General features: G+C 43.1%; 4 protein-coding genes across 21 annotated transcripts; 1 reads left to right on the forward strand and 3 right to left on the reverse strand.

The window, feature by feature from the left end:
• The first annotated feature begins 17,264 nt into the window (after positions 1-17,264).
• Positions 17,265-23,549, forward strand: PDHB (pyruvate dehydrogenase E1 subunit beta). Its single transcript, XM_055344883.1, has 10 exons — positions 17,265-17,351; positions 17,435-17,488; positions 19,042-19,149; positions 19,241-19,303; positions 19,404-19,439; positions 19,841-20,126; positions 20,517-20,627; positions 21,838-21,929; positions 22,582-22,723; positions 23,010-23,549. The coding sequence occupies exons 1-10, from the start codon at positions 17,310-17,312 to the stop codon at positions 23,153-23,155; spliced, it is 1,080 nt and encodes a 359-aa protein (XP_055200858.1). The 5' UTR covers positions 17,265-17,309; the 3' UTR covers positions 23,156-23,549.
• Positions 23,550-24,232: 683 nt separating this feature from the next.
• Positions 24,233-104,056, reverse strand: PXK (PX domain containing serine/threonine kinase like). 12 transcript variants are annotated; one of them, XM_055343173.1, is made up of 19 exons: positions 103,881-104,056; positions 76,137-76,187; positions 74,263-74,310; positions 65,383-65,569; positions 59,166-59,243; positions 58,572-58,645; positions 57,589-57,663; positions 54,380-54,484; positions 53,535-53,636; positions 51,806-51,967; positions 51,057-51,174; positions 49,735-49,813; positions 47,183-47,231; positions 38,880-38,957; positions 38,251-38,337; positions 37,727-37,796; positions 35,076-35,135; positions 26,765-26,801; positions 25,333-25,525 (listed from the first exon to the last, which is right to left on the reverse strand). In XM_055343173.1, exons 1-19 carry the CDS (start codon positions 103,980-103,982, stop codon positions 25,333-25,335), a joined length of 1,755 nt encoding a protein of 584 aa, XP_055199148.1. In that variant the 5' UTR covers positions 103,983-104,056. The 12 variants fall into 12 exon arrangements, with proteins under 12 accessions (XP_055199138.1, XP_055199137.1, XP_055199140.1 ...); XM_055343172.1 differs by having other exon boundaries at positions 35,076-35,138; XM_055343163.1 differs by lacking the exon at positions 26,765-26,801 and having other exon boundaries at positions 24,233-25,525.
• Positions 104,057-112,359: 8,303 nt separating this feature from the next.
• HTD2 (hydroxyacyl-thioester dehydratase type 2) lies at positions 112,360-113,835 on the reverse strand. The gene has a single exon (XM_055344650.1). The coding sequence runs from the start codon at positions 113,833-113,835 to the stop codon at positions 113,317-113,319; it is 519 nt and encodes a 172-aa protein (XP_055200625.1). The 3' UTR covers positions 112,360-113,316.
• Positions 113,836-113,869: 34 nt separating this feature from the next.
• Positions 113,870-124,457, reverse strand: RPP14 (ribonuclease P/MRP subunit p14). Of its 7 annotated transcripts, XM_055344648.1 has the most exons (7): positions 123,075-123,254; positions 122,776-122,948; positions 119,355-119,452; positions 119,173-119,257; positions 115,309-115,385; positions 114,556-114,634; positions 113,870-113,999 (listed from the first exon to the last, which is right to left on the reverse strand). In XM_055344648.1, the coding sequence occupies exons 3-7, from the start codon at positions 119,450-119,452 to the stop codon at positions 113,943-113,945; spliced, it is 396 nt and encodes a 131-aa protein (XP_055200623.1). In that variant the 5' UTR covers positions 122,776-122,948; positions 123,075-123,254; the 3' UTR covers positions 113,870-113,942. The 7 variants fall into 7 exon arrangements, 6 of the variants coding, with proteins under 6 accessions (XP_055200623.1, XP_055200618.1, XP_055200620.1 ...); XM_055344643.1 differs by lacking the exons at positions 122,776-122,948; positions 123,075-123,254 and adding an exon at positions 124,116-124,271; XM_055344645.1 differs by lacking the exons at positions 122,776-122,948; positions 123,075-123,254 and adding an exon at positions 123,995-124,017.
• Between the last annotated feature and the right edge of the window lie 9,000 nt (positions 124,458-133,457).

Raw genomic sequence — 133,457 nt, forward strand, 5'->3', positions numbered from 1 at the left:
TTATTTATCATAGACAGAGAGAGAGAGAGGCAGAGACACAGGCAGAAGGAGAAGCAGGCTCCATGCCGAGAGCCCAATGTGGGACTCGATCCCAGGACTCCAGGACCAGGCCCTGGGCCAAATGCAGGCGCTAAACTGCTGAGCCACCCAGGGATCCCCTTGCATATGTCTTCTTCCTTGGTTCAGCCAGAGCAAACTTATAGAAAGCTGCAGCCCCCAGGGGATACAGTGAATGCTCCAACAAAATGAAATCACAGACACTTGGCCAGAAGGTCTCGTACCTGAGGTTCTGTCAAAACACTGGAAGTCATAGTGGTTATTCTCTCAACACCAGCCTCAAACCCAACATCCTTCCTAACTGACACCTGAACACTATACATATGTTTTCTCTTTCATTTGTGCTCCCTGAGGGCAGCACTTCTTCTTTGTCCACTACCATGTCCTCAGCCAGCCTATAGCAGACACCCAAAGGCCCTGTTAGCTGATACTGTTTATTATACCTCAAATGTAAAGGTAAGGAAATTCAGGTTCAAGCGTTGTTATTTGTCCAAAGACATCAGGAAGGGCAGCGTGACCCTAGAGCCTGCACTCTTCACACAGAAGAATGTGACCCCATCCGTGTATTCCAACAATGAAAGCCTGAGGGGTGGGGTGAGGGTGGACAGTCTCAAAATTTTTAATGCTCTTTAGTGCTGGGGAACTGGGACCAGGGTGTATAGGTATAGAGGCCCCTGAGAGGGTATGGTTCTAAAACAACACTCTGGGGCCTCTACATGACTGTTAATGGGGATAGAACATTCCAGAACAAGCCCAAGCTTCATGGGGAGCCTTGGGGCAGAATAGAAGCAGGAGTCAGAGGTCAGGGTGGCCTGTGCAAAATGTTGTAGCTTTCTAATGAAAGGTTAGCTTGATGGCAAGGAAAGAATCATTCTGAAAACCTGACACAATAAACATGGGACTTTAAGGGCCAGCAGAGATTAGAGCAGAGAGAGGTTTTGACCTCTCTTTTCTTTCTTCACCTAATACATATTGAATTTATTTTCTCTAGAAATTAAGAGGGTCTCAGATTCTCATGTGCCTTTGGCCTAGTGTCATATGCTAACAGTAGTCAATGACATTTTGTATAACAAGAAAACTGTGGTTGGGAATGTAAAATGGTACAGCACTCTGGAAAATAATTTGGCAGTTTCAAGAAAACCAGGCATACATTTATTCTACAACCTAGCAGTTGCAGTCCTGGGCATTTATCCCAGAGAAATGAAAACTTATGTTCACACAAAAACCTATACATGATTGTACATAGTAGCTTTATTTGTAATAACCTCAAACTGGAAACAGCCAAAATGTCCTACAATAGGTGAATGATTAAACCAACTGTGGTACACTCAGACTGTATGGAATAATATTTAACTGTAAAAAGAGCAAGCTACTGATACAGGCAACAACTTGGATGGATCTCAAGGGCATTGTGCTAAGTGGGAAAAAAAAAAGACCAACCCTCCAATCTCCTGCTATATGATTCCATTTATATAAAATTCTCCAAATGACAACATTTTAGAAAAGGAGGCCTGATTAGTAGTTACCAGGGGTTGGGAAGAGTGGGCGTGACTATACCAGGGTAGCACTAGGGAGATCTGTGTAGTGACAGAACAGTTCTGGTGGTTAATTCTACACAGGTGACAAAACAGCATATGCACATACTGTACCAATGTCAGTCTCCTGGTTTTGATACTATAGTTCCTGGAGCCATAACCATTGGAGGAAATTAGACGAAAAGTTCAAGGACCTCTCTGTACTATTTTGCAACTTCCTGTGAATATATAATTATTTCAAAATAGCTTTTAAAAAAGAAAATAAAATTGTGGTTGAAAGCATCACCTGATTTCTCAAATTTTCCTTCTGTGCCATTGTGAAGAAATTCTAGTCAAATGGAAGGATGGATATGCCTCTCATAATAGAAGTCTTCTTTATTCCTTTTAAAGCTTCGTAATATTCCATTTCATTTCTGTACCATGTATATTTTTTCATCTAAACCCTGAGAGTTTCCATCATGTGCTATTGTGAATAGTTGTTATAAATATTATAAATAGCTACCACAAATAACCTTATACATAAATTTCACTCATTTCTTTTATGACTATGTTTGCAGTACAAATTCTTTGAAGTGGTAAAGCTGGTTTTCTTAACTATGCTGTATTGCTATATTTACTCTGTATCTTAAGCAGCATATAAATTTTTTTCAAGAAGCTTCATTTCTGTAAATAGTTATTTATGCACACATGCTTAATGGCAAAAGTTTTTAGTCTACCTCAAGTTGTACATATTCAACATTAATAAAACATTTCTATTTCACTAACTTAAGCTCGTCATTTACCTATTGGTGTTGATTTAAATACAGTTTTAAATTTTTAAAATATTTTATTTATTTAGGGGCGCCTGGGTGGCTGAGTTGATTAAGTGGCTCCCTTCAGCTTAGATAGCGATCCCAGGTCCTAGGATGGAGCCCATATGAGGCTTCCTGCTCAGTGGAGAGCCTGCTTCTCCCTCTCCCCCTGCTCCTCTCTCCTGCTCATAATCTCTTGCCCAAGCTCTCCCTCTCAACTAATAAGATCTTATTTATTAGAGAGAGAGTGTGTGCAAGCAAGAGAGCAAGCACAAATAGAGGAAAGGGATGAGGGAGACGGTGAAGCAGGCTTCCCCTGAGGAGGGAGGAAGCCCTCCCCCCAGGAGATCCCCACCCTCTCAACCCCACCGCCCCCTCCCCATAGAGACAGGATCACAACCTGAGCCAAAGAAAAACGCTTAACTGAGCCACCTAGGCGTCCCTTAAATACATTTTTAAAAATATATTCTTTTAAAGTAATCTCTACACCAATGTGGGGCTCAAACCCACAACCCCAAGATCAAGAGTTTCATGCTCTACTGACTGAGCCAGTCAGGGGCCCCAATTTAAATACATTTCTACAGTTATGCACTATTATAATACAGTTCATTTTCTACACAGATCCAGAGAAAATGTGAAATCTTGTCTACCTAAATATAACAACTACACAGAGAATAAGACTGGTGTTATTAATTCAGAGACATCTTCCAACCCAGTATTATAAATAGGTTCTAATGTATTAAACAAAATGGCTTTCCTTGAGCCAAGAAACAGTTTTTTTAGTCTAGTCAAGCAATCAACATCAAAATGTTTGGGATGCTATGTAGTGACTGGAAATGGGGTGTTGTATCCATCCTTTAAAAGTTCATGGTGCAGCGTGTGGGTGAAGGTTTCTGGGCAACCTTTCCCTCTTTCAGCCTTTGCTGCTGCGAAGCCAAAATGTGGGTTCTTAGTCTGAGTTTTACAACCCACAGAAAATGTGGCTAAGGCCAGAGAACAGACGTATTTATACTTTTGGAGGTCCCACTTTTCATGAGTCACGTGGCTGCCCTGACACAGTGCCTTGGGGCCTTCCACGCCTCGCAGCCGCCAGTCGAGTGGAGCGGGCGCCCTCTAGGGCTGGGCCTTGGGAATACAATAGTCCCCGACACCTGGGACCGGGAATGGAATTCATCCGCATGGCTTTTCCTCCGCAGCTACGCTTCTAAAGCTTCCAAAAAGGAAATTCTATCAATGCGGTACCAGAAACAACCCAACAGACCGATGTGTGTATGAGTGCGTGCAGGCGTACACACTCATAAAATTCCCTTTAAAAACCTCTATAAAGGGGGCACCTGGGTGGCTCAGCGTTGAGCATCTGCCTTTGTTTGGCTCAGGTCATGATCCCGGGGTCCTGGAATCGAGTCCCGCATCAGGGTCCCCGTGGGGAGCCTGCTTCTCCTTCTGCCTAAGTCTCTGGGTCATGAATGAATGAATGAATGAATGAATGAATAAATAAATAAATAAATAAATAAATAAATAAATAAATAAAGGGATTTAAAAAAAAAAAAAAGGGAGGGGCAGCCCCGGTGGCGCAGCGGTTTAGCGCTGCCTGCAGCCCGGGGCGTGATCCTGGAGACCCTGGATCAGGGTCTCTGCATGGAGCCTGCTTCTCCCTCTGCCTGTGTCTCTGCCTCTCTGTCTCTATGAATAAATAAATAAAATCTTTAAAAAAATAAAAAAAAATAAAAAATAAAGGATGCCTGGGTTGCTCAGCCGTTGAGCGTCAGCCTTTGACTCAGGGCGTGATCCCGGTGTCCCAGGATTGAGTCCCATACCAGGGTTCCTGCATGGAGCCTGTGTCTCTGCCCCCCTCTCTCTCTGTCTCTCATGAATAAATAAATAAAATCCAAAAAAAACAAAACAAAACAAAACAAAAAAACCTCTAAAAAAGGAGAACCAGGAAACCAGTAAAGGTGCTTGACTCCAAGGAGGGGAACCTCACTAGGACACAGGGATGGGTGGGACACTCACTTTCCCTTCTTCCCAAATTTATTATGAAAAACTTTCAAACATACAGAACAGTTGCAAGAATGCTGCAGTGAATTTCCACATGCACTTAGATGCCACAACTATTGTCATTTGTCATATGTGCTTTATCTCTATATTTATTTGCCTGAATTATATAGAGACCCACATGAAAAATTATCTCTTTAACAGACAATATATGAGGACTATCCCATGGAACCTACAAAAAAGTTTCTAGAAATAATAAATGAATTTAGCAAGGTTGCTAAATTCATAATGAAACATAATGAAAACATAATGAAAGCCATTGTATTTCAACATACTAGCAGTAAACAATTAGAAACTAAAAAATTTTAAAATAACATTTATAATAGCCTAAAAAGGACAGAAATACTTAGAAATAAATCCAATAAAATATGTGCAAGATGTGAATGCTGAAAACTACAAAAGTTCAATGAAAGAAATCAAAGCAAATGGAATTAAATGGAGAGACACGCTGTGAACATGGTTGGAAAACTGAGTACAGTTAGGATGTAAGTTCTTCCCAAAATGTTCTATAGGTTTATCACTATTCCAATCAAAATTCTATCAAGATTTTTTTTGTAGATGCAGATAAGCTGATTGTAAAACATTTTTGAAAAAGAAGAGTAATGTTGGAGGACTTACACTATTTGATTTTAAAAATTCTTACCCAGGTATGGTAATTAAGACAGTATAATACTGGAGGGATAAATATACAGAGCAATGGAACAGAATAGACAGTCTCCAGCTATAGGCTCACTCAAAAGAGCCAAATGATTTATGCACAAAGGTGCAAAAGCAACTCAATGGAGAAAAGATGGTCTTTTTACCAAATGACTCAAATGCAAATGGACACCATATGCAAAAAAAGAAACTCAGGACCTAAACCTCATACCATAAATTGTAGACTCAAAATGGATCATAGAAAAATTAACTCAAAATGGATCATAGATCTACATGTAAAACTATAAAACTTTAAAAGGAAACATCAAAGAAAATCTTTGCAATCTGGTGTTAGGCAAAGAATTCTTAGATAAGAAATGAAAACGTGGTGATGCCTGGGTGGCTCAGTGGTTTAGCGTCTTGCCTTTGGCCCAGGGCAGGATCCTGGAGTCCTGGGATTGAGTCCCACATCGGGCTCCCTGCCTCTCTCTCTGGGTCTCTCATGAATAAATAAATAAAATCTTAAAAAAAAAAACAAAAACAAAAAACATTAAAAAAAAAAAAACCAAAATGTGACCCATAAAAGAAAAATTTGGTACATTGATTTCTTCAAAATTTACTTTTGAAATTTACTTCTTTTTTTACTTTTTCTCTACAAAGGCATTGTTAAGAAAATGAAAAGATATGTTACAGATGTTGAGAAAATATTTGCAAGTTAGATATTCACAACACAGAACTTGCATCCAGAATATACACATTATGTAATATATATATCTCAACTGCAAGAAAATTTCAAATGACCTAATAAAAAATGGGCAAAGGATTTAAACAGGCATTTCACCAAAAAATGACACACAAATGGCCAATAAGTATTGAAGAGATGCTCAACATCATCAGCCATTAGGGAAATGCAAAATAAAACCATGATAATATCAGTACACACCTAACAGAAAGGCAAAAAAGCAAAAAGAACAAATGATAATATCAAGTGTTGGTGAGGATATGGAGCAGCTGGAACTCTCATATACTGTTGGTGAGAATACAAAATGTACAGCCACTCCAGAAGACAGTTTGAAAGTTTCTTAAAAGTTGAATACACGGGATCCCTGGGTGGCGCAGCGGTTTGGCGCCTGCCTTTAGCCCAGGGCGCGATCCTGGAGAGCCCAGGATCGAATCCCACATCGGGCTCCCGGTGCATGGAGCCTGTTTCTCCCTCTGCCTATGTCTCTGCCTCTCTCTCTCTCTCTCTCTCTCTTTCCCTCTCTCTGTGACTATCATAAATAAATAAAAATTTAAAAAAAAATTTTTTTAAAGTTGAATACACATACCATATGACCCAGCAATCCCAAACCTACACCACAGAGAAATACAAACATATGTTTACACAAAACTTTGTAAAAAAAATTTTTTTGTATTAGCTCTATTCAACATTGCCAAAAACTGAGAACAATTCAAATGTCCTTCAACAAGTAAATGGTTAAAGCAACTGTAGTACATGCATACAATAGGGTACTACTCAGCAAGAACAAAGAGTGAACTATTGATACACATGACAACTTGGATGAATCTCAAATGTATTATGTGAGTGAAAGAAGTCAGTCTCAAAAAGTTATATACTGTATGAATTCATTTATATAACATTGTGGAAAAGATTAAGAGTATTGCGACAGAAACACAAATTAGTGTTTATCAGGGATGAGAGGAGGGAGTGGGCTTTATGAGGACAGTAGGAGGGAGTTTTGGGGGTCAAAGGATGGTTCTGTATCCTCAATGTGGTTGTCAGCTTCAAAACTCAGAGCTGGATACACACACACACACACACACACACACAATGTTTCTGTATGCTCACTTTAAAAAAATATAATATATATTTTAAATTTATTTATTTATGATAGACAGAGAGAAAGAGAGATAGGCAGAGACACAGGAGGAGGGAGAAGCAGGCTCCACGCCAGGAGCCCGACGCGGGACTCGATCCCAGGACTCCAGGATCACGAAAGGCAGGCGCTAAACCGCTGCCTAAAAGGCAGGCGCTAAACCGCTGAGCCACCCAGGGATCCAAAGGCAGGCGCTAAACCGCTGAGCCACCCAGGGATCCCCTAAAAATATATTTTTAAAAAGCTTACCTTCATGTAAAGAAAATGAGATACAGACATAGGTGCTGGTCCTTCTCTGTAAATACACAGAAGGAATGAGTCATAGTGGCTGCTAAGGCAGGGGAAGGAAGCAAGGTAACCAAAGTGCGGGGAAGGAAGGGCAATTTATACCTTTCTGTACTTGAATTTTTTTCCCACAATGAAATAAATTTCCTACTAAAAATATTTTTAAGATTCAAAATGAAATATAAAACAAACGCATATGGATATATGGGAAAGAAATATGTAAAAATGATATTTTGATCACAATTGAGATTTATTATAAAACTACCTTTTATTTTTTATCTCATGTTAAGCTACTGCACATTATCCTTTCCAGGCATTTTTCTTTTTCTTTTTTTTTTATATTTTATTTATTTATTTGAGAGAGAAAGACAGAGATAGTAACAGAGAGTATGAGCAGGGAGGAAAAGGAGAAGCAAGCTCCCCACCAAGCAGGAAGCCCCATGCAGGGCTGTCCCAGGATCATGACTTGAGCCAAAGGCACTCACCCAACTGACTAAGCCACCCAGGTGCCCCTCCAAATATTTTTCTATGCATACATATTTTTAGGTAAAGTTTGGATTATATTTCAAACTATTTTTATTCTTTTTTTTTTACTTGGTGCCACTTCATAAACACTTTTGCATATTATTTTATTCTTTAAAAATAGAATTTTGGGGTATCCCTCGGTGGCTCAGTGGTTCAGCGCCTGCCTTTGGCCCAGGGCATGATCCTGGAGTCCTGGGATCGAGTCCCGCATTGGGTTCCCGACATGGAGCCTGCTTCTCCCTCTGCCTGTGTTTCTGCCTCTCTCTCTCTCTCTCTCTTTCTGTATATCTACCATGAATAAATAAATAAAATCTTTAAAAAAACAAAAATAGAATTTTTTAAGCATTGTGCAGTGGCAGTGAGGTTTATTGTAATTATTGCTAATTGAAAAAACAGAATTTTAGTTTTATGCAATAATTCAATATCTGGATATATCCTAATTTATCTAATCATTTTCCCAGATACTTACATAGTTGAGAAACTGTCCTACTATATGGACCTTTTCACATAAATTAATCAGAAGCAATCAAGATTTAAGATGATAAATCCTTACAAGTAGAATAACTAGGCCAAAGGAATATGTATATAATATGTAAACACATTTATTTACATGTATCAATATTTTTTTGAAAGTTCTTTTTTTTAAATTTTTATTTATTTATGACAGTCACACAGATAGAGAGAGAGAGGCAGAGACACAGGCAGAGGGAGAAGCAGGCTCCATGCACCGGGAGCCTGATGTGGGATTCGATCCCGGGTCTCCAGGATCGCGCCCTGGGCCAAAGGCAGGCGCTAAACCGCTGCGCCACCCAGGGATCCCCTTTTTTTGAAAGTTCTTGAGATCAACTAACACACATGCTTTCCAGAAACACTGGAACAATTAATACTGTGTATGAGTTCCGTTTCCTTGAACCCTTACAAGTATTGGGTAAACTTTGTTAAATCTTTAAGGAATTTGAGGGGCCAAGAAACGGGGGTCTCATCGGTGCTTCAATTTCTATTCCTTTGGGTATGAGTGAAGTCATACATACTTCATGTTTGCTAGTATTTCTACTATTTTGTGAAGTGTCTTTTCACACTCTTTGCCCATTTTCCACTGGGAATATACTGTTTTCTCCTTACTCTTTAGGAATTTTTTAATACATTATGTATTAAATATTTATATAAATATATTCCCATATCTGTGACAAAATTTTTCCCAGTATATTATTTGGCTTGTAATTTTAGGAATTGTGTATGTTAATTAATAATCAATTAAGGAAATATATTCTCATTATAAAAAATATCATACTACATAAAAGGTATAAAAAGAAAAGTAAAACATTCCTTTTTTTTTTTAAAGATTTTATTTATTTATTAATGAGAGACACAGAGACAGAGAGAGGCAGAGACACAGGCAGAGGGAGACGCAGACTCCCTAAGGGGAGCCCAAAGTTGGGATTTGACCCCAGGATCCCGGGATCATGATCTGATGCTCAACCACTGAGCCACCCCAGTGCCCCAGAGAAGTAAAACATTCCTTGTCCTCTATTAGTCAAATCCACCATTTACCCTCTCTTCATAATTTCTTTTTTTTCCCCAAGATTTTATTTATTTATTCATGAGAGACACACAGAGAGAGGCAGAGACATAGGGAGAGAGAGAGAAGCTGGCTCTATGCAGGGAGCCTGACGTGGGACTCAATCCAGGACTCCAGGATCACACCCTGGGCCGAAGGCAAGCACTCAACTGCTGAGCCACCCAGGCATCCCTCTTCACAGTTTCTTATGAATTATTTCAAAATATTTTTATGAGTATATATATTCATTCCTACATTTTATTTACATAAATGGGATTCCATTTTTTAGTTCATATCTCACCTTGCTTAGAGATTGTTTCCAATAAGTACATATGGTACATATGTATAGATCTGTACATGTAGACCCTCCTCATTCTCACATTTTTATTCTTTTAACAGAAGAATGATATTCCATGGAGATGTAACATATTTCATTAAACCAGTTCCCAACTGATGGATATGTGAATGCTTCTAGTTTTTCACTACTTCTACTTTCAAAAAATTTATCAAATATTCATTTGTATATTATATATATACACACATACATATGTACTGTGTATACACACACACACACACACACATATATATATATATTTAAAGATTTTATTTATTTATTTATGAGAGACACAGAGAGAGAGTTAGAGACATAGGCAGTCCAATGCACGACCTTATCCCAGAACCCTGGGATCATGACCTGAGCTAAAGGCAGATGCTCAACCACTGAGCCACCCAGGTGCCCCTGTGTATTATATTTTGGTACAGGGTTTCTCACTTTTTGTAACCTGTGAAGAAAGATAAGATTGCTTTCATAAAAATGTATTAGTAAGATACCATAGAAACTGGAGGCATTGTTGTTGATAAAATAATAATAAACACTAGTATGCCAACTATCCCTGGAAACAAAGCATGTCTTTTCTTCTTCTTCCTGAATGTAACAGAAGGAAAGTTTCATTCACTGAGACCTTACCCATGAAGTTTGAATTCTGTTGTGATCACTTTCTTAGAAGAGGTTGATAGACACTAAGCATATGGAAAGGTGCTCAACACTGTTGGTAACCAAGGAAATAAAAATTAAAACCACATGAGATATAAACATACACCAAACAGGATAGCACAATCTTAAAAACTGATATCATCAAATGTTGGCAAAGATTTGGAGCAACTGAAACTTGCTCATCTTGGTGAAACAAATATAAAATGGTAACACCACTTTGGAGAATTGTTTGGTATTTCTTGTAAAGTTAAACATATACCTGCTCTACCTATGACCCAGAATTTCACTCCAGGAGAAACAGAAACACAGGCCACATAATGACTTTTATATGTACATTCACAGCAGCTTTACTCATAATGTCCTCAAACAAGAAATAGCCCAGGTGTCCATCAACAAAATGGGTAAAAAAAAACAACAAAAAGGAGTGAACTGGGTCATGATTCTAAAATTTATATAGTAAAGTAATAGAACTAGAAAACCAAGATGATTTTGAAAAAGCATAATGTTATAGGAATCCCACTACCCTATTTTAAGAACTATAATATACTTACAGTTATCAAGACAGTATGGTATTGGAGGAAGGACAGAGATAGATCAATGGAACAGAACAGACTCCAGAAATACACCCACACGAGTTTGGTCAAATGATCTTTGACAAACATGCAAAAATAATTCAATGGAGAAAGTAGTCTTCTCAACAAATGGTATTGGGGTAATTGGACATACTTAAGGAAAAAAAAAAACAAAATCTCAATCTAAACCTAAATCTTAGACAAAAATTAACCAAAATAGATCACAGATCTAAATGCAAAACATAAAACCATAACACTTTTATAAAAAAGGAGAAAATCTTTGTATGCTGGTGTTGGGTACAAATTTCTCAGATATAATACCAGAAAGCATAATCCATAAAAGAAAAAAGTTGAAAAATTGGACTTCATCAAAATTAAAAACTTTTGCTCTGTGAAGTATCTTACAGGATGAAAAAATGTCTCATAAACTGAAGAACATATTTGGATATCACATATCTGACAAAGGACTTGCATACAGAATCCATAAACAGGGACGCCTGGGTGGCTCAATGGTTGAGCATCTACCTCCTGCTCAGGGCATGATCCTGGGGTCCTGAGTTCCACTTTGGGCTCCCTGCAGGGAGCCCACTTCTCCCTCAACCTATGTCTCTGCCTCTTTCTCTGTGTCTCTCATGAATAAATGAAATCTTAAAAAAAAGCTCTCTTTCTCTCTCTCTCACACACACACATACACATACCTATTAGAATAAACAAATTCAGCAAATTTGCATGATATGAAATCACTCAAAAGTCATTTGTATGTCTATACACCAACAATGGACAATCTGAGAAGGAGATTGAGAAAATCATTCCACTTATAATACTATTAAAAAGAATAGAATAATTAGGAATTAACTTAACCAAGGAGGCTAAAGACCTAAACACTGAAAACTACAAGGCATTGCTAAAGGAAATTAAAGAAGACACAAGTAAATGAAAGACATCCTGTTTATAGACTAGACGGCTTAATATTGCTAATATGTCAATACCACCTGAAGCAATCTACAGATCCAATGCAGTCCCTATCAAAATCCCAATGACAGTGTTTGCAGAAATAGTAAAACCTATCCTAAAATTCACATGGAAACTCAAGTGGCCAAAATAATCTTGAAAAAGAATTAAAAAGCTGGAGGACTCAACTTCTGATGTCAAAACTTATTACCACACTATACTAATCAAAACAGTGTGGTACTGGGGTGCTTGGGTAGCTCAGTCAGTTAGGTGTCTGACTTTTAGTTTTGGGTGGGGTCGTGATCTCAGGGTCCTGGGATCAAGCCTTGCATCGGGCTGCCTGCTCAGCAGAAAGTCTGGCTGTCTCTCTCCCTCTGCTCCTCCCCTGCCCTCTCTCTGTCTTTCTCTCTCAAATAAATAATAAATAAAGTTTTAAGATAGAACAGTGTGGTACTGGCATAAAAAGAGACATAGAGACTAAGAAACAGACTAGAAAGCTCAAAAGTAATCTCTCCCATATATGGGTCAGATGATTTTCAGCAAAGGTGCCATGACAGTCAACAAGGAAAGGACAATGTTTTCAATAAATGGTATTGGAAGAACTGGATAACCACATGCAAAAGAATGAAATTGGACCCCTACTTTACACCATCTATAAAAATTAACTCAAAATGGACCAAAGACCTAAACATAATAGCTACTTATATTAAACTCTTAGAAGAAAATATAGGAGAAATGCTTCATGATATTGAATTTAGCAATGATTTTTTTTTAAAGATTTATTTATTTATTTATTCATGAGAGACACAGAGAGAGGCAGAGACACAGGCAGAGGGAAAAGCAGGCTCCATGCAGGGAGCCTGAAGCAGGACTCCATCCCAAGTCTCCAGGATCACGCCCTGGGCAGAAGGCAGGCGCCAAACCGCTGAGCCACCCAGGCATCCCTAGCAATGATTTCTTAATTATGTTAAATCAGAAACAAACGGAGACCAACCTTGAAAATTCCATGAACCGACAAAATCAGTTTAAGCATACAAACACAGCTTAATTTAGCTTAAGCAAATTAGCTTGCAAGGCTAACTTGATCTGGGTAATTTCTTACTTGTGCCCCTATAAATGATAAGCAAAACTTGAACTGTTTCCCAAGGTTAATATAAAGTAATCATTGAAAATGTGATATTATAACCAATCACCATGAAGAATAAACTCACTGCTTTCTCACTATATAAACTGCTCTATTAGCAATATACTCCTGAACCTCACTTCATGCTTTGGTTTGAATGTTCCTAGCCTACAAACTGTCTTTTTGGTCTGTACACAATAAGTTTTTACTAATTACTACCTCAGTGATTCATTGGTTTTACTTGGGCTATTTTGAATCTTTGACAGCTATACCAAAAGCATTAGGCAATAAGAAAAAAAATTTAAAAAAAAATAAAAATAAAAATAAATTAAAAAAAGAGAAAAAATAAACTGGATGTTATCAAATTATAAACTTCTGTGTAACAAAGAACACTGTTATTAGAGTGAAAAGGAAACCCAATGAATGGGAGAAAATATTTGCATAACATATATATCTGATACGGGATTAATATTCAGGATATACATAGAACTCCTGTAATTCAACAACAAAACAAGAACTCAGTTGAGAAATAGGCAAGACTTGAACAGTCATTTCTCCAAACATAGAGATGGCCAAAAAGCACATGAAAAGATGATCAATATCACTAATCATTAGGGAAATGCAAATAAAAACAGAGATGAGATACCACTTTACACATATTAGGATGGCTATTAGCAATTAAGCAGAAAATAGTAAATGTTGGTGAGAATGTGGAGAAAAGTGGAAACCTTGTGCATTACTGGCGGGAATATAAACTGGTATATCTGCAATGGAAAAGAGAATGGTTATTCCTCAAAAAAATTAATCCAGAATTAACATGATCCAGCAATGCCACCTCTAGGTTATACCCCAAAGAATTAAAAGTAGGGGCTCAAATAGGTATTTGTGAACTAATGTTCATAGCAGCATTATTCACAAATCTAAACGTTGAAAACAACCAAGAGGTCCATCAACAGAAAAATGCATAAACAAAATGGGATATATGCATACAATGGACTATTACTTAACCTTAGAAAGGAATGAAATTCTTTTTTTTTTAAAGATTTTATTTATTTATTCATGAGAGAGAGAGACAGAGAGAGAGAGAGAGAGAGAGAGAGGCAGAGACACAGGCAGAGGGAGAGGCAGGCTCCACGCAGGGAGCCTGATGTGGGACTCAATACCGGGGTCTCCAGGATCACGCCCTGGGCTGAAGGTAGCACTAAACCGCTGAGCCACCGGGGCTGCCCAGGAATGAAATTCTGATACATGCTACAATATGGATGATCCTCCAAGACATTACACTAACTGAAACAAGCTAGTCACACTCACACACACACACAAATACTGTATGATTTTACTTACATGAGGTAGAGCAGTCCAATTTATACAGATGTAATGGTCATTGCCAGGGCTTAGCGGAAGGGGGAAATGGAGAGTTACTGTTTAATGAATAGTTTCCTTTTGGGAAAATGAAAAGGTTCTGGAGGGGTACCTAGCTGTAGAGCCGTCTGTAGAGCGTGCAACTTATGATCTCAGGATCATGCCTGATCCTTATCCTAAATTCATGCCCCACACTGGGTGTAGAGATTACTTAAAAGTAAAAAGAGAGAAAGTTCTGGAAATGGATAGTGGTGGTGATTGAACAACAATATGCACATATTAAATGCCAATGTACTATATGCTTAAAGTGGTAAATTTTATGTGATATATATTTTACCACAATAAAAAACAATCTAATTAGAATACGAACAAGACTTGAACAGACACTTCATCAAGGATGGATGGCAGAAAAGCATATGAAGAGATGTTTAATAATTAACCATTAGAGAAATGCAAATTAAAGTCATGAGGGACACTGCTACACATGTATTACAATGGCTAAAATAGAAAATATTGATAATATCACACACTGGCAAGCATCTAGTGCAACTGGATGTCTCATACATTGCTGGAGGTCATGTAAAATGGTATAGCCACTCTGGGGCAGCCTGGGTGGCTCAGCGGTTTAGCGCCGCCTTCGGCCCAGGGCGTGATCCTGGAGACCGGGGATCAGTCCCATGTCGGGCTTCCTGCGTGGAGCCTTCTTCTCCCTCTGCCTGTGTCTCTGCCTCTCTGTGTCTCTCATGAACAAATAAATAAAATCTTTAAAAAAAAAAAAAAAAAGGTATAGCCACTGTGGAAAAACACTCCAATATAATCACACTGCTCAGTATTTACCTGAAGAAATGAAAACTAGTGTTTAAAAAGCCAGTGTTCGTTGCAGGTTTATTGGTAATAGCTAAAACTGGATACAAACCAAATGTCCTTCAAGGAGTAAATGGATAAACATGCAACCACTTAGAGATAAAAAGAAACGTTGATACACGCAACAACTTGAAGGGATTTCAAGAGCATTAGGCTGAGTGGAAATAGCTAATCTCCAAGAGTTACATATTGTACGATTCTGTGTTGAAATATTCTTGAAATAACAAATTATAGTGATTGAGAACAGATTAGTGGTTGCCAGGAGTTAGGGGTGGGGGAGGTAACAATGAGGTAACAGGAGGGAGGTGCTTTGTGGGGATGGAACAATTCTGTATTCTGGCTGTGGTAGTAGTTACGTGAATCTGTACGTGTAATACAATTCTATAATACTACACGCCCCCTACCCCCGCACCCCCGCCAGAATGCATATAAAAACTGATGAATGGGGGATCCCTGGGTGGCGCAGCAGTTTGGCGCCTGCCTTTGGCCCAGGGCGCGATCCTGGAGACCCGGGATCGAATCCCACGTCGGGCTCCCGGTGCATGGAGCCTGCTTCTCCCTCTGCCTGAGTCTCTGCCTCTCTCTCTCTCTCTGTGCGTGACTATCATAATAAATAAATAAATAAATAAATAAATAAATAAATAAATAAATAAATAAATAAATAAATAAACAAACAAACACACTGATGAACGCTGTATAAAGTCTCTACCCGAGTTAAGAGCATTGCACCGGGGATCCCTGGGTGGCGCAGTGGTTTGGCGCCTGTCTTTGGCCCGGGGCGCGATCCTGGAGACCCGGGATCGGTCCCGCGTCGGGCTCTCGGTGCATGGAGCCTGCTTCTCCCTCTGCCTGTGCCTCTGCCTCTCTCTCTCTCTGTGACTATCATTAAAAAAAAAAAAAAAAAAAAAAAGAGCATTGCACCGTTATCAATTTGGGGGATTTGACAATGTACTATGGTCACCCAAGATATTGGGCAAAGAGAGTTGAAGGTCACATGGATGCTCTTTGCACCAGTTTCACAATTTCTTGTGACACTTAAACTCTTTCAAAAGAAAAAAAAAAAACTTAAAGAAAGAACGGAGGGGTGCCTGGCTGGCTCAGAAGAGCATGGGACTCTTGATCCCAGGGTCATGAGTTTAAGCCCCAGGTTGGGCATAAAGAAGAAAAAAAAAAAAAAAAGGAAAAGGAATAAAGTATTGATACACTTAACGACATGGATGAATCCCAAAAACATGTTGCTGAGCCAGACACAAGAATGACAGAATTCCCTTTACGTCAAGTTCTAAAACAGGCAAATTAAGTTACGGTGATGGCGATCAGATCCGTGGCTGCCTGTGGGGTGATGTGTGGGGAACGACTGGGAGGAAACGTTGAGGGAACTTTCTGAGGTGGTGGGAATGTGCATTTTACTGCGGTAGAGGAAGCGAAAAGCTCTCTTTAACACATTTCGCTTGAAATGACCAACCAAAAAAAAAAAAAAAAGACTGAAAATTTTGGATGAAGGACTCTGACTGACAACCCGAAGTAACTTGAGGAAAAGTGGAGGTAACAGTCATCACGCGGGAGGGTTCGTTCCTGTGAGAATCACAGGAGCTGGACAGCACTTACGACAATGCCCGGCACACAGTAGGCGCTTCATGCCTCGAGGAAAACTCTGGTTCGCATTCCAGGGAGCAACAGACGGACAGCACGGTCCGGCCCGGGGACCGCCGGCTCGTTCAGAGCGTGCGCAGGCGACACTTGGTGCCCTAAGGGTTTCAGTGCCCGCAGGAGGCTGACCGAACTGTAAAGGTCCCCGCAGCCTCAACCTAACGTTCCTCAGAACCTGCCTTCCCGGCACCGCGCCTCAGGCAGCACCGCTTACAGACGCGTCCCGCCGCGCAGCGCGCACCGCAGCAGCCGCCCGCTCCCGGGAAGCTGATTGGCCCCGGCCCCAGAAACAGCGGTGGCACCGCCCCACGCGCCACCTAGGCCCCGCCCCTCGGCCCCTCACCCGGCAGGGGTGGGCGGGGCACGCAGGCGCCGCGCGCTGCCATTGGCCTGAGCTGGCGCGGGAGGCGGAGCCTGAGGCGACTGCGGTCCTGCGGTGTTGTCATTCGGCGGCTGCTGGAGGACACGGTCAAGATGGCGGCAGTGTCTGGCCTGATGCGGAGACCCCTGGAACAGGTAGGCAGCGGCATGCGTGCCTCCGCGTGATCTCTGCCCGCCTTGCGCCCCCTCTCAGCGTCCTCTCTCTCTCTTTTCGCCAGGTGTCGGGGTTGCTGAGGAGGCGCTTCCACCGGACGGCGCCGGCGGCGCTGCAGGTAGGTGGCCTGGGCGCTAGCCCGAATCCCGGGAGGGACGCGCCTGCGCCGTGGGGACAGGGACGGCACGGGCCCTGCGGTCCACGGGTTCCCACATCCTGCGTGGGACTCCGAGCGCCTCTGTTGCGACCCAGCGCTGGACACACCAGCAAGTCGCCCCAGCCAGGCTCACTGGAATCTGTGGGCGATCTGAGGAAACTAGACCTCGCGCTTCCTCCCTCAACCCCTCCATTTACATTTTTTAAGCAAAACATACATAACCAGATTTACCATTTTAAAGTGTATATTCAGCGGCAGTACTTCCGTTTACTATGTTGTGAGACCATGACCACCATCGGTCTTCAGAACTTTATCACCATCACACACGGAAACTCTCCACCCCTTAAACACGAACTTCCCATTTCCCTCTTGCTCCCGGTAACCTCTTTGGCACTTTCTGTGCCTTTGAATTTATCTATTCTAGGTGTGTCCTGGAAATGGAATCCTGCAGTGTTTGTCCTTTTATATCCGGTTTATTTCACTTAACATATGTTTTCAAGGTTCATTCATGTTGTAGTGTGTGTCAGAATTTCATTTCTTTGTTTAAGGTTGAATAATACTCCATCTTATGCATATATCACATCTTGTTCCTCCATTCTGTCTGATGGGTGTTTTCACCTTTGGGATTTGTGAATAATGCTGCTAAGAACACTGGTGTGCAAGTATCTGAGTCCCTGCTTTTATTTCTTTGATCATCTCTAGAAGTGGAATTGGATCATATGGTAGTTCTGTGTTCAACTTGAGGAATTTCCTACCCCGCGCCCCCTCCTTTTTTTCTTTTTTCTTTTTTTTTAACTAGACTCTCAATCTGTCTAGGAAAAAACTTGTAGATTCTGAAGGTAGTGTTTGGAAGTTCCCAGTACCCAGTGAGTGCTCAAAACATAGTTTTACTTAGGCTTTCTTAACAGTTTACTGTCCCATACTACACTGAGTGTGGAACTAAAACAACCGAATATAATTTCTACTTAGGAAACTTGAGCTGGTCTGGCCAGCAAACAGCTTTTGTTAAGTTTAGGTGCACATTAAGGAAAGCATTCAGTAAATTTTTCATTTACAAATTCAGCCGAAGACTGTGTATGAAAATGTTACTTTTAGAATTCTTTGAATTTTTTTTTTTTTTTTTTAGAGATTTATTTGAGAGAGAGAGAGAAGGGGCACAAGCAGGGGGCAGAGATAGAGGGAAAGGGAGAAGCCGACTCCCTGCTGACCCTGCTGAGCAGAGAGCCCACTGCAGGGCTCAATCCCAGGATCCCGGGATCATGTCCTGAGCTGAATGCAGATGCTTAACCAACTGAGCCACCCAGGTGCCCTCCCCTCACCTTTTATTTTTTTTTAAGATTTTATTTATTTATTTGAGGGGGGGGATTCTTTGAACTTTTAAAGAGAAGCCTGTCCTAGCGATAGTTTTCATACCGTATGCTGTAGGCAGCCTAGTAATTATAAAAGGAGAGAATCTCAGTAGTATCTGAAATAATCCTGTAGCTTATTGGCTGTTTTCCCCATACCTGTGACAGGTGACAGTTCGTGAGGCTATAAACCAAGGTATGGATGAAGAGCTGGAAAGAGATGAGAAGGTATTTCTGCTTGGGGAAGAAGTTGCCCAGTATGATGGTGCATATAAGGTAACCCAAGATATGTGAAAGGGATATAAATTGAGGTGGCTGTTTGCCCCCATATACACTTAAAAGTAATGAGATCATTGTGTAATTTTAGGTTAGTCGAGGCCTGTGGAAGAAATATGGCGATAAGAGAATCATAGATACTCCCATATCTGAGGTGAGCCTTCCATCAGGACGCAGACTTTTCAGGGGCATGTTAAAGTGTACACTGTTCTGATTTTTATGGATTTTCACTTGTGTTTGTGTTTTACTTCTAGATGGGCTTTGCTGGAATTGCCGTGGGTGCAGCTATGGTGTGTAATCCTCTTTGTGAATCTCATCTAAAGAGATTTTTTTTAATGATTAAAAAAAATTTTTTTGTATTTTTTTATTGGAGTTTGATTTGCCAACATATAGTATAACACCCAGTGCTCATCCCGTCAAGTGCCCCCCTCAGTGCCCATCACCCAGTCACCCCGTCCCCCCACCCACCTGCCCACCTCCCTTTCCACCACCCCTTGCTGGTTTCCCAGAGTTAGGAGTCTCTCATGTTCTGTCACCCTCTCTGATACTTCCCACTCATTTTCACTCCTTTCCCCTTTAATCCTAAAGAGATTTCTTTTAACATGACCTTTTAAAAACATTGAAGTTTGGAGTGGTTGCCACTTTTTATTGCTTTTTAGTTTTTCTAAGATCTTTGTTTTTGATTTGACAGGCTGGGTTGAGGCCCATCTGTGAATTTATGACCTTCAATTTCTCTATGCAAGCCATTGACCAAGTTATAAATTCAGCTGCCAAGACCTACTACATGTCGGGGGGCCTTCAGCCTGTGCCTATAGTCTTCAGGGGGCCCAATGGTGCCTCAGCAGGCGTGGCTGCCCAACACTCACAGTGCTTTGCTGCCTGGTATGGGCACTGCCCAGGCTTAAAGGTGGTCAGCCCCTGGAATTCAGAGGATGCAAAAGGACTTATTAAATCAGCCATTCGGGATAATAATCCAGGTCAGTAGAGTGAGCCTTGGGTCTCTTTTGAACATTGAGGAACTAAGTTGAAATCTTTGCCTGGAAGGAAGGAAGGGTTCTAGTTAGGCTTAGTCATATAAAATGTTATGATTTACAAATACAGCAAAGACCATTAAAAAGGTGTTGTTTTTGCTTTTCTAACTATACGGGGCCTCTTAGGTACCTACAACACTGGTTTAACTACAATAGATAAAATTAGGACTGACCAGACTATAGAAGCCAGTACCTAAACCATCCTCTCACGGCTACTGGACACAATAGATAGGAGGCTTCCTAATCTGCACAGTGAAACTTTGCACAAAATGAATGATAGTTATGTATATACATTTGGTCATGTAGTTAGTTCTGTTAAATATTTGTATTTTGTAGTGGTGGTGCTAGAGAACGAACTGATGTATGGAGTTCCTTTTGAATTTCCCTCCGAAGCTCAGTCAAAAGATTTTCTGATTCCCATTGGAAAAGCCAAAATAGAAAGGCAAGGTAAGGGATCCCTGGGTGGCGCAGCGGTTTGGCGCCTGCCTTTGGCCCAGGGCGCGATCCTGGAGACCCGGGATCGAGTCCCACGTCGGGCTCCCGGTGCATGAAGCCTGCTTCTCCCTCTGTCTGTGTCTCTGCCTCTCTCTCTCTCTATCATAAATAAATAAATAAAAATAAATAAATAAATAAATAAATAATAAATAAATAAATAAATAAAAGAAAGGCAAGGTAAGAGCACTTAGTACATGCTAAAGTATTTGTAATCTAGGTCCTATATTTATGTTTGTCAAATTCTTTTTTTTTTTTTTTTTTTTTAAGAAGTGTGGGAAGGCCAGAGGGAGAGAGAATCTTAAGCAACCTCCACGCCCAGCAGGGAGCCCAACCCGGGCTCATTCTTAACAATCTTCATGACCCGAGCTGAAATCAAGTCAGACACTTAAGTAAGCCACCCAGGCACCCTGGTCGAACGATTCATTCTTGAAGTTCCTGTCCTTTACTTTGGTTAGGAAATTATCAAGTTAAGAAATCCATCATGTTGGGGATCCCTGGGTGGCTCAGTGGTTTAGCGCCTGCCTTTGGCCCAGGGCGCGGTCCTGGAGTCCCGGGATCGAGTCCCGCGTCGGGCTCCCGGCAGGGAGCCTGCTTCTCCCTCCTCCTGTGTCTCTGCCTCTCTCTCTCTCTCTCTCTCTCTCTCTCTCTACTCTATGCCTATCATAAATAAATAAATAAATCTTAAGAAAAAAAAAAAGAAAAGAAATCCATCATGTTGAGCCACCTGGGTGGCTCAGTTGCTTAAGTGTCCAGCTGTTGGTTTGGCTCAGGTTATGATCTCAAGGTCCTGGGATCAAGCCCCATGTCAGGCTCTGCACTCAGCATGGAGGGTGCTGAAAATGATCTCCCTCTCTCTCTCTCCTCTCCCTGTGCTCCTCACATGCTCCTGCTCTCGCACACATGTGCTCTCTCCTCCTCTCTCAAATAAAATCTTGAGAAAAAAAGAAATGAAGAAATGTGTTACACTTTGCTCATAAACTTTTGTGCTTTCCTGATTCTCAGTCCAGTAGATTCGTATTTCGTTTTTAGGAAGGCTATCACATTCCTCACCTCACTGGAACAGAGTTGAATTTTATAAATGAACAAGAGCCACAATGGCTGTGGAGCAGTACAACATCTTTAGTTTCAACCTGGTCTCTGACCTGTGACCACTCTGTTTCAGGGACACACATAACCGTAGTTGCTCATTCAAGACCTGTGGGCCACTGCTTAGAAGCTGCAACAGTGCTATCCAAAGAGGGTATTGAATGTGAGGTATGTAGACATTCACTTCTTAAAGAATCAGAAAGTTTCCTTTTAAATTTAAGACCCAGAAATAGGAGTTTGAATTCTGTAACAGGTTAACTAAGTGTAAAATCTTGCTTTGTCACTCACTTTTGCTTAAAGCTGGGAACCTTCTTGCTTTTCAAATACCTATTTTTAGAATAGTAGTTACTTTCTCAAGCCGGGATCCAGCCTTGGAGCTAGAGGTTGGGACACAGGGAATCTTAGAAATCAGTGTCTAACCTTTTCATGTCCAGGACCTACCACTTGCTAGTTAAACTTGGGCAAGATCTGTCCTCTGAATCTCAGCCGCATCAGCTGGAAACTGAGAATACCTTTACTGTCCCATTAGGGTGGTTGTTACACTCAGTGTACCACCTGGCACACAGTGACCAGTCAGTTGTTAGTTGTTTTGATGAGAAGGAAGTTAAAGCCCAGGAGGTTAAGTGAATTCTTAACCACTTGTGAAAGATTTTTGTTTTAATTACCATTTCCCATTTTACATTTTGTTCTTGAATAAGCAGATTTGATTTTCCTAGACTCTTGAGATTAATAGGAAACAAAACAGGGCATGGTATTATGGAGGTGAGACTATACTTGTGGTGCAGTGGCTCTATAAAGCATATCTGTATTATCTGTTTAGGTGATAAATATGCGAACCATCAGACCAATGGACATTGAAACAATAGAAGCCAGTGTCATGAAGACCAATCATCTCATAACTGTGGAAGGAGGCTGGCCACAGTTTGGAGTAGGAGCTGAAATTTGTGCCAGGATTATGGAAGGTATTTCAGAGAACCTGGTTCTAGAATACTCAAGCTGTAATAAACAGTGTATACCGGGACACTATAGAGAGCAAAAGCTAGGGGTGGCCAAAAGTCTTAACTTTTCAATTTCACCTTGGCATTTTTCCTTTGGGTAAATTTTTTTTTAAAAAAGCCAGAAACAATCCCCATAATTAGTATATTCCTTCAGGTTTTCTCTCCTTGGAGAGCCATACCTCCTGTGGGAAGGTGGTGGTGTTCAGTGACTTTTTTTTGCTTCTCTCAGTTGAGCCGCCTTCTCTCCTAGGCCCTGCATTCAATTTCCTGGATGCTCCTGCAGTTCGTGTCACTGGTGCTGACGTCCCTATGCCTTATGCAAAGATTCTAGAAGACAACTCTGTACCTCAGGTTAAAGACATCATATTTGCAATAAAGAAAACATTAAATATCTAGTTTGGACTTGAATTTCAAGTCATTGGGATTTACTTAAAATACTTGCTGACAGTTCACCTGAATTGTACTGTAAGACCTTATGATTCATAAAGCTATCTCTAAAGCAACAACACAGATGTTTTTGTACTTGGAAGAAGTTTAAATGTGCTTGTATGTGGAAAAATTCTCCTCTCCTGCCCTAGACTCCATGGGGGGGGGGGGGTCTGTTACAGTTATGTTCTTTGAATAAGGCTAACTTAAAATTTTACCCTCTCCCAAGGACAAGGTCTGAACATGGCAGAGTTCTGCAGAAAGACATATCCAAAAATGACAACTTATATGTAAAGATAAAAGCTATTATCTACATTTGCTGTTTGATTGTTTTGATAAGGAATAAAAGAATTCCTAACTATGACTAATTGTATTTTTATATTCTTGAGGTAATAAATCTGGGGTGGGTGGAGGTCTTAAAATTCTGCTAAGAATTTCTATTAAGAAATGAGCGATGCTGGGCAGCCCCGGTGGCACAGCGGTTTAGCGCCACCTGCAGCCCGGGGCGTGATCCTGGAGACCCGGGATCGAGTCCCACATCAGGCTTCGTGCATGGAGCCCGCTTTTCCCTCTGCCTGTGTCTCTGCCTGTCTCTCTCTCTCTCTCTCTCTCTGAATGAATAAATAAATCTTTAAAAAAAAGAAAAAGAGATTAGTGATGCTAAATCACCTGAACTGCCATCACATTTATAACTAACTTGTCCACAGACTCTTCAAATGCCCAATTGTAATAGGGTTCCCTCAAAATTAAATGAAAATTCGTATCAGGTATTTTTCCCACTGCTGAAAAAGAGACATGCTGCCATATGCTGCCCTCTTTAGAAGTTGAGACAGAAAAGATAGATTTAAATTAGTTACAGAAGTATATGAGGGGTGTCTAATTTAAATGGCAAGACAGGATTGTTAGCTTTTAGTAATTAAGACGGAAAATATGACACAAAAGAGACATAGGATAGTTGGGAAGGAAACCAGAAATATTGTGTGGATCTATTCTTTGTTTATAAGAATTCCCACTTAAAATGCCTAGCACCAAGCTACAGACAACATACTTTCTTGACATGGTTTATTTTAATAAAAAATACAGCTGAACATTTATCACAGATTAAATGAAACTATACACAATGACATTCTCTCTGCATAGTAACCAACACTGATGTGTGTACTTGAATTTTTAAATGGATTATTTATAATCCTTTAAAGTGCAATTTATTTAAGGGTTTAAGCAAATCATAGGATAAAGGATCTAATAAATGAGTAACATTAAAAAGATGATATATTTGGATAAACCTTTCAAAAAATCAGAATTGATTTCTATGGATGCCAAATTTACTTGTGTGGTAATAATAACCCCCCATAAACCACAAACTTGACTTTATTGCTGAGGATGAAGATCCTCTAATCAGCAAGAGCTTTTTCTGATATTAACATTTCCTGTCTGTCCAATACACTCTAACTAAAAGGAACTATGAGTCTAGAGTGGTTGCTTTCGCAGCCCTGAGTTCTATAACCACAATGGTATTCTTGTTAGAACCTAGAGAGGTTCCAGGCTTGACTTGCCCCTGACTATCTGAATGGAAAAGGAAGAACTCAGTTGCTTCTCTCACTCCACGACATAACTATGCTTTGGACTACAGTGTTAATAATGTCGAAGACAAAATAAGGTAGCAAAAATGGGAGTTACCTAAGAAATAACCAGAAAATGCTTTATAGAGAAATGAGAGGAACATTTCTGGGAGCTGTCTGACATAAAAGGAGGGATTGCAACACAAAGGTCATTCACTGCTCTGAATATGGTCATTGGTTTTTTTGTCCGTTTCCTTCAATTGGTGAAAAGGTTGACTCCGATATGCTGCTGCCCCCAAAAGATGCCCATTAGAAGATGAATAAGACTCCTTTAAAATGGTAATAAAGGAGCAAAATAAGTATTTCTTAAGGCAGAAATGCCAGCCTGACTTCATTCTACTTGAATATTTCCCTTTTGAGAAGCCTCTTATATGAGCATCTGAAAACAGTATGTGACTGTACTGGCTCAGCAATTATTCATCCGGAAAAAGAGTACGTTAGGGGTTGGAGGTGGGAGGAAAAAACAAAGAACTTTTCCCTCCAAGTGTAAACACGAAGCTTTAGCCGATCTTAGGAGCACTATGATCACAGGTTTCGGCTTTCCTCAAAGTTCCCTTTTGGAAATTCTGGATGGAGCTGAGTAAGGCCCCTCGGCTCACACCATTCACAGCCTGGGGCGGGAGCTGTGTAGGCGCCTCTGTGCTCGCAGGAAGCAAGGGAGCTGCTGGTGGTGGAGGCGGAGGCGGAGGTGGAGGAGGTGGAGGTAATGCGGACATCCCTAGGTTTGGGAGAAAGGGGACAGTCAGATTCATCTCTCCAAACACCCTGCACACATGTTACTGCCCAGTCCTGGATGGAACACGCTTTGATGAGACTGCAAATATTTTCCCACAGAGGGACCAAGAAAACCTGGTCCTGTTATGTTTTTTTAAAATGCTGAACAAGAAAGCTAGAAGCATCAAAGAGGAATTAATTTCCCCAGATAATAGTCAACTAAGACTGAATATCAAAGATTACATGAAACTATACATAGTGACATTCTCTCCGTTCTCCGTGTAGATGAGGCTCTAACTCCATTTCCAAATTTTAGCGATGATCCCAAAGTTCCATCAGCTGTTTTAGGCAGGTCCAGGGCACCTACTGAGCTAGCAAGTAAAAATAGACATTTGTATGCAGAGTTGGGCTACCTGAATATCAATTACTGATAAAGGATGAACATTTCTTTAGCTGCTCCAACATACACAACATTTGAAGGACGTGATTTAATAGAAAATGACAAACCACTCAGAATTCTCGGCAAGGAACCAGTGCCTGCTAGGTTAAGGGTTCCCCAAGGGCCTGTGTCTCCAATCATCATTTTCTATTAGGCTGCATTAAAGAAATATAATAGGCTAATAACTATTAACAGTGCAAAGCAAGGGGCAGAAGGCTCTTTTCCCTGGCAATGGTATTCTCAGGGATGAGTCTTCATCAGCACCTTCTTTCCACTGCGGCCTAAACCAGGAACAGAATCGAACGGTAATAACCCTACATCTTTGCTGAAGCATCAGGAGAGACTCTACCCTGGTGGGTGAGGAGAAGGAATCTGGACACGTATCTAAAACTTAGCTTCCAGGCACATGAACACTTGGCAGTTGACATTTATAGTTCTGAATAGACGAATTATTCTCCTAGGACAAGATAAAAACTGAGTACAGCAAAAGACCTGCTTTAAAGAACTTGCTAGTGCCACAGAGTTAGCTGCCCCATTTCCTGTGAGCCTTGCAGCACTCGGTGACTCCCCTGTTTCAAGCCTTGCCCTTGGTCCATCCCAGGGCTACCCTAGAGAGACACTCTGTTAGGTGTTCTTCCCCTCCAACCTGCTACTGAGCTGTGGTGGTAACAAGTAGGCATACCATTACCACTTGAGTTTATAGGGACGAGTGGTTCAGGATCACCCATAAAATACTTCGCTAAGAGATCCTTTTTACCAAGTGTGCGACATAACGGTTCAGTCTTGTATTTCATAGAAAACCACTTACCTTCGTTACATCTTTTACTAAAACCGAAGGCAGCTGAAATTAAAGAATCACACAGATACACACATTCATGCTCTGCAATCTCAGAATTCTCAAAAAATGAAAATATAATATGAATAAACGTTAAATACAAATGAACAAAATGTAATTCTCACTGGTTCTATACAGTAACAACAAATGAATGATGTTCTGTTATGTTCTCTGCCAGGGTGTCTCCTGGAAAAATGTTCCCAGCTTCATGTTACAAGGTTACAAAGATAAAAAAGACTTTAAACCCATAATAACTGCTGAGGTGAGAAGAACAGGGAGGATAAGTGTGCTAGAAGCATTCCTCTGAGGGAGTTTTTGGAGAGTGGCCTGTGAAATCCCGGTGGGGGTGGGGGTGTGTCTCTGAAGGCTCTTGGGACCTAATAGCAGCACCAAGAGTGCCCTCGAGGAGCCAGCAGGCTCCGATACCCCACCACACAGGGCCCACTGTGTTCCAGAATGGGCTCCAGAATTTCTGCCTGTCAGCTCACAATTGTGCTTTGACCCTGGAGAAGAGTCACTGCAGGTAACAAGATAGAAGACAAGCTCTGGGCTGCAACAGCACTTGCACACTACTAAAGGCAAAGAGTGACCTGTCCAGGGACCTGTCACCCTTCCAGCCCAGGATTCTGGAAGGCTAGGGGTGGGTCTCAGCAACTGGACCTGGATTTCGGCTGCCTCTTGGCACAGAACAAATCTGCTTGGTCTTCGCAAGGAGCCAACCCTCGACTTTGGCTTCATTATCAGCCACTCAAAATTAAAAGTGCAAATTGACTATCTCAGAGTTTGGAGTTGGGGGTGGTGTTCAGTACATGGATCTTAAGTTTCCAAGTAAAGGCTGAGATTGTTAGGACTTTAAATGAATCTCTTTGAATATGTAGGTAGTGTAAATAAACACACGGTCCCAAGCATCACAGAGTAACTTGTGCTTATAAAGCAAATGAGATGTCGAGGTTGTACAAAAGGAGAGGCTGCTCATTCAAGGGTAAGGAGCAAGGTCACCCTGACATCTGCTCAGAGGGCCAGACCAGACCCAGAGGGCCTAACTGTCCCACAAGGCCCACTCTTCCTCACTGGGCCTGCGACAACTAAGGCAGATCTTGATGTATAATCAGGGTAAGGCCAGATCTCATCTTGCCAGCTCAGAACACTCTAGAAGAGGGAAGGAGGTCCCCGAGTTAGAAGGTCAGTAATGGACGAAGTAAGAACACAGACCCAAGGATTCAGCCTCTGATGACAGGCCCCACCAGGGTTTTTTTGGCATTTTCTTTTTACTTCCTCTATAGTCCACAAGATTCCTTTAAAGGTTCATTGGGGCTTAAGCTACAACACATTCTACCAGTTGCAATATTGATATGGGTCAAATTCAGAGCTGGCTATTTGGTCTGAGGTGGACCTGGGAAAAGCCGCCTAATGCCTGAGTGCCACTGACTTGTCCCCCACCAAGTACCCAATAGTCCTTATCCGCAGGCCACAGACAAGACCAGGCAGATTCCATGTTACATCAGTTGCTAACTAACTAGAATTTAAGTAAAAATTTGAAGGGGAAAAAAAAGCTTGGTTGTCAACTGAATTCACCCATCTTTGAAAAATATTGGCCTGCAAACCCAAGATGAGGGCTGCTCCCAAATAGTTCTCTTCCATCGTAACTACTCTTATAGACAAAAATCCCAAAAGCCAACTACTTTTATCCTCCCCAGAATCCCATCCACCAAACTAGTGAGAACCTGGTAATCCAGTAGAGGCCCTGGAACAGACCACAGACTGTTCCAGAAGAACATAGGTTAGATCTAGGGTGGAATACTTGGCCAGAAACATCTTCACCAGCCTCGGAGAAAGGATGTCTGGGGGGAGGTCCCCTCTCTCTGGGGCCAGTTTTAGCAGTGGGCAATCTATGGGTCTCTGTAGATCACGAGTTCCTTTGTGGTCCACGAATAGAAGTGGGGAGACCACGTGGCCATGAGACTAAGACCAGAGCTGCTAGCCACCCTCAGAGGGAACAGAGTACAGTGACCCCTGGAAGCAGACAGCCCTCCCAGCTCTTGGCAATTGCCTTGGTATTTTGCCTCAGATGGATGAGGAGGCTGCCCTCATGTCCAAACTCAAGAGTTATTAGGGATGCTTAAAAGAGAGCTGTTTTTCCCTGCTGTCAGTTATAAAATGTCAGTGAGTTGTCTTCCTGTAACTAAGAACTGAGATGTCAATCGGCTAACACTCTTTCCCTTCATCAGAGTAATAGCAAACCAATATTTTTGCTCCATCAAGACTCTGAGATCCTACTTTCCCAAATTAAAACATAACAAAATACCATGCAGTTGATATGCAGGTTTTAGAGTTGTATTTTAAAACTATAATCAGAGTGAAAATGAGGATTTTGAAGGTCACGGTGAAAATGAAATGAATGTAAATGAAGTCACTTGAGTGTTTTTAAAGATGCTGTATTTCATTTAAATGTTCAAATAAGGAAATCCTCCCAAATCTGCTTTCCCATTTGTTCATCACTTCAGTGATCTAGATGCACTGGGTCCCATTTCACAGCCAGAAACAGAGCATCTTTAAAGTTAGAGAAATCAGTATAGCTTACTTTACCGAAAATTCACGTTCAAAATGGTGCATGCTCTACTGAAAACAGCAAAGAAAGAAAGAGAGAGAGAGGGGACACAAGTCATTATTCAGATTTTAGTGTCATTTAATCAAATAGTAAGAGACAGCAAAATATTAGTCTGAATCACATGCTGATTATTCTCACTAACAAACTAGGATACACTTCACTGCAAAATGCCACTGCTTTGTCAGCACATATGTGACCCTTCTAGAATTCGGCAAATGTGCTAACACAGGAACCAAAGAGTCAATATGCTGATAGAGTTGTCAGGGAGTCACTTTCCTCTTCATACTTTTCTGTTTTGTTTTGTTTTGTTTCAGAGCCACTTAGGTGCTATTTTTTTATTTGTTTATAAGCACAACACTCACTTCAAAAGACCTGGGAAAGTTTTTAAAACCCCCCTGAGAAGTGGAATGGGTACTAGAAGCATAATTAGTTCTATAGCTTAATAAAAACAGTCAAGAAGGGAGAAAAATTAGAACTCACCACTTTTTCCCAATTGAGTCTTCTATAGTCTAAAATGGAGATCTGTCTTTTTAAAGTTGGGAAAAGCAAGAGCACAGGGTAGGTCTAAGGGGTAGCTCCTGGGCAGGGGCAAGCAGCCCCTCTTTGACGGCCACTGGGATCTACAGGCTGAGTTGGGGAGTGAGTGACATTGCTTATTTATGGCTATAAAACCATTAAAATGAAAATAAGCAGAGCAAACACTTCTTATCTTCCCTTTAACTGACTGGATTCTAAGTTAAATGTGAAGGATAACGCTTCTCCAGACAATGCATCCCAGAGTTCCTGATGAACCAACGTGCCCTACTGCCCAGAGGAAAACCGTTTCATCTGGGGAGGGGCCAAGACATGAGGCTCAGGAGGGGCCAGGCAGGATGACCACTCCCTTGGGACAGATCTGGGAGGATATTGTGGACATTGCCCTGTACCACCTTCACCCACAGGAGCCCAAGGCTCAAGGAAGGAGCTTACAGCCCTGGGCTTGGAAATGGGGAAGGAAGGCTATAAGAAGGCAGCAGAGCACAGCCAACACACTCTTCAGAGAAGCAGAGCAAGAAGACTTGTTCATCCCAAAGATGGCAATCACTTTGTGTATGTGTAGTTTTTAAGAAAAAGAAGCAATTCTTATGGCCAGAGACAAAGATTTTGAGCCTAGAATGGGTTTCAGACATTTGACCTGGCTAGACAAATTCTAAACATTCTGAACAAATCACTCTCTTTTTCATGCTGTATTTATTCTTAACCATCCTTCCTATTATTCAAGTTTTCAGTTACTCTGTGCCCACAAGGCTGTTTTCCCTCCTCCAGCTCTCCAGACATGGAACTTCCCTCTCTCTCCACTCATTCTTACACATTGAGTTTTCTATCAGTTGCTAGTTCTCTCTCCAAAATTACTGCTTTAAATTATAAGCTGTAAGCAAAAGGGCTAGAATTCTCTTGCAGGGCATTCATAGCTTATACGTGATAGCACTTTACTGCTTAAAAAGCTTTTTGTGCACATTACCTAATAAAGACCAGGAATTCTTCAAAGAATGGAAATTACTTGTCCAAGGTCACAGGTACAAAGTGGTAGAGCTGGGACCCATGCCCAGGGTTTTCCAATTCTACTTTCAGAGTTCTTTTCACACACTGAGCAATATTTAACAGCCTACACTCTGCAATGCACCCCGAAAGAACAGGCACTCAATCAAAATTGGTGGGGTAAATGAGCAAAGACAGAACCAAGTTCTGAGTCCTGGCTCTAGCATCCTTTAACCTCACTAGAGCCTCCATTTCTTTGTCTTTAAAATAGAACTATAGTAGAAACTACTTTCATTGGATGGGAAGGTATTTATGACAATTAAATAAAATGACTTTAAATCACATAGAACAGTGCCGGGCATAAGTACCCAAAATACATTAGATATGATTACTAAAACCAACAATAATTTAGGGTCTCCTCTTACTTAGCTTTCTCCAAATACCCTTTTGCAAACCTGTTTTAAAAAGAACCCCCCCACACACACACAAAATAGCAAGGCAACAGGATTGTGTGCTCTCTCAAAACAGAGTGCAAGAGCATATTTGTGTTTGTATAAATTGGGACCTTCTAAACCGCTCAGTTCTAGGAATACAGATTATAAACATGAGTTGGTGATATTTACCATGAAATAAGTCAGGATAAAGAATTTTAAAGCTCTTGAAAGAGTGACTTTCCAGAGGTAGGAAGCATAACCTTTAGCAGAAAAGAAAGGAGTGTTCTCACTGAAAATATAAGGATTGCAGCAATGGGGTTTTAGAGAATTCCACTTCTCCCAGTGGAATCACCAGCAGACTTAGGGAAATGATATTTCTCCCGTCAATCTGGTAAGGACTTCAAGAAGAGGCTCCACGGCAGGGAGGTGCAATAAGAAATGGGAGAGGCCCCAGCCCTTACACAATTGCTGGAAAGAGCTCATGAGGGTGAGACCCCTTCGCTTAGAAACATCTGTCACTTCTGCCCCATACTAGAAGTAACGGAGCCTAAGACCACCACCGTCCGCTATCACGAATGTGCTTAAAGCAGACACTTTCGAGAAGGCAGACAATGCAGCCAAACTAAACTTGCCTAAATTGATCTGTTGCTGAGCAAACAGGATTCCCGGTGGATTTACAGTATGCTTGATTAGAAGGGACTGTGAGATGGTCTCTCTCCCTTTAATTCAGATCTTTTTGCCTTCTACAACAGAGGGAGTAACCAACACCCAGACATGCAGAGTGACTTATCCACGGTCTCCCTATAAGGAACAGGGTACCGAGGGCTTACTGTATGCCAGGTGCTATTCTAACCCCATACATATGGAATGCGCTGGATCCTCATAATACCTCCCCTAGGCAGGCACTATTATTATCCTCACTGGCAAATGGGAACCTAAGCAACATGGGGGCCAACAATCTTGTCCAGGGTCCCAGAACTAGCAAGCGTTCATCCTCAAATTTAGGTTCGCCAGCCCAAGGTATAGTTCCCAAGGGCTCCCAGACTGAGTTATGTTTGAGATGCTACCTTGAGCAGGAATTCTTTTTTCAATACTAGTCCTTGAAAGTGAAGATTTTTCCTTCCTTCTTGAGAAAACTGCATTTCATCATAAAGCTAGAAGACACTTATTCTTGGTTCCCAGATAAGCATGCCTTTTTTTTTTTAAAGATAAACTTGATCTAGAAATAAAGACAAATTGGAATAGATGTGTTTCTAGCAACAAGATGGGGAGTGTGCAGAGAGGCAGTGAGAAAGATGAGCCCAGGGAGAAGCCTGTCCTCCTGTCCTAGAAGGAGAGGCCAGTCTAACCAGAGGCTGACCACCAGAAGATGCCACCCTGAGGCTAGGAATCTGCTCTCACCCAGGAGAGGTCTTGAAGGCAGAGCAAGCCCAAGCAATCTAGCAACAAGGATTCACCAAGCAACAACCAGTAGCATGAAGCTGCTCCTAATTCATGGCTCCCTCATGCCTTGGAAGAACAGAAACTGATGGACCAGTTTTTCAGGTAGAGATTCTCTATTGGAGGTAGGGAAATGCTAGGAGAGAAGATATTACCCCAAGGAAAGTATTTGCTTTATTATGTCTATCACTATGGAGCTCTTGAGAGGCACTGGAAATGACTCCACATGAGTTAGGGCCCTGCCTGTCTATTCCATCCTATAACCCAGGACCACCTACAGTGCCCAGCACATTGCAGGCTCTCACTAAACGCACCTTAAGTAACTGAATGAATAAATTTACTGTTTAGGGCCTGAAATGCTGGGTTGACTGGCAAAGGCTAGTTGTCATTTTTAAGAGATGCATTACAGTTAAGTGCCCAGCAGAGGTCAGAGTACAGTCTGGGCTGAGATACTAATTTCATCAAGAAATTGTTTGGAGGAGATAAGGGAAAGGAGCCAATATTTGCTGGGAACCTACCACCTCTACCGGGCTTTGTGCTTGGGGCCTCACATGTTTTCCCTCTCAATCCTTACAATTCCCTTTCAGAATAGGTACCATCAAATTCACAGTAATGTTCCCTGCTGCTCCACTCACCTCAACATTTTTGTAACATTGATCTAATTACAAAAGATTCCCTTTTCTCTTCTCTCATTCTAAAAACTTCATCTCACACAAACTTGCTACAGTATGAGATAGCTCCCATTCAAACACAAGTAAATCAGAGGATTCATGAACAAATCCAAATAGATTAAGAATTGCCCAAGGCATTTAAAAATGAGAACTGGCAATTAACTTCCCAGGACCACATCCAATGCACACAGTAGGTGCTCCATATGACTAAAAAGATACCCTGTATATTAAAGAAGGGTTTATGGATTCTCACTAATTTGTTCTCTCAATTTCCTTCAAACAAAGTGGTATGAAGTTAATATCCTTTCTTCCAGAAAATGGCTGAACATGATAATCTGGGCAGTGGAGCTCCAGAAATTTCTGACCAACCTATATAAGTCACCTCTACATAAGCCAGAGAAGATTTTCTTTTTTAAGACAGAGAGGATTATATTCTCTCTTGAACAATATTTGGGGTCTTTCTTGTAAAATCTGCTGACAAAGTCAGCCAGAGAAAAGAATATCATTCCCATGAGCCAGGTACTTTGCTCCTCAAAATGGGTCCTGGCCCAGAACACCCGGTAGTAACCATTCTCAGTCAGCAAGAGGAGACAGCACCAGCCAGAAGTAAGCTGTCCAAACTATTCCTTTTGTACTTTGTCATTTTCTTAGCAAGGTCAGTTAGAAGACATGAGAGCAGATGGGTAATGTCTTGATAGCTCCTGGGTATTGCCTTAAGCCTTGATGAATATGGAATTGTCAACTCATAAATCAACCTCAGGCAATGACCCTCCCTTCAGACAGCTGCAGCAACTCTTCCAAGCACAGCTGACAAGCTCTGAAAGGCAGAACCAGCTCTTTTGACGTCCAGAACATCTGGTTTCTTTAAGAAGTGAAAAGAAATACTGGTCTCCCCATGTGTTTTTATGAGGCTTGCAAAATGGTCAGAAAAGAGATACTAGTTCAAAAAGGAAAGAGGGAAAGAGCATTATGAGACTATCTCAAAGAATCAGAGATTATTTTTATAAACATTCCCTAGGATAAATTCTTTCTACATTTTTTTCAAACAGAATTCATAGTAATCTGATTTAACTCATAAAGACAAAAACCAAGGCAAGCCACAGAAAAACATTCTGATGAGTAAATGCATTACAGAGCACAGTTATCAGGAAATCAGAAGCCGGTGGCCAGGTCACTCCCACACCTGGGCATTTCACCAGTTCTGCTCCATGACAAAACAGACATTGTGGCTGGGCTCCCTGAGGAGAGAGCTCTGGAAGGACAGGCACCTGGGCAGCAGAGCAACTGTGTTGTTCAGCTCAGCATGTATCAAGGCAGGAGCTGATCTGAGGAGCCCTGTGTGAGGCTTTTCAGCAAGAAAGAGGCTTTCTTTCAGAAAGAAAGAGGGTGGCTCCTGCCTCTGAAACCAACTATTCCATTCCCCATAAAGTCTGAGTTTGTTAATCTAGACCCTCCGCTCTCTCAGCGTGCACACCCATGGTTTAACTGGAGAAGGGCCAGTACTGCCTGAGCCCTGCAATACTCGGGCCTGGGCAGGAAGAGAAGGGGCCCCACTCCTCCTCCTGCTGGGTGAGAGGAAGGCAGCAGGTACTCTGTCTCCCTCACTCACCTGCTGTAGATGGTGGAGTCGGTGATGACGGGGATGTGAGAGGTGAGCTGGCCCCAGATCCTGCTAAAAGAAAACACAGAGAAACCCTCCTGGGGACCAAAGACAGACATTTGGAATCTGGCCTGAGCAGGGACCCACCGCTGTTGTCTAAGAATGAGTGAGTGGGCCCTGTGGTAAAAGGTAAGGAGGGATGAAGAAGTCAGAGACTGAGCCCAGTGATCACAGGCTTCCACTGCAGTGCAGGGTATGCTTCCTCTGCAGGCCACTAAGGGCTCCCTGCCACCCACTGCTCCCCACACCCTCCCTGTTTCGAAACCAACCCTGAGCTGTCGATGGTGTCTGCAGTTGGCTATGGCACCTCTTCCTGACCCAGCCTCTGTCCCTGCGTGATGAATGACAAATGACAGTGGCCACCGTACAGAGGACAGAGAGGGTCAGAGCAGTCCAGTGGAGGCCTCTCCAAAGGAAGTGAGAACTCCCCCCACAGTGTCCACCTAGCAATGCACTCAGCAAAAGTTCCATTTTATCAGCAGCTACGTTCAATGAGATAAGGGTCAGTCTGTGCAGTTTGTGGATCTCCCAGGCCTCTTCTTAGATGAAATCCAGTAAATACCCTTCTTGTCCTTAAAACAATGTCCATACTCCCATATTCTCAAGTTCTCAGCATCTCCCATTGCTCAGAAGTCCCCAGAGAATACTCTCCTGGCCTGACAGGAAAGTGGCCCAATGAGCAGATAGAGGTTCCTACATAAGCCCTTTTGTAGCAACCAAAAGCCCCTCTGTGCCACAGAGGTCCAAAGAAGGGCTGACCAGAGCTCCAGGGAGGGCTGCTGTCATGCCCCCGAGAAGCCTCCAACCAGCACCTCACCCACCACCCACGGGACAGGTTGGACACGGCATGGACACTGAGTGTCAGGAGAAGCTTCCGAATTAAACCACACCTCCCTCAAGCAGGGTAGCTTTTCACAAGTTGCAATGGTCTTTCACCTCCCTCTAACCTTAGGAGAGGAGTTTTCCTGAAAGTTGAGATAAAACCCAACCCAGCCTGTCTTCCCACTGCTATGCAGAGCTAACCTAGATTTTTAAAGTGGAGAAAACTGAACTTGTGAGCCCAGTGGGGTTGGAGATGATCTGTACATTTACACCAACTGCTACTTGGCTTTCCTGAGCTCCTTGAGGGTGTGGCGGGGTCTCTGCGTCCTTGGAATCTCATATGGCTGCATGTGGCCCAGAGCCCTGCAGGCAGGCAGGGCCTCGGGGAGGCGGGAACACCCTGCTAGGCTTTCTCTGCTTTATAAAGAATTAGCCACTGGACAGAGTATCTGTCAGACATGCTGGTTGGAGACATGAGTCTGAGTCTAATGATGACAATGACTGGCCATGTCCATTGCATCAACTGAGGAGAAAAGAGACCTCCAACTCTGGAATTACTGCTGGCCACAGCAGCCGCTAACCCTGAGGAGCCGGCCAGAGTCCTCACTGGAGGCTTCAGGGTCTGGGGCCTCCCGGCCTCCCTTTACTTCTGTGGATGAAGTCTACAGACAGTGGTGTCAGCACATTCTCCCCTCCTGGAGTCCATGATCTTCCCTCACAGTCCCTCTTCCAACAGCCCCACCTGCACTGCCAGCGATCTCTGGCTGCGGCTGGTCCAGCCTTGGCGTCCTGTGTGCCCAGGCTAGGCGTCTCCTCACTGACCTGAGAAGGGCAAAGCTGTGAACACCCTCAATGTCCTCCCCTCCTTCCACAACTAAATGCCTCTGCCTCTTTACCCAGCTCTCCTGGCTCCTGCCTTCAAGAGGGGATGGGTGGGCTTCCTCCATGGTAAGACCCACAGCTGGGCTCCTGAGGCCAATCTCTTGTCCTTCTGGCCTCCTGGTCACTCTCTTCAGCTTCTCCCTCTCTGCAGAGCCCTTCTCCTGCCTGAAAGTACATGCAGCTATCCCTCAACCTAACAAAAACCTCCCCTTTCCTTGGCCCTCCAGGCTAAGCCAAAGCTGCCTGGAGTCGGGTGAAGTCTCCCCTTCTTTATGTGGAACTCTACCTCACAGATTCATAAGGTGGGAGAACTGGAAGTCCCCAAAGGATCATGCCATCTGGCTCTGATTTCTGAAGATGGACATATTAAGGTCCAAAGCCAGCAGGGCTGGGCGAGGGGAAGCAAGGAGTGGCAGCAAGGACTGCCAACTCAGAACGATGCTCTCTGTACCACCCTAGCCCTTCTGGAATAACACTCTCTGCCACCCCAACAGACACTGTTGAGTGCTCCCCTTAACTCACACACGAGGGCACTTCCTCCTACCCCATGGGCACTGGAGTAGAGTGCAGGATTCAGGGTCGTTTCTGTTCGAGTAGGTTCTACTGACAAACAGGCAGCCTCATGTTGTAAGCTGGACTGGTTTTGCATCCATGCCTAATGCTCATCTTTAGTTGATCAAGTCTCACCATCAGTGCACAGGTTGTTACCCCATAACCTCTGAGGATCTTCCAGTGCCAGAGTCCTGTGAGCCCGTGAATGTTGTCATGATTCATTACTAGGGGAGGGTTCTTTTGTTCCCACACTGCCCAGTCTCTGGCCACCAGAAGCCAAAAACTCTTGACTCCTAGTCCTGACCCTTGAGCCCGGGGCCCCACTACAATCTAGAATCAGTTACCTGAATTATTGGAGTTGCTGTATTTTGCTGAATGCTCTTCACTGTTTTCAACAGCAGATCGTTTTGACTTCTTTAAAAATAAAAGAGAGATGGGGAACAATACAGAATAAACACACTAAAGCTGAGAGTTAGAATACAAATATTTTCCAGGCACACAGTTAAACTAGCTATGTACGAGGTCATATCTGGCCTCATAACTTCATACAGTTAAGAAGCCACAAGCCATAACCAAAGGGGGGAAGAAAACCAAGAATGCTGAGTTTACTATCTCAGGCCAGTCATTCTCCCCAATTACATCAGGCTGTCATCAACCCAGCAAGCCAGGAAACTATATGGTCCATTTCTCTGCTGGTACTATGTGGCTCTTTTTAAAAGCTGCAAACCAAGTCATCTGGAAATCGTTTTAACTTTCAAGGAGATACAGCACAAAATCTTGTCATTAGCTAGACGTGCGCTATTCACCTACAACTTTCTTCATATGTAGTCAAGAATTCACAAAGAGAATATGGAGATACCAGGCTTACCTTTCGAGCTAAAATCTTTCTCTTTTTCCTTTCTTCTTCAGATCCATGATGAGACTGAGCTCTTGTTAATCTTCGATGCTGGTGAATCTATACAAGAACACAATTCACCACAAACGTAAGTGTATCCCTACATTAATTTCATTAATTCATTAATTAATTCATTAATTTCATCTCTAGCATGTTTTGCCAAATCATATTATCCTGGATGAAAATTCTGTCCTTGCTCAGCCTGCCTGCCTCCAAGCTTGGGTCTGGATGTCTGGGATAAGAGGATGCCAGAAGATGAAGACTTTTCTCATTTCCCCCTGCCCTTCTTTCTTTGAGAGAAGACAAGTGTGGCTCCCAGTACCTTTAGAGCAAGGGCCATATGTACCCTACCACTGCCCCCACCATAAAGGATGACCCCGTGTTATGCATGTGTTTGCTTCCCCCACAGGGCTGAGTGCCTGAGGACAGCACTGTGAAGTAATCAGCTATCTCGCAGCATTGAGAATGGAGCCTGGATCAGGGCAAGGATGAAATAAATGTTTATAGGATGAACAACCAGTCAAAAGTAAGTCACTATGAATACCATAGCAAAGGATGCAACTGCTAAAAGATCAAAAGGCAAGGAGCTACTAGCAACTTACCTGTTTCTGTTCTTCAATTAGTCTTTTTTCTATACATTCTTTGGCAATTCTCAATGCCTCTTTTAACTTTGTGGGGATCTGAAAGAAGAGAAAATACATAATCCACTGAGTAAAATGGCTAGAGATTCTCTTAAGTCCTGGTTTTAATAAAGAGCAGTTGGTTATTATGAAGGAGAGCATCTGGAATAAAATCAGTTATAAGATATCCACTTGAATACTATCCTGGACACTTCTGGCATCCCCAACATGCTCACTTCATTATCATTTTTAGTAATCAATATATAAAACACATAAATAAACATGATATATGTTTCAAGTAATTCAAGTAGTACTCAAGGGATCCCAAAATGCCAAAACAATCTTGAAAAAGAAAATAAAATTTGGAGGCATCACCTTCTTGATTTCAAAATATATTACAAAACTACAATAACCAAAATAATGTTATACTGGCATAAAGCCAGACAGACCAACAGAACAGAATAGAGAGCCTAGAAATAAACTCTCATGTATATGGTGAAATGATATATGACTAGGGTGTCAAAAAGTACATAACAGAAAAAAAAGACAGTGTCTTCAATAGATGGTGCTGGGAAAATTGAATATCTACATGTGAAAAAATGAAACTGGACCATCACCTTATACCATATGCAAAAATAACTCAAAAAATTGGACTGAAGACCTAAAACTGTAAAACTCCTAGAACAAAACAGAAGCTTTATGGTATTGGATTTGATAGTGATTTTGGATAAGATGCCAAAGCAAAGGCAAGAAAAGCAAAAACAGATTGAACATTTTAGAAATTTCTGCATATCATCAAAGGAAATAATCAACAGAGTAAAAAGGAACCCACAGAATGGGAGAAAATAACTAGAAATCATGTATTTAATAAGGGGCTAAAAGCCAAAATATATAAAGAACTCTTACAACTCAACGAAAGAAAGATAAGTAACCTGATGGAAAAATGAATTTGTCACAAAAAGATTATACCAGAATAAAGCTGAAAAAAACAATCTAAGAGGGAAAAAATGAGCAAAGTACCTGAAGAGACATTTCTCTAAAGATTTACAAATGGCGGTACGCCTGGGTGGCTCAGTGGTTGCATCTGCCTTTGGCTCAGGGTGTGATCCCGGAGTCCCGGGATCGAGTCCCATACTGGGCTTCCTGCATGGAGCCTGCTTCTCCCTCTGCCTACATCTCTGCCTCTCTCTCTCTGTGTGTCTCTCATGAATAAATAAATAAAATCTTAAAAAAAAAAGATTTACAAATGGCCAACAAGTCTATGAAAAGATTAATCAAGATCTCTCATCATTAGGGACACTTGGGTGGCTCAGCAGTTAAGCATCTGACTGGCTCAGGTCATGATCCTGGAGTCCCGGGATCAAGTCCCACATCGAGCTCCCTCCCATGGAGCCTGCTTCTCCCTCTGCCTATGTCTCTGCCTCTCTCTCTCTCTCTCTGTCTCTCATGAATAAATAAAATTAAAAATCTTCCCAAAAAAATATGTCTCATCATTAGAGGAATGTCAACCAAAACTATGCTGAGATATCACCTCACACGCATTAGGATGGCCACTGTTGAAAAAGCAGGAAGTAACAAGTGTTGGCAAGGATGTGGAGAAAGTGAAACCTATAGGCACTGATGGTGGGAACGTAAAATGGTACAGCTGCTATGGAAGAGAACAGGAAGTTCCTCAAAAGACTAAAAGAAATACTATGATCCAGCTATCCCACTTCTGCATATGTATCCAAAAGAATCGAGAGCAGGGTCCTGAAGAGATACTTGCACATCCAAGTTCACTGCAGCATTATTCACAATAGTCAAGAGGTAAAAAAAAAAAAAAAAAAAAAAAAAAAAAAAAAAAAGCTCAAACATCCACCAACAGAGAAATGGATAAAGAAAATGTGGTATATGCATACTAGAATAGTATTCAGCTTGGGCAGCCCGGGTGGCTCAGCGGTTTATCATTCCCTTCAGCCCAGGGCGTGATCCTGGAGTCCTGGGTTCGAGTCCCACATTGGGTTCCCTGCATGGAGCCTGCTTCTCCCTCTGCCTCTCTCTGTCTCTCATGAATAAATAAATAAAATCTTAAAAAAAAAAAAGAATCGTATTTAGCCTTTAAAAAAAAAAGAAAATCGGGGATCCCTGGGTGGCGCAGCGGTTTGGCGCCTGCCTTTGGCCCAGGGCGCGATCCTGGAGACCCGGGATCGAATCCCACATCGGGCTCCCGGTGCATGGAGCCTGCTTCTCCCTCTGCCTGTGTCTCTGCCTCTCTCTCTCTCTCTCTCTCTCTCTCTCTCTCTCTGTGACTATCATAAATAAGAAAGAAAGAAAGAAAGAAAGAAAGAAAGAAAGAAAGAAAGAAAGAAAGAAAGAAAGAAAGAAAGAAAGAAAATCCCGGGGTGCTGGGTAGTTCAGTTGGTTAAGCATCTGCCTTTGGCTCAGGCTGTGATCTTGGGGTCCTGGGATCAAGTCCCACATTGGGCTCCCTGCTCTGCAGGGAGTCTGCTCCTCCCTCTCCCCCTGCCTCTTCCCCCAACTGATGCACTCTATCTCTGTCTCCCTCTTTATCAAATAAATAAAGAAAAGGGAAAAAAAAATCCTGTCACATGCTATAACACTGATGAACAGATAGGGCATTACACTGAGTGAATAAGCCAGTCACAAAAAAAACAAATGCTGTATGCTTCCACTTATATGAGATATCTGAAATAGTCAAAGTCATGGAAGCAGAAAGTAGAACTGTATTTGCCAAGGACTGGGGATGGGTTAATGGGGAGTTGTTTGATGGGGCTCGAATTTCAGTTAGCAAGATAAAAAATTCGAGGGATATGTGACATAACGAATGTGAATATAGTTAACACTACTGAAGTGTATACTTACTTAAAAGTGGTTAAGAGGTTAACTTTCCTATTTTTTATCATAATTAAAAGTAAAAATATATACAGCTTATTGGAACACACACACAAATTCAAGTAACCATAGTATTTTATAACTTGAGAGGAATCTTCTCTGTGAAAGATTTACTTTCTAAATTTCAAGCTTAAAGTTTTTTCTGCCAGAAAATCCCCCCTTTTTTTTGAGAGAGTGTGAGGGAGGTGGGTGAACAGAGGGAGAGACAGAATCTTAAGCAGGCTCCTTGCTCAGCATGAGCCCCAAGACTTGGGGCTCGATCTCACAACCCTGAGTTCATGACCTGAAATGAAATCAAGAAACCGATGCTTAAGCAACTGAGACACTGAGGCACCCCCTGCCATTAGATACTCTTAACAAGAGCCTGGTACCTATCTGGTATGCTTCTGAGTCTGTCATTTCTTTCTTTTTAAGATTTTATTTATTTATTCATGAGAGACACGGTGCGGGGGGGAGGCAGAGACACAGGCAGAGGGAGAAGCAGGCTCCACGCAGGGAGCCCGATATGGGGCTCGATCCCAGGACTCCAGGATCACGCCCTGAGCCGAAGGCAGATGCTCAACTGCTGAGCCACCCAGGTGTCCCCTGAGTCTGTTATTTCTTAATTTATTAGTTTCTCAAGCCACAGGATGCTCAAGCCTGGGAAAGAGATACCTGAATCATGTTGAACTTTCTGTCTCTGTCTCTATTATCCTTTTAAAAATTTAAATTTAGGGCAGGCTGGGTAACTCAGCAGTTTAGCGCTGCCTTCAGTTCAGGGCGTGATCCTGGAGCCCTGGGATCGAGTCCCACATTGGGCTCCCTGCATGGAGCCTGCTTCTCCCTCTACCTGTGTCTCTGCCTCTCTGTCTCTCCGTGTCTCTCATGAATAAATAAAATATTTTTTAAAAATTTTAAATTTAAAAACTGTCGAGTAGGTGGGGTGCCTGGATAGCTCAGTTGGTTAAGCAACTGCCTTCGGCTTAAGTCATGATCTCAGAGTCCTGGGGTTGAGCTCCACGTCAGGCTCTCTGCACAGTGTGGAACCTGCTTCCCCTCTGCCCCTTACCCTACTTGTGCACTCTCTCTATTAAATAAATAAAATCTTAAAAAAAAAACCAAACATCTAGGGGCACCTAGGTGGCTCAGTCAGTTAAGCATCTGCCTTTGGCTCAGGTCATGATCCCAGGGTCCTGGGATTGAGTCCCACATTGGGCTCCTGTGCCATGGGGAAGCCTGCTTCTCCCTCTGTCTCTGCCTCTCTTTCTCTCTCTCCCTGTCTCTCATGAATAAATAAATAAAATATTAAAAAGAAAAAACTAAAAACCTTTTGAGTAGGTAATATGGTTCAAAACCCAAAGATATGAAAGGGTACATACAGAGTACAAAGTCTGCCAACTAGTTCTCCTTCATGGAAGCAACCACTGTCACCAGTTTCTTGTACGTCTTTCCAGAAAAAGGTGCATACGCAAGAAATTAACCTTGGTTTTTAAAATCAAGTTGTCATTGTTACACAGACTCTCTGATTTGGAGAAAGAACAAGGTCTAATAATAATTCTTGGGCTGGACTTTCAGGGTTGAGGAGAGCATATTTATTTACTAGGCTGAATATATTTCCTGAGGGGTTTCAGTGAAGAAGAGATGGATTTAAATGTTTTTCTTTCCTACTTCAGATCCAAACAAGCTATTTTTGTCAGAACTATGACTGGCAAAACAGGACAGAGGAAAGTGTCTTCCTCCTCTGTACAATCTTCTGACCCTACCTTGTTTTTGTTTTTCCTAAACTGAATTTCAGGGCAGCCCCGGTGGCACAGTGGTTTGGCGCCACCTGCAGCCCAGGGCATGATCCTGGAGACCCTGGATGGAGTCCCACGTCAGGCTCCCTGCATGGAGCCTACCTCTCCCTCTCCCTGTGTCTCTGCCTCTCTCTCTCTCTCTCTTTTTTTTTAATCTTTTTATTTTTATTTTTATTTATTTATTTATGATAGTCACAGAGAGAGAGAGAGGGGAGAGAGAGAAGCAGGCTCCATGCATCGGGAGCCCGACGTGGGATTCGATCCCGGGTCGCCAGGATCGCGCCCTGGGCCAAAGGCAGGCGCCAAACCGCTGCGCCACCCAGGGATCCCTGCCTCTCTCTCTCTCTATCTCTCTGTGTCTCTCATGAATGAATAAATAAAATCTTTAAAAAAAAGGATTAAAAAAAATATTAATAAAAAAATAAACTGGGATCCCTGGGTGGCGCGGCGGTTTGGCGCCTGCCTTTGGCCTAGGGCACGATCCTGGAGACCCGGGATCGAATCCCACGTCGGGTTCCTGGTGCATGGAGCCTGCTTCTCCCTCTGCCTGTGTCTCTGCCTCTCTTTCTCTCTCTGTGTGACTATCATAAATAAATAATTTAAAATAAAAAAATTTAAAAAAAAATAAATAAACTGAATTTCATCATAATACTATTATGTGTTCTTTTAGGAATATGGAGCTGGGGAAGAACCACTCTTTATTCACTACCCAGAACAAAATTCACCTCAAGCCTTGAGGAAAGCCAGGCCCTGTACCAGGATCTCAGTTGACCAAGGACAATAAACAGGTGTTACTCACCAACTGTACACACTGAGTAAACATCAACTCAAAGATTAGGCCCATAAATGGGTGGATCTCAAATGGGAGTGGTTTTGCCCCCTCTTTCTCTAAGGAACATTTGGCAATTTTTGGAAACATTTTTTGCTGTCAAAATGTGTGGGGTGGAAGTACTGCTCGCATCTAGTGGGTACAGGCCAGGGATGTTGCGTAACCTCCAAAATGCACAGGACATTGGGGATCCCTGAGTGGCTCAGTGGGTTTAGCGCCTGCCTTCGGCCCAGGCCGTGGTCCTGGAGCCCCGGGATCGAGTCCCACATCAGGCTCCTTGCAGGGAGCCTGTTCTCCCTCTGCCTGTGCCTCTCTCGTGCTCTCTCTCTGTGTCTCTCATGAATAAATAAAATCTCTAAAAAAAAAAAAAATGCACAGGACAGCCCCCACAACAAACAGCATTCTGATCCAAAATGTCAAATGTCGGGATGCCTGGGTGGTTCAGTGGTTGACGTCTGCCTTTGGCTCAGGGTGTGATCCCGCAGTCCCGGGATTGAGTTCCTGCATCGGGCTCCCTGCATGGAGCCCGCTTCTCCCTCTGCCTGTGTCTCTCATGAATAAATAAATAAAATCTTAAAAAAAAACCAAACAAACAAACAAAAAAACCAAAATGTCAAATGTCATGTCTGAGAAAACCAGCCTTATAGATATACAATTGGTATTAATAAAAGCAAAGCATCACTCTGGGCTTCTTTTTTTTTTTTTGGTTCCAAAGTCCCTGATCTTTCCATACCATACAACACTTTTATTTCCCAGGATATGTCCTTCTTGCTTTTCTGATAGTCACAGGTATTCTTCTTACACATTGTATTTTATATCCTGTTTCTTTTTCTCCCTTAGCCCAAATAATCGTTTTCCATGCTACTATAAAATCTTTATAAACTTTACTTTTATTAGATAAAAAGCATTTATCAAACAGAGGTAACATGAATTATTAAGCTATTCCCTAATTGCAGAACATTCAGATTTTCAATATTACAAATATTGTACCTAAACTTCCAGTTATAAAATGAATAAGCCATGTTTATTGCAGCATAGAGAATGCAGTGAATAATATTTTTTTAAAGATTTATTTATTTATTTATTCATGAGAGACACACAGAGAGAGAGAGAGGCAGAGACACAGGCAGAGGGAGAAGCAGGCTCCATGCAGGGAGCCTGACGTGGGACTCGATCCCAGATCTCCAGGATTGTACCCTGGGCTGAAGGCGGCGCTAAACCACGGAGCCACCTGGGCTGCCCTCAATAATATTTTAACTGGTGGTGATGGTAACTAGATTTATCGTGGGGGTGACTTCATAATATATAAAAAATATCAAATTGGGGTGCCTCGGTGGCTCAGTCGGTTGAGCATCTCTGCCTTTGGCTCAGGTAGGTCCTGAGGTTGAGCCTGGCATTGGGCTTTCTGCTCAGTGGAGAATCTGTACATAAATTTAAAAAAATACCGTAACTTCCCTTGTTTGATTAAAAAAAAGCACTAATTTGACATCTTGACATACAGATGGCCAGGTAATGAGAAGGTGCTCAACATCACTAATCATGAGGGAAATTCAAATCAAAACCACAAGATATATCACCTCACATCTGTTACAATGGCTAGTATCAAAAAAAAAAAAAAAAAAACAAGAAATAACAGTTGGCAAGGATGTGGAAAAAAAAGAAAACTTTACACTACTGATGGAGATGTAAATTAGGAAAATAGTATGGAGGGTCCTCAAAAAATTAAAAACAGAACTACCATATGGAAATGAAAACTCTAGGGGATCCCTGGGTGGTTCAGTGGTTGAGCATGTGCCTTCGGCCCAGGGCATGCTGGGGTCCCAGGATCGAGTCCCACATTGGGCTCCCTGCATGGAGCCTGCTTCTCCCTCTGCCTGTGTCTCTGCCTCTCTCTCTCTCTATGTCTCTCATGAATAAATAAATAAAATCTTAAAAAAAAAAAAAAGAAAACTCTAATTCAAAAAGATAGACACTAAAAAAAATAAATAAAATAAAATAAAATAAAATAAAATAAAATAAAATAAAATAAAAATAAAACAACAACAACAACAACAAAACCCAAAAAGATAGACACTCCTGTGTTCATTGCAGCATTATTTAGAATAGCCAAGACATGGAAACAATCGAAGTGTCTGTCAATGGATGAATGGATAAAGAAAATGTGGGTATATATGATGGTATATTACTCAGCCATAAAAAAGGAAATCCTTCCATTTGCAACAACATGAATGAAGCTTGGGGGCATTATGCTAAGTGAAATAAGTCAGAGAAAGACAAATACCATATGATCTCACTTACATGTAGGATCTAAAAACAAAACAAAACAAAACAAAATCCAAACTCATAGAAAACAGATTGTTCACAGAGAACAGAATGGTGGTTGCCAGGATCGGGGAGGGGAGGAGGAGGGCAAATGAAATGGATGAAGGGGACAGAAGGTACAAACTTCTAGTTCCAAAATAAGTAAGTCACAGGTATATAATGTACAGCATAGTGACTATTATTAATATACTGTATTGTATACTTGAAAGTTGCAAAGAAAGTTAAATCTTAAAAGTTCTCACCACAAGAAGAAAAGAATTTTAACTATATATAGTGATAGACATTAACTAGACTTATTGCGGTGATCATTTCACAATGTATACAAATATAGAAATCATTATGTTGTACACCTGAAACTGATATAATGCTGTATGTCAGTTCTACCTCAATAATTTTTTTTTAAGCACTAAGTTTCAAAATCAACTTATCTATGTCACAAACCAAAAAAATGATATGATTTGCTTTACCTTAAACTGTGGCTTTTCAGAAGTGGTTAGTAAAACATCACTGAATAATCTGTTAAGAAAAGAAACAAAATCTTTCTTAAGCCAGTTGTCTTCTCAGAACAGGATCAAAACAGAATGAGACATCTTTACCCCATGAAGCTCTCACATTCCCCAGCCCTGGCCCAGTCCACTGTTTCAGGCTTATCGACAAACTCAGAAGTTTATAGGCCACCCTATGTGAACTCGGATAAACCCTCCTCCCTATACCTCCAGTATCAGAGGCACTACCAGGGAGAGACTGGACCAGGTCTGAAGGTCATTTCCCCATACTTCAGGGCAACAGTCCTCTCCTGCTATATAGTAAAGTAATCAACACTTTAAAAAATCAGTTTTGCAAATTATTATATTATTATTTTATCACATTGTTATATTTATTATACTGTAAATAATATATGCGGTAGATACTTCTAAACAGGGTAATCAATTTCTCCTTTTTTAAACCCCAGAAGAGGGTAAAATCTACTCTAGGGGCACCTGGGTGGCTCAGTCAGTGGAGCGCCCGCTGCTTGGTTTCAGCCCCGGTCATGATCTCAGGGCTGTGAGATTAAGCCCCATATTGGACTCCACACTCAGCTCGGAGTCAGTCAGCTTAAGATTCTCTGTCTCTCTCTGTCTCTCTCTCACCTTCTGCTACTCCCCCTGCTCTCTCTAAAATAAAGAAATCTTAAAAATTTATTCTAGAACTCAGTAAAATAAAATGTGTAAGTAGAAAGAAACTGTTCTGATTGGAATCTAACAAGAAAGTAATTTTCTTCTAAGAAGTGTTTTTTATATTCTCTTCTAAAAAAAAGCAGCTTTTAGAGTATATCAATTGTCTCTTCACAAGTCACGTTACTAAGAACAACAGCATGAGGAATTCTGAACTACTTTGACTGAGACAGTTTGGAGAATTTAAATGGTTGCTTGGGCCATGCCCACATAGCTATATGGGAGTCTTGCTTGAGGAATCCTCCGTTTTAAAAAACAGGAAATGTGTCACAAGTAGAAATGACATAGTTAACTCTTCCCCACAGTGTTCCCTGGGTTCCCTTGTTCTCTCAAGGTGGTGACAGAACTCTCCTTGTCAAGGCCACAGACCCATTTACTTCCAGAAAACATGTTTCAACTGAACATCAAGTGTTCTTCCCAAGGCTGAAGGCCACAGGGTATAAAGACTTAAGGTGAGGAAAAAACAATGTGGTTTTCTTTTAGACCTCAAAGACTGGGAGGAGAATTGGGGGTGGGGGGTGTGCAAATGCAAACCCGAGTAAATCAGTGTGGATCCGCGCTGTTCCCTGACTACAAATCCATTTTCTTCTAAAAGCTTGTGTGAAAATTGTTTCATTGCCCTAACTGGATCTACCTTTTCATAGTCACACTGTTGTTAATGGTGGCCGCTGGGGAGAGGGGCGTACCAGTGTCAATATAACTTTTAAATGCCACATCCACAGGGCAGGGGCTAGAGGAGCTAGGCAGAGCTTCTTCAGGGCTAGAGCAGTGCCCAGGCTCGAGCAGACCCTCTCTAAACACATAGATGTCCTCTGAGCTCTGGCCATATGCACTTCAAGCTAAGCCCTGCTCTGTTTTCCCACATTACTGTCTCTAAGTACACCTGATATAAAACAAGCTGGTCCAGACAATGCACTAGGTATGCTGCATGGCACGTGGTGCTCCCAAACTGTAAGCTGAATTCATCTTCATCACAGCTAACATTCAGTAAGCTCTTAAGTACCTGGCACTTCACCAGAATCATCTTATTCCATCTGCCCAAGAACCCTTCAGATGGGGCCTCTTATTATCACCATTCCACTGACAAGAAGCCTCAGCTTCCAAATGCAGGAACCTTGCCCAAGGTCACCCAGGTAGAAGCAGTAAGGCTGGATCCACCCCCAGGTCTGTCTAACCTCAGATGCATGCACCCTTCTTAACCACCCTGCTACCCTCTCCAGGGATGGGAAGGACACATACCCAGAGGCAAGGCCCTGTGGCACTATTTCAATGGTCTTGAACTAGGCATAACCCAGTTGAAGGGAGAATGTCTTCTGAGCTCCAAGCCCTTCACACAATGCCTGGTACATGTTAGATGTTTAATAAATGTTACCCAGGGAGCAAAGGACCAAACGAGTGCATGGGGGGTCAGAAACATGTTGTGCTCCTCCTAGACGGCAGAACCAGCCAAGGCTGAGGGCCATCTGGGGCACTGAAACAGGGCCATGAAGCTTGAGCAGGCCCTCCGTCAGCATGTCTTAAGTGGGAGCAGAGGCGGGGGTGGGGAGGCCACGCGTACATACACATGATGCTAACATCGACAGGGAGAGACATACATGAAGATGTGAACACCAAGGGAGAGCAGTCACACTATGGTAGGGAAGTTACAAGGAGAGGTCATGACATCATGCTGCAAGTGACCAACAGCGATCAGGTCACTTCAACTCTGCAAGGACCACACCTGAGTCCTTACTGTGGCACTAGGCACCTGGTCCGGCATTCTACACGGTTATGAAGATTACAACCAAGGCATATGATTGACTTACGGCATCTGTAAGAGCCGGGAGACGGTAGGCATGCCATTTTTACAGGCTTCACAAGACAGCGTAGACTCCAACACGGCCACTTGAAATGAACAGATACACATTTTAGTTCCACAGAACATGCTGGCAAATCCACTTGGTGATGAAAAGTTTGACACCACTTTGCCACAACTGTCTGCAGGCTTATCAGGACGGTGTCAAAACTCTTCACGCACAGACAGATGGCATACGTGGGGAAGGGGAATGTTGGCAATACCATGTTACCGATGACTCAAAATAAATGGTTCAGAAACCACATGCTGACAGAAAGCTAAATATATTTCAAAGATAATTGGAGGAAGGATTCCAGATATCATTCATAGAAGTGTTTGCTCTCTTAAAAGAGAAGTAAACACTGCACAGAAAATCCCAAACTTGAAAGACATTTTGCTGCTTGCTTGCTTTTAATCAAAACCAGTACACAAAATGCCAATTGTTGATATCACGTCATCCAGCACCTTGGATAATATAAACAGAAGCAGCCGGATTTTTCTATGCACAGGTCACTGCTCAGTTTCAGCTCTTCGAACTTAACACAAAGTAGTCTCAGGGCCTGTACTCTTGAAGCACCTCATTTGACACAAACCCAGCACTTGGTGGAGAGTTAGCTTGCATACCTCAAAGGCTTGGTGGTCTAAGATCTACCCTGCCCTCCCCTCTCGGTGCCCTAGAAGTAAGCTCTGAGCTGGTATGGGTGGGCAATGGAAGGATCCCTGGAAGAGTCTCCATCAGCTCTTACATGTCTCTCCCCAACGTGTCTCCCACCTGTCCATTGGCCCTCCTCAGACCCCTAAGAACTCCTGGATCCCACTGGCCAGGTGTCTATGATTCCTGCCTACCCTTCCTCACTCTCGTCCTACTAGGTTTTTATCTACCAGATGTCTGGCCCATGGCTCTTATTCCTTGCAGGTCCCACTCCAGCATTGGTCTGGCTCCTGACACCTGCCTGAGTTGAAAGGCTGGCTTCAATTTGCCTGTTCCTGGCTTCTGCTTCTATATCAGACTCAGTCTGGCCAGACTTCTCTTTATAACCTCCTCCTTCTGAAATTCAAATGCAGTTACAAAATGTCTCCTGAGGTTTCAGATAGCCTGACAAATGGACAAGCCATCTGAATTTTTAGTGAAGTGAATTTAAATAAATTGCTCAGACATGGTTTACTTTTAAATTGATTTGGCTCGTTATGCGAGCATGGCAACTTCCTCTGGGTCCTTCCTGGACTCTGGAGGGGGTGAGTAGCTCTGTAGACTACCAGGGCCCAGAAGACTCCTCCAAAACCCATACTGACCCACAGCCATAGACGGTGCAGGAGGGAAGGAGTCTACAGGCACTGAGTCTGGCGGCCGTCCATAAGTCATCTCATACAGTAAGTGGCCAAAGCAATGGACGTCCACGCTTTCCAATGTCTGTGGAGACAAGAAAGCAGCAACATGGTTTTCTTTCAGTTTGGCTTTGTAACTGGTAGTGAAAACACAACTCCAAGGCCTTTTGCAAAAGCTCACAAGGCATTGCTCTGACCCACAGTCTTGGTCCTACTCTCCATTGTTTTCCAGTCAGTGATTCTATGTCCCTCCGTGTCCCATCTACCATATCAACAAGGCTCCTAAAGACAGAGTGATGGGAGGCGCCTGGGTGGCTCAGCCAGGTAGGCATCTCTGCCTTCGACTCATGTCATGATCCCAGAGTACTGGGATCGAGCCCCGCCTCAGGCTGCCTGCTCGATGGGGGAGCCTACTTCTCCCTCTCCCCCTGCTGTTCCCCCTGCTTGTGCTCTCTCTTGCACACTCTCTCAAATAATAAAATAAGATAAAATAAAATAAGATAAGATAAAATAAAATAAAATAAAATAAAATAAAATAAATTTAATTTAATTTTTTTAAAAAAGGAGTAATGCTCTGTGGGAAAGCAGAGCCAAGAGGCATGGCCTACCCTGCCTGTACCTTTCACTGCTTAGTGCATATTTCTTCCATGGGCAGATCACAGGGATAATTTATAATTAAAAATGAACATGCAGTTTCATTACTTTTAGCAACTTACATTGATTTTCCTGAATTGTGAAAAACAGGATCGGTAGAAGGAAGGAAGACCCAATAAGGAATTCTCAAGGTCTAGCAGCCGGCAAGTGTCACCATCTAGCATCACATTGGAGGCGTGAAGATGCCCATAAGGGAATCCCTTGTCATGTAGAAACTTTAATACCTGTTAAAAAAAATATATATGTTCGGTTACATTCCCTGTCCCCCAACTCATTCAGCTATGAGACAGGGTAAACTTTGTTTTTTAAGTCAATGTATTTTGTATTTTTTTATTATTTATTTATGATAGTCAGAGAGAGAGAGAGAGAGAGAGAGAGAGAGAGAGGCAGAGACATAGGCAGAGGGAGAAGCAGGCTCTATGCACCGGGAGCCTGACGTGGGACTCGATCCCGGGTCTCCAGGATCGCGCCCTGGGCCAAAGGCAGGCACCAAACCACTGCGCCACCCAGGGATCCCCAAGTCAATGTATTTTGAAACAAAACCAAACAGGTCACTGAGGACATTCCTAAAGAAAAATGCCACCTCCATCCATTTCTTTGGAAAAGGGGTTGATGCTGAATGCTTTCCAGCTGTGCGATCCAATGCCAAGCTCCCTCATTTCCAAAGAACAGAGGAGCAGCCGACATCTGCTTGGGGTTAACAGCTTTGATGCCAAAAAGCTCTACTTCAAGCATTTTCTGATCTCAACAGGCCAGCTCTTTTCAGGCCAAAGTCTTGATCCCCCTGCACAAATGAGTAAAGCTATCATGTCAGGGCATTGGCCAATTGTTCAGGAAAAGAGACTGAGCTAAAAACATCTCTAGACCAATCTCTTCCCAGAGTGTGTTGGGCTGTTTATTAATAGGAACACATGACAGGCTCCCACAGAAAGAAGCAAACTTTTTCGGCTGCCATTTAACAAACAGTGGTTCACCCAGTAAGAAGATATACCCAGAATGACCTCGTGAACTAGAGTAGTGCTAGTCAAAGGGGGTACCTGGGACAAACTACTGAGGACTAGAAGAAAATATGACTTCTCTTTCTTTTTTGTTTGTTTTTAATCTCCTTCTTTCCAGGGCTCCTGGGTGGCTCAGTCAGTTAAGCATCTGGCTCTTGATCTCAGATTGGGCCTTGATCTCAGGGTCATGAGTTGAAGCCCCTTGTTGGGCTCCACACTGGGTGTGGAGCCTACTTTAAGAAAAAAAAAATCCCCTTCTTTCCTAACTTAACTTATAATGTACGACAGATATTAATAGTAGTGTATGCATATAATAATTATATATATGAAACATTGGGTGGGGGGGTGAGGCTTAAATTGTTTTCACTGATAGGATCACACAATCCAAGAAGCCTGGAGGACACTGCTCTAGAGAGTGATATGGGAAAGACTTTTCATGCTAGTTACACTTCTGCAAAGAAGCCATATGGTTATGTATTAATATAACAAAACCAACGATCTTGGCACAAAGATAAAGATCAACCAAACATAACACAAGCTGGTATTTGCATGCTAAAGTTCTTAAAGATCAGACACTAAACTCCAATAGCTAAGCTTTCAGAATTTTCTAGATCTCAATTAGATGTCTTAGTCTCACATATTTGACTTTTGGGATAAAATAGGACAATGCCATCAGTTTATAAGTGATCTGGCAACTTAAACTATTTTGGATATATACCTAAGAACTTTCCCAAAAGACTGTAATCTGGGTGAAATTCCAATGCAACCTAAGCAAATATTAAACACCTCTTACCTCTAATATTTGCCGCCCATATGTTTTTATTTGCTGGAGTTCAAGGCCCTGAATCTTCTTAGGGTTGCCATACTTCTTGAGGAACGGGTCTTTTGGTTTTGCCTTTGGAAAAGTACAAAGAGCATATGAGAACAGCAGAGAGTTTGAATTCTGCATGTAGCCTCCTGGAACAAGCAAGACTCTAAGCAGTTGGGGGTGCCAGATGAGGTCAGCTCGCAGGATGTGGGTTTTTTAAATATAAGTCTATATGGTTGATAGAAAGAGGCTGACTTGAGTTCCATCCCTTCTCTGGTCTAGTGAAGATGGGCCTGGACTTGGCCTGAGCAGACCCCAAAGTCTTGTTTCCAACTTTACTGAGATAGGTCAGTATTACATTGTTAAGTGAAAGACACAAACCTTAAAACTGACCTAGAGAGCAGCCTACAACATAATGGACCTAATCATTATCTGTTCAACCTTCTTTCATTTGGGGAAAGGAATGCTCTTTAACCAGACTGGGTAGTTTTATTGTTAAAATCAAAATAAGGAGCACCTGGGTGGCTCAGTGATTAAGCATCTGCCTTTGGCTCAGGTTGTGATCCCGAGGTCCTAGGGATTAAGTTCAGCATCAGGCTCCCTGTGGGAGCCTGCTTCTCCTTTTGCTTTTATCTCTGGCTTATATCTCTGCCTGTGTCTCTCATGAATAAATAAAATCTTTTAAAAAATCAAGTCAAATCAAAATAAACTTCAAATCAAATTAAAATAAAACCTTCAGGGCTTCTAAAACCTTAGGGATCAAGTATCTGTAACAAGTTCTCAAGGGACTCAAGAACTTCTTTATGACCATGAACTTGCACCACAAGTACCTTGTAGATCAGGTCCTTCAAAGTTCCTTTTTCATTAAACATCCTAATAAGCAATGCTGAGGATTCGTTAGCTGTGGCAAAGGTAACTCGATAGATATAAGGGTGCTGCCAAAACAAAACAAATTCACATTTATTTGCATCAGCATCTAGGTCCTTTGACATCAAGAATCTGATAACATAGAGTTAAGTACCACCTCAGTAGTTTAGTTGTGCAAAAATGTGAGGATGTTTCCTGAACATGTGGCATTTTCTTATCAGATGATCAACTAGCACCCCGTTCTTTAGACGAGAAAAGGGACATAAACTATACCAACAAAGGGACATGCATAACCGGCCCAGTGAGCTCTAGGCATGAACGTATCTGCCTGGGTCTGCACATTTTCACAGCTCAGGCAAAAGTGTGGAAGAAAGGGAAAGTCTGGGGAGCCCCAATGGCTAAGCGGTTTAGCGCCACCTTCAGCCTAGGGCGTGATCCTGGAGACCCAGGATGGAGTCCCACGTCAGGCTCCCTGCATGGAGTCTGCTTCTCCCTCTGCCTGTGTCTCTGCCTCTCTCTCCTTCTGTGTCTCGAATGAATGAATGAATGAATGAATGAATGAATGAATGAATGAATGAATGAATAAATAAATAAATAAATAAATAAATAAATCTTTTAAAATAAAATTTTTTAAAAAAGGGAATGTCTGAGTTTGGAGGATAATGGTTTAAATGTTCTGCTTCTGTAAATTGGTGAAGAATACAGCCAAATCCTAGAACAGCCATGTGAAGACCAGGATAAATGTGTCTTCATTCACAGTGTTGCCTAACATTTCACACTGCTGTTTGGTGTTAAGCCAAGGAGTGTAAAAGCCAGAAAATAAGCAGAAGCAGCATCTTTTGGCATCTTGGCCTTCTTCCAAGGCAGCTGGCATGAATCTTCCCATTCTTCTTTTGGAGTGTACAGTATGATGATTCACAGTATCTTCCTAAGATGGGGACATTGATGTCAATCAAGTGGGGGTGGAGAGTAAGACAAATTAATGACTGAAAGGAAAGTCCCCATATGACATGGAATTCTGGTTATATGAACCAACTGGCTTCAGACAGGTATTACGATGTCCATTAGCTCAAGGGAGCACCATTAAAATTTAAACCCATGAGAGCTGAGCTGTGCAAAGATTTGGGAGGGCAGGGTTGAGTGGGTTGTGAGATGGAAAGATGTGCCCAAGAAAATATAGTCTTTGATCATGAAGTTTTTTCTGACCATCGCATCAAAATGACTGTTATTGCTATTGTAACAGCTTTATTGAAATATAATTCATATGCCATTATAATTCACCTATTTATAGTGTACAATTCAGTGTTTTTCAGTATATTCAGAGCTGTACAAACTACCACATAATCTAATTTTAGAACACTCTCATCCCCCCAAAAAGGAACCCAATGAATGAAATAAAGATCCTTGACTCCATACTGATATAAATAGACAAAGGGGAGAACAGGAAGCCCTTCCTTACAGTAAAATGCCAACTGATGAACATAAGAGAAATGATGGCATTGGAAAATCTCAATGAAGCTAAAACTAGCGGGGGTTTAATAAGAATAGGATATTTATATAGTCTCAAAATATCCCCCTTATTAATTCTTGTTAATTTGGGGTACAAATATTTAGCCTGAATTGCTCACTGTGGCTTTCTTTAAATAAGAACAAAAACTGGAAGTGGTCCAAATGTCTTGTGGAAGATTAGTTGAATAAACTGAAGTAAAGCCAATGATAGTCTATACAGCCAGTAATAATGATGTGTTACTATATTTATTCAACATAAAAGATGTGTATGGCATACCATTAACCAAAAAATCAGGTTTTAAAACAGTATGTGTATAATTTTTCAAAAATAACCATATAAAGTTCTAGAAAAGCAACAACTGAACATTTTGGTTCATACTCCTGGTTAGTTGGGATCACAAGTGAGTTTTATTTTCTTATTTTTGCTTATTCGTGTTTTCTGACCCTTCTACAATTAATATGCACCACTTACCTGCACTACTTTCTTTTCTTAAACCATTTTAAGCACAACCATTAAAAGAAATCTGGAACTGCATGCTTAGAGCCTGTGTCACACAACTAGTCACACACTAAGACCACAGCATTTTTTTTGGCTACACTGCACACTTCATTAAAAGCTTGGTTTTGCTAGCTTGACAAGACACTCTATCCTCAAAAATGAACCTGCCAACCCAACTGGATAGGTCAGCATAATTATGCCCATGAATGACTCCTTCTAGGGTCCTACATCCTCATGCAGACCACAGATAAAGAACATCAATACTAACCCACTTTTCTGGCCATAAGATTAGTCTTTTCCTAAAGACATTCTGTATATATTCTGAACTGTACTGATGTGGTTCTTTCCACTAAAGGCCTTGGGTCAGAACTGTATATTAGCACAAATAAAGCCAGACACTCCTAAAGCCCACGCAGTCAGCCTGTGAGAAGAGTGACTTGGGGACTTCTGGGTGGCTCAGCAGTTTAGCGCCTGCCTTCGGCCCAGGGCATGATCCTGGAGTCCCGGGATCAAGTCCCACATCTGGCTCCTTGCATGGAGCCTGCTTCTCCTTCTGCCTGTATCTCTGCCTCTCTCTCTGTGTCTCTCTCACATGAATAAAGAAATAAAATCTTAAAAAAAAAAAAAAAAGAGTGACTCAGAGAGCTAAAGGGCTCTAGCGTCTTCCCTCACCCAGCTTATCTAAATCCATCTTAGTTCTGTTTTCTCAGGCCAGAAACAGATCTGTCAATTCCACTGGGAGAAACATCTTCACCAAGAATTAAATGGGTGCTTCCCTCCTCTGCTATGTGCTTACAACACACATAAGCATTTAAATTATCGTGTTTCATGGGTTGTGCAGATGTCATGAATGCCATTTAAACAGCCTCTGAACTACGGCAATAGCCTGAGCCATTTCAGTCAACCGACATCCACTATACCTGTCTCCGTTCTGTTAAGCCTACAAGTATTTCCATCTCTTCTGTCCATGGTCGTCAACAAGAAAACACTCTGAATCTGTCATTAGCACCTAGAATTAAGAGAAGGTTTCAGGGCACCAGCTGGCTCAGTCTGTAGAGCGTGTGACTCTTGATGTTGGGGTTGTACGTTTGAGCCTGATGCCTGTAGAAATTACTTAAAATAAAATAGTAAAAAAAGGAAAAGAATAGAAGGGCTTGTACTCACCAAACAGGAAGGCAGAAGTTTGATTAGACACTGAAAATCTTTATCTGACAGATACTTGTCGGGACCAAGGTCAGCCTTGAAAACATGAGGGAAAATATCAGGGTGCTGCCTTAAGTCATCAAAAGAAAAATTCCTTCTAAGTCTGTCCCTATTTTTCATTTGTCCAAATACACGACTGTAAATCAAAGATGAAAACCACACTAAGTCTTACAGCCTCAAGGCTCTTCTGGAGAGACAGAATACAAATATTTAAATACTAGGACTTAACTATACTCTTGGTGATAGGTATTAAGGAGAGCACTTATTCTCATGAGCATTGGGTGTTGCATGTGAGTGATGACTCACTGAATGCTACTCCAGAAACCAATATTGCACTGTATGTTAACTACCTTAAAAAACAAAACAAAACAAAACCTAAAAACTACACTTTTATCAAATTCCATTAGCCAAGGGCAGCCCTGGTGGCTCAACGGTTTAGCACTGCCTTCAGCCCAGGGTGTGATCCTGGAGACCTGGGATCGAGTCCCATGTCAGGCTCCCTGCATGGAGCCTGCTTCCCTCTGCGCCTCTCTCTCTCTCTTTCTCTCTCTCTCTCTCTGTATCTCTCATGAATAAATAAATAAAATCTTAAAAAAAATAAAATTCCATTAGCCGAACCACCAGAACTCCCAAAGTGAGAGATAATATAAAGTAATGCCTAAGTATTTCTTCTTTAAAACAAACTGCAAAATTGCCAATCCTAAGGAGTTCCAGAACTCTTGTTCTTTCCAGATGTTCACTAGTTGATCAAATACTATCACATCGATATAACCAAATGAGTATGCAAAGTGACTGAAAATGATTCTCCCTTGATGTGGGACTGAAGAGGCCTTTACAACATCACTCAGAAGCATAGTACAATTTTAGTTCTCTTTTTTCAAAATCTGCTTTCATAAACCCACCTAAAGTCCCTGGAAGGAGAATGAAGCAAAAAACCAGCTTACCCAGCTTAACACGAGCCGTTCTTTTGGCTGATTTTTAATCTTCATCAAGAAATATTTCTTCCTTATCCTCCAACCTGCCATAAAAGCAGAGATGTATTCATAGCAAATAATTTTTATGCCAATAGATACATGTTTCATCAACTAAGTAATTAAAAAAATTAAATTTGGTAATATTATCCATAGCAACATGGGCACTTGTTAACCATTTGGTAATGTTGACATGGGGAAGATGTGTACTTAGGAAAAACAAAACAAAACCAAAAACCAAAAAACTCCACAAACAATACCAAAAACAACTGCAAAGAAACTATTCACAGGAACAAGAAAACAGAACTTCAGTTTTAGTGAGAAAGACAAAGAATGATGGATGGCTCTGAAAGTACACATTACCACCCTCCTAATCTCCAGGTGGCTCTTTACCCAAGATTCATTAAGTGTAAAAGTTAGGGACTGCATCTTCAAGCAGCAGGAAGGCAAAGAGAAAAAAGAAATCACTGGCATTTTAGAGCTTTCTGGGGATACAGATAGGAAAGCATGACAAGAATCCAGTTCTGTGATCTGTTTTAATAGACCTGGCATGTGCCAGTTTCTCACCTATGTCTTTCAAAGGTTCCACCACCTCCCACTTTGGTTCTGATCGGAAGAACATGGAAACTTGCTGTAAGGCAATCTCTGCAAAGACATTTTAGAAACTCATCAGTCCAACATGTCAGGAAAGTACCACATGCTTTAGATATCAATCTTGCAAATGAAATCCTTTTAAGTCTATGACCTTCTAAAAAACTTAAATTACCAAAAAAAAAAAAAAAAAAAGAAAAGAAAAGAAAAAGGCCACAGAGTAAATGCAATGTAGGATTCTAGATTGGACCCTGGAACAGGAAAAGGACATTAATGGAAAAACAAGTGAAATCTGAATAAAATCTGTAGTTAATAGTAATGAACCAACGTGTATTTCTTTAGTTTTGATCAATGTGCCATGTTTGATCAACATCTTAACATATGTAAGATGTTAACATTAGGGGAAATTTCGTGAGGGGTGGTATATGGAAACTCTCTGTACTATCATTACTGTTTTTCTGTAAGTCAAAAATTATTCCAAATTAAAAAGTTTATTAAGAAGATAATTACTAATGATGTGGGAAAAATGCATACATATTTTTCAAACTGAAAGATCTAAAATATGTAAACTAGGTGGCATAAACCAAGAATTCAATATATGCACCAGGCCACAACCCAAGCACAAAACTCAAAACATGTTCTGAGGTCAGCTCAGAACGGTATTTATGTTGCTCCAAGTGATATTTATCCTGTCTTCATTCCTCATGGAATTATAGCTTTCACCAACAAAGAAGCGATTAGCCTTAAATATATATTGGAAATAAAAGCCAGTGTTTTAGAAAAACATCTATGTTACAGCAACAACATAGTTCTATTGTGGGACAATACCATATCCCTGTTTACTGGAAAAAATCCATCCCTCTTTTTGTGCTCGTTTATCATAAGAACATTTCCCCTTTTTAAGAAGACAATGAGAAGAGGAAGTCCTTTAAACTTCACTATATTAAGAAATTATCAGAATAACTGTGCTTTTACATTTCCTGCAAAAAGCAACATCTGTAATTTGCTATTTTCCCTCAACACAATGAGAAAATGAAGCTGCTCTAGATCCCTGAAAGCAAACAGCAATACTGCAAATTCACTGTGGAATTTCACCTCCGCCTAGCATGAATGGCATTCCAGGCCAACCGTGAAGAATGAGAGATTCGGCAGAAATGCTCTCTATATGTCAGAATGACCTAGTCTGGAATTACCATGTCCAGCGTTTGGCAAACAACATCATTTTGCTACATTTTACAGTACATTATGAGTTAAGAGTTTCAGGAAAGATAATGATCTACTAGCTATTGGTCTACTGATTCAATATGTAAATTGTTGATGTTGTCCACACAGAAGAAAACATGAGATGACTATATACAAAACTGACTCCCTTTACATTTGTTTTAACGACCCAAGAGTGACAAACCATTTGGAGAGATCACTGTGGCAGAAGCATATAAAGTCGTCATAATCCACGCTGGGAACTCTGTACCTTCCTTGTAATTAATGTTGATATAAAATGTTTTTAGCATTTCCAAAACAACTTGAATATAAACAATCATAAAATAACTCAAACAGAAGCAACTCAAAAAGGTATTTTCTGTGAAAATCATATCAACTTTGAGAAGGATTATGAAAAAGTTTTCTAAATGCAGTACAATGTCATTCTAAGAGACTGTAAAGGACAGTTGATTCATAACTAACAGTGACTCATAATTCTCCACAAAGTCATTATTCAACAACATTTATCATACGCTACTATGTATCATACATTGTTCTAGAAATGGGAGAAACAGCTGTCAACAAATGGAACATGCTGGATTTGTTACTGATAATTTGAGGACTGGGAGGTAGCCCTTTTTTTTTTTTAACCTTAGAGAATCAGGAAACTGTAGAAAAGGACATATTCTTTCTCCTGAACCAGGATTTATTGTCAAGTAAATCACGTGACTACCATATTTCCAACATAACTCCCCACCCTCCCCAGAGCTACATGTCCTTCTCCTATGGGATTCACCCACGATCTATCCTGTGTTAGGGCTACTCTCTTCCACAAGCCTGTGAACTCTGGCTGTGAAGGAAGGCTACGTCCCAATCTGGGTAAAAGCCCACAGCCACATGGAAATATTTTTTTCTCTCCTGGAGCACTGGCCCTTGCCTCTTGGCCTGGCTAACTTTTCTACTTATCCTTAGATCTTCGTATAGCCACCAACTCTTATGGAAGCCTTCCTCCGCCTTCAGATCTGGAGCATCTGCACCCCTACCCTCATCCCCAAGTTGCCGGGAGATGGCTACTCTGCCACAGCCTTCACCTGTCAAACTCTCTGCAGAAGTGCCTTGGTGTGGGGGTAAGGGCCAGGCTTCCCTTAATGCTGGATTTGTAGCACCTGACAAAGAGCAGGCACTCAATAAATATTTAATGAAGGAAGGACTACGAGTTCAATACATGTTCAATGGATATGGACACTCTCTCCCATAAGAACATGAAATCCACAAAAAGAAAAGCATCTGCTCTCTATTTCTTCCAATACTGGCTGACACATGGGGGGAAACTACACACTCAGGAAATGCTGATAAACAAGCCCCAGGCAGGAAATGCAAAACGATGCCTTCAGATCCATCCTGTGCTTCCCATGGAGCTCTGACTTCTCCCCTCAGAATGTACCAGCTGCATCCACTATGTGTAGCCTTGGAGTTCCTAGATCCCCGACCCACAGTGACTGCAGAGAACAGAGTCCTCCAGCCCAGCAACTGGGCTCCAGATCCCCATCTACGCAGAGGCCTGCAAAGCGGACTTGGCTTTACCACCTCTCCAAAGCACCCTGCCCTTGATCTGAGTATAATCCCCACCCCATCCCTCCTCCCTCCTCTATCCTGGAGCCCACTACTACCCGACCTACTCTTAGGGTTCCGGGGTTTCAGGACTAGAAGAGGGCCCACCTACTCCCTGTCCACTCACCACCCCCTGATCTTGTTTGACAGGTCAGGACCGAGGCTCGCAGAAGGGAAATGCTGCTGATGACAAAGCTGGGACCAGGATCCAAGCCTTCTTATCTCTCTGGTCCAAGTGACTTCTGCATGGACACTAAAAACCACCTTATTCTGAGGGGGTTTGAGGTTTGCAATGGGAAGATGGCTACAGTGCACTGAGGCTTATAAATGATAGAAGCACCTTGTTAATAAGATGAATAAGTAAGGTATGCAGGGGGGTGGGGTATGTGCCTATGACTGGGAGACACCTGTTCTCCCTGTACAAAAGCTGGCCCTCAGTTAAACTTGGTAATACAAATGGACACCTCATAACTCCTCCACAGGGCACCAAGGACCTCTATTTCTTTGGTCATCTGGAGAACATCAGGAAAAGAAAGAAAAGATCAGAAATCTCAGGCTGGAGACTCAGAGAGAGTGGAAGTAGCTATTGATACCCTGAAGCGCCTAGTCACTCATCCCCTGGGACCTGGGGTGGCATCACAGTCCCCCTCCAACTAGGTATCTTCAACCTCAGAGCAAGAAGCAGGAAAAGTGGCCTTGGTGACATCAGCCACATGACACAAAACTCAAGTCCTGAAATGGAGTAGGGTGGTGACCATAGACCACTTGGAAAAAGATAAGAGGTGGAGGGATCCCTGGGTGGCGCCACGGTTTAGCACCTGCCTTTGGCCCAGGGCACAATCCTGGAGACCCGGGATCGAATCCCACGTTGGGCTCCCTGCACGGAGCCGGCTTCTCCCTCTGCCTGTGTCTCTGCCTCTCTCTCTTTCTTTCTCTCTCTGTGTGACTATCATGAATAAATAAATAAAATCTTAAAAAAATATATATAAGAGGTGGAGACATTATCCATATAAAAGGGGGAAGTGGCCCTGCTTAAAGAAGTGCCCCATGTTGGAAGTATGCAGAGTGCCCTTAGGAACCACAGGCCATGAGTTTTTGGGAAGCCCAGACAGGTCCTCCTGGCTTTCTGGGATGGAGCTGGTGCAGAGGAGGCTGCCTGGGCTTCCCTTTCCTGAGGCTGCTAGTGAGTCAGCCCAAAGGCAAGAGAATTCTGACATTTCATTCAATGGGGCAATAAATCAGCATCTCTCTGATTTCATTGTTTCATTACTGGACTGTGTCCTCTAAATAGTAGCAGCTTCTTGAGCATTTGTGCTCAGTGAGTCTCTGGCAGCATTCTTACACATCTGCCCACATCTGCTTTGGACTCCTGACTGTCTGCCATGTGGTTGGGGGTGGGGATGGGGAGAAAGATCAAGAATAGCAGCAAATGAGGGGGTACAGTAGAAAGAAATATAAGGGTTGGATAATCTTCCAGGGGCAAAGCAGCATTTTAATTGGAAAGCATTCAGATATTGTACACTTGTACAGTCATACGAATGTACAACCCTAGGCAAGGCCTTTACTCTCAGGCTAGCTCTCATCTATAAAATGAAAGGGTTAACCTTGATACACCTGCTCTAAAATCTCTTCTAGCTCCGACCCCAGGTAATTCAGTGTCCTCCTAGTTCAAGCTCTCTAAGAGCAGGGAGCACAACCTCCAGGCACTTGCACCCCCAACACCCAGGTGTGCACCCAGCACATGGCATAGGTGTAGCAGAGAGTGAAGGTCTACAGAGAGAATGGTGTCATCATGTGTGCACTATGCCTCGATGCTTGCCCTCAGGAACACATGAGCAGACACTCTCAGGAAATAAACAGACAAACCAACAAATGAGGCTACATTAGGGCATATTTGGTAACAGTCAATCCAGATGGCTCACCATCTGACAATCTGGGGAACAATCAAGTGAAGCATGGTAACTGAAAGCCATGAGAGATGTTACTCTGGAAGAATTTAAGCTGTCCTGGGAGCCCCAGTCTTGTGATGCCTTTTCTCCTATATGAACCAAAAAACAATGGGGTGAAGAATGAAAGCCTTTTAATAACTTAGTGATCAATTTTGTCACTTAGAGTAACTGTGCGTTTGAATTAAACTTTCCTTCACTTGGTTGCATTTTAGAAAGGCATTCTTCTCACCTCTGCAGGTACTTCCACTAGAAGACAGGAGGTACATTCTACAGCAAGGCTTCTCAGCAAGCACCTGGGGACTTTGTTAACAAACTCAGATCCTGATCCCTAGGTTTGGGATGGGGCCTGAATTCAGCACTTCTGACAAACTCCTAGTGATGCCAATGCTGTGGGTCAGAGGACCACACTGAATACCAAGGCCCAAGGGCTGTAGTTTTCAAACTTGGCTGCATATTGGAATCTCTTGGAGAGCTTTAAAAACTAGGAGCCCCACCAGTAGAGATTTTGATTTAATTGGCATGAGTGCAGCCTAAGCATCAGAATTTTTTAAAGTTCTCTGGGTGAGTCTGTTACATGAAAAATTTGATACCTGACAAGCAATCTTTTATTTCCCTCTCTCTGAAAAAGGAATAGAAGTGCCTCCCCCTAATTATTTCAAAAGCTGTGTTTTGAGGACCTGAAATGTAACATGTAAACAATCTATTCTCTTAGCAAGGAAATCAGCTTATTAAAAATACCACAGTTCCACTAAGACTCTAAGCGTGGCTCAGCTTTAACAAATCAGTCCAGTTCTTCATTACTGCTTCAGTTCTACAACAGTTTCAGTGGTCTCTTCAAGGCCACACCAGCGTATACTGAATATTTAATCATTCATCCTTCTAACAACGGGCTTAGTTTATTGATGCTAGCTTTGTGTGTAACCAGCACTGTTCCCAACTCAATCCCCTGATTGATCCAGGAAAGGTTTGGAAGAGAACTAGTACTTCCTTAGGCTTTGCACTGAGTGGGTCTCCGGTAGCAACTGGGAAGACACAAAAAAGACCCTTTTTAACCACTTGGTACAAAGTAATTCCCAGAAAATACAAAACAGAGCCAAAAAAATCCAAATCAGATTATGGTATAAATTATTGTGGATTATCTACTTTCTGTTCTGTCAGAGAAGATAATAAAGACAAGACTCTAAGTACCTAGACCCAGTAACTTCTCTTTCATATTCTTCTGTGCAAATATCACCAACATTTTAGAAGCAATTATTTTCCTCTCACACTCTTCCAGTATATTACAATCAAGTTAAGTATGAGGAAGTGAATAATGCCCTGTAACAAACATACACACGTCCCTGTTTGGAAATAGTTTCTCCCGCACGTCGTCTCCAGCAAGGAACAATGCCTTTTTAGTCACACAACCATAATCCCGAGATCCCTTTGCTTACCAGTATAGTTTGCAGAATAGTTGTTTGGATCTAAAAACTTCTTCACCAGCTCACAATTAGACAAGATATGATTTGTGGTGATGACGTTGAGATAGTTCTGAAGACCTTTCTGCCTCTCAGCTATGAATTCACGATCCATGTTACCAATCAGTTTTTTGGGGGGAAGAGGTAGACTGAGGCCCGCAATCTTTAATTCAAAGAGAAAAAGCATTACACTCATGTCATCCTCAAATGAGACCTGAGCCTCCACGTTTCATAAAGATGCAACCTAATTTCAGTGCTATGATAAAAAATGCGAAGAACTGCAACTCAGAACTGATAAAATGCTATATTCACCATAGCAACTTTCAAAGTTAATTTTTTTTTTTGTTTTAAAGATTTTATTTATTTATTCATGAGAGATAAAGAAAGGCAGAGACATAGATAGAGGGAGAAGCAGGCTCCCAGGACCTTGGGATCAAGCCCTGGGCCAAAAGATGCTTAACTACTGAGCCACCCAGGTGCCTCAAACTTAATGTTTTAAAAAGACGTTTTTCTTTCTATCAAACTTATACGTGAAAATAATTTCAAGAGTCAAATGGTCTTTTTTTGGTTAGCAGTCCCATGACACTCCTCCCCAAGCAACCCTGCCAACATATTACCTAGCTATTCCCAGCTACCCAGAGACAGCCACATCCAATTCTCTCAGCCAATCTTTTGGGCTGAGGGCTGAATTGATTTGCATTTTTAGGTATTATCTATTAATTTCCCATTATGGATTAAGTTCTCTTTCACAATCCTTTCTTTTTAAAAGATTTTATTTATTTATTCATGAGAGACACAGAGAAAGAGAAGCAGAGACATAGGTAGAGGGAGAAGCAGGCTCTACGCAGGAACTTGATCCCGGATCCCAGGATCACGCCTTGAACCCAAGGCAGACATACTCACCCGCTGAGCCACCCACAATCCTGATTTCACCTCACACACAACCTATTCCTAATGCCACCAATATAGTTATAATTTTATTTAGTGCAATATTCCCATTTACATTAGGTGATACTAACCACTAAGCCAGAAAGCCATGCACAATTCCTTTATATTTACTGGTCTTGTTTGTTTTAGCTTTCTCTTCAACTCCAAACTCTCCACTAAGCATTTTCTCAAAATATTCAGGTACAAAGATGCAACAATTGCATCCTCTTGAGAAGCATCTGTTCCAAGCAGGACTGGTAGTCCCTATGCCTGCTGTGAAGGTGGCATCCTGAGACATCATCCTAGGAATGCTTTTGCTTCTCTTCTGCTGAACCCCATTTCTATATCCATACTTCCCTTTTTTGTAGAAGAATCCCTGATTTTTGGTGGGGTTATCCTCCATCAGCTTTCTAAAAAGGGAGCCGAGGAGGTCAATTTTTGAAAAGTTGCATGTGTAAATGTCTTTATTCTACCCTCACACTTGAGTGATAGAGAATCTTGATGTGGAATTCTAAATTGGAAATATTTGTTCTTCAGAATTTTTAAGAACTGCTTTATTGTCTTCTAGCTTCCAGTGCTGCTGTTGGCAGTAGATTCTTGCTTCCGTTTTTGTTTTGTGGTTTTTGCCTCCCCCCTGCCCCCGGAAGCTTTTGGGTCTTCTTGACCTGTTTGTGAATTCCGTATGCCTTTCTGCAGGTCTATTTTCACCTGTGCTGAGTATTCAGCCCTTTCTATCTGGAAACCAATATCCTTATGTTCTTTGGTGCTTTCTTATATGAGAAATGCCCTTTGCTTTCTTTTTCTAGAACTCTTACTCCAGTGTCGGCCTTCTGGAATGGTCCTCCATTTTCTCTCTTCTCTTTTCTCTCTTAGTTTCCACCTTTGTTAAACAATTTTTTTTCCTACTGAAAAATTTTTCTGGGATATTTCCTTTATCTTTCAGCTCTTCTAAAGAGTTTTCATTTCCACTAATATCTTTTTTTTTAAGATTTTATTTATTTATTCATGAGAGACACAGAGAGACAGGCAGACATAGGTAGAGGGAGAAGCAGGCTCCTGACAGGGAGCCTGATGCAGGACTTGATCCCAGGACCCCAGGATCACACCCTGAGCCAAAGGCAGATGCTAAATCACGGAGCCACCCAGGTGTAACTTCTTTTTATTTCTGAGTACTTTTCTTTTCTTCAAAAGCATCCAGAATGTAATGCAATTTATCTGAGATTATGAAAGATAATTTTTCTAAAGTGTCTGAAATGTTCCCCTTCCTGTATATATTGTTTCCTGAAGGTTCTTTTTTTTTTTTTTCCTGTTTGTTTTCATTGTTATCTCTCATGTTAAAAGTACTCCTTAGAAATCTGGTGATCCTGGGCTGTCTGCTCATATTGAAGAGCGGACAACAAAAGCTGGCTGAGGGGCACTCAATGAGTGGTTAGGGCTTATCTGTTGTGGCTTTTATTTTAGCACAGGACCACACTCAGCTAGTTCCTTGGGAAAACCTGTGACCTCAGTGTCTTCGGCTCTTTCCTCAGATCCCTCTCCCCCCATCTTCCAGTCTCCTGCCTGGAGGGTCTAGGTACTACTACCAATATTCTGGGAGTTAAAAGGAAGGAGGTTTGCAGAAGGGAGCAAAGTCGGGGGTTATGTATTACATAATACATAACAGATGTATCATGTAATTATTTTCAACTGTGCCTGCATTCCTCAATCCAAAGACTGTTCTACCCTCTCTGGAGAATAAACTTCCAATTCTCTGCAGGAGGGAGAAGTACAGGACTAACTTGCTAGATGGGTGAAGACCTGGGGACGTGACCACTTCTTCAACATACTCTCAACTCCTGATTTCAGCTTGGCCTTGCCCCATATGGGGGGCAGCACCTGTGCTAAACCTTTTGGAGATTCTGTGTTGTAAATTGGGACCCAATGGGGTTATCCTTTCCCCCTCCCAGGTCAGAATTCTGCCTAACAGGTTAACTCTCATCCACTGGATTTTCAGCTTCAAAGGTTTTGTTGTGATTTTATCCTTTCCTATTCTACTTGTCCTTGAGGGTGCGTGTGTGTGTGTGCGTGCGCGTGTGGGTATCAACTTACTGTTGTTTTAGAGTGGCTTCAAGTGGAAGGAAAAGTAAATGCAGGTGCTCAATCATTTTCTAGATCACTTACAAATTTATGAGTCTATTTTTAAAATTTAAAAACCAAGCATCAGATTCATATCTTAATGAGAAAAATCACTTCCAAAGAGCAGTTGTATTCTACACGTGTGCTTGGATTAGAGCAGTCCAAGTGACATGCATATTGATTGAGGGGAAGGTCTAAAGAGAAAGGCATCTTGAATTCAGAAAAGAATGTAATCTAAGCTACCCATGTGGGCAAACCTAACTTAGCCTGTTTCATTCTGTATTTTTCAAACAACAGTGAAGACCTTGAACTCAATATTGGACAAGATGAAAAGGTTGGCTGACAATCCTAAATTGCCTATTTCTCCAACATAATTATGAAAAAGTATCAGAGCATACTTAGAATGAATTTTCTATCATGGTATAATTCACTGCCAGATAAGACATATAAATTTCAGGTCATTTTCCTCATTCATACAATTGGATAGCAGCTTCTTTATTGACTAAATAAAAAGCATACTTAAGAAGAAAGCAGATCACTAGGCTAGTACACATCCAAGTGAATCACTTTATTATTATTATTATTTTGTTCCAGAGCATTGAGTAATATAGAATAATCAAAGGTACTACTAAAAACACAACTGGTATTTCTTTTTAAAATTCTTCTATTAAGTTGCAGAATATAATATCATTTATGTGTGTGTGTGTGTGTTTAAGCCCATGGGATATGATTATATGTTCTCAAAAAAAGTCTAAAAGGACTCAAACTACCTCCTCGAGAACAGCTAACACTGGGAGTGTGTTAGCCAACAAATTTTTTCTATACTATGAAATGTTTACATTTCTCATTTACTACTTTTTTCAATTAAAAAAAACAACTCTTGCTTATGAAACTGAACATATATACAGCACGGAGTCTTAAAAATTACCATGAACTTGGGGTGCCTGGGTGGTTCAGTCAGTTAAGTGTCTGACTTCAGCTCAGGTCATACTCTCAGAGTCCTGGGATCCAGCCTCACACCAGGCTCTGCGCTCAACAATGAGTCTGCTTATCCCTTTCCCTCTGCCCCTCCTTCCCCACTTATGTGCTTGCGCGCGCGCTCTCTCTCTCTCTCTCAAATAAATAAATAAATAAATAAATAAATAAATAAATAAATAAATAAATAAAATCTTTTTTAAAAAAGTGTCCAACTCTTGGAGCTCAGGTTGTGATCTTAAGGTTGAGATTGAGCTCCGCATCTGGCTCTGTGCTCAGTGCAGTCTGCTTGAGATTCTCTTTCCCTCTCCCTCTGTCCCTCCCCCTAATGCTCTGTCTCTCTAAAATAAATAAAATAAAAAATAAGAACTATATACATGTATATATAAAATATATACATATATACATATATATATACACATTTAATTATATATATATATAATTGCCATGAACCAGTATCAGCCCATTTGCCTGCACTACCCAACAGGAGACCCAGCTGAATCCCACATGACTCAGAATGGAGAGTTGTACAGGACATCATCAGATTCAAACCCCAAGAGAACTATTTTTCATTCATGGTAGGGATATGAAAATGAGACTAATAAGGTATTCATTCTGAACTTTGTGGCCTCCAAGCTTCCATCAATCTATTTGTTCAAGCTTCATTTCACTTTAGGAAAATACTTTGATCTGCCCAGACATCCCATCAGCTCTTCCAAATCATCAGGTGAAACCAAGTGTTCTTTGCCAACAGCTGCAATTAGAGTGCCCCTGCTATGCCAGTCTGCTAGACAGATTAGAGGTTTTTTCCTGCTCTGCCTTAAGATCTCACAATAAATATTTCCACAAGTATTAGAAGTATATAATGTGTGTGTTATTTTAAAATCTTGCCTTTTAAAAAAAGATTAGCATTCAAGAGACACTTTCTCTTTCAGCTTTCTCTCAAAAATTCTAAAATGTTTGACAATTACAGAATATAAAATTTAGAAGTCCAATGACTCATTAGAAGGGAGGGAAGAGAATACTAGCCCAGAGAGCAATCAAGTCACCATGCCAATGATTTCCAAACACCTCCACATTGATGGCTTCAAGCCATGACACCTCGCCATCCCATTTTCAATAGCTTTCCTTTTTAATGTGCCCTATGGATTCCCTTCTTGAGTTCCCTGTATATGAGGAAAGAGAAAGCCAATGGAGAAGTCCCCAAAGACCCATCCATAACACCTGCAGAGTAACAAAGCAAAGGGGAAATGATTGCCAAAGTGAGGTCTAGAGCCCACAATCTGACCCATGCTAGTAGAAGCCTCCAAATTACATAACAAACTATACTGCAGCTTCAAGAAAACTAGCTTCTGTTTGGAGGAGGAATCTTCAAACTCTAAATCTGTTAATCTCTCATTTTCATTATCAGATCTCAGTGGTCTGCAAATTGCCTTCAACTATATTTCAGTAAGTATTCTAGGGAGTTCTGAGCTCTCAACAGACCCTTTATTTGTCCCAATACCCTCGATGTACAGTAGAGTCTCTCCTATGTCAACAGTGGGCAATAAAATTCAAATCACAAAGCATCCAATGCTATAACAGAACTGAGAAGTCATCTGGTTCAATCCCTTGTTTGATGGGGAAAGTGAGGATGGAGAGGGAAAATAAATGACCCAAGGCCTCCCTGCTGTAAGGGCCAGAGTCTGGGATCCTTCCCAACCTGAGCATTCCCAGCCCAGTTCCCATCATTTTAGCTCCTGCTCTTTTGCTGTTTGTGGTCTCCCTACATGGTTACTAATTTGATGTTGCCTTTAAAATAAAGTAGGGATTCAGGACACCTGGGTGGCTCAGTCGGTTGGGCAGCTGCCTCTTGGTTTCAGCTCAGGTCACGATCTCAGGGTCATGGGATCAAGCCCTGCATCAGGCTCCCAGATCGGCAGGTAGTCTGCTTCTCCCCCTCTCTCCACCTAGCCTACTCTTCCCTGCTCACATGCTCACACACTCTCTCTCTTTCTCTCTCATAAATCAATCAATCAATCTTGGCAAATTGAATTAAATAAAAAATAAAGCTTTAAAATAAGGTAGTGATTCTTCTTTACTGTTACCACAAAATATGCTCACTATAGTAACTTGGGAAAATGCACCATTTTTTCCTATTTCTTTGTTTATATAGCTTACATGTGCTTGTTTATAGAGAACTTGGAAAGTACAAAACAGTATAAAGAACCAGAAAAAAAAAACATAACCCATAATCCTGCCACCTGGAGATCACCATTGTTAACAGTTTGGCATATTTCCCTCCAATCTTTTTTTCTAAACAATTCATGTAATTATATTATATTATATTGCATGTATAATTTTACATCCTGCTTTTTTTTTCACTTTGTCATCTTTCCTATTGGAGTCAGACAACTTCGCATATGTGTATTATATTTCTCTTTTTTCAGCAGGAACTCATTTATCCATCAGAACGGTAATCAGACACTAAAAATCATGGTCACAGTTTTATTCTGTGGTTTTTAGAGTCTTTTTGGTCTGTTTTATGGAGGTTGTTTTGAAATTATTTTCTTGCCAAAAAGCTGTATGTACTTTCTTCTGTTTGTTTACTTGGATTTAGAAAAACCTCCCACTGAAATGATGTCTGGCCATATCCTGCCCAGCATATGCCAACATCAATACACATGGATATTTGCATTTGAAATAAAATGCACACTGAAAGTGCCTATTTTTAAAGGGAAAATTACACTGAAGCAAAAATAAAATCCTATTATATTAAAAAGGCCGTAAATGAATAGTCACAGAAATCCAAACTTTCATTCCCTAAGCAAGAACAAACAGCAGATAAAATCCTCTCCCCCACTCCCCCATTCCCCACCTGTTCTTAGGGGCTGGGCCTAGACATTTTCAATTTCAGAAATCTTCCTCCCATGAGTCTTACTCAGTCCTGGCTGAATGACACTGTATGAAGATTGCTGGGCAAAAGTTCACCTGTGCATCAAGGTGAAAACACATACTAGGCTCAATGCTAACTCCCAAAGGCTCACACCGTTGTGGAAATGCTGCATGAGAATATCTGGAGAGATCTGTGGAGAAAATCCACTGCTGGAGTAAACCACACATCGGTGTCTTATCTACAATGTCATCACAGACCCAGCTTCTGTCTAAATGGAAAAAATATGCTGTAAAAATCCAAAATAAAACCAATTAAATCCATCAATGAAGAGAGTTTGATCTCTGCCAGTATTTTACCTGGAAATTTAAATTTGTCATACTATAATTAACATTTAAAAAAACAGTATTTATCAAATGCATGATTATCTGTCAATTACATAAAGATCTGCAGACACTCAGGCCAATTCTATTAGAGAGAAAGTGAGGCATTCATGTTTTTAGCAGGATTGTAAAGAATGTTAAAGTTTGGATTCTACCTATGCTATTTTCCAAAGTCTGATCAATAACCATGGCCTTTTTTTTTTTAATTTTTTTTTATTTATTTATGATAGTCACACACACACACACACACACACACACGGAGAGGGAGAGAGAGAGAGAGAGAGAGAGAGAGAGAGAGACAGAAACACAGGCAGAGGGAGAAGCAGGCTCCATGCCCCGGGAGCCCGACGTGGGATTCGATCCCGGGTCTCCAGGATCGCGCCCTGGGCCAAAGGCAGGCGCTAAACCGCTGCGCCACCCAGGGATCCCTAACCATGGCCCTTTGAAGGAAAGAAGCATTTTGCTCCCTCCCAGTCAGCAGTCCTTCTGACTTCTGTGGACAGGATCAGAGGTCACTCAGAGTAAGTAAGAAGTGACAGCTAGGGCAGACGGGGTGGCTCAGCGGTTTAGCGCTGCCTTCAGCCCAGGGCCTGATCCTGGAGTCCCAGGATCATGTCCCACATCAGGCTCCCTGCATGGAGCCTGCTTCTCCCTCTGCCTGTGTCTCTGCCTCTCTCTCTCACTGTGTCTCTCATGAATAAATAAATAAAATCTTTAAAAAAAGAAAGAAGAAGAAAGAAGAAAGAAGAAAAGAAGAAGAAGAAGAGGAGGAGGAGGAGGAGGAGAAGATAGCTCACCAATGAAGAGGGAGCAGTGCTTCACCTCCTGGCTGAACTGGTCATAAGCCAAGTGCTCTGGCTCAGGTTTTATGTTACCAATCAAATCTGAGATATGCTCACTTTCTCTGTGTCTGTCATGAATAAATAAATAAAATCTTTAAAAAAAAATCTGAGATATGACCCAAGCCTGGTGGTCTGCAGTTACCCATGGCACTTGAAGACTGACGTGTGGAATGGAGATGTGGGTGCTATTGCCAATACTTACTGTGGTGGTAAAGCCCCTCTAGGACCCTTCACTCATTACCATCACAGCTGTTTCCAGAAAAAGACTCTATAGCTCATTCCTCTTTCCTTTATGGCCACCAAGTTAGGAACATTTAAATCAAAGGGATTTAGATGTATTTAAGAGAAAAAAGGTTACACTGAAAAAGGCTGTCTCTAGTTACTGCTGAGTACTGATCTGCAATGCTGCATATGAGAGTCTGAGATAGTCCCAGCTCTAAGTGAATGACTCCAACAATCCAGCTGGTCATTCCTCTGTGCAAGGAGATGATACACAGCATCCCATGCCCATTGTAAGGATGCAGTCTCGCACAAAGGTACTCACTTGCAAGGTGACTATTATAAATTACGTGTTTGTTCTCAAAAGTTTACTCTTAGAGCCATGCATTATCTATTTAAAGTATAAGTCTATCTCCTCCGCCAGGGAAATTTGCTAATATTTTGCCTTGATACTGCCATTTCCAACCCGTTTCTGAGACACCCAAGCCATGACTGTGTGTCACTGGTATTTTCAAATATTTACCTGCAAGCTGTTGTTCAACAAATCAAAGTCACTGTATCTCCTAACAATCTGTAAGACAAGAGAGTGGTGTTTTCATTCGGCAAAGACCATCTCTTTTCATTTCCTTATTTAATACTTCTTGGCATTCTAGGGCTGAAGTACTTGTACTAAGGATAGTGGGGTTTATACCTGGTGCTTAACTTGCTTAACTGGACAGACCCAGAAAACAAACCTAGCAGTGCCCAGAGTTCGCTGAGCCATGGGAAACTGGTTAATGCCAGCCAAACACATAAGATACCAACAGGTAAGAGAGAAAGATGATATATTTGTTTTCAGGGTGAATAGCCCTTTAAATACCTTTCTCATTAACCAGGCACCTGGAAAGATGAATTAATGATTTACCTCCAAAAAGTTTTACTGAACATGAAATCAAATTAAAAGGAAGTGGACAGCTGTGAAGCCATTTGATCCTTGCCCTGGATAAAACTTTTCCCAGTTGAGAGCCCACCATTCAAGAGACAGGACTGTAACTGCAGGCAGAGAGGCCATACCTCTCCTGGATTCCCGTGTTTTCCCTCTTGGCAGACAGTCCACTTTCCATTGTCTATACATTCTTTCTGAGTTATGTTGATGCCACTGATTAGGCCAGAGTCAAATTCCACTAGCTCTTCAGGCTCTGGGCAAGGAAATTATTTTGCTTTTGAATGGTTTGACTTCAACCTTTATTGATGAATCTCAAATGTTAGTGAGTAGAATTGCCCACCAATCATCTCAGACTCTGCCCTCAGAGAATCTCCTACCAGTAGGTCCACAGTGGGGCCTAAGAGTCTACATTTTTGTTAAATATCCCGGGGATCCTAATGCATTATATCTGGAAGACTACACCAAGGATTGATTTTTCTGGTAGGACAATGGCTGTTGCCCTGCTTGCCAACTACACATCAAAGAGTTAAATAAGTCCATCCCTCATAAGTGCAAAAGAGAAAAGGCAGCACAGCGGTTAATCATAGAGAATATACAAACTCCAACTCTGGTCTGTCACTGACTGGAGTGTGACCATGGCCTACTTACTTACCCCTTGAATGTAAAATGAGGAGGTATAATCATGTAGAATGGTTTTTAAATGTGCCTGAACCAGTACCTAACAACAAATGCTCACTAGATATTAAATAGTGTAACTATTCAAACAAAAAGCTGTTTGAAATTTCAGGCAAAGACCAAGGGAAGGTGATTATAATTACAGAGGCAAGAAAGAAATGGCCCCTGTAGAGAAGTCAGCTACCCTCTGCAAGTCAACTAACATAGTTAGGACCTCTGGATCTGAGTAGGAAGTTTTTTCTCTCTGAGGCCCCCTCTAAGCCTGTAAGGTGACCCTCACCTACAGTCATGGGGGAGACTAGCACTATTAGCATTTGCCCATGAGTGGACTGAGGAGTCCATGAAATGCAGAGCATCCAAGCTGTACGATGTCCAGGGTACCATCTCGCCTTTCTACCTGATGGACTTAACTCTAACCACCCCTACCTACACCATGGCTGCAGGGGAGGAAGTATGAATTACTAAGAACAAAACAATTAACCTGCCTACTATCTATCTATCCTAGTCTGGGTCAAACTAGAGAATACATTCCTCAAAACTCTCTATGGCAACATCATACACAAATTAAACCAGATAAATGGGAGCAGAAAAATCTCTGGTAATAGACATTGTAAAGCTGAAGGTTTGTTTGTTTGTTTGTTTATTTATTTATTTATTTATGCTAAAGGTTTATACCTAAAAGTAAAAGGATTCATATTTATGCGTGTTTTGGTTTTTCCACAAATTTGGATGCCCCAAGTCAGTCTTTTGTTTAAATGCTTAAACATTTTTCTAGTGACGAAAAAAAAAAAGCTTACCTGCCAGCTGTTTTCTACAGAAATTCCTCTTTGCACCCGAATTATATACTCCTAAAAAAGAGGAAAGAGAGAACCTCAGTTAAAAGACACCCACATCGGGGGCACCTGGGTGGTTCAGTGGTTGAGCATCTGCCTTTGGCTTGGCATGATCTCGGGGTCCTGGGATCAAGTTCTGCATCGGCTCCCCAGAGGGAGCCTGCTTCTCCCTCTGCCTGTGTCTCTGCCTTTCTCTGTGTGTGTTCACGAGAGACACACACAGAGAGAGGCAGAGGGAGAAGTAGGCTCCATGCAGGGAGCCCGATGTGGGACTTGATCCAGGGATTCCAGGATCACACCCTGAGCCAAAGGCAGATGCCCAACCACTGAGCCAACCAGGCATCTCATGAATAAATAAAATCTTAAAAAAAAAAAAAGACACACAAATCAGCGAATCAAAATTAAGTGAAAATAGCAGATAAAGTAGACTTCAGAGCAAAGAAAATTACTAGAGATAGAAAGATAGTGCATCAAGATAAAACAGTACTCTACCAGCAAGACATAGCAATCTTAAATGTGTATGTACCAAACACCAGAGCTATAAAATATGGGAAGCAAAAACTGATGGAACTGAACGAAGAAACTGGGGAACCCATGATTACAGCTGGAAGCTTCCACTCTCTCAGAGATTGATAGAACAATTAGAAAACCAGGAAGGACACAGAAGAACCCAACAATACTACAACAATGCATCAGCCAACAGATTTAATGAGTATTTTTGGACACTTCATCCATCAGCCAACAGACTAATGAGCATTTTTGGACACTTCATCCAAAACCATAAGAATACACATTCTTTTCAAGAGGGTATGAAGATGGCAATAAGCATAAGAAAAGATGCTCAATATTACTGGTCATCAAGCAAATGCACAGGAAGACCACAAAGAGATATTATCACATACCTACCACAATGACTAAAACAAACAAACAAACAAAAAACCAAATGCTAGCTAGCATACAGAGAAACTGGATCACACATACACTGCCAGTGGGAATGTAAAATGGTACAGTGACTCTGGAACATAGTTCAGCAGTTTCTTAAAAGATTAACCCTGCAACTATCTTAACAACCCAGCAACTGTAATCCTGGGCATTTATCCCAGACAATTGAGCATTGATCTTCATACAAAACTTGTACAGGAATGTTCACAGCAGGTTTATTAATAACAGTCCAAAATTAGAAACAAGTCAGACGTTCTTTAACAGGCGAATGGTTAAACTTTGCTATATCCGTATCATGAAACAACACTCAGAAACAAAAAGGAATAAATTATCAGTTCACACAACAATTTCGATGTATCTCCAGAGTTATGCTGAGTGAAAAAGCCAATCCCAAAAGATTGTAAACTATATGACTCCATTTATAGAACATTCATTAAATGACAAAATTATAGATATGGAAAAAAATTAGTGGTTGCTAAGAGTTAAGGCTGGAGGAGTAGGGTGTATGAGCTAGGGAAGCAGGCAGCTGTGGCTATAGAAAGGCAAAGTGAAGTGCTATACTTTGAATGTTTGTGCACCCTCTAGAATTCATGTCGAATACAAACCCCCGAAGATGACGATATTAGGAGGTAGGACCTGCAGGAAGTTCTTGGGTCATGGGAGTGAAACCCTCATGAATAGCATTACTGCCATATAAAGGAAGCTCCAGAAGGATCCCTTGCTCCTTCCACCATGAGTAAGTTTTGAGAAGGTATCAGCTATGAACCAGGAGAAGGACCCTCACCAGAAGGCAACGATGATGGCACTCTGATCTTGGACTTTCAGCATCCAGACCGAAAAATACATTTCTATAGTGCTTGAGCCATCCAGTTTATGGTATTTTGTTATAGCAGCCTAAACAGCTAAGACATGAGGGATGCTGGGATTGATGGGAAGGTTCTGTATCTTGACTGTTTCAATATATTAATGTACTGGTTGTGATACTGTACTATACTTTTACAAAATAGTACCGTTTAAATAAATTGGGTAATGGATAAATGGGATCTCTCTGCATTATTTCTTACAACTGCATGTAAATCTACAATTGCCTAAAATAAAAAGTTTAACCTTAGGCATTCAAACCAAGGTGTGGTACCAACCAAAGGACTAAGATCCATGATTCTTGGAGTTCAGAGTTTGCATATTATATGCATCATCAGCTAGAGAAGGCCATGATTAAAAAAAAACAAGTGAAAAAGTAGAGGAGGGGGACACCTGTGTGGCTCAGTGGTTGAGCGGCTGCCTTTGGCTCAGGGTGTGATCCCATGGTCCCAGGATTAAATCCCACATCTGGCTCCCCACGGGAGCCTGCTTCTCCCTCTGCTTCTGTCCTCTGCCTCTCTGTGTCTCTCATGAATAAATAAATAAAATCTTAAAAAAAAAAAAAAAAAGAGGGATCCCTGGGTGGCGCAGTGGTTTAGCGCCTGCCTTTGGCCCAGGGCGCGATCCTAGAGTCCCGGGATCGAATCCCACGTCGGGCTCCCGGTGCATGGAGCCTGCTTCTCCCTCTGTCTCTGTCTCTGCCTCTCTCTCTCTGTGTGTGTGACTATCATAAATAAATAAAAATTAAAAAAAATTCTTTAAAAAAAAAAAGAAAGAAAGGTACAGTCTGATTCTATTCCTTCCTTCTGTAAACACACAATTTAGATTTTTAAAAAACTTATCTACTGGGGTGTCTGGGTGACTCAGTCAGTTGAGTGCCTTTGGCTCAGGTCATGATCCCAGAATCCTGGGATCAAGCCCCAAATTAGGGAGCCCACTTCTCCTTCTCCCTCTAACCCTCCCCCTGTTTGTGCTCTCCAGTTCTCTGTCAAACAAATAAATAAAATCTTTTTTAAAATAAAAAAATTGGGATCCCTGAGTGGCGCAGCGGTTTGGCGCTTGTCTTTGGCCCGGGGCGCGATCCTGGAGACCCAGGATCAAATCCCACATCGGGCTCCCGGTGCATGGAGCCTGCTTCTCCCTCTGCCTGTGTCTCTGCCTCTCTCTCTCTCTCTCTGTGACTATCATAAGTAAAAATAAATAAATAAATAAATAAATAAATAAATAAATAAATAAATAAATAAATAAATAATAAAAAAATTAAATTAAAAAAATAAAAACCTGTCTATAAGTATGTGACTCTTGATCTCAGTGTCGTGAGTTTGAGACCCACACTGAGGATAGAGTTTACCTAATAAAATAAAATTCAGAACTTCCTGTACATATATTTGTGCCAGAATAGGTTATGTCTACACTACTCAGTCAAGTGGCAAACATCTTCTCATTGTACCCCTTTATATATGCTCTTTGTCCTTTATTCCTCTCCTCTCCCCACAACTGACAGTAACAATTATGTGTTCTAGCCTTTAGAGTTGTCTCTACTTCAGGATTCTAGCACTGTCAGGGTAAGAGTCTTGCTAAGGCATTCTTGAAGCCACTTCATGGATACCCTATACATTTGGCTATTATTGTGATTATGATTACTATATTGCCTTAAAAAAAAACTTGTCTAAAAAATGGCACACAATAACAACTTGGCAGAAGAGAAGCAGTAGCTACAAGATAATGCCTGGGTCATGACATAAGAGTGTGATAGCCAAGATGACATCCTCATTAATGTTTGTGCCAAAACATTCTTTAAATTTAGGTCAGTGAGATGAATGGATAAAGATGTGGTGTATGTGTACACACACACACACACACACACACACACACAAATGGAACACTACTCAGCCATCAAAAAATGAAATCTTGACATTTGCAATGAAGTGGATGGAACTGGAGAGCATTATGCTAAATGAAATAAATCAATCAGAGAAAGATAGTTATACGATCTCATGGGAAGAGAGGAAAAAAATAAAACAAAATAAAATCAGGGAGGAAGACAAACCATAAGAGACTCTTAATCATAGGAAACAAACTGAGGGTCACTGGACAGGGAGAGGTGGGGGGTTGGGGTAACTGGGTAATAGATGGGCATTAAGGAGGGCACGTGATGTAATCAGCACTGGTATTATATAAGGCTGATGAAACACTGACCTCAACTTCGGAAACCAATAATATATTATATGTTAATTAATTGTATTTTTTAAATATAAAGCATTAAATTAAAAATAATAATATACCCAACAATAAAAAATAAGAGGTTGATTCTGACCCAAATGACATTTAACAATGTCTGGGGACATCTTTGGTTGTCACAGGGTCTGGGGGAGTGCTACTAGCATCCAGTAGATAGAGCTCAAGGATGCTGCTAAACACCTACAATGCAGAGGACAGCCCACACCCACCCCCCAACAAAGGACTATCTGGCATTGAATGTCATTAGTGCCAAGGTGAGAACCCAGATTCAGGTGCATCAATAAACCAGCCATCACAGTCTTTGGAGGCTTGGGATACAGGGTAGTGCTAGAGATTACTTCTGTCATCATCTGCCCTTGGCTGTGGCCCACTGGTACCTCATATACAACACTATAACACACTCGTGTCCACCTATACTTTGCTTAGTTATTGGCAGCCTAAAAGTACCACCCATTATATAAAAACACATTAAGACCCAGTAAGGCTTCACTGTAGTCCCCAGGTACTATCTGCCATGTGGTAACAGGTACAGAAAGACAGTGGGGAACATAAGGTGATTTTGCTTGAAAATATTTTTTTTAAGTAAACTCTACCCCCAACGTGGGGCAAGAACTCACAATCCCAAGATCAAGAGTTGCTCTACCAACTGACCCAGCCAGGGGCCCCTGCTCAGAAATATTTTTATTCCACTTCAATAAGACAAGTTGGTCCCTAACTATAAAACATTTGAATTTTTTTAGTTTGCTTGATACTACCATCCACTTGACCAAAAGGAAATACTTTCACCTCACATCCCCAATTTGTAAACTAAACACAGCACAGCTGTCCTCTGCTTGCAACCAGGTGGTAGCTCTTATTAAAGCAGAGAGGACAGTGCCCTGGGGAATAAGAGAAACCTAGCATCTGAAGTCAGGTCTCCTCCTCCCAAGCTGGAGTCAGCAGCCCCAGAATCCTCCAGTGAGTCATTCCCATCTTTACCACCATCTCTGATGTGGAACGGAAACTGCAGTGTGCATGTATAAAAGAGACAATAAACCACCAAGGCCAATCAGGCAACAAAGGGAAAGCTAACTCTGTAGTGCAGCCCTGAGTCAAGTAGATATACGCCTGCCACCAAACCCTGCCATCTGCTGCCACGTCCCCAAAGGGCCCCTTCTTCTTGCTCCTCCTCACAACATCACACCATTTATCTTGGTGGGGCAAGGTGGCCATCCCATCAAACCCTAGCACGTGGGTATTTCAACTAGTCTGTGTGGTCTGCTGAAGAAGTTCTTCAAACTGGAAAGGCACCAGGACCATGTAATTTCTGACTACGTGAGGTTAGAGAAGAGAGATATAAGTGAGCAGTGAGCACCGATCTTGTGTCAGGAGCTTTGCTAAGCTCAACACTTCTCATTCAATTCTCACACCTGCCTAGAGGGTAGAGCTCAGCTCCCCTCGGCTGGGCTCAGCTCCCGCAAAGTTGCGTGAGCTGTCCAAGGTCACACAAGTGGGAAACAGCTGAGTGGGAAGTGCAACCCAAGTACCTGATTCCCAAGACCTTCCAACCAGACACGCATGGCTGGTGACCCGGGGAGCCCCGAGCTCTTTCTGCAGCCCTGAAAGATGGGGATCCTCACTAGCTGGTGGAACTCAGGTGGTTCATCTCTAATGATGCTGATCTACTGACTCCAATCCTGAGGGGGAAGTCGGGGTTGGGGCTGTCATTTCCATAACAGTTGATTAATGCTTCCAACACAGGCCATTTTCCAAGTAAGCATCCTCACTTTTGTTACTGGAGTTTTCGGAAAGATATATACTTAAGATTTCCCTGCGCAATAGCTGATATTCAAAGATGCCGTGGTTTGGTGAAATTTTAGGAAAAACTGAGGAGGAAAACTTATTTTGAACCTGTCTGGCCCCAAATTACCTTAAGGAGGCTACAAACACAGATCACTTTGGAAAAAAAGGTGTTCAAGGAGCTAAAGCCAAAACTTCAGCAAACCTTCAAACCAGAATAACCTGCATAATTCTTCTCCCTCCCCTTTTGGCACAGATATCAGATTTACTCAGAGACTCAAAGTACAGAGAGATGCAGACAGCTGTTTGGAGATATTTTACCTTGTCAGTGTTCCCACATCACTATCTCCAAAGCAGAGGGTCTCAACCCTGCTGCATTCTATATTCACCTAGAGAAGTTAAAAAACCAAACAAACAAACAAAAAACTAGATACCACTGGTTCCATCCTCCCTCCCAGAGATTCTGATTTAACTTGTCTGGGCTGAAGCATAGGCATTAGTAGGTCCTAAAAGTTCCCCAGGTGACTGTAATGTGCAGCCAGGCGTGAGAGCCATCTTAAAAACTTCTTAAAAAGGAAGCAGCTTTACACTGTAAAAATAAAAACCCTCTCAAGAGAGGAAGGAAACAAATGAACCACGCACCCACCAACCTTACAGCCTCCTCTATCCCCGTCCTCATCCCTCCCTGCCTCTTCAAGGGTAGAGTATGTACCTAAACTGAGCCCTGTAGGGGTCCCACCTACTCAGGGCCCTGGAGTGGTGGCTTCCACAGGTACAACTCATACCATCTGCTGATGGTTCTTTGAGGTAAGAAAGAACCATTACCCTCATTGTGCAGCTGGGGACAGTGAGTATGCCTTGACTAGAAGTGACAGCTCTGGGATAGGAGGCCGGGTCTCCAGCACCTACTAGCCACACCACTCTCTTGGGTTCATTCCCAAACCTACTTTCTTCTGGCACCTTCCCCTCATAGGAAGGCCCACAGAGAACACTGAGCACGCATGAACTTGCTGGACATCCAACATTATCCTACTTCCTTGCTCAGGAACCTTCCAGGGCTCCCACTGGTCACAGAATAAAACCCAACTCCTCAGCCTAGCTTCCAAGTTCTGCTATCACCTAACCAAAGCGTCCTAACACGTTCCTTCTCCTCTACCCAGACTCTGTGTCTCCCAAACGTCCCTTACTTACTGCCCTCTCTGTTTTACCTAGACAACACCTGGCAAGGGTAGCTGTTTAATCATGTTACTGCTATTTCTGTCCTATCTATATCTACCTATGTCTGTGGAGAGGGGGGCGTTCTCCAACTGAATTAAGTTTTTCAGGGCTAGGATCACATATTTCTTTGTATTGCAAACAGCACCCAGCACAAGGTCAGGCCAGTAGTAGAAGTGCAGCAAATAATCCTTGGTGGGTATTTGTTAATTGACTGCTTGCTCTTTTGGGAAGGAGGAAGCTTGCTGGTCTTTTTCATGTGCACTTACATCTAGAAAAAGTCAAACAGCACCCTCAAGAAAATCTCCATGCGGGTCCGGGCATGGGCGAAACAGGTGAAGGGGATTAAGACGTACAAACTTCCAGTTATAAAATAAATAAGTCACAGAGACAAAGTACAGTATAGGGACACCTGGGTGGCTCAGCGGTTGAGCAACTGCCTTCGGATCAGGGCATGATCCTGGAGTTCCAGAATGGAGTCCTGCATCAGGCTCCTGCAGGGAGCCTGCCTGCTTCTGCCTCTCTATGTCTCTCATGAATAAATAAATAAATAAATCTAAAAAAAAAAAGTACAGTATAGGGATCCCTGGGTGGCGCAGCGGTTTGGCGCCTGCCTTTGGCCCAGGGCACGATCCTGGAGACCCGGGATCGAATCCCACGTTGGGCTCCCGGTGCATGGAGCCTGCTTCTCCCTCTGCCTGTGTCTCTCCCTCTCTCTCTCTCTCTCTCTCTCTCTCGTTCTCTCTGTGACTATCATAAAAAAATTAAAAAAAAAGTACAGTATAGCGAGTATAGTCAATAATAATGATATTTAATGATTTAAGAATTAATATTAACACTGTATGGTGACTACATTTATTGTGGTAAGCACTAAGTAATACACAGACCTGTCAGATCGCTATGTTGTACATCTGAAGATAGCACTATATGTCAACTCTACTTAAATAATAAAAAAGAAAAAAAAATTCTAAAAAGAAAGTAAGTCTCCATGGATCTTCCAACCCGATTTATCATCCCTTTATAAACCCAATATTCAAACCCATGGTATCACACAGCACAAGAGCCACAGCTCACGGGTGGTAGGCAGCAACACCCCGAAGGACAACAAGGTCTCCGAGGAAATTCTCAGTTGCAGGACTGCCATTCAGCTCACCAGCAACCTGCCTGGCTGCTTGCAGTTCTTAATAGTTCACCTAGAATTAATGATTACCCCTTACTCTGCTAAATACTCATTACTTATTGTTGTTGCATTTGTAGGTTTTCAGTGCTGCAACGTACCTGTGTTTTATTTTCATTGCTGAGCCCTCCAGCAATGTGCAAAACCTGCACCCAAACCGATGAAATCATTAGGGTTTTAAACGGCATTGGAGGGATCCCTGGGTGGCGCAGCGGTTTGGCGCCTGCCTTTGGCCCAGGGCGCGATCCTGGAGACCCGGGATCAAATCCCATGTTGGGCTCCCGGTGCATGGAGCCTGCTTCTCCCTCTGCCTGTGTCTCTGCCTCTCTCTCTCTCTCTCTCAATGTGTGGCTATCATAAATAAAAAAAAAAAATTTAAAAAAAAAAATAAAAAAAATAAACGGCATTGGAAGAATGACCACTATCTTAACCTATTTTGCTCAGAAGAGTGAAGCCAACTGTATCTCCTTTTCAACCAAGTAAAATAAATCTCATTTAAAATCTAACTGAATCTTAGAACTGTGTGCTTCACATTTATGCAAAGTAAGTTCTCCAGTTTCTACTCTGTGTTCCCAGAAAGGGCAAGGAACACATCATAAATGTGCTTTGATGCCTGCCGTGAGATGCCACTGCCTTACTGAGCATGCTTCTCCCTTCTCCAGGCCTTTTGAAGTCCATGCTCTCCTCTGCGGGACAGTCTCCTGCCCTGCCAGGGGAGCTGCTCTCCACACCTAACTTCAAAGGCAGCCGATGTTTCAGCTAGGAGAAACACTGCAAAGCAGTGCTCAAAAATCGTTTCAGCCTCAGACATGACTAGAGAATGAACATGGCATTTAAAAAAAAAAAAATTTTTTTTTCCGAACATGGCATTTTAAACAGCAGTTCCTGTGGCATTCTGTAGTACGGGACCCTTAAATGACGCCAAGGAAAATTACTTAATTTGCTAAGATGGGAATCCATGAATGCCATCTTACGTCAAAGCAAAGGGGAAAAAAACGCTCAAATATCTCGGGCTCAATTAAATAGTAATTAAAAATGAAATGTGACCTCCAATAATCCTCAAGCTTCTTGGGCCGATGTCCTTTTAAAAGTGTAGAAACAGATGCAGTAAATATAACCTCAGAAAACCATTTAGCTGGCTGGCCAGAAAAGACAGTAACCACACAAACTCCAGCCTGGTTGGGAATAATGATTTTTATGTGGGCTCTGGTATCTCAATCCTCACACCCTCAGCTGGTAACAACCCAAGTACCAGCTAGGAATGAACTGTTCCTCCTCCTGGGGCCACTTCTCTGCCCACCCCCATGTGCCACTGTCCCAAGTCTTCTGGAAGCAGATGTACTGATCAGCCACACTGTGCCCTCTTTCCCCATACCAAAACCTCAAGTGCCCAGGGCGAAAGGGCCTGGCTTTACAGTCAGAGACTCAATTCAAAGTCCACTGCCACTTACTAGTTTTGTGACCTAACTCTGCTGAGCCTCTGATCTCAGTTTATTATCTGCAAAAATCATACCTTTCCAACAGGATGGCAGTAAATATTGGATGAGACTCTATACTTACAGCACCCAGCACAGAGGCCGATTTTGTAATTTAGTTTGTTTTCTTTTCTGTTATGAAATAGAGAATGCAAGGTGTGTACAGGTGAATACACTATGGCCCTAAGAGGCAAGCACAGGAGATGGCCACGGCACTGTCAAGAGCCCCAATGGAACAAAAAGCAGCTATTCTCTTTCAACACAGGGAATAATTTTATCAGTCTCTGATTTCTGATAGCAAGCACTATTACTCAGCTTCGCTTGTCCCAGCTTCTATGCCCACGTTTATTTATTTATTTGATTATCTATTTATTTAATATTTTATTTTTAAGTAATCTCTATATCCAATGTAAGGCTCGAACCCACAACCCCAAGATCAAGAGCCACCTGCTCCACCAACTGAGCCCACCATCCCCCCCTTCCATACTCACTTTTTTTTAATCTTTTTTTTTTTTTTAAGATTTTATTTATTAAGGAGAGACAGAGAGAGGCAGAGGGAGAAGCAGGTTCCATGCAGGTAGCTTGACATGGGACTCGATCCCAGGTCTCCAGGATCACGCCCTGGGCTGAAGATGGCGCTAAAATGCTGAGCCACCCGGGCTGCCCCTCCATACTCACTTTTAAGGAAGCTAAGTAAAAAGCCTCCCGCTAAAAGAATCTGGATATCAACAATAAGAGAATGGTTATGTTGTTTATGGTTTTTTTAAGATTTTATGTATTTATTCATGAGAGACACAGAGAGAGGCAGAGACACAGGCAGAAGGAGAAGCAGACTCCATGCAGGGAGCCCAACGCAGACCTGATTCCGGGACTCCAGGATCATGCCTTGGGCGGATCACGCCCTGGGCTGAAGGGAGGCGCCCAACCACTGAGCCACCCAGGTGTCCCTGTTGTTTATGGTTTAATCACATAGTGGAAGAATATGCAACTCTTTAGAAGGATATTAAAAGAATTTTGCATTACACAGGACAAAGTGAATGCTGTAATTTAAATATTCTGAAAGGATAAAAAACTATGATAACATTGATAGGAAGAGGAACTACAACAAATTTTTTTTTAAGATTTTATTTATTCATGAGAGACACAGAGAGAGAGAGAGAGAGAGAGGCAGAGACACAGGCAGAGAGAGAAGTAGGCTCCCTGCAGGGAACCCGATGAGGGACTCAATCACGGGACCCCAGGATCAGGCCCTGGGCTGAAGGCGGCCCTAAACCGCTGAGCTACCAGGGATGCCCACAATAAATGTTACCAGTAGTTATCTCTGGGGTGAAATTAGGTGTGGCTTAAATTCTCTTAGCTTTTTTTTTTTCATATTTTTTTAGGTTATCCTCGAGCATATATTACTTTCCTGATCAGGAAAAACAATGTTCCCAGAAGTTCCTTGGTTTACTACACAGGTAATTTAAAAAACATGTTACTTTCAAACAAAGAATCCTGCCTGAGTGATAAGGATTGAGATATCTGAGCTCAGATAAGAGCACAGGATGTTATCAATGATAAATGCAAGCTATCATCTTTTTTCCTTTGGTAAGAGAACTTCTAGTCCTTTTATGACTCACCAGCACTTTTATTGTGCTGGGGAGATTGGAAAAACAGAAGATGAAAGTCAAACAAATTAACTCTTCTATTAATATCAGCGGTGGTAAGATATTTGGTGGGAAAGGAGCTTGAAAGTATGGGGAAGTCAAACTAGGGAAGTCCCTACTGGTTTCAACAGAAGAGAACTCACTGTTCAGCATCACGAAGGATGAGGGAGGGTTGATGGCACATAAATTTACCGCACCTAAAAACATCCCTGGGGGGGCACCTGGGTAGTCAGTGGTTGAGCATCTGCCTTTGGCTCAGGGCATGATCCTGGGGTCCTAGGATGGAGTCCTGCATCGGGCTCCCCACAGGGAGCCTGCTTCTCCCTCTACCTATGTCTCTGCCTCTCTCTGTGTCTCTCATGAATAAATAAATAAGACCTTTTAAAAAAATAAAAATTAAAAATATCTTGTGTCCTTCTGGGACGGTAGTTCCAATCCCAACTCTGTAAGCTACTATACATGTCATGCTGCCATAGGCATCTTCACAGCTGAAGGTAGTAACCGCTATGTTTGTGGAGCACTTATTCTACTGTCCTTCAGCTTATCCCATCTCCCGGCAGTGCTTGGAGGTATGTGTCACTATCTCTCTTTTACAAGAACCCCACTTCTCAGAGAGGGCAGATGCCTTAAACACGGACACTCAGCTAGGAAGTCTGGAGAATGGACTCCATCCCAGGCCTGTCTGCCCCACAGGCGCCCGGCACTTCCTACCCTCTATGGCCAGAGGCAGGATGATTAGACATCATTCCATCCCTCATATTGATGGAGCAAGGTCAGCTAAACAGGCAGAACCAGTCCCTCAAGTGAGGAAGGACTCCTGAGAGATTGAGGGGCAGATTGTGGACAACAGGAACCCCAGGCCTGGGTAGTAGGAGTTGAAAGAGCTGCAGGGCTCTCAACACTGGCCCAGTCTCCTGACTTGAAGACTTCTGCACTCAGCAGGATGCCTCCAACTACAAGGTCACTAACTGCGGGCCAAATGTACTCAGGCGGGATCCCTGGGTGGCGCCGCGGTTTAGCGCCTGCCTTTGGCCCAGGGAGCGATCCTGGAGACCCCGGATCGAATCCCACATCGGGCTCCCGGTGCATGGAGCCTGCTTCTCCCTCTGCCTGTGTCTCTGCCTCTCTCTCTCTCTCTCTCTCTCTCTCTCTCTCTGTGACTATCATAAATAAATAAAAATTAAAAAAACAAAATGAAACAAAAAAAACAAATGTACTCAGACACCACATAGAAGCTGCGTGCAAGGGGATCCCTGGGTAGCCTAGCGGTTTAGCACCTGCCTTTGGCCCAGGGCACGATCCTGGAGTCCTGGGATCGAGTCCCACATCGGGCTCCCAGCATGGAGCCTGCTTCTCCCTCAGCCTGTGTCTCTGCCTCTCTCTCTCTCTCTCTCTATGTCTATAATGAATGAATAAATAAAATCTTAAAAAAAAAAAGCTGCGTGCAAATATGAAAATTATTTTCTCTTCCCAATGTTAAATAAGCTCCTCCATGAACATGAGGCAGTTTCTAGCGAAGCAGAGAGGAACATTTTTATATGAACTTGCCTGAAGTGGACATCAGGCTTATGGAGGGAGCCTCCAGCAATGTGAATGGTGGTTAATTTCAGCTGTACTAGAACAGAAGAGGGTCTTTGACTAGGGCTGTTCTGTTTCCATCCTATGCTCCTATTGAACTCCAACAACAGCTGCCCCTCTTTCCTGTGCTTTACTGTTAGAAACCATGAAGACTCTGCGTCTCAATAGTCACAAAGCCCTACTGGCTGCAGGGCTAGCAGGTCCTGTCCTCCAGCTCAGCCCTTCTCACAGTTCAGTCCTCTGGACAGAGTACTGACCCAAGGCTGTGATGTCCAACATAGCAGCCACTGTGCATCTGTGGCTAGTGTTGACTGAGGGACTGCAGTTTAAGTATTTAACTTTATTAAATTTAAGTAGTCTGGGCAGCCCTGGTGGCACAGCAGTTTAGTGCTGCCTGCAGCCTGGGGTGTGGTCCTGGAGACCCGGGATCGGGATCGAGTCCCACATCAGGCTCCCTGCATGGAGCCTGCTTCTCCCTCTGCCTGTGTCTCTGTCTCTCTCTCTCTCTCTTTCTCCCTCTCCGTGTGTGTCTCACATTAATAAATAAATAAAATCTAAAAAAAAAAAATTAAAAAAAATTTAAGTAGTCTAAGTAGCTAACTGTAGCCACTGGACAGTATATAGACTATTTGCTTGCAGATATAAACATCAGATATTTGTGAAAATGTAAGCACACTAAACACAGTATGTTATGACTTTTCTCTTCCCCCTCAACTTAATATAAGATGAATCTCTTTCCATGTTGGTAACCATACATCCGGATATTTTTTTTTAAGATTTTATTTATTTATTCATGAGAGACACACACAGAGAGAGGCAGAGACACAGGCAGAGGGAGAAGCAGGCTCCATGCAGGAAGCCCGATGTGGGACTCAATCCCGGGTCTCCAGGATCACGCCCTGGGCTGAACCGGCACTGAACTGCTGAGCCACTCGGGCTGCCCCCTGGATATTATTTTTAAAGTCCATATCTTGGGCTGTCCAGTACACTAGCCACAAGCAGTACGCAGCTATTGAGCACCTAAAGTGTGGCTGCTCTCAATTGAGATATGTTGTAATTGTAAAATGCACAACAGATTCAAAAAAAAAAAAAACTTTGTATGACATAAAGAACATAAAACATATTAATAGTTTTTATATTATCTACTGAAATAATATTCTGGATATATTGGGTTAGGAACAGATTATTTAAATTAATTTCATCTGTTCCTTTTTACTTTTCTAATGTGGCTACTAGAAAACTTAAAATTACATATGTGGTTTGCATTAATTTCCACTGGCAGCATTGCTCTAAAGCCTCCACAGTATGTAATGAACTAACTCCACATCTCTGCAGGCAGGCTGGGAGAATTGGGAAAATGGTAACCCAAACCAGTGTCTCTGGTTCTGCAGCTCAGTTAGGGGGGTAGCTAACTCATCTTCATCTAGGCCTGGGCTTAGCAGAGCCATCAAACAGATCCACTGCTCTGCAGGCCCTAACAACAAATCAGGCTGAGGATGGCTCAAAGTCCACTGGCCTACAAACCATTCTCCCGCCCTCAGCCCTATGACTTGGAGCAAGTTACTTCCCCTCTCTGCACCTCATTTTCTTCCAACTGAAAAACGGAAATAATAGTGAACTCAATTCAGAGTTATCATGAGAATCAGGTAAGAATCTAAAAGAGTTTGGCCATTTCTTTTTTAAATATATGTTTACCATATGACTAAGCAATTCCATTCCTAGATATTTGCCCAGGAGAAATAAAAATATGCCCATACAAAGACTGATACCCAATGCTCATAGAAGCTCTATTCACAACAGCCCCAAAGTGGAAAGAACCCAAATGTCAACCAGCTAATGAATGCATAACAAACAGTGAAATGCTACTGAGCAATAAAAGGAAACATGCAACAACATGAAAGAATCTCAAAGCTTTATGCTAAAAAGCCAGACGCAAAACATTATACCCTATAAGATGCCATTTATATATGACATTCTAGAAAAGGTGAAATGACAGTAATGGAAAGCAAACCAGTAGCTACCAGAGATCAGAGGAAGGATACTGACTGCAAAGAGGCCCCAAGGAAATATCTGGGGTGATGAAAATGTTACACAGTGGTTACATGGGGGCACGCATTTGTCCAGCTTAGGAAATGAGATAAGTGACATAAAGAACTTACCAAAGGCTGTGGTCAACCCAGCCGGCCACAGTAAGTGCTTAAACAATGCTAGCTATTATCATGGCAAGTGCCACTGCTTCTTCAGTATTGCCCGAACTTTCCAGAACCATACTCAGACTCATGATCTTCCTGGGAAGACCACTTGCTTACCTTGGACTATTTCTCTAATCATTTCTGGTGCCTTTGTTTCCTTCATGGCCTCTACCTAGCGGAATTCTGTTGCGTTCCTACCTCCCTCTGGTCCTTCTCTCCATCCTGCCACTGACCTGATGTGGCCTTTCTAACTCCAATGCTTTATTACTACCCTGGACTCTCCTCTCCCCTTCCTTCACACTCTTCCCAGACCCCTACTCACCGCTACCAAATTAAGCTTCCTAAAATACCACTTCCACGAGCTACATACCTGCTCCAGTCCAAGTGCTATTCAGATCCCTGAGTCTGGCCTCCTGGGGGCCCCACAACTCGCACCAGTCTCCCTTTCCCATCTTTTACCCCACCCCAGAATCCTCCATGACAGATACTTTTGGAATGAACAAAGGCAGGGACTACGTCTCTCTTGCTCCCATCTGCACCCCAAGAGCCTAGCATGGGGCCAGGAGTAAGCGGCATGCTCACAGCAGTATTTGCTGAATGAACTGAAGCCTGCAAACGTAACCTCACCTCAGAGAACATAACTAGTCATTCTCTAGTATTTTTTTTCTAGTATTTTTTTTAAGATTTTATTTATTTATTCATGAGAGGCACAGAGAGAGAGGCAGAGACATAGGCAGAGGGAGAAGCAGGCTCCCTGCCAGGAGCCCAAGGCAGGACTCGATCCAAGGACTCCAGGATCACGACTTGAGCAGAAGGGAAGGAAGGGAAACACTCAACCACTGAGCCATCAGGTGCTCCTATTCTCTAGTATTTTAAATTGAGATCCTTCTGATGGGTTACTAAGGGTTTGGAACAGGATGAACAACTAGAGTTTCTGGAAGGATTTATGTGTTAAAGGCTACATACCAGACTTCTGTTCCTCTTTCTACTTTAAAAAAAAAAATACATCAATAAAACAATTATTTAAATATTTTCTCCTTTCAGGGCACCTGGGTGGCTCCGTGGTTGAGCATCTGCCTTTGGCTCAAGTCATGATCCCAGGATCCTGGGATACAGTCCCACATTGGGTTCCCCACAGGGAGTCTGCTACTCCCTCTGCCTATGTCTCTGCCTCTCTCTCTGTGTGTCTCATGAATAAATAAATAAAATATTTAATAAATAAATAAATATTTTCTACATTTCTACCCAGAGCAGACTAAGAGCCTCCGAGTGAACACAAAGGAAACATGGGGCCAGTCATAGAACTTAGATGAGTGTGTTCATGGTTTATTTGGTTTATCATGGTTTTAGCTACTACATAGCTTTTCAATTGATTTTGTTATGAGTCATACATGGTTTCATTTACACCCATTAATGGACCATGACTAAAGGCAGCCTATAGGAATGCCAATTGTAAAATATGAGTTAAGTGAGAAGTTAGTGAGAAAGATGAGAAGTGAGAAACACCATAAAACTGGTAATTGCAAATTGTCTGAAGATGCTCATTATTAGTACCTTAAGCTATATTTATCTTATTGCAATTCTCACTGCCTCTCATATTTCAAAAAACAGTGTAATTCAGATCCCAAACATTAATAAAATTCTTAATAATGTACTGATCTGAATAAAACATATTTTTAATTCAAAGTCACTTCCAGAAGGGTTTTTTTTTGTTTGTTTGTTTGTTTGTTTTACAATTCAGTATTACCACGAAGGGAGTTTGCAAGTTCAAAACCCTGGGGAGTGCTGAATTAGAACCCATTCTCTGAAAGGCTGTTAAGCCCAAACCCCCAGGAGGACCTGGGTGGATGGAGCCTCTCCCACTGCACCCTCACTGCTCCCAGGAAGGCTGGCACTCTCAGTACCTTACTTTACCTTTGGTTTATACATCTGCCACCTCTACCAGGATATAAGCTCCCTGCTTTGTTCATCTTTTTATCTTAATACACGGCCCAGGGCAGTCCAGGGGGCTCAGTGGTTTAGCAATGCTTTCAGCCCAGGGCTTGAGCCTGGAGACCCAGGATCAAGTCCCACATCAGGCTCCCTGCATGGAGCCTGCTTCTCCTTCTGCCTGTCTCTGCCTCTCTCTCTGTTTCTCTGTCTCTCTCTCTCTCTGTATCTCTCATGAATAAATAAAATCTTAAAAAAAAATACACAGCCCAGTGTGCAGCTCACAGAAGACTCCTCATAGGTGCTGGCTAATGTTCCCAATACCTTTCGGACAAGGAAGAAAGCACGTGCGTCACAGACTGAAATGCACCCTGGCCCGGTGTATGTGTCCACAGCCTGACTACTGGAGCGCGACACTTCGGGGAAGGGAAGGCAGCGGGGCTGTACAGAATATAAGTGCATTTCTCACGAAGCCCCCCCACACACACACCTGCCCCTCACAAATGTCAGCTGGCACAGTCACTTGGCAGGAGAAGTGGCAGGGGAAAGAACAAAGCAGACAGCTTTCTATTTTATTTTTCACCCCACTGCCAGAGGTCAAATGTGCGTACGCTGATGTTGGTGATGAACAAAAGCCTGGATGTGAAGAGCTAAAATGGGCATTTGCTGGGGCCCAGCCTCTGGGAGCACATCTGCCCGTTCAGAGGCCCAGCCACATGGCCTGCCTGTTTGCCTCTTCCATCTCTCCTGCCACCGCCGTGGGACACCAAGAGCCGGCTCTGCGGCCAGGCAGGGGACCCTGTGCTGCATCCCCTGAGCCTGGCTATCAAAACATGTTCCTTCAGAGTTAAAAAGAAAAAGGTGGCAGGGGAGTTGCTCTTTGACATGTCACTGGTCTTGCCATTTGTTAGCAAAGCAGTCACAGTTGACAGTGAGACAAACATTTATATAAATAATTCTCCTTTTCCCATTCAACATAATTGAGTGCCTACAAGTACTAGTACCTACCTAAAAAGTTACTAGTGTTCTGGCAAATACAGAGGTAAGACACTATATCAAAATAGCAGATTCTTATGCGTGGAGCTCAGTTAATACCCACAGCACCACTAACGTACACTTACTATCCCCACTTGACAAAGAAATAGGCCAGACAGATTAAACAATTTGTCCACAATCATTAAGATACTGTCCCTCTGCTCATCCTTACACTTTCACGTGTGTGGGAGGGGGAGATTATAAACAGAAAACAAAGTAGTAAGAAATAACACCTATGGAGGCACCTGGGTGGTACAGTTGGTTAAGCATCAGCTCTTGGTTTCGTTTCTGTTCAGGTGATCTTAGGGTCCTGAGTCAAGCCCCAAGTCATGCTCCATATGGGGTCTGCTTGAGATTTTCTCCCCTCTCTCTGCACCCTCCACCCCCTGCACATGTGCCTTCTCTCTAAAATAAATAGAGAAATCTTTAAAGGAAGGAAGGCAGGCAGGCTGGCTATATAAAATGCTTGCACTTTTGGAACCAATAAAGCTGAATGGGAATTTCAGAGGAAGGAAAGGCATATCCAGCTTGGTAGGTAGTTGTCCACAGGAAGGGTTCCCGAAGCTGTAGGTCAGATAACTGCAATCACACAACAAATCCACTTACTCAACAAACATTTACTGACTCCTTACTATCTATATGCTAGGGAATGTGCTAGTTTGAAACAGAATCAATGTAACAAAACATAGACAGGAAAGGCTGGATTTAGAAGGGGAAAAAAAAAAACCTAAAGAGAAAGACATGGACAGAGGCAAAACAAGCTGCCCATATGATCCTCACCATCTAAGGAGTAAGAAGGGGAGTAGTGTGTCCTTACACAGATCCTCAGCAGCCTAAGAGCCCCTGTGGTAGGGTGTGCTCACCACTGCATCCCAAGCACAGAGTGCAGTGCTCTTTTGAAAAGCCAGAGCTCGAGAAGTACCAGAGAAGTACCAGGGAGTTAAGAGCGTAAGGGGACTAGTGAATGTGGTGAGCTACATGGTCACATGCAGAGATGCCTAGCGAGTAGCAACGTGTCAGCCAGCCAGCCATTCCCTGTGCTCTGCAGCGACAGTGAGTGCTGTCATGCTGGCCAGACGCTTGGCCTGACTAGAGGTGTGGTGTGAGCAGACAGTTTCAGGCTCCATTTCTCTCTGCAGGACTAAAGTGCACTGAGTCCCCACCCACGAGTCACCAGTCCCCTGGGGGGAAGGGCAGGCTGAAGGGAAGACCTGCAGAATGACACCTGCTTTCTGCTTTTCGCAGCTACAGGTAGTTCTGACATTTTAGGTCCATGATTGTCCCATACTAACACTCTATCCATTCCCTCCCCCCACCACCCCAAAACAGCCTCAATTGAACTGAGGAGAAATGACCAGTTCCTGATGAGCCACAGAAATTTAATAACCAAAAGAAATTCGGGCAGCCTTGTTTAGATGTCATAAAACAGAGAGCTGGCCAGGGCACAAACAGCCTGCTTTCCAACACAGAGCCCTCTGCCCTTCCACTGGACTACTCTAACAAGTCATCGCAGCACCTACAACTAAATACACGAGGCAACGTACAAGCCAGAGTAACTCTTTCACGACAGGACATAATTCATCTATTGTTCCAAATCCAGAACTTCCTTAAAGCAGAGTGCATATGGCAGTGAGGTGCACTGTCCAGATACATGCTACTTCTCCAAACTTATAGCTGAAAAACTTTCTCCAGCACTGATTCTTACCCTAAGATTTGCTGCCTGAGAGCAGGCTCAGGGCAGTGAAGTTCTAGAAGATCATCATGTGTATGAGCATTTATGGAGAATATATCCTTCTAATAAGATTGTGAAAGGAGCTAAACCCAAAGCGGTAAAAGAACTTGTGCTAAGAACGTGTCGTGGGTTTAACATCCTGTAATGTTATAAAACTTCCCAGGGTGATGGCTAAACCTTTCAGGGTAATGAAAATGTTCTAAAGTTGATTATGATAAATAAATAAATCTTTTAAGGGGGACGGGTGCCTGGCTCAGTCAGCTAAGCAGTGGGGTCTTGATTTCAGCTCAGGTCATGATCTCAGGGTCCTGGGATTGAGCCCAGCATCAGGCTCTACCCTCAACAGGAAGTCTACTTGAGGATTCTCTCACTCCTTCCTGCCCTCTCTCTCTCTAAAATAAATAAATATATCTTTAAAATTGATTATGGAGATAAATACACAATTCTGTGAATATACTTATATTGAGTTATATAGTAAGTTAATGGCTAAATTGTACAGTATGTGAATTATAGCTCTAAAGCTGTTACTGGGTGACTGGTGGCTCAGCCGGTTAAGCATCTGCTTTTGGCTCAGGTCATGATCCCAGGGTCCTAGGACTGAGTCCCACATTGGGCTCCCTACTCTGCAGGAAACCTGCTTCTCCCTCTCCTTCTGCCTGCCACTCTCTTTGCTGGTGTTCACGATTTCTCCCTCTCTCTGTAAAATAGGTAAATAAAATCTTAAAAAAAAAAAAAAAAAAGCTCTAAGAAAAAATTTCTTGAAGACTCCTGTTGCAATGGGTTCCCCAAACTAATATTATAGTAATAGGAATACCCTTTTAGCCACCAAAAAATAACTACTCAATTATTTGAAGACAACAGTAACAATGTACTCTTTAGTAAGCAAGAGGAAACTCTTGACAGCTTGATCTCCAGCTAGAAATGGCCAGACTCACCCCAAATTTGGTAGTAAGCAAGATTAGCTGGAGTCTATAGTAGTCAGTCTGCACACTCTTTCCCTCCAGAGGTCCAAGTTTCACCCCGGATGAACTGCATGTCCCTTAGTCCTTACTCAAAAACTCCAAATTGAGGGACACCTGGGTGGTTCAGTGGCTGAGCATCTGCCTTCAGCTCAGGTTGTGATCCCGTGGTCCCGGGATGGAGTCCCACATCAGGCTCCCCTGGAGGAGCCTGCCTTCTCTGCCTATGTCTCTGCCTCTCTCTCTCTGTCTCTCATGAATAAATTTTTTTTTTTTAATTCCAAATTGATGGGATCCCTGGGTGGCGCAGCAGTTTGGCGCCTGCCTTTGGCCCAGGGCGCGATCCTGGAGACCCGGGATCGAATCCCACGTCGGGCTCCCTCTGCCTGTGTCCCTGCCTCTCTCTCTGTGTGTGACTATCATAAATAAATAAAAAAAATTTTTTTAAAATTCCAAATTGAAAATGAAGGGTTCTGTCACCTCCTGTAAAGACTTATCTTAATTTCCCTACTGTGTGCATCTTACTCATAAAAGAAGTCACTGACAAGGACGATTTCCAGTTTCAGGGGGAAACCCATGGAAAAAACCTATTACTCTCCCTCCTACAATACCCCCCAGCACTCAAGCACTTCTGAATTCTAAAACAATGTTTGGGTCAAGCTCTCCTGCTTTCAGGATGCCAAAAGCTGGAACATAAAGGATCCCCATTTTATATGAAGTCACTCAGAAACCTCTAGCAGCTTGAAAAGGAACCACTACCAGCCTTCGTAGAAAACAAGTTTGTTCTAATTGGCTCAAATGAACCCATTTAGACCATTAATCAACAACCTGTATTTTGAACAATCTTATTTAGACCACAATCTATATGGAAACTATGTACATATGGGCAGATATTTACAATATTCCCCCAGAGAATAAAACAAATAAGATCTTTTCTCCTAAAATAAACTTCAGCCCTAGAATCTTGTTTCTTTCGAGTAACTACAGCCAGCTTCTTATTTGTATTCCTACTACGAGAAATCTTCGGAGTGGGAGAATCCTCAAAAGAGGTGATGAATGAAGATTAAGAATCACCAAGCCTGGGGCAGTCTGGGTGGCTAAGCGGTTTAAGGGCCTGCCTTCTGCCCTGGGTGTGATCCTGGAGTCCCAGAACGAGTCCCACGTCAGACTCCCTGCATGGAGCCTGCTCCTTCCTCTGCCTGTGTCTCTGTCTCTCTCTCTCTCTCTCTCTGTCATGAATAAATAAATAAAATCTTAAAAAAAAAAAAAAAAAAAAGAATCACCAAGCCCCAAAAAATAAAAAAATAAAAAAAAATTTAAAACAACAAAAGAATCACCAAGCCCCAAGGGGCGCCTGGGTGGGCATGTGACTCTTCATTTTGGCTCAGGTCAGGTCATGATCTCACAATCCCGATCTCAATCTTGATCTCTGATCTTGATCTCCGGGTTGTGAGTTGTCGTCAGATTAGGCTCTGTACTGGGTGTGAAGCCTGCTTAAGGTTCTCTTCTCTCCCTCCTGCCTCTGCCCCTTTACATTCACGCTCTCTCTCTCAAAAAAAAAATCAAATCAAATCAATTCAAATCAAATCACCAGCCCCTAAATAAGTCTGTAAAAAACTGACTTCAATAGGTATAGTTTACTTACAATCTCTAAATTAATACCATTAACTAAATTTACTAATTCCAACTCGGACTTTTGTAACTGCATCTAACACAGGTTTCGAAAACAAATGAGGAAAAATACATAACTAAGTAGAAGACAAGTGATCAGATTTCAAGAAAATTTATTATCTTATTATAAAATGAGGAAATGCAGGACACCTGGGTGGCTCAGCAGTTTAGCACCTGCCTTTGGCCCAGGGTGTAATCCTGGAGTCCCAGGATCGAGTCCCACATCAGGCTCCCTGCATGGAGCCTGCTTCTCCCTCTGCCTATGTCTCTGCCTCTGCCTCTCTCTCTCTCTCTCTCTCTCTCTCTCTCTCTCTCTCTCTGTGTGTCTCTCATGAATAAATAAATATATACTTTTTAATGAGGAAATGCTGTAAGTTAACTATTGTAGGGTCGGTATTTGCCTATGCAAATATCTTCAAATAATTTTTTAAGTGTCCACTATAATTTGGAATTCTAAAGAAACTTCCAAATAGTACCCCAAAAGGACGCCCAGATAGATCCTGATACTGAGCACTGGGCTGCCTTAAAATGTCAGGCTCTGAAGGCAATGAGGTCTGCTAATTTGGCATCACATTCGAATAGGTATTCTGATGATGTATGAATAGAGTTTAAAAGACTCTAGGGGCACATGGGTGGCTCAGTGGTTGAGTGTCTGCTTTCGGCAGCTCAGGGTATGATCCGGCGGGGACTGGGATCAACTCCCATATCCGGCTCCTCTCAGGGAGCCTGCTTCTCCCTCCGCCTGTGTCTCTGCCTCTCTCTCTCTCTGTCTCTCATGAATAAATAAAATCTTAAAAAAATAAAAGACTCTATAAAAAAAGGCTACTGATTAAAAAGCTGAGGCTCAATAATCCAAGCCACAAAAGGAACTTCAAAACCATCTGTGTTATGACAGGTAAAGACTCTGACTGACTTGTCTACCCCTTGGGAAATGGAAGACCTCAGAACCCCATAGAACAAAAGCTCAATGAAAGCAGGAGCTTGTCTAGTGGATCAGCAGATCTCCAGCATGTGCCTGGCACGAAGTAGGTACACAACACATTTTTGTTGAACTGATGAGTATTGCTGAATAAACTGTGCAGAAATACAATTTCCAAAAGTCAAGAGTTCAAAGAGAGACTCATTTTCAGTAAATATCTCAACATGTAACATTATCTTTCCCAGATTTTTTTTTTATTTTATTTATTTATGATAGTCACACACAGAGAGAGAGAGAGACGCAGAGACACAGGCAGAGGGAGAAGCAGGCTCCATGCACCGGGAGCCCGACGTGGAATTCGATCCTGGGTCTCCAGGATCGCGCCCTGGGCCAAAGGCAGGCGCCAAACCGCTGCGCCACCCAGGGATCCCTATCTTTCCCAGATTTAAAAAATGTTGTCATGCCTCAAATATCACTAAAATTATCTTTTGTTTCTCAAGAACAAAATGCACCAAAACCAGAATAAATGGGCCTTGATTCAGATGAACCTCACAGGTGACTATTTTAAAAGGAGAAAACCGAGATGAGGGCTAGCATACTACATCATACTGACCAGCAAAAAATCTGATATGCATATTTGATAACAACCTTCTCCTAAACTGTTGGTTTCCTCTGGTTTCTATTTCAGCTAGGTAAGCATTTTTTCAGTCTATTGATTTTTAGAAGTTTTCCCTTTCACGTCACCAAGAATTCCTATATTTCCCTTGTCTTCTCTTAGTCCTTCCCCAAACTCTCCCACAATTCACCTGTATGGCTTTTTATTCAAATTCCTTTTGTTTGGAAAATCCTTCCTGTTCCTCCCTAAATATGGTCCCTTCTGATTTTATGGAAGTTTCATTTCCTTGCAGCAGAGGCCTGGTCTATTTCCTGAAGCCAAATTCATTGTGCTCCATAAAAGTGAAAATAAAATCATTCAAACCACAGTCAGGAACCAAATCATCTACCAGTCTGTGCCCTTTCTGCCAGTTTCCCAACCAAATATGCCTTTCTGGTGGTGACCTTGTGTTCCCTCCATCCTGGCTTCTGTATTTTCCAATTTACAAAATTTTCCCCTCCCCAGTCCATAAACTTTAAACCATATGTAACCTGAAATTTCCTGCTGTAAATTGTATTTCCCAAAGCTAAACAACCTTGATTGATAAATGGAAGGAACTATGGACAGAAAATAGCTATTCATGATAAGAACACTTTAACATGTTTAACCCTTTGTTCTTGTTGTTTTTTAAACCTTTGAATGTCATTTCACCAGGGAGTGAATAGATGGAAGAAGAAATGCACTTTACCAATACTTCATAAAGACTATTTCATTTGATCTTTGCAACAACCTTGGATGGCAGGCAGGCAGGCATTTACTACCCTATTTACAACATCAAACTACAACATCAAAAAGTTCACTTTTTTGTGACTTGCTCAACCAATGTTTCAGACTAGCAAGTGTCTGCCCAAAACTGTGTTAACGTCTTGCTTCTTCCAACTCAAAGGCTGTCTACTATATACTCTCTCTGTACGTTTCTATCCTACAGCCAAGGAGCAATTCCCAATTTTCAGCATTTCAAAGGGAGGACAGCCCTCTGACTTCTGGAACACCATCTCCCTTCAGCTAACAAGTAGGAAAGCCACCTTCAGTTTTACCAATAGAAAACAATGCTCTTTTCTTCCATATGCCACCATTAACAACTACTTTTTTCCGAAATAATTTCCAACAGTTCCTGTTTTAAAAGGACTTACTCATAAGAGGGTAATAATCCAGAAAGTCTGCATCAGCATATGATTTTCTCAATAAAGTTCAGGGCTGATGCAACATTTCCCAGTCTCCAATTCTACGGCTAAAATGACAAGAACATGGAACAGTCAAAAATTGCGCAAGACAATGCTACAGTGTTTTTACTCCACATCTGCCTCTATGGGTCTCCGGTGAGTCACTGTCTTTTGTGATCAGTCATCATTCTAGGGACTCCCATTCTCTATTTTATTTCTTAAAGAAAAGTTCTGCAGTTAAAATGGAATCCTATTACATCTTTTACTATCTTGCTGAAGAGCTGACCCCTTAACTTAGCATCTCAGATGCCACGTTGTTCCAGTTTTCACCACTACCATTTTACACAAACAAAAAAGCGGCAAAGTAAGGTTGCAATTCATTTGTTTATTCATTTAACAAACACATATGAAATCCTATCAGACACTAGGGACCGGGACCCAAAATCAGGCAAGGGGCCCTCCTCTCAAAACCTGGTGGAGAGGAAAAACTAAAGAATTACAAGAACAAACTGATCTAGGTTAAGGTGGAAATGAGCACAGGGCTTGGCCATCATGGAATGCTTCCTGGAAGAAGTTCTCTGTGAGTGTTTATATGCATCTCTTACTTTCAGCACAAAATAAACCTAAAAGACTCAACCCCTCTCCCTGAAAGTTTGTAAGATTACTTGCCAAAAGTTAAGTCAAATATTGAATAGCAGAATTTATTCTTGACTACCTGCCCTAAATTTCCACCTTTAACCCATACTCCTGTAGGCATACATTACAAATGGTAATGTAATGACAGGGTACAAATTCTGTCCAACACAGCGCCTCTTCACAAGTCTGTAAAACAAGATTAAAGAGATGCACGATGGGCAGCCCGGGTGGCTCAGCGGTTAGTGCCGCCTTCAACTCAGGGCGTGATCCTGGAGACCCAGGATCGAGTCCCATGTCGGGCTCCCCGTATGGTGCCTGCTTCTGCCTCTGCCTGTGTCTCTGCCTCTCTTTCTGTGTCTCTCATGAATGAATAAATAAATAAAATCTTTAAAAAAAAAGAGAGAGATGCATGATAAAATACCATGCACTTTAAAAAATATACAATCGGGGATCCCTGGGTGGCGCAGCGGTTTGGCGCCTGCCTTTGGCCCAGGGCGCGATCCTGGAGACCCGGGATCAAATCCCACATTGGGCTCCCGGTGCATGGAGCCTGCTTCTCCCTCTGCCGGTGTCTCTGCCTCTCCCTCTCTCTCTGTGACTATCATAAATTAAAATAAAAAATAAAAAATATACAATCATTTTCCTAACTGGAAATGAACACTGTGAACAATCCAAACCCTGCAAAGCACGGCTGTCGGAAGAGGAAACTGAGGTTCAAAAAAGTCTCACTTTAATACAACAGGAATAAAAGATCTCTTTGAAGTCACCAGAACAGCTTGAACAAAAAGGAGAAACAGAAGGCTATTGTGGGGCTTTCGCCTCCAGAAGATGAACCCTAAACACACTGCAATGGTAAACAAACAAGCCTCTGAGCCGGAATCTGATTCTGTGACCTGACAAAACATTACGATTTAAGGAATCTCTCTCTCCCCCCATTCATTATTTCCCAAGGTCCCACTGGATGGCGGCTTTAGGGGTCCTGTTTTGCTGTTTTTTGTTTTTGTTTTTGGGTTTTGTTTTTTTTTTTTTAGTTGTTTTGTTTTTCTTTCTCTTTTTTTCTTTGCTTTTTTTTTTTTTTTAGTTGATGTTGTTTTGTTTTTCTTTCTTTTTTTTTTCTTTGCTGGTTCCTAGGTTTATTGCTTGTAAATTTTAATGCACAGTGTTTTTTCAAAAAAAAAAAAGAAGGGTGGGTGGGTGGGTGTTCAGGCAAATGAAAACACTCCTGGGTTTAAAGACCCGTTAAAAGACAGTACAGGCAACAGAAACGAACTCTGCCTGTGTTTACTAGGAGGACCCATCAGTCCTTTAGGCTACTGCGGTGGCCCCTAGATCCCGAGGAGTGCCACCCCTGCCCACCCACAGCAGGTCGGGGGAGGGAAGGCGCGCACCCGCACACCCGCGACCCTCACCACTTCCCCGCGCGGGCCCAGCAGCTGCCCAGCACCTGCCCAGCACCTGCCCAGCACCTGCCCAGCACCTGGGGCTGCCGACCCGGCCGCCCACACGCCGCTGTCCCAACGAGAAGGCTCTCCAGTCACACTTCCATCGGGCCGGGCACATGCCCGCATCGCCACGCTCGGGTCCCCAGTGAGGCAGGGAGACTCCGCGGCCCCGGCGCCAAGGCTGACGGCGGGCAGAGGCGGGCAGCGTCCCCCGGGCTGCCCCGGGCTGCCCCGGGCTGCCCCACTCCGCCGCCCGAGGTGGGCCCGGGAATCCGTCCCGCCGCGCCCAGGGGCTGCGGCCCCCACGCCCGGCCCCGGCACCCCCGCCACGCCCGCCTGCGCCCCCGGCCCGCGCTGGGCCGCCCGCAGCCCGCCCGCAGCCCGCCCGCAGCCCGCCCGCGGCCCGGGGCCCGGGGCCGCCCCTCCGCCCTCCGCCCTCCGCCCGCCCGGGGGCCGCGCACCGTGTGCGACTGCAGGCTCTGGCTCGCCTCGATGGCTGCTGTCAGCGGCACCGTGTCGTCCAGCAGCACCTTGCGGGCCGGCGGCTTCTCCATGAAGGCCATCCCCGGACGCGCGTCCGCCAGCGCCTCGACTCCAGGGACAGGAACCGCGGGCGCCGACTCCCGCCGCCCGCCCGCCCGCCCGGCTCCGCCGCCGCCGCCGCCGCCGCCGCCGCCGCCGCCGCCGCTGTCAACACGCGCCGCCCCACGCGCTGTCGCCACCCGCCGCGCCCGCCGGGTCCTAGCGCCGGCCGCCCCGCCGCCGCTGTCAACACGGGCGCCCCTTCCCGCCGCCGCCGCCGCCGCCGCCGCCTCCCGCGGGGTCCTAGCGCCAACCCGTCGCGGTCGCCGCTGTCCTGGACACGCGTTTCCAAGCTCCTCGCCGCCGGCCGCCCGCAGCCAGGCCGGGTACTCTTAACCCCCAGCCTCAGACTCGGGATGCTCAGATCCCAAAACATGGCATCTTGAGCCCTGCGGTCCAGGAACCCTCAAGCCCCAAGATGGCCAAATAGCCTCGCAGTTGTTGGGCTTTTCGCCTTAGGCCCTCGAAGCCGGGACTGCCCGACTGAGACCTCTCCAGCTGGACCCCTCCTCCCCAGGCCTCCGGGCCCAAGGGCCCTCAGACCCAGGCAAGGGGCCTTCGGGATGAGACCCTCAGTCCGAGCCCTGGAGACCCAGAAGCTCCCTACAACAAGCCTCTAGGATTCAGGTTTTACTGAACCCTTGATCCTGGCTTTTCAGACCCCAGAACCTAAGAGGTGGGCCTTCAGAATTGGACCCCACACAGTCCTTTGGACCCCGGGCCCTTCCGACTCAAGCTCTTCCAACTGGGGATCCTAAAAACTGGGCCTCCAGCTGGGACTCCATCCCCACCCTTGGCCCCAGCCAGGAGGCATTGTCAAAAAGAAAACCAAGAAACCCAAAATGGAGTCACTTAGGCTAGGCTACATCACCAGACCAGGGGTTACTGTCTAACTATGGTTCCAGCCTCCCCCATAAATGTAGTTTTAGGGACGCCTGGGTGGCTCAGCGGTTGAGCTTCTGCCTTGGGCCCAGGGCGTGATCCTGGGGTTCTGGGATCGAGCCCTACATCAGGCTCCTTGCAAAGAGCCTGCTTCTCCCTCTGCCTAGGTCTCTGCCTCTCTCTGTGTTTCTCATGAATAAATAAATAAAATCTTTTTAAGAAAAATGTAGTTTTAACCATCAGTAAGGAATTTTCTGACCAGCACCAGTGAGGTTATCTGACACACAGACTCTATCCATCCACCTCCCACCCCCACAAAAGGAAGATGAGGCAGTTTGCATAATTAGACCCCCTGCTCTTTCCCCTAGGGGAAAATGTCTTTGCCTGAAATAATCCTTTCTTTTGCTAATGACTTCCTTGCCTCACCCTCCTTCCTATAAAAACCTTACTTATCGTAGGCTCCTCAGAGCTCCTTTCTGCTTGCTAGGCCGGATGCTGCCTGAACCGTGAATCACTTAATAATGCCTATTAGAAGGTGGCGGGGATGGGGTAACTAACTGGGTGACAGGCATTAAGGAGGGCACAAGATGAGATGAGCACTGGGTGTTATATGTTGGCAAACTGAATTTAAATAATATATATATTTTTAAAGATTTTATTTTTATTTATTCATGACAGAGAGAGAGAGGCAGAGACACAGGCAGAGGGAGAAGCAGGCTCCATGCAGGGAGCCCAATGTGGGACTCAATTCAGGGTCTCCAGGATCACGCCCTGGGCTGAAGGTGGCGCTAAACTGCTGGGCCACAGGGGCTGCCCAAATAAAATATTTTTTAAAATAATGTCTATTAGATCTTCAGATTTACTTAGCTGAATATTTTTAACAGCCTTCACCCCTGAGAACCCTCAACCAAGATGCTGCAGACTTGGGGATCATCAGCCCCACTGTACTGGCTCCGGGAACCTTAAGCACAGAGCCAGAGAACTTTGAGATCAACTTCTCAGCTCCAGGTTTGCCCCCACAGAATTTCTGAAACCAAGGCCACAATTCTGGCTCTCCCCTTGCCTCCCCAACCTCTTCCCCTACCTCACCCCGGCAATCCCACCCACACTGCTCTTTCCAATGGCTGCATCCCAGAACAGTGGAGTTAGACTTGGAATCAGATGACCTGACCGGGATCTCTGGGGCTCTGGTATTTATAGCTGTGTGGTCTTGAGTAAGTTACCCAAACTCTCTGAGCCCCAGCTCCCTATCAGCAAAATGGAGATACTAATACCTATATGGAAAGGTTGGGATGTGGAATACAGTAGGACAGGAAGGAGCTTGGCACATTTTTGCCCCACAATATTAGTTAACTTCCTTCCCCTACATTTCGCAGAACGCAGAATTTAAGAGTTTCTAACTCTTAAATTTATCTCCCCTAATTTTCAACATTTCAAACAAGATAATAAAATTTCTTGGTAACTCCCCCCACCTCCCTACCCCTTCCCACCACCACCACCACCACTACTATTAGACATGACAGCAAAGGCCTAATATCTAAAGAAAACCCTCTCCAAATCTTGAGCTTATAGAGATTGTTCAGCAAGTAGCCATGACAGACTGACATGTGAAAAAGGAACTTCATGATTCTATCCTAATACCAGAATTCTTCCTGCATTCCATTTTGGTCTCTGAGTGTTTAAAAGCAGCAGTCTACAGACACCTAGGTGGGTCAGTGTTTGAGTGTCTGCCTTTGGCTCAGGGTGTGATCCCTGGGTTCTGGGAGATCAAATCCCACATCCTACTCCCCACAGGGAGCCTGCTTCTCCCTCTGCCTGTCTCTGCCTCTCTCTGTCTCTCATGAGTAAACAAATAACATTTTTAAAAATAAAATAAAATAAAAGCAGCAGTCTATTAAAACACAACCATATATCATTTAGAGATGATTCAACTTTTTGCTTCTTTTTTATTTTTTACTTTCTTTTTTTGGGGGGGGGGAGGTGGGAGCAGAGGGAGAGGAGGAGAGAATCTTAAGCAGGATCCATGCCCAGTGCAGAGCCTGCCATAGAGCCTGATTCCACGACTCTGAGATCACAACCTGAGCCAAAATCAAGAATCAGGGGGCATCTGGGTGGCTCAGTAGTTCAGCGTGTCTACCTTTGGCTCGGGTCGTCGTCCCAGGGTCCTGGGATCAAGTCCCACATCCAGCTCTTCACTCCCCCAGGGAAGCCTGCCTCCCTTTGCCTATGTCTCTCATGAATGGTTGGATAAAATCCTTTAAAGTAAAACAGTATCAAGAGTCAGATGCTCAACCAACTGAACCACCCAGGCACCCCTCAACTTTCTTCTATTTTTTTAAAGCAAATGGATTATTTCATTGCCAGAATCACAGAAACCAAAATTCTACTTTAATCATTATTCCTGTCATGATGTGGACTGATCAAGACAAGGCTCTTCTCAAATAGTGCTGGTATTTCTGAAAGGCATTTATTCATTCAACAATAATTTACAAAGTACTGATTGTGTAATAGGTACTTACCTAGTGCTAGGAGCTGGGATTTGATAATACATATCAAGGGGTTTGAAAATATTCTCACCCAGTAATTACACCTTTAGGAGGGTATCCTAAGCAAATAATCAGAGATCAGTGCAAATAAATGGCATACAAGGATAAATATCCAACAATAGGGAATTGGACAAAATCATGGACAATCACAAGAATATTTTGCAGTGATTCAAAATCAGATTATCAAAGGATATTTAATGATGTTGGGAAATGCACTTCATATAATAGTGAGTGGAGAAAAAAGCAATATGTGCATTTATATGATCCCATGTTTATATAGAACAAGGGAAAACATCAAAATATTAACTGAGGGTCTCTTGGAATGAGATCATGATGCCTTTCATTTGTATGGTTTTCTGTATTTTCCAAAATGTCTCTAATGAAGATATTTTACTTGTATAATTATGAAAAAATAGTATACAATCAAGTTGCAAAGTTTGTAAAATAACAATCTTGTCTAAGTTTTCCTCACTAGGGAAAGGAAACTGAAAGCAAGAAATCAGATGTTTGATGGAATGAAGCCAAAGACTAACTCTCAATTAGACTGTCCCTTTCTCTGGAGATTCTTGCCTGAAGTAAGGCCCTCAGAATAAATACCACAGTGAACCTTATAATTTCATTTTCATCTGCCCAAATCAGTACCTTGTCAGCGAACCCCTGAGGATCCTGGATTTAACTGGATCCATAGATCCTCTGGAGACCAGGCCCCAAACCCTGTGATAGCTTTTGAAGTAGCTTATGGGGTATGTATGGGGAAACCCTCCCCAGGCCAGAGCTGATCTAAATCAAATTAGCTCTGCTTCCAGCCTCAGACCCAGCAGAAGCTAGTGAGTTATGCATATTTTGTTTTTTGCCACATACACAACTCCTCAGGCTAGCAAGGAAAAAAAAAAAAGATTTATATCCTTATATGTTGCCAAATGTTTCAATGGCCCACAGGTTGTTTAACAACTTGACATTGGGCCAGATTGAAGATAATGAAAATGCTTTAGTGAGGATGCTTCTAGACCTGGCAACTGCTCTACAAACCAAATCATAGAAGCTTGTGAAAAACTCAGTGCTTCCTACACAACATTGCCTCCCAACGGAAAATTATTTTATTTCTTCAAATATTCATGATGTGGACAGAAAACAAAATTTGATCAAATTCACATTTGATCATTTTTATTTCCCTTTGATATTTGCCATTGCCATCACAGAGGAATTTTGTCCAGGGTTTATAAGAAGGTCATATACAGCTAAAAGCCACCCTAGAAATTGATTGTGGCCTAGAAATTTACTGTTTGTGGGGTCTCCTATTAATCCTGTTCTATTTATGTAGTGTCAACATCAGTCTTGGGTTCTCTTAGGATTCTGAACTTGAATGGTTTGTTGTACTTGATTTTACCCCAACCCAAAATTTCTCTGAAGAGTTTGAGAATTCTTGTCTCTGCTGTGTTTGTAATCCAAATGAAGACAAGCCAAGAACAAAGAATGAAACATCTGGGACCTGGGAGATACTGAAGTGCACCCCAAGAGTAATTTCCCAGCACTCTCACTCTGCTCAGATAGAGCCAGTTAATAAATTATGCCAACACATGAAGCATTCAGAGTGGCACAGCTGCTCAGAGTGACAGTCAACCCTTGCTAGAGTATGTTTTAGTATAAAAACTTAATAGTTATAATTTAATAGCAATTTTCTTTGGGAGTAAATTGGTCTCTGAATCATACTCTAAGAACATAAAAGAAAAATGACTAATAATGCAGCACCAAATGAAAACCTGTGGTTACCTAAGAGGGTACCAGCCTGCATTTAGCAATTTCTTCCTTTTCTAGATGAATACGCCAAGTCAGGTCCACAAGATGAATGGTGGCTGTGGTGAGGCTTTCTTCCTGCTGCTACTCAAGATTTGCTGCTCAGAGAAAGAAATGAGTGGCATCTCACCAATATGGAAATGTTTCTAATAGAATATAAAAATCTGTTAAGCAATTTTCCAGTACATTAGGCTGAAATTGCTTAAGATGGGTATATCTTTCTGTAGCAATCAAATATTACAAAAATTGCAGTCTTACAATGCCCCTATGTGGAAAGTGCTAGTACAGTTTGGCCTATTTTAGTACTTTTGTACTCACTTCCACCTATAAGCTAGTACAATCAAGGCCCCCTCTCAATTATCCTGGACACAATTTCCTAATTTGAGGGTCATCCATGCTTTCAATAGAAGAACTGCATTCTTTTTGGCATCTGCTACAGGGCTCAACATGAACACAACAACCAGCCAGTTTCCCTTATACCCAGCTGTTAAAGCATGAGTGGTTTAAGAATCTCTGAGTACAAATAAGAAGTCCTCATTTATAGAGCAGCATCCTTTCTTGTCTATTTCTGTATTCTTTTTATTGATTTATGGAGATCAAAGAATACCAAGGCATTCAGGGACCATTTACAAAATGAAATTGCTCATATTGAGAAGCTACTTTTGAATTACACTAAGTCAGTGACCAGCCAGATCTGACATTCCACCTTTCCCCACCATACTTGGCCTACACATAACTTCTCACTTTTTAATTTTTATTTTATTTTATTATTTTATGATAGTCACACACACAGAGAGAGAGAAAGAGGCAGAGACACAGGCAGAGGGAGAAGCAGGCTCCATGCACCGGCAGGCCGACGTGGGATTCGATCCGGGGTCTCCAGAATCACGCCCTGGGCCAAAGGCAGGCGCCAAACCGCTGCGCCACCCAGGGATCCCTTCTTTTTTTTTTTTTTTTTATTTTTATTTTATTTAACTTCTCACTTTTTAGAATAACCCTTTCAGTAATTCTGCTCTAAAGACAAATAATCACTGAATGTCAACTGAGATAAAGGGTAGGTGATGGTTATGGGTGGAAGTCATGAAGTAATAATATATAGTAAAATGCTACAACTGTAGCAGGGAGTAAGATCTAGCACAATCTGAATATGAATATAAAAAGAATTTTATAGGGGTGCGTGGGTGGCTCAGTGGTTGAACATCTGCCTTTGGCTCAGGCCATGATCCCTGAGTCCTGGGATCCAGCCCTGCATCAGGCAGGCTCCCCTGCAGGGAGCCTGCTTCTCCTTCTGCCTGTGTTTCTGCCTCTCTCTGTGTGTCTCTCATGAATAAATAAACTCTTTTTAAAATAAAAACTACAGTTTGCAAAACAAAAAACAAAAAAAAAACCTAGTTTGCAAAATCTTTAAAAAAAAAGAATTTTATAGAATGGTGGTTCTGAATATTGTAATGCCACATAACAAGATACTATTAACAAGAAACTGACAGTGCTTCAGTAATGAGAACATTATAAGACCCACATGGAGATGGAAAAAAGAAATGCTCTGGAGCCAGGTGGGCCCCCATTTACATCCCAGCTCTACCACATACTAGTTGTACAGCCTTGGGCAAGTCACACAGCATGTCTATTTCCTTGCCTATAAAATGGGACATTAACTTTAATTCACAAAGTTTTCAAGGATTAGAGTTAATGTAGAAAACTGGCTCATTGGGCCAACTGGCTGACTCAGCTGGTTGAGCATGTGACTCTCAGATCTCAGGGCTCTAAGTTTAAGCTCCACATTGGGTGTAGAGATTACTTAAAAATAAAATCTTTTTTTTTTTTTTAAGATTTTATTTATTTATTCATGAGAGACACGAGAGAGAGAGAGAAGCAGAGACACAAGCAGGCTCCATGCAGGGAGCCGGATGTGGGACCCGATCCCGGGACTCCCGGATCACGCCCTGGGCCGAAGGCAGGCGCTCAACTGCTGAGCCACCCAGGGATCCCCTAAAAATAAAATCTTAAATAAAAAAAGAAAATGGAGCATCTGGATGGCTCAGTCAGCTAAGTGTCCAACTATTGGTTTCAGAGTCAGCTCAGGTCATGATCTCAGGGTCACGAGATTGAGCCCTGCAATGGGCTCCATGCTTAGTGCAGAGTCTGTTAGATTTTTTAAGATCTTATTTTTAAGATTTTATTTATTTATTCATGAGAGACACACACAGAGAGAGGCAGAGACATAGGCAGAGAGAAGCATGCAGGGAGCCCGATGTGGGACTCGATCCCAGGTCTCCAGGATTATGCTCTAGGCCGAAGGCAGGTGCTCAACCGCTGAGCCACCCAAGTGTCCTGAGTCTGTTAGATTCTCTCTCCTTCTCCCTCTGCCCCTCCTCCTACTCGCACTCTCTAAAATAAGATCTTAAAGGGGGGGGGGGGGAGATTGGCTCACAGTGAAAAAATGGTAGCTACTAGTATTAATAATCGCAAAACATTTATGGACCTACACTTCAAGAGTGCTACTAGTTCCAGAGAAGGAGTTCTACAGGAAAAGGCAGTCTTGGTTTGAATCTGTAGTTTTTCAATATTGTATCAAAATTTTAGCTTCCATAGCCTTCCCCCTATAAATAAGTCTTCTTCTGGTGCACCTGAGCCCGCACAGCTGCCCACTCTGAAATTTATGAGAATGGCACTCTTGCTTCTCATATTGATTTTCATATTTTCTTCTCACCATCACCAATTGGAGTATGGTACAATGTTAAACAGTTTAAAAATACTATTTATAGACATCACTGCCCTCTAGTGACTAGGATGATTTTTTTCTAATAATCTGCTTAATTTATTCCTTTGTTGTTTTAAAAAAAAAAAACTCTAATTACTGATCCACCAGGAGGAAAAACCTTTTCCCAGGAAATGGGGGCTGATTCCACCAATGACACTTGATCTATCTTCCTGATAAAAGCACCCAGCTGTAATCAGAACCACCATGTAAAGCCAGAGAGCAGATGTTCTGTTATAGATTACCTTGTGTTGGCTATGCTGGGGATGACCACTCAGTATGAACACATTAAGTGCATTTCCTCTTCAGTACCCAACTTTTTTTGTGGATACGGATTGATTTTTTGATACCTCTTGGTTCTTAAGAACTTGGCCTCTACAGGGTTCCTTATACTTTTTATTTAAAATATCTTTACAATTGACATATGTATTATTTGTAAAGGGGAGAATCCAGTGTTTTCAAGGGAGAGAGAAAATAATCTAGATTAGTAAAATAGAAACTTCTCACTCAAACTCTATTTCAGGCTTAGATGGACCAACATCATGAAAATTAGTCTGTTATGTTTAATTGTGAGCCAGTTTGCTTTAACCTCAGGAAAACCTGTAACTTCATCCACAGGGGAGAACGGACGACAGCAGTTAACTACTTTACAGGTTGGACTTTGTGCTTAGCTATTTGTACCTAGCCTCTCCAACAATCCTGTGTGGTAGGTGTTGTCATCCCTGTTTCATACATGAGATTGAGAGTTTACATAGAATGAGTCCAAATGTGCATATAGCCCTTCTCCATGGAAAACCATGTAAAAGGCAAATGCCACTGAGGATGCAACAAGGTGCCATTGTGGTGTGAGCAGTAACAAATTACAATAAACTCTGAGCCAGAAACTGCTGAACAACAGGCTCTAAGAACACTGCCTGGTAGAAGGTAGGTGCTCAAGATGGCCTGGCTTCTGTGGTTGCTTTCAATAATTAACTGCTAGTTATAAATTCAGCGATGAACTTATTCTGCCCAGAAGCAGGTTTGTATTATCAAAATGCAGATCTAACTAGATGTGAAATCTGAAAATTAGAACCTTCAGCTAAATAACCTTCCTGGTATTTTTTTCAATTTTAAAAACCTAGACAGATGATGAATACACTCAAGTCTGTGTGAAGCTTAAAGCCAAATCAGACAGTGAACCTTTGTACACCCAGCTCCTTGCTTCCACCCCCGCCCTCAACGGGCTTTGAGGTCTACAAGGCATCCCCTGGTGAAAGGCAGCAATCCCTAACTTCCCCAGAGGCTCTTCACCAACAGTACACCACTGGCACTTGAACATGCATCTTTGACCACGTTTCAGGATTTGGGAGTTTCTGGGACCATAACTTTAACCCAGCCTTCCATAACCGTCTTCTTACTTTCTGTTACAAAACATGACACTGCAATAACAGCAACAAACCGCTTTAGCTTTTTTACCTCTGCAGAAGCTAAGACAACTTCTCCAACATATAAAGGGGCTGGAAAGCTAATTTCCTGTGAAAGTAATACACAGCCTGGCCCTGGCATTTTAGTTCCCAAGAGTGCTGAAATAAGTCCATTGACCAAAACTCCATGTACAATTCTCTTTCCAAACTTGGTGTGTTTTGCAAAATCTTCGTTTAAATGCAAAGGATTGACATCCCCCGTTAATTCTGAGAAGGCAGCCACGTCCCTCTGCGTGAAGGCCCTGCTGAGTTCAGCGCGGTCTCCCACTCGGACGTGCATCTGCTCAATACACTGCCTGCTCAGCACTGGCTGGCTCGGGCAGATGCTCCTCTGAAGCCCACCCCACCACAGACGATGGCGGGAAATTACTGGGAACATCTTCAGCACCATCAAATTTCAGCAGTTGGAGCTTTAGACTGCTTCAGTCTTCAAACATCATATTGTCACCAAAAAAGTGCTTTTGAGAGTGGCAGTGTATTTCTGAAATTGAAGACTTCTCAATCCAATACTAGTTCCCTACTATTACCAGATAAGGCGAGAAGAAATGGAGAAACCTGTAAGAGGAGGAAAAAAGTTAAGGAAATAAGGGGAGAAAACTGCACTGAAACACAGGGTACAGAGAAACATGCTTAGTTTTAAAGGGTAAGCAAAGCCGATGCAGTGACATTTTAAAGAGCATCCCTAGAGGTAGCCTTAGATACACAAGTGGCCATAATAAGTTCATAGTGTTCTAATATTTAAGGAGGCACTCGGCATTAAGCAACAAATGAAAAGTTAAGACCTTTCCACAAGAGTTCCAAGTTTCACCCCCAAACATGTCCCATTCAATCTAAGTGCTTTCTCTCACTTTTCCAGAACAACGTAGTCCTTATTCCTCCCCGCCGCCCCTAGTTGGATGTTAGCCATACTAGATTTTTGCAAGCACAAAAATGGGACATGAGCCCTGCTTTGGGCTCCATGCTCAGAGGAGTCTGCTTGAGATTCTTTCCCTCTCCCTCTCCCCTGCTCGCGACATGCGCTTGCAAACTCTCTCAAATAAATAAGTCTTAAGAAAAAGCAGTTTGATCCCTACTCAGCCTTGTTTGGAATATGTGAAGGAACGGTCTTTACCTGAATCACTCTGAAAGCACATTTCTTGCCTTTATAGGATCCCAATAGAGTCAAAGAGCTCCACAATTTGACAAGACCACTGTAGAGAGATCAAGAATGCATAAGGATTTGTCTGTGACATCTCCCCGGTATTTCTGTGATAGTCCAGATAGTTAAATTAGGTCCAGAAAACCTAATCTAAATGAGGAAACCTGAGTATATGTACTGCCAAAGTGAGCACTAAATGAGAAAACTTTATTTTTTTTAAAGATTTTATTTGTTCATGAGAGACACAGAAAGAGAGGCAGAGACACAGGCAGAGGGAGAAGCAGGCTCCTCACAGGGAGCCCAATGTGGGACTCGATCCCAGGACCCTGAGATCACGACCTGAGCTGAAGGCAGATGCTCAACCACTGAGCCACCCAGGTACCCTGAGAAAACTTTATGGAGCCTGCTTCTCCCTCTGCCTGTCTCTGCCTCTTTCTCTCTGTCTCTCATGAATAAATAAAATCTTAAATAAAATAAAATAAAATAAAATACACATTTTTGAGTTTGCACCCATGACCATCAATTGGGAAACACTACAGTTGTAAGCAAAGAGTTTTGCTCTGGATAGTTTAAGTTCCTGGTAGATAAATATTCATCCTTCCCAGTTTAAATTTCCAAAAGCTGCTCAGAACAAAACTCTTCTCATACTCAGAGAAGAGCAGTTTTGCTTTATTTCTCCATTGCCTCTGCCCTGTTGTACTACAAATGTGCCTGTGTCTGTCATACCTGCTAGATATCCTCAAGATGGCTGACAAGGTCTTCTCTTCATAGGTTAGGACGTCCAAAGGTAAGGCTGCAGCAACCTAAGTATGGAATAATACTATTAGCAGACCATTATTATCACTATTCTTTATTTTTAAAAATAATCTCTAGACCCAGCGTGGGGCCCAAACTCACAATCCTGAGATCAAGAGTCACATGCTGTACTGACTGAGCCAGCAGGGTGCCTCCTATCATCACTATTCTTAAAGTCTAATAACTAATCCTGTTAACTGCTTTTCTCCTCCAAAAAAGCAATATTTTATTAGTGGTGCTATAGTCCTGAGCCTGCTTATTTACAATTCCCCCTGTCTGGAATGTTCTTCCTATAGCTCTTCATACTGTTAATGACTCTTCACCTTTAAGTCATTTTTTAAGTTGTCCCATCCCTGGGGGCACCTGGCTGGCTCAGTTGTAGAGCATGAGACTTTTTGATCTCAGGGTTAAAAAATAGAAAGTTCCATTCCTGATCCCCAAGATTAAGCTCAATTGTTTGCTATGCTCCTTCACATTCAGGAACCATATACTTCCTCTCTTATAATACTCATCATTCTTGCCATTAATTGTTCAACAAGATTTCTTAAAGATTTTATTTATTTATGAGAGACAGAGATTGGCAGAGGGAGATGCAGGCTCCCCACAGAGCAGGGAACCCAACGTGGGACTTGATCCCAGGACCTTGAGATCACGACCTGAGCTGAAGGCAGACACTTGACTGAGCGATCCAGGTGCCCTCAACATGGTATTTTTTTTTAATATTTTATTTATTTATTCATGAGAGACACAGAGAGAGAAAGAGGCAGAGACACAGGCAGAGGGAGAAGCAGGCTTCATGCAGGAAGCCTGACATGGGACTCGATCCTGGGTCTCCAGGATCAGGCCCTGGACTGAAGGCAGTGCTAAACCGCTGAGCCACCCAGGCTGCCCCTCAACATAGTATTCTACTAAAATAATCAAGACCATTCATCTATGAGGCAGAGCCCCTGCCTGTTTACAGCCACATCCTCAGGAACCAGGTTTTATACCTGACATAGAGAAGGTACATGCTATTTTCTTAAACTTTCTATTTTTAAAAATCAGAGTCTCAAGAGGTTGCAAAGAAATTTATGGGAAGGTTCTACGCACCCTTCAGAAGCCTCCCCTAGTAAGATAATATCAAACCTCAAACCTAAAATTGATAAACCAGAGTTCATTCAGATTTTACCAGTTATACATGCACTCAATGTTTGCTGGTGCATTTGTGTGTGTGCACGCGTAGTTCTATGCAATTCTACCACATAGGGAGTTTCATGCAACCACCACCACAATCAAGATAAAGAATTATACCATCACCACACGGCTCTCTCCTTCTGTGTGTTTATACTCACACCCACTCCTCCCCAATCTCTAACCACGGATCTTTCTCCAGATTATAGAATTATGTTATTTCAGGTGCACTATACAAATGGTATCCTTCAGAATGTTACCTTTGGGGACTAACTTTTTCACTTAGCATAATTCTCTGGAGATGGTTATTATGTGTATCTATAGTTTGTTCCTTTTTATTATTGAGTATATTCTACTGTATGAATAGATCATGAATGTTCTTTATTTACTCACTGTAGGACATACGGCTTATTTCTTTTGGGCTCTTACAAATAAAGCTGCTAGGGGATCCCTGAGTGGCTCAGCGGTTTAGCGCCTGCCTTTGGCCCAGGGTGCAATCCCGCGTTGGGCTCCCGGCATGGAGCCTGCTTCTCCCTCCTGTGCCTCTGCTTCTCTCTCTCTAGGTCTATCATGAATAAATAAATAAATCTTTAAAACAAAACAAAACAAAACAACAAATAAAGCTGCTATGAACACTCATATACAAGTTTTGTTGAACCTAAGTTTCCGCTTCTTTGGGACAAATGCCCAGGTGGGTAACTGCTGGGTATTAACAGTAGATGCATGTCTAGTTGTTTTTAGAAACTGTCAAATGCTGTTCCAAAGTGGCTGTGCCATTTTACATTCCACTAGTGATCCAGTTTCTTTGCATCCTTACCAGCATTTAGTGTTATCGTTATTATTTTAATTTCAGTTGTCCTGCTAGATGTGTAGTGCTAGTTCACTGTGTTTTTATTTTTTATTTGCTCGTTTTTTAAAGATTTTATTTTTAAGTAATTTTGACATCCAATGTGGGGCTCAAACTCACAACCCAAGAGATCAAGGGACCAAGAGTCACATGATCCACCAACCAGCCAGCCAGGAGCCCCCTCATTGTGTTTTGCTGTTGTTGTGATTGTTGTCTGAACCTCAGTGTTTTTAATGTGCATTTCTCTAATGGCTAATAATGTTGAATATCTTTTCATTCACATGCTTCTTTGCCAACAGAACATCCTTTTAGTGAAATGTCTATTTGTGCCTTTTACTCATTTTCTAACTGGAACGTTTTGGTTTTTTTACAATTGAGTTTTGAGCATTCTTTTTATATTTTAGATATGCAGTTTGCAACTAGTTTTCCCAATTGTAATCTGGATTTTCATTCTCTTAACTGAGCCTGTTGTGGAGTATGTGTTTAATGTGATGCTTACCAGATTTTGATTTGATAAAACATACGAATCAGGAAATAATTTCCTGATTTGATAAAACGTATGAGTCAGGAAATAATTTCCTGAATCATCTATCTTTGTTCCCTCCTAAAATTCTACTTATTTTCAAGTAAATGCTAAAACAGGACTCCTCAATGTGCTGATATGCAACAAAATAAGAGGCTGTATCACAATGTAAATCAACAATATTTAGTTCAGCTTAGTTTTTTTTTTAAGATTTTATTTATTCGTCAGGCTCTCTGCATGGAGCCTGCTTCTCCCTCTGCCTGCGTCTCTGCCTCTCATTCTCTCTCTGTGTCTCTCATGAATAAATAAATAAAATCCCGGGTCTCCAGGATCACGCCCTGGGCTGAAGGCAGCACTAAACCGCTGAGCCACTCGGCTGCCCAGCTTAATTTTTTTTTTTAAGTTTATTTACTTATTCTTTTTTAGTACACCAATGTGGGGCTCAAACTCACAACCCTGAGATCAACAGCTACATGCGCTTCTGATAATTCAGCTCGATTTTTGCGTAAGGAGAATTTCTAAGCAAAGTGGTGTGCTGATTCTGGTGAGAGTCACAAATCTTCACAATAGACAACAAACTGTTTGCATAGGGGGCCAGGGTAGTTCAGTCAGTTAAGTGCCCGACTCTTAATTTCTAGCCGTGATCTTGGAGTCATGAGATCAAGCCCCACACTGGGCTCCACACTCAGCATGGGGTCTGCTTTGGGTTCTCTCTCCCCTTCTCCCTCTGCCCTGCTACCCACCCCCTTCTCATACACTCTCTCTTCCTAAATAAATAAGTAAAATCTTAAAAACAAAACCAGACCAAAGAACTGCCTGCAGGTTGGTAGTCCGGACCATACTGTGAGTAGACCTACACTAAAACATCTGTGTAACAAGTTCCTGGTCAAATAGAAGGCATATCAGAACAAATCTACTCAGAATTCATTATTTCTGAAAGTCTGCTCTGGCAATTTCAAATATGGTTTTAAAACAATTACTTGGAAAGGCACATTGTTTTAGTACTTCCTTTTTTTTTTTTTTTTTTTTTAAAGATTTTATTTATTTGAAAGATAGCCCAGCAGGGGGAATGACAGGCAGAGCGAGAAGCAGGTTCTCCGCTGAGCAAGGAGCCCAACTTGGGGCTCAATCCCAGGACCCTGGGATCACAACCTGAGCTGAAGCAGACGCCCAAACAACTGAACCACCCAGGCACCCCTGTTTTAGTATTTCTTAGAAAGATCTTAGGAGTGGCCAATCTATCAATGGTTCATACCTCCCCAAACAGGTCCTTTAAGGCTGAAATAAGCAGCTGTTTGAACTGTGCAACATTCAATCCAACCCCATGATCTTGAAATTCTCTGTAAAAACATTAAAAAGAAAAAAAAATTATTAAATTTCATACTATTCAGATTCATGAAAAGTAATCGAAAATAGAATTCAGGAGACTGAACTTACAGGCAGACTTTCATATAGTGGTGCTCAGAGGGATTTCTGTAAACTATTCTTTCATATGTGGTGGCTGGAGCTGGCATCTTGTCCAAAGCTGACCACATCTAGAAATTGTCAAGAGGGCTAGAAATTAGCAAAGTACAGCCTATTTTTTACTGATTTTTTAAATGAGAAATTGACCCATTTGGAATTTTTTAAAAGTAAGCTCTGTACCCAGTATGCAGCTTCAGCTCACAACCCTGAGATCAAATGTGCATGCTCTACCAACTGAGCCAGCCAGGAAACACAACCCAATTGATTTTTTCTTTTAAGTTGATTTATTTAAGTAATCTCTGCACCCAACATGGGGCTCGAACTCATGACTCTGACATCAAGAGTCACATGTTCCTTGGACTGAATCAGTTGCCCCTTGTTTTTATTTTTTTTACCCATTTGGTTGTTGTTGTTTTTTTTTTTTTTTAAGATTTTTACTTATATATTCATGAGAGACACAGAGAGAGATGCAGAGACATAGGCAGAGGGAGAAGCAGGTTCACTGCAGGGAGCCTGATGTGGGACTCCATCCCTGGATCACACCCTGAGCCAAAGGCAGATGCTCAACTGCTGAGCCACCCAGGTGTCCCTTGACCCATTTGGTTTTTATTTTTTATTTTTATTTTTTATTTATTTATTTTTTCCCCATTTGGTTTTTATTTTATTTTATTTTATTTTTATTTATTTATGATAGTCACAGAGAGAGAGAGAGAGAGAGAGAGAGAGAGAGAGAGAGAGAGGCAGAGACACAGGCAGAGGGAGAAGCAGGCTCCATGCACCGGGAGCCCAACATGGGATTCGATCCCGGGTCTCCAGGATCGTGCCCTGGGCCAAAGGCAGGCGCTAAACCGCTGCGCCACCCAGGGATCCTCCATTTGGTTTTTAAAAGAACTTCTAGTACAGTAAATCATCTAATTCTGGTCAAATCAATTTTTTTAAAAAATATTTTATTTATCCATTCATGAGAGAGAGAGAGAGAGAGAGAGAGAGAGAGAGGCAGGCAGAGACACAGGCAGAGGGAGAAGCAGGCCCCAGGAGGAAGCCCGACGCGGGACTTGATCCTAGGTCTCCAGGATCACACCCTGGGCGGAAGGCAGTGCTAAACTGCTGAGCCACCCAGGGATCCCCCCGGTCAAATCAAATTTACCCATACAGACACAATGAAAGTTTCTAAATTTTATATATGCCAGACTGTTGTACTCTTAAATTCTAATAACATAATCCCAATAAACATTTTTCCTAAGTACCCGGCTCTTTGCTAATAAACAATTCACATGCCTTAAAGGGTCTTAAATCTTCAAAATGATCCCATGAAGTAAAGGCTGTATTCCCACTCCCCGCCTCCTTTTTGAAGGCAGTGAGGCATGGCAAAGGAATACTTGCCCAAGAGCATACAGATTCTAGCCACTCCTAAGCCCCTTCAAAATCACTCTGCTATGCCTCCTAATACAAAAAAAAAAAAAAAGCATAGTTATAAAATCCAGGATCTTATTTATTGTCAACACAGACCATGAACAAATGAATGAGAGGTGGTAGTTCTGCTATGCCATCCCATGCCTGTTCTCTGTCTGAAGGCCAGGTCTACATAGAGCTGTTTGGTAGCCCCCCCAAAAGACTGAGCAAGGGGTTTGAGAAGAGGAATTCCTAGAATGGGTGCTCATTGCCATTTCCTTTTTTTTTTTTCTTTCCCAGATCTTATTTATTCATGAGAGACAGAGAACACAAGCAGTGGCAGAGGGAGAGGGAGAAGCAGGCTCCTCCACGGAGCAGGGAGCCTGATGTGGGGCTCAATCCCAGGACCCTAGGATCACGACCTGAGCACAAGGTGGACACTTAATGGACTGAGCCACCCAGGTGCCTTCAATGTCATTTCTAGTAGAGCTAGATCTTTCAAGAATTCAGAATATGCTGATCCCCCTGTGGAGAATCCCCGTCATTGGCTCCACTACTACCTCACTCTCTCTCTGGAGAGCCCCTACTCATCCTTTGAATTTTAGCTTATAGTGCACCTCTTCTAAGAATTTCACCTGCTCAAGAAAGCCTTCTTTCTGACTCCTTGTTCTAAGTTAGATTCCCTTGTTATGCAATCTCTTAATATTGTCTATTTGTTCTATATCTGGTTGCTCACTAAAGCAACCAGGAAATTGAGGTCCAACCAGGGAAAGGGACCTAGCCAAGGTCAGAGTTGTAAACCAGCATTTACAAAACCTCTGCATCAGGCCCAGTTCCAACCACTCCTAGATGATATCCTCAGAGAAAATGAAAAGTCAGAGTCGGGCAGCCCTGGTGGCCCAGTGGTTTAGCGCCGTCGCCGTCGGCCCAGGGCATGATCCTTGAGTCCCAGGATCAAGTCCCACGTCAGGCTCCCTGCATGGAGCCTGCACCTCTCTCTATGTCGCTCATAGCGACATGGATAAAAAATATCTAAAAAAAAAAAAAAGTCAGGGTCAAGGAGCTACATCCAAGCATCCACTTAAAAACATGAACAGTAAAAAAACAAACAAACAAACAAAAACAAACAAAAAAACCCACCACGAACAGTTACTGTGTCTGGCAGAGAGTAGGCATCCAGTAACACCTACTGAATGGTGAGAAGTACTAAGCCTATATGTTCAAGGGTATCTTTGGTCTCAAGACTGCAGAAATAAGCACCTGATGATTCTTTTCCAATCATTAGAGCCCTTCCTGACTAGAAGGGTGGGGAGAACAGGACGCTCCATCACTTCATCCATTGTCTGGCACAGGATAGGTGTTTTTTTTTTTTTTAAGATTTACAGTCAGCCTTGGTGGAGTTGGCTGCCTGAGGTAAGAGACTGAGATTGGGCCTGGGGCTCAGGATGCCAGTAACAATCAAGACTTGTGGTGTATCCTGGAAATGGATGGTCACAATGGTTCCCCAGCAGCGTTAAGGTACTTAATGCCAAAGGACTGTACACTTAAAAAAAAAAAAGTCTTTTTTAAAAATATTTTATTTAGGGATCCCTAGGTGGCTCAGTGGTGTAGCACTTGCCTTTGGCCCAGGACCTGATCCTGGAGTCCCGGGAACGATTCTGGTGGCCGGCTCCTGGCGTGGAGCCTGCTTCTCCTCTGCCTGTGTCTCTGCCTCTCTCTGTGTGTGTGTCTATCATGAATAAATAAATGTAAAAAAAAAGATTTTATTTATCTATTCGTGACACAGAGACAGAGACACTGGCAGAGGGAGAAGCAGGCTCCCTGCGAGGAGCCTGATGCAGGACTGTATCCCAGGACCCTGGGGTCACCATCTGAGCCAAAGGCAGACGCTCAATCACTGAGCAACCCAGGCGTCCCTAAAACGGTAAATCTTTCCTTAATGCATACTTCACAAAAAATAAATAAATAAATAAAATAAAAGACTTAAGGAACACGTGTTTACCGAGCAGTCACCTCCAGGTCCGCCGGAGGCCCAGACGCAGAGACAGTATCGCTCCCTGCAGGCCGTCCTGGGGTTAGAGGACCGCTGAGGGCTCTGCGCACAGCCCGGCAAATCTGCCAAGGCTCACAGCCGCGAAAGCACTGCCACAGCTCGGGTCACCGTCCCCGTAACGGCTGCGGGGATGCCCGTTAAGTGACCCATTGGTAGTGCAGAGCCCCTGCTTCCGCCTCCTCCCACCAGCCTCCCTCCGCCCCCATCTAGTCGCTACAGCCGCTACAGTCGAGGGAACCAGTTACAACCTAGTCAAGCCCGGGCCGTTCCTCTGCTCAAAAACCTTGCAATGGGGGCAGCCCGGGGGGCTCAGCGGTTGAGCATCTGCCTGCAGCCCAGGGCGTGATCCTGGAGTCCCGGGATCGAGTCCCACGTCGGGCTCCCTGCACGGAGCCTGCTTCTGCCTCTGCCTGTGTCTCTGCCTCTCTCTCATGAATATAAATAAATAAATAAATAAATTAATTAATTAATTAATTAATAAAGACTTTGCAACGGTCCTTCTAACTCAGAGTAAACCCCGAGGCCCTCGGGCCCTGCAGGGCTCTCCGCACAGCTGAGCGCCCCCTCCCGCCTCCGCGCTGCTCCCGGCCCGGCCTCTCCGCTGCTGGGATCACTCTTGGGGGGCGGGGCGGGGGGACGCAGGGCCCCCCGCCTCCTCCCCGCGGCGCGGTCGGGCGGCCCTCGTGCCCGGTTCTAGCCCTTCCCCCCAGCACCTACCACCCTGTGACACAACCCCGCGGCTCCCTCACTCCCGGTCCGTACCCCGCCCCCGCCCCCGCCCCCGCCCGTCCACTCCTGCAGCACACGCGGATCCGTCTCGCTCACTACGGCTTCCCAGGAACCTACAAGCGCACCGCACGGTACACACTCAATATTATATAAAAGTTTGGGGCCAAATTCATCATTAAAAAAAAAAAAAAAAGCTCAGTCCCCTACTGTTGGGCTCTTCAGTGGTTTTCAACCTGTGTCGGCTAACGCTCGCCATTCATGTAGCGCCCACCTGGCGCCGGGCGCATGCGCTCTGCACACCCGTCGCAGCCACCTCCTGCTGCCGAGACCCCGTGGGGCAGGTGCCCGCGGACACGACCCCGCCAGCGACCCGCGCGCGGCGTCCTGGGCGGCGGACAGGTGCCTCCGCTGGCCGCGCGCCGCCCGCCGTCAGGCTCACCTTGCGCATGCGCACCTGGCGCGCACGGCCGCGCGTCACCGGCGTGGCCGACTGAGCTCACGCCCGACCAAAAGCCGCCCTGCTATGGGCTTCCGCGTCCCCACTTGTCGGTCGGACTGACCTGGCGCCTCCTGACTTCTACTCGCTGCAACGATCCGCCAAAGCTTGGAGCAACTCCGCAGACGCCAGACCGCAGACCCAAGAAACTCCGGGGATATTTATGTTCGGCTCCTGTCTGTTGTTTTTTTTGGGTGGGGGGGGCCTCCCCTCCCGGAAGCGTGACGGGTAGGCGCGGATATGACGTCACCGCGCGGCGTCCTCCTAAGAACGTGGGCGTGAATCCCCATCGGGAGCTGAGACTGGCCGAGCTCAGTGCCCCCTGGTGTCCACTCCAGGGATAGCTCCATGAGCAAATGTGAGCGCGGGGGTGGGGACTCCTGGAGCTCGCTTCATGGCCCATCCATCCATCCATCCATCCATCCATCCATCCGTTCATTCAGCTTTATATGTAGCATCTCTTCTGCTGAGCATCTTCTGTCAAGCGTCCCAAGGACCGCAGCCACTCTTAATGTCCCTTGTGGCTCCCAGCACAAAGCAGGTCATCTGTCTGGCTTGACATAAGATCCAGATGGTCAATATAATCAAATGTAAGCCAGGTTTCCTTCATGCATTTATTCATGCTGAGCCCCTATTATGTGCTAGGTACTGGGAGCTCAGTGGAGAACAAGAAGACGGGGCCCTGTATTCGTGAAAGATAGTATTTGCATAGAATGATGATGATGATGATGATGATGATAAGAGCAGCTATAGAGGCCGAGAAAATCAAGGCCATTCCACCTCAAGTTTAGCGTTAGCACAAGTACGGCCATCTCAGGCCCCTGTGAATAAGAGCTGAACTTTACAGGAAAAAAACGCAGAACACCCTTGACAGAAAGTCCCATATCAGAATGAAAACAAAGCTTGAGAAATTCCTCCACCCCTTCTGGAAATCCCCTAGACCAGCCCATAAAAACCCAGCTGGAACCCCCCTCGGGGTCCAAGTCTCTGCTCTGCTGTGTCAGGTACGCTTGGACCCAAGCTCGAGCTTGCTAATAAACCCTCATGTACTTGCATCGGTGTTGGCTCCTTGGTGGTTTCTTGGATTCGCAATCTTGGGCACAACACAGCTAATACTGATCAAGTACTTTCTTTGGGCCAGGCACTATGAAAAAAAAAAAAAAGCTTTTCATATGTCGTCTCATGCAACCCTGCACAATCCCAAGGTGGCTATTACTACGATCATGCCCATTTTACAGAGGTGGAGACTGAGGCACAAGAAGCTGTTACTTGCCCAAGGTCCCAGTTGTCAGTGGTGGAGCAGGCAGTCTGACTCTAGATGGTGCTCCCCATACCGCACCATACTGTTGCGTGGCATGAGTCAGGGGTGTGTGCGGGAGAGGAGCTGGAGCTGCCAAAAGTGCGTGGAAGCCCCATGAGGATGGAGCCCTGTCTGTTGGCTCACCATTGTATTCCAGTGCCTGGCACTCACCACGTGTCTAGGGAATGCAGCAGTTCATAGATGCACGTGCTGACTGGGCCTGGGTTGGGGGCAGAGCGCTGCCCCGAGCAGGTAAGCATGAGCCCGAGTCAGCTGGGACCTTCTCTCTTGGGTCTTTTCTCAAAATTCCACTTTCCTGAAGAGTCCTTGGCTATAGTCGTGTTGTGCGGTCCTGCGACTCTGCTTCCCTTCCTTCCCTCCTCGGGGGAGACAGGACTTGTTCCAGATTGGGGGAGAGGAAGGGGAAATCAGCACAGACCCCACAGACAGTGGCATTTTTTTTTCTTAAAAGAGGTTGGGTTAAAAAAAAAAAAAGAGGTTGGGTTTTAGAAACTGCCAAAACTGTGCTCGCTTCGGCAGCACATATACTAGAAACTGCCAAAGCTCACTTCAGATACATCCTCCTCATCTGTCACATGAGAAATTAGTAGGACCTACCTCAGTGTTGTGAGGGCAAAATAGTTGGTGTAAAGTCTCTGGCTCAGGAAACACTCTGAGATGGGAGAGGGTCCCCCAAAACCAGCCACCTGGCAAACCCATCCTGCAGCCCAGTAAAACCAGAGCGGCTCATGTATTTTAGACTTCAAAGAACTTGGATAATTTTTCGCTTTGCTGCACCAAACCCTGAAAATGAAGTGCCTTCCAAGCTGCCTGAATTTTCTCAGTGCTGCCTCATTAATTTGGAGTTTAGAATAAAAGAGAGAGCTTTGAGTGATAAAGACATGAGCTGCTCTTCTTTTGTTTTCCGGTTAAATTGTATTTATTTTCTGGGGATTCCTGGGTGGCTCAGCGGTTTAGCGCCTGCCTTTGGCCCAGGGCTTGATCCTGGGGTCCTGGAATCGAGTCCCATGTCAGGCTCCCTGCATGGAGCCTGCTTCTCCCTCTGCCTGTGTCTCTGCCTCTCTCTCTCTCTCTCTCTCTGTGTGTCTCTCATGAATAAATAAATAAAATCTTCAAAAATTTTGTATTTATTTTCTTAATGGAGACTGTTGGCATATGGCATACATTTCAAATAGTATAAACGGACAAGCAATGAAAAGTAAGTCTCCCTCCCACCCCTCACCCAGGCAGCCTTTCTCCCCAGGGGCACCCACTGATTCAACTTTGTTAAGTTGTCCTTCCAGAGATAAGGTAGGGGATGCTTTCGCTTATTCTTTCCCCCCCAAAGATTTTATTCATTTATTCATGAGAGAGGCAGAGACACAGGCAGAAGGAGAAGCAGGCTCCCTGCGGGGAGCCTGATGCAGGACTCAATCCTGGGACCCTAAGTCAGGACCTGAGCCAAAGGCAGTCGCTCAACCACTGAGCCACCCGGGTGTCTGCCCCTTCTTCACAATATATCTTAACATCACTGCAAATCATAACACACGAGCCTGCCTCTGTCTTTTTAAAAGTTGCCCGGGATTGCACTGGTGGAGTCATTTGGCTCAAGATGTCCATTCCCGACGCTGTGTTTCTCACACTTCTGAGTGAAGTTGTTGGGGGCAGACCTGAGAGTATTTTAATGTTCCTGGAAGAAATGGCAGCCCAGAAAAGAGCTGAGCCCATGCTTCCTCCCCCTGCTGTGCTCAGCTTTCCCCCTCCCTGCCTTGTGAACTGGTGCCAAAGGGCTTTTGCTAAAACCAAGGTGCTTTTACAACTTCAGAAAGAACAGGCAAGAGAGAGGCCCCAGGAGGATTACAGCCACAAATCTCCATCAGACTCACGGGAATCCTATGCACTCACGTCAGCAGATTGAGAAGGTAGGACAAAGGGAGTGAAAATGACCAGAAGCTCAAAGCTATGGAATGACAGCTGTTGTTTCCATTTAGGGAGACTTGCCAATTGCCAGATAGGTTGCTCACATTGTCCCATTTACCCTGCAATGTCACATTATTGCCTTTCACAGATGAAAAAAAAAAAAGAGTTGAGAGAGGATAAGTCATTTGTCTAAGGTGGAAAGAAGCCCCAGACCCCATGGGATGACGAGGCTGGAAGTTGCTCTTGGAGGCAACCCAGAGCATCATCTCCAAGCAGGAAACTGAAAAAGCAGGCATGTTTTTTGAGTCCCCAGAGGCCAAGCATGAGACAGAGATCCTTGTGGAAGTAATTTATTGGGGACAGCTCTCATGGAGGAGGAGGAAAGCAGGATAGGCAGAGAAAGAAGCTAAGCAAAGTTGGGGGTTCAACTGACACCCGGCCTCAGGCTGATCCCACACGGAACCCTGGAGCATAAACGATACCAGCAAGCTTCCAGCCTTGGACGTAAGGCGGCCAAGCCTTCATCATACTCCTCCCCAGTCATTGACTGCCAACTGTAGGGTTGCCAGATTTAGCAAATAAAGGTACAGTTGCCCACTTAAATTTGAATTTCAGATAAACAACGAATGGCATATCCTTCTGCTAAGAGAGTATTCGTTGTCTGAAATTAAATTTAGCTAGGCATCCTGTATTCTGTCTGGCAACCCCAGGAGGTGAGAGCAAGAGGATAGGGTGCAACCTCTCAGGCATCTCCTGTTGTGAGGGCAGGTGTGTTTCCTCAGCAGCAAGTACTCACAGTAGGTGGGGCGAGGGTGGGCAGCTGTCAGTAAAGGGGATCTGGGAAGGACATTGGCAGCAGGGGGGCAGCTCATTAGTCAATGGTAAAAAAAAAAAAAGACCAGAGCTCCTGCCCAGACTGTCAAGTGCACACCATCCCCAGCATCCAGGGCAGTCGCAGAATCCCGGGCCCCATCCCTGGCTGCTTTCTGAGCATGTTGTTGCTCCTTCCCAGTCAGCCGCCTGCTTGTGTTGGGGCTGGAGCAGAAGCCAGACTATTTAATTTTGTTTCATCCAGCATTTCTGAAAGGTATTTAAATGACGGAGGAAGCTTTTCTTTCAAGTGACCTTAGAAACTTCTCCCCTAAAAAAAGCCTCAAGGACCCTAGGAAGGGAGAATCTGGGGAGAAGATAACCACCCTGTAATTAAGTAGCCTGTTTCTGGAGGGGCCCAAGAATTTCTTAAAATTCAGAGATCCTTTCTGAGGGATTCAGCAAAGATTCTTCTACAAAGAAGTCCACCCTCTCTGTATCCCCCCCTTTCTCTGGGGGCCTCTGCATCTCCATTATAGGAACCTGGGGAATAGTGGCTTCTGATCTGTAAGAGGCCCAAGACATAGAGGTATGTGAAAAGAGTGAGCAGGGGATGCGGGGTGGGCACCAGTAATGTCCAGCATGACCCCATTTATGTAAAAACAAACAAAATATCAATAAACCAGCTGTAGGGGCCTCTCCGTTTATACATATGTATATATAAGTGTATTTTTTAAAACGTATTTTGTTTTATTTATGTATTTATTTTATTAAATATTTTATTTATTTACTCATGAGAGACAGAGAGAGGCAGAGACATAGCAGAGGGAGAAGCAGGCTCCTTGCGGGAAGCCTGATGCAGGACTCGATCCCAGGACCCCAGGATCACGCCCTGAGCCGAAGGCAGACGCTCAACTGCTGAGCCACCCAGGTGCCCTTGTTTGATTTGTTTTAAAGTGGTAAGGTATTATTTTTATAATTTAACAATTATTAAATCAAAATCAGGACTTGCCCCTAATAGTCACAAGAGTGAGCCATGGACCACACCCATCTATATGCCTCTCTTCCCACTTGGAAGAACAGACTCTTCCTTAAGATGCCCCCCAATCCCCCACCCCAAGGCAGGAGAGAGGAAACTGGGAATGGAGGCCTGCCATCCCTTATCTGCAATTCTGAAATCCAAGAAAAACATGGAAACCGAATCTTTCTTCATGTGGCAACCAACACTTAATCTGAACAGAGATGAAGCTTTTTATAGCTTTTGTCCCATTTACTGTGGATATTCATACATTGCACAGCAGAAATGTCAATGCATTTGATCATGTAAGGCAGCTCCAGACCCCACTTGGGGATGTTACATAATCTGTGGTGTACACACCATAATACCTTTCTAAAATGGGAAACTTTCTAAATTCAGAATCACATCTGGCTCTTTGAGGTTTGGTAAGGGGTTGTAGACCTATACTCATGTCAATAGTTGCCACGTTCTTGCCCCGAGGAATCCTTCCTTCTCCTCCCATCCCCTGCTGGACCTTGGAAACCCCTCAGGTGTCCCCTAAGTTTCCTAGTCATTGCCTGGAGGATATAGAGACCAAAGATCCAACAAGCCACGAAGGAAAGGTTCCTCTAGGAGCCAAGGGAGTGGAGCCTTCTGGTTACTGAAGGAGCCATCTGATATCCTCTCCCTGACTAGGTTAATGATGGTCACCCAAGACCCTCGTCCCGTCATAGGCACGGACAGGCAAACACAGGCCCACTTCCTGGTGACTTCCAGTCCAGAGCCCCAGGGCAGCAAGCACAGGACAGCTGGGCACCTGGCTCCAACCTCAGTGGGTAATTTGAGGACATCTCCACTGCTCCATCTGTGACCACTCCCACCCCCTCTTCTACTTTTTTGCCTCCTATCAGAGATGGAGGGATTGCATGAGCATCATCCAACTTTGGCAGGGGGCTCGGGGGAGTGGATGGAAGGAGGAGAGAGAAGTGGATGGTGAGAAAGCCCAGTCTGTATGGTTAAAGAAGTGGTGTTGGAAGACATACAAGATGAAGGATCAGAAGAGCAGAGCTCCCAACTGTCAGGGGAGGGTGTGTCTCTGTGCGCCTGTGTGCATGGTTGAAAGAGACAGACAGACGGATAGGAGACAGACAGTGATGAAACAGATGGGGTGAAAAGTGCTCCAAACCTGGCCAAAGAGTATTGCAGCAAATATTTCTGGAACAGACCCAGGGAATTGCCACTTTTAATAAAAGACTTCTCGATCTAAGACAGGAAGTCCCCAAAGCAGAAGGCTGGTACATGTGGATGTTAAAATCTGCATCTATCATTTTAGACAACGTTAATTAACTACCAGTTGATGATTGTCCTGAGATCGATATTCAGGGCTTGGGAAGTAAACGAGGGACCTAAAGTCAGCATTTATATTTAATTAAAACCTAAAATTTGGCAGCCCGGGTGGCTCAGCGGTTTAGCGCCACATACAGCACAGGGCCTGATCTGGAGACCTGGGATCAAGTTCTCTCCGTCAGGCTCCCAGTGCATGGAGCCTGCTTCTCCCTCTGCCTTTGTCTCTGCCTCTCTCTCTCTCTCTCTCTCTCACACACACACACTCTCTCTCTCTGTGTCTCTCATGAATAAATAAATAAAATCTTTAAACAACAACAAAAAAACCCCCAAATCTTAAAAAAGGCGGGTGGGAGGATCCCTGGGTGGCTCAGTGGTTTTGCACTTGCCTTCGGCCCCGGGTGTGATCCTGGAGTCCTGGGATCGAGTCCTGCATCGGGCTATCTGTGTGGAACCTGCTTCTCCCTCTGCCTGTGTCTCTGCCTCTCTCTCTGTCTGTCATGAATAAATAAAGAAAATCTTAAAAAAAAAAAAAAAACCTAAAATTTTTCTGAAGGCAGTGGGAAAGCCCTGGCCAGTATGAAGTCCAGGGAGTTGACACCCTTCAAAGGGAGCCTGAACTTGATCCCAGGCAGAGCCCTGGGCACTTCTGGAATGGTAGCAAGGCGCAGAGCCAAATCAACTGACCACCTTCTAAGCCTGACCCAATGGGGAAGAAGCAGAGGGGACCTCCCCTCCAGAAAACTCCTTTGGGCGAACAACACTGATGATTATTTCCAGAGTATGGCAGAGGGATGAAGGTATTAACAAGGAGAATAAGCCCTTCCAGGTAGGGCATGACACCCATCCTGGCTATAAAAAGCAGACCGTCCCTTCAGGCAGCACCCTTAAATGCTGGAATGTAGATATGCTTGTTTCCTCCTAGCAGGAAGCTGGGCAATAGGATGGCCTTAACTATTTGCTGAGTAGAACAACCAGGTCACCTTCCTTAGCAGGGGCCTGAGGTGCGGCCTTGGTGATCTGTGGCTAGAACAGCCACATACAGACCTGGTTCAGGTGGGCCAACAGGCCCCAGGCTTCACTGGAAGTTGGGCCAGAGAGCTCCTGCCTGAACCAGTGAAAGCATCATTTTTGTAAGTCACCTTTAATCATAAACTGTCTTTTTTAATCCTTTTTTTTAGATTTTTAATTTTTATTTTTTAAGATTTTATTTTTATTTTTAAAAAATATTTTATGTGTTTATTCATGAGAGACACAGAGAAAGGCAGAGATACAGGCAGAGGGAGAAGCAGGCTCCATGCAGGAAGCCTGATGTGGGACTTGATCCCCAAACCGGGATCACTCCCTGAGCCAAAGGCAGACGCTCAACCGCTGAGCCACCCAGGTGTCCCATTTTTAAGATTTTATTTACTTGAGAGAGAGAGCATGAGGGGGAGGCTGAAGGAGAAGCAGACTCCCCAGAGAGCAGGGAGCCTGACTTGGGGTTCCATCCTAGGACACGGAGATTGTGACCTGAGCCATGCAGGCACCCCTTATTTTTTTAAGTGATCTCTACACCCAACATGGGGCCTTGAACCCACAACCCTGAGATCAAGAGTTGCATGCTCCACCAAATAAGCCAGCCAGGCACCCCTCTCTACTTATTTGTGTAACCTTGGGCAAGATACTACATGTCTCCATGCCTTAGTTTCCTGGCTATAAAATGGGCACAGCTTAAAAAGTAAAAATAAAGGGCACCTAGGTGGCTCAGTAGGTTGGACATCTGCCTTCAGCTCAGGTCATGATCTGAGTCCCTGGATCAGGCCCCACATTGGGGTGGGGTGTGTGTGTGTGTGGGGGGGGTCCCCTGCTCAGCAGGGAGTCTGATTCTTCCTCTGCCTCTCTCCCTACTCTTGTGCTCTCTCTCAAATAAATAAAATCTCAAAAAAAAAAAAAAAAGTAAAATGGGCACAGGTTATATGTACCTTCCAAAGATATGTGAGATGCATGGAACACACTCGAAGAGCATCTGGTGCACAGTTAGACAGTTCAGTCCTCCAGCTGGCCTGACCTACCTTATAAAATCTCACAGTACTTTCTGGGCACTTCCTTTGGAGAAAGCAACAAGTCAGTTTCCCTGGGATGGGGAATACTCATGGGGCCTCAAATGGAAAGCAGACTTACACACATGGGCAGCGGGATCATGCTGATGTGTTTCTCTCATCAGTCATTCCTGGTACTGCCTCTGTGCCGGATAAGCAGCCCAGAGCGGGGGCAGTTAAGACCTAAGCATGGCGTGTCCCTCAGCTCCCTCGGTACCTGTCCCCACGGTCCATCCTCAGCAGCCCTGAAGGCCCCACTCCAGGAAGTGGGTGTAGAGTTCGCTTGTGATTCTCGGGGCTTTCCACTGTCACTTCAGAAGCTTCTGGCGGTCTTTCAGGCAAGGCCGTGATGAATGAACCCTTTTCTTCTTCCCAAGACTGTCATTAAAAACACCGGCCACATGACCCATTGAGCTGTGGCTTGGGGGGCAGCCAGCTGGCGGTAACCAGCAAGTTCTTCATCACCACAAGGGCAGAAAGCAGGGTGCAAAGGGGGAGCTATGCAGTTCGTTTTTCAGTTTTAAAGATTTTATTTATTTGAGAGAAACAGAGAGAGGGAGAGGGAGAAGCAGATTCCCCACCGAGCTGAGCTGAGAGCCCGACAAGGGGCTATCCCAGGTCCCTGAGATTATGACTGGAGCCAGAGGCAGACACTCAACTGACTGAGCCACCCAGGTTTCCTGATGCTGTGCATTTCTGCTTTCCACTCTTCCTTACACAGTGGGGTCAAAACTGCAGGCCCAAGGGAGAACCACCACAACCCACTTTGTAGGTTTGTCCAAATGACCCTTTCATATGCTCTGCTCATGACTTCCTGTTGATGCTTTCCAGTGACAGCAGCAGAGGAGGTGAGCCCTGCATCCTGCTGCTGCAGACCCTGTCCACTGTCCTCTTGGTGGGATGGGCAGCACACACCTTGCCTGGATGAGCCCAGTGTGGGTGCGGTACAGCAGC

This window comes from Nyctereutes procyonoides, unplaced genomic scaffold (assembly GCF_905146905.1).
Source record: "Nyctereutes procyonoides isolate TBG_1078 unplaced genomic scaffold, NYPRO_anot_genome, whole genome shotgun sequence".
Classification (NCBI taxonomy): Eukaryota; Metazoa; Chordata; class Mammalia; order Carnivora; family Canidae; genus Nyctereutes; species Nyctereutes procyonoides.

Bases quoted from the DNA above. Each gene is read 5' to 3' on its own strand.
- PDHB (XM_055344883.1), top strand. From the start codon at position 17,310: ATGGCGGCAGTGTCTGGCCTGATGCGGAGACCCCTGGAACAG. The intron at 19,304-19,403 runs GTGAGCCTTCCA...TTTTACTTCTAG, and splicing joins TAGATACTCCCATATCTGAG to ATGGGCTTTGCTGGAATTGC. The intron at 22,724-23,009 runs GTATTTCAGAGA...CTTCTCTCCTAG, and splicing joins TTGTGCCAGGATTATGGAAG to GCCCTGCATTCAATTTCCTG.
- RPP14 (XM_055344645.1), bottom strand. The intron at 114,635-115,308 runs GTATGACAGACA...ATCTCTCTACAG, and splicing joins ATCTTGAGGATATCTAGCAG to TGGTCTTGTCAAATTGTGGA. The intron at 114,000-114,555 runs GTAAAGACCGTT...CTCCTCTTACAG, and splicing joins GTGCTTTCAGAGTGATTCAG to GTTTCTCCATTTCTTCTCGC.
- PXK (XM_055343172.1), bottom strand. From the start codon at position 103,982: ATGGCCTTCATGGAGAAGCCGCCGGCCCGCAAGGTGCTGCTGGACGAC. The intron at 65,570-74,262 runs GTAAATATTTGA...TTTGAATTAAAG, and splicing joins TGTTGAACAACAGCTTGCAG to ATTGCGGGCCTCAGTCTACC. The intron at 49,814-51,056 runs GTCAGTATGGGT...GTTCATTTCAAG, and splicing joins TGCACCGTCTATGGCTGTGG to TGGCCGTGTTGGAGTCTACG.
- HTD2 (XM_055344650.1), bottom strand. From the start codon at position 113,835: ATGGTGCTGAAGATGTTCCCAGTAATTTCCCGCCATCGTCTGTGGTGG.